Source organism: Diceros bicornis, chromosome 31 (genome assembly GCF_020826845.1).
Source record: "Diceros bicornis minor isolate mBicDic1 chromosome 31, mDicBic1.mat.cur, whole genome shotgun sequence".
Taxonomy (NCBI): domain Eukaryota; kingdom Metazoa; phylum Chordata; class Mammalia; order Perissodactyla; family Rhinocerotidae; genus Diceros; species Diceros bicornis.
The window spans coordinates 6,239,855-6,363,732 of NC_080770.1; the positions used below are offsets into that span (position 1 = coordinate 6,239,855).

At 43.6% G+C, this 123,878-nt stretch overlaps 1 protein-coding gene across 4 annotated transcripts; it reads right to left on the reverse strand.

Moving 5' to 3' along the window:
- Positions 1–8,463: 8,463 nt before the first annotated feature.
- Positions 8,464–105,134, reverse strand: KDM2A (lysine demethylase 2A). 4 transcript variants are annotated; one of them, XM_058526281.1, is made up of 21 exons: positions 105,079–105,132; positions 102,847–102,971; positions 52,126–52,264; positions 50,859–50,937; positions 50,357–50,403; positions 46,541–46,719; positions 42,061–42,167; positions 41,598–41,691; positions 40,252–40,405; positions 38,499–38,614; positions 33,705–33,831; positions 31,759–32,153; positions 22,585–22,668; positions 20,835–21,104; positions 20,151–20,282; positions 18,377–18,466; positions 15,680–16,392; positions 13,603–13,766; positions 12,839–12,997; positions 12,045–12,260; positions 8,464–11,605 (listed from the first exon to the last, which is right to left on the reverse strand). In XM_058526281.1, exons 2-21 carry the CDS (start codon positions 102,886–102,888, stop codon positions 11,424–11,426), a joined length of 3,489 nt encoding a protein of 1,162 aa, XP_058382264.1. In that variant the 5' UTR covers positions 102,889–102,971; positions 105,079–105,132; the 3' UTR covers positions 8,464–11,423. The 4 variants fall into 4 exon arrangements, with proteins under 4 accessions (XP_058382264.1, XP_058382265.1, XP_058382268.1 ...); XM_058526282.1 differs by lacking the exon at positions 105,079–105,132 and adding an exon at positions 104,192–104,278; XM_058526285.1 differs by lacking the exon at positions 20,835–21,104 and having other exon boundaries at positions 105,079–105,134.
- Positions 105,135–123,878: the final 18,744 nt, after the last annotated feature.

The following is a 123,878-nucleotide window of genomic DNA, read 5'->3' on the forward strand; positions in this document are numbered from 1 at the left end:
TCAGACCCTGGCTTTAACCCCTGACTCCCTGACCTTGGACGCAGTCCACCACGTGACATAAGACCTGGATAACATTCCTGACCCCAGACTCCAAACAGGACCCTAGACCCAAACCTTGGACCACCACCTCAGACTCTGACCACAACCTTGGATCACAACCTGGGGTCCCCAACTCCACAGCCAGACCCTGACACGGACCCCAGACCCCCAACAGGACCCCAGATCCAGATTTTAGACCATGACCTCAAACACTGATCCCAGCCACAGACCATGACCTGGATCCCATCCTGGTTACTGACCCCAACCTTGATTCCAACCCCAGGTCCAGACCACTACCGTGACCCTAAACCCTGGACTTGGGGGCAGGGCCCAGATCCAGACTTGAACTGTCAACCCTAGACCAGGGTCCTAGACCCAACACCAAGAACTCTGGACGGGGACCCAGGACCAGGACATCCAATCAGGACCCAGACTGGACCTAGAACCCTTAACAGGTGGCCATGAACCTGGGACATGACAACTCCAGACTTAGCCCAGTCAGTTCTTACCCCTCCTGCTCCAGACCCAACCCTGACCCCAGGACTCCCACTCGGGACCAAACAACCTGAACCAACCCCTACCCTCCCTGGACTGGCTTGTAGACCCAGGTCCTGGCCTGCACCCCAGGCCATCCATGGCATTATGATGGAATCATCATGATTCCACAAGACGGGCTCAAACCTCTCTTAGCCTGGGAGGGCACAGGGGTCTCAGTGCTGCCTGGTAAGGGAAACATCCTCTGCTGAGAGCCCACAGTAGGGGGATCCATGTGTCTCAAAGCAGCACCCCCTATCTCAACATGCCCCTCTCTAGAGCCTCTCTCTGCTTTCCAAGGTGACAAGATCCCCTCCCAGTCCCGGGCATATGGAGCCCAAGCCTCATGACAGTTTGTGGGCCAGTAACCAGGACCCTTTTGCAAAGCAGGGACCCCCCTCCCTGTACACCTCTCAGGCTACCTTCTGAGATCAGCGTTGGCAGAGTCTGGAACCAGAGCACATCAGAGATGGCAAGGTCCCCTTCTCAGTGGGCGACACCACCATCCACCCAGATACCCAAGCCAGATCTCCGGGCATCATCCTTGACTCCTCTCTCTCCCCCTGCCCTAATCTATCACCATACCCTCTTGTCTGGCCTCCTGAGAACCTGTCTTCTTGAACCTGTCTGCTTCTCAGCATCCCCATGGCTGCTGCCCTGATACAGGCCCTGACCAGAGATGCCGCTCCCACATCTAGATCTCATGGAGTTACTGCCTGCTTAGCACCAAGAAGCAGTGTTCGAGGCCTTCTGGAGCTGCTGAGCATGGGGGACACCCCCACTCTGCCCAAAGCAGATCAGGTGAACAAGTTCCTTAACCTGCAAGTCAGGGTCTTGGATGCCTGGGCCCTGCTCCCCTTTCCAGCTTGTGTCGCCACCATCCTCTGCACCTAGGGTCCCCCTACCAGCCCACCCACCAGTTCTTACCTCTGTGCCATTGCCCTTCCCTGTGCCTGGAAGCCCTCTGTGTGCCCTCTTCCTGGCTAACTCCTGCTCATCCTTTAAGACCCACCTCCTCCAGGTAGCCTTCCCCAACACCCTGACCCCCATTGTGTGCATCTCCAATTCTACACTTACCACCTATTTCCTTGATTTGAAAACATCATCAACTGCAAGATGCATCATTTCCAGTTTAGACACTGGGTGTGTGTGAAGCTTTATAACATGTTTGCATGGATTGGAAAATGCACCCTGATGTCAGAAATGCTAATGTGTGCCAAAAAAAAAAAAAAGTATTTACCATCTCCCACTGTAACTGATGCTCCCAGTTCATCTCTTTGCCCCCAGTTCCCACCATGGGACCTGACACAGAAAGGCATAGTCAATGTTTGATGAATGAATGACTGACTGAGTGAATGAGCTCCTCAGCCCAAGGTGGCACGTGGAGTTTGGGGCAGAACAGGGCCAGAGGCACATGAGGATGCCACAACAGGAGGCCTCTCACCTTCCCTCCTGCCCCGCCCTGACTCTTCAACTCTTTGGGACTCTGATTACAGCCACACGCTGACCTGGGTTTTCTGGAGCAGCTCCTATTTTAAAAATTCTGCCTGATGAACTTGTCAAACCAGAATCCCCGTTGGTTCTGAAATGCCAGCCATCCTGCTCCAGAAGGTGGCCCTACCTTCCCCCCACCGCCTGAAAACCCACACTGCCTCTCCCACCCACAGCCCAACCTGCAGCCCTGGTGAGCCTGAAGCCTGGGGACTTTGGAAAGAGCCAGTGTCCAGGGCACCCCTCATTGATTCCTGGGATCCTGGAAAGCCACTCCTGAAGCCCTGGGCTGGGAAGAGGTTGGTGCCAGTCCATGGCCTGGGGAGGCTGGTTTTTTTGGATGGTGCTGCCCTCTGGTGGTTGAAGGAAGGTCAACTGTAAACTTGTCTTTTCAGGCTGGCTTCAGTCATTCCTTGTCTCAGCAAACCTTTGTCATTGCCCAGACTGTGCCAGCCTCCGGCTGGGATGTTGGGAGTGAAAGAGGGGTGGAACCCCATCTCTGCCCAGCTGGCAGACCCACATACACATCAGTACCTGGCATCTCCCCTGGATGACTAATAGGTGTTGCAAACTTAACGCGTCCCACACTGAGCTCTTGCTCCCACCACCCAGCCGCTGTCCAACCCGCTGCTCTCCCGCCTCCCCATCTCAGTCGTGGCTCCTCCACCTTCCAAAAGCCTAGGAGTCATCCTTGATTCCTGTCTTCCCTCACCTGCCCTGCCTCACACATACACATGCTCTCATCCAGCCTGTCTTGTCGACTCCCTGGTGTGTCTGTCTCCAAAGTTTACTCCGAATCCTTCCACTGTGCCCTGCTAAACCCGATCCGAATCCCATCACTTCCCGCCTGGTGCTGATGCCTGCACCAGCCTCCTCTCAGGGCTCCCCGCCTCTCCTCTAGTCAGAGTTTTTACAGGCCTAAATCAAACCCCACCTCCGATGGCTGCCCCTGCACTTAGGATAAAACCCAGCCCCCTTTCTGTGGCCTGTAAGACCCGCACAGTCTGGCTCCTGCCTACCTCTCTAACTCAACTTCATGCCCGGGCCCCTTAGTCTCCAGTCTCTCTGGTCTTCCTTCTGTCACTATAACAAGCTAAGTTCATTTCCACCTCTGGGGTCCTGACTTCATAATTCCCCTTGTCTGGAATGTCCTTCCCCTCCTTTCCGGCAAGGTGGGCTCCTGCTCACCCTGCATCTCGTGGGCTGAAAGGTTCCTGCTCAAGGGCTCTCCCTTGGCGCCCCTGTTTGTCATGGTCACTACTGCATCCCTCACAACCAGCATGGCACTCAGCACTAGGTTAGGGCTGCAAAGAGAAACAGGATTCAGCGGTGGCCCAGTCCAGTGGGGAAGAAGACCCCTAAACATATACCTCCAATTAACCCGGCAAGAGCTATGATTTGAGGAGGTGGAGCACTCAGGAGAAGGTCAGGGGAAGGGTTGGGGAAAGGTCATAGAGGGCAGAGGAGGAATGGGGAAGGTCTTGAACTTGACATTGTGTGCATGTGAATGTGAGTGAGGACTGGCACGTGCCAAGGCCCAGGAGTGCACCGCAGCCCCTCACGTCTCCATCTCCATCGTCCTGGGCTTTGAAGATCCAGGAGGATGAGCTTGGGGGCTTCCCTGACCCCAGGAGGGGTGTCCAGATTGATCGGGAGAAACTCCTGCCTAACACAGACAGACACCTCTCTGACAGCGGGGGCCCAGACAGTGCCAGGCTCCAGCTAGGATGCTGGGAGTTCGCTTCATTCCCTCACTCACTCATGCCGCAAGATTTGTCGAGCTCCTACATGCCAGGGCTTGACCTTGTGGATCCAACATAGGGAGAGACAGGCAGTGAATTTACCAGCAACCTACACATAATAATAACCACTGACATTTATTGGGTTCTCACTCTGTGCAGGGTACTGTGCCTAGAACCCGGATCATCTCCTTTAATGCTCAAAACATCCTTATGAGGCAGGTGACAAGTTAATTTAAGAGCCAGGAGCCTCCTCAGGTGAAGCCAGGGAAACCTCTAAGGAAGGGCATTTTTGCCAGAGCCAGAAGGATGGGAGGAAAGCAGTTTTGTTAGGGGCAGACAAGAGAGCTTTTTAGGCATGTGGAAAATGAAGTGCGGAGGCCCTGAGGGAGGAAAGGGCCCTGGTTATCCAGGAGGCTCCCACATCTCCAGGACGCCATTCCTTCGCCCCCTCCTGCCACAGTCCAAGGACCTTCGGCGGCCCCTGGCCCCTCGGCCCGCAGGCACCGGCCCACAACCCTGGGCCGGGCTTCCTGACCGCTGGCTCCGCCCGACCTGCTTCCCGGGAGCAGCGCCTCTCCCTGGAACTCTCCGGAAGATCGCACAGTCCCCGACCGCCCCGGGCCCGTATCCTTTTCCGCCTCAGAACCTCAGCTCGGACATGGCCCCGGCCCGGCCCCGCCCCCGAAACCAGCCCCGGCCCCGCCCATGGCCCCTCCCGGGCCATGGCCAGCCCCGCCCCCTTCCCCGCCCCTGGCCTCGCCCCGCCCCGCCACGGTCTCCGCAGCGTCCCGCCCCCGGCGCCCTCCTGGAGCCGTCCCCAGCGCGCGTGCGCGCCGTCGGCCGCGGCACAGCCTGGCGCTGAAGCCTGTTGGGTTCGTGTCGCGCACGATTGTGCCTTGACCCTGCCAGCTCACCTGGGAGTGTCCGAGGCATGGTCTCGTAGTCCCCACCGGCCCCACGCTGTGGCCACTGGTACTTGCCATGTCGGGGGGAGGGAGTCTGTGTGTGGAAAAGACCTGGGGTCAAATGCTAGTGTCACCTCCTACTGCCCCTGCTGGGTGCCCTAGGCAAGTTGCTTAACCTCTCTGAGCCTTGCCTTTCTCATCTGTACATGGAGCGCCTCCAGCCTGGCTTCACTAGATTGTTTTGAGGATTAACAGAGATGATGTGTGTGCAGTGTTGGGCTGGGGGAGATGGCTTGCCCAGTGGCCACTGTCACACGTGGAGTATCCTGGGCCTCACTGATGTCTCTCTCTAGGCGTCCTCCATGGTATCTTTTCTCTCCTTTCCTTTCTCTTCTCCCCTCCCCCTTTCTCTGTCTTTCCTTTTCTGGGTGTTTCAGGGTGTTTTCTCTCCGTGTGTCTGTGTCTGTGTCCCTTTCTGCTTCTGTCCCTCTGTCTTGCCATCCTAGCACTCTCATGGCACACTCTGGGCGGATAGCAACTGGACCTGCCTACCCCCTGTAGCGCTCTGGAATGGGGCAAGTGGGGGAGGCAGAAGCTAGGTGACAGCGCCAGGCCGAGGGCAAAATCCAGGCGCTCTTCGACCTCAGGTGCCTGCTCTCACTGTTACCAGCCCACACATGAGTGTTGGTGCTGAGGTTTCCTTCTGGGCCTGGGCACCTGGAAAGGTGATGGTAGGACAGGTCTCCCCAGCCAGCAAGTGCCAGGCCTGCTCTGCTGCTGGCCACTGAAGTGGCACTTAGCACAGAGCTGGCCTAGGAGAGCTGGGATTGTCCCTGCCCCAGGACTAGCTACATCATTTGCAGGGCCCACTGCAAATGAAATGCGGAGCCCCTATTCAAATACTACTAAGAATTTCAAGATGGCAACAGCAGAGTGTTAAGCTAAGTGTGGGGTCCTTCTGAGTGCAGGGCCCTGTGTGACTGCATGGTCACTCACCCATAAAGTCGGTCCTGCCTCCCATCCCATACACCCACCTTACATTGCTCAGTAAATTTCCTTCTCCCCCCACTCCTGGGACAGATGAGGGGGAGGTAGAACTGGCTAAGGCTAGCCTCACCGTCAAGGAGTTCACGGTGCCATGGGAGAGGGCTGGATGCTCAGCAGGACACGAGAGAGATGTCCCAGGTGTCCCAGGCCCAGTGTTCACATATGTCCCACCTCTGCCACTGACTCTAGGACCATCACTTCACCTCTCTGAGCCTTGGCTTTGTCATCTGTAGAATGAAGACACCTGCCCCCTGGGGCTGGGTGTGAGCAGGACATTAGATCACATGTACACAAAGGCTAGAAGGCCAGGTGGGTAGGACCAACTGCGGAGCTGAGTCTCCAGGTTTTACTAGCCAAGTCACTTCGGGCAGATTGTTTAATGTCCGTAACTCAGTTTCTCCCCTTTAAAATGAGGATAGTAGTAGCATTGCTGTAGGGGCCAGCCCAGTGGCACAAGCGGTTAAGTGCGGAGGCCTGGGGTTCACAGGTTCGGATCCCGGGCGCGCACCAACGCACTGCTTGGCAAGCCATGCTGTGGCGGCATCCCATATGAAGTAGAGGAGGATGGGCACGGATGTTAGCCCAGGGCCAGTCTTCCTCAGCAAAAAAAAAAAAAAAAAGGATCGTCAGATGTTAGCACAGGGCTGATCTCACAAAAAATAAATAAATAGTAGCGTTGCTGTGAGGATCATATGAGTTCCTACATGTATGTGCTTAGAACAGTGATTAACACATAGTGAGGCCTATTACATGTCAGCTGTTTTTACTATGTTGTCGTTGGCTAGAAAAGGCACAGAATGTCCAAGTTAATTCTTCTGGTTGGAGGAGAAACAGGAAGGGCTTCTGGAGGAAGAGGTGTTTGAAGGAAGCATGAATTTTCATAGTTGTGGCGAGGCTAAACACAGCAAGCCCAAGGACCACAGAGGATTCCAGTTCGAGGCCTCGAGACAGAAGCACCTGCCACATGCTAACCATGGTGCTTCCCATTTTACAGGTGCCAGTGGCAGGATGAGTTGACACCTGACCCTGGAGGGTTACTGAAGATTTCTGTGCATGCCTTAGGAAGGTTAATTCATAGCTGAATCCAGGTTACATTGGAAATAGGCAAGAAAAAATAAAAAAGGCTGGTAGCATTAGGACAAGAACCAAGGGGAAAGATGTATGAGTGGAAAAAGTGAATTTGGGGAACGTGGCAACTGTATCAGGGAGGGATAGGCCTCTGGGTATCCGAGCTACTGGGGACACTCACTCAGTAGTGTTTCTTGGGCATCTATTATGTGCCAAGCTCTGCGCCAGCTACTGAGGATGACATGGTGAGCAACAGACTGATCCCTGTGCTGGGGGAGGTTCCCGGCTAGCTGGGGAGGCGGACTTTAGAGTCCTAAAAAGCAGGAGGATACTATGGGAGCACATGACCCTGTCTTGAGCAGGATGGGAAATGGCTTTCTGGAGGAAGTAACATGTAAACTGAGGAAGGTGTACCAGCAAAGGGAACAGCACATGTAAAGGCCCAGATATGGTGGAATTGAAAAAAGTTGGCTATGGGTGGAGAGGAGTACGCTGAGGGGCAAATGGTGAGTGAAGAAGCTTGAGGACTTGATCCTGAGACAAACACATTGATGGGTCTTAAGCAAAGTAGTAGTCAAATCTATCTTTTAAGAGAAATGTTCTGGCTGCCAACATGGAAGACCGGGGGCTGGACTGGAGGCCGGGAGGCCACTCAGGGCTCTTGCTGTGGTCAAGGTTCTGGACAGTGGTGGCTTCGACTAGGGTGGCAGGGATGAGGCTACCGAGAGGCAGATGTGTTTCTGAGATATTTAGGAGGTAAAATTGATGTTCTTCCTTCCCTGGCAACATCCAAACACGGTCACATCCATATCCATCCTCAGGAAACCAACATGAAATCAGCCCATCATACAAGTCCCTGTCCTTTTCTAGAATGTGCAGCAGAGCTGGAGATGGTCCTCAACTATCAGCTTGGGAGTAGGATGGGCAGGGCTGGCCCAGCTCCCCTGAGGGTTGTGGTGACAGCCTACTCAGGACCTCCCAGACTGGATTTCAGCTCTCCTGAGATGCTGCAGCCTGGGGTGAGGGGGCAGTCTGCTGGCACCACCTAGCATGCTTGTCTAGAGGCTGGAAGCTTGTACTCCACAAGCCAAAAGCACAGTGACAAGAAGCAGCGGGGTGTGGTGGGACAGATGCTGACTGAAGCCTGTCTGGCCCAGACCTTGCTCAGTGACCTGGGGCCTGTTCTGCAGCTTTAGTGGACGGGGGTTGGCCTTGGCTAAGGGATCTCCAGGGATGGCAAGATTGGAAATCCCCAGGCCCCGTCTCAGGAGAGCACTGCAGGGGTCCTTTCCAGCTCTGCTTGGTGACTGCAGGGCCCATTCAAGCACTGCCTTTGGGGAGGCGGGCAGGGGATCAGGTAATCCCATGTTTCAATTTTCACATCCATTAAAAAGTTCACCATGATGAAGTAAAATGTGGTGTTTCTAGAAGCAAGTGCTGCTTTTTGACACTGAAGGCAAAAAAAAAAAGGAAAGACAAGCAGTACACGCACATAGCAGGCAACCTCTGGCCTTGGCCTCCAGCACGAGAGCCTGCATGACCTTCTGACTCATCCTTTCTCTCGCGCGCACACACACACCAAGGCAGAAAAGGTTTTGTTTTTTTGTTTTTGTTTTTAAAGCCTTTTTATTAAAAAAAAAAAAAAAAAAAAAACCCAAATCAAAATATTTCCCATCGGAGGCTATTTCTTTTTTTGTCTTTTAAAAATTTTATTACACAAATATCTCCCATTCCCATGTGTCAGAGGAAAGATGTCCTTGCTCTTTCTAAAACCAGTAGTGGAGAACATTTAGGAAACAAAAGTCCAACTAGTTTCCCTCCTTCCCTGGCCCAAAATAACCCCAATGTGTCAACTGAGATAGCATGACTTGTCCCCTTAATGCTTACATTTAATTTAAATTCTTTAGCACAACATTGGAGATTGACTCTAAATCAGCAACAAAAAATATATATTTACAATATTTCTCCGAAAAACAAAAAACACAACCAAACCCTTTAAACATAGTGACTTTAGGAGTTTTATTTATGGAGCAGTTATTTTTTTAATCACCAAGTGATTTTATATTATATATATATAAATTTTCTTCCTTTCCTTTGCGGTTTTTTGCCCCGGTGCTTGGAAAGATGGAGGCAGGGTGTCTGGTCCTGCGGTCTGAGGAGGGCAGGCTCTCCTGGCAAGGCCATATCTCAGAGCAGATTGCAGGAAATGCGATGGAACTCCCGGGTTCCTCTGTCTCCAAACAGACTTTTCTTTCCTCCACATGGACCAACCCTCACCTCTAAAAACCATTTTCCCCTCACAGTCCCAGAGAAAAGGAAGACCCAGCAAGGGCATAGGTCCATCTGCCGCCACTCCTGGGCTCGCTTTTCTGCTGACCAATTTAGGTGCTCGGTAAAAATGCTTGTTTTTCCAAACCAAAAACAAACAAACCAAAACCAAAACCAAAACCCAAAACAAACCATCAGCTTGGAAATTTCTGTCGATGAACTGTCCCAAAGTCAGAGGCACTCTCCCGGCACAATCCCTGCTCTGAAGGGGTCTCTCCACCTCCCCTTTTATAAAAAGACAACAAAACAAAACAAAGCAATCTTTTCAGTATTTTCCACAGGAGCAACCAAAAAAGGCAGGAAGCTTCCAATTATAGGTCACTAACAATAATATTAATAAGGTTTTTGCTCAATACCCAGGGTTCTTTACAGAGAAGTTCCCCTAACTGAGGCACTCTGGAATAAGTCACTGACATTTCCTCAAAGTTTCAGCCCCAGGTCGCAGGGGCCTGGAGACCAGTGAAAGGGGCAGAGGGTCACGGGAGCAGACTGCTGCTTTTAAGGTGCAGCAGAGAGAATCAGCAGATTGGAAGAAACAGACACAATACCACCCCCTACCAGGACCCAGTTTTCTCTTAGGAGGCCAGTCAATGCCAGGGTCAAAGCTGGGCTAGGTGGCAAAGAGGGGGCCCCTCTGCCTCTATTGCTTTGGAAGTGGCAAGGGTGCAGTTGGCGTCTCTCCTCGGGTGGCTCACACTCAGACCCCTGGTGCCTAGGCTCCTTCCCCTCCCCCGCAGGGCTTCCGGAGGAGGAGAGCCTGACACTAGGCTACAGGAAAGGGGCCAGGAAGGGATGGGGCTGGAGGATGAGAAGGCGGGGCGAGGTTGTGCTATCGCTATCCTTACAGATGGGGAGCAGAGTGCAAATCCGCGTCTATCATTTATAAGCTCTTGCCACAGGCTGCTGCTACTGAGCATCTCCTCACACACTTAAATATTGACCCAAAAGAAATTCGACCTTTCTGTCTTTCCTTATTTTTTTTTTAAAGTGCAAAAAGCTCTCTGCTGCCCTAGAGAGACGATCTTTGGACAGGCCGTTCAATGCAAAGTAAAAGGGGGCAGCTGATGGGGCTTGACACAGGGCGGTGGAGTGGGAGACACCACGCTCCCCTCCCTCCCTCCCTCCACACACACGCGTAATACACTCAGCCACACACACAGAGGCACATGCACACCCCCTTCCATGGCTGCAGGCAGAGGGCAGGTGACTGGCTTCTAAGCAGGACCCACCCCCCCCCAAAAAGGTGCCAGATCAGTGAGCGCTGGCGCTAAACACAGGCCTGGGCTCTGGGGGCTACACTACACCGGAGGCCTGGAGCCTGCTGGGAGGCAGGTGGGGACGTGGCCGGTTCTCTGCTCCCCCCAGCTGGGGGAGATAGGCTGCTCCCTCTGAGGACACACATCCTGGGAAAGCCCTATTCAGGCAGGAATAAGAACATGTGGAAAAAGGGCGGTGGGAGGCTGAAAGGGAGGGGAACAAGGAGATGGTGCCTGTCTCAGAATCTGCCTAGGAAGCAATAAAATGTGTCCTGGGGTAGGCAGTTCCAGCTCCTGTGAAGAGCCTCAACCCCAATAAGTGCAACAAGGACCCCATGGTAGGTAGGTCTGGGGTGGGGTAACCTCATTATGTGAACTATCACGAGCATCGGACAGGATCAAGCTCAAGGGAGGGGAGAGGAGGGAGAGCAGACACGGACGAGAGGTTTTAGACACCTCAACAGCACCAGTGTGATCTGCATGGGTCTGGCATTCCTGGGGCTGCGGGCCCCTCCTGCATAAGCTGGGAGAGTGTGAAGGAGAGACACGCACTGGACACCACAATGAGAACCTCGCCATGGCGACAGGGCTGCTCTCTTCCTTGGGAGTTTGCTCAGAACCAGGCACTGCTGGGGACCATGGATGGGGAGAAGGGCCCCAGGGCCCAGAGCAGATGATGGTTGCACAGACACCTCAAACTGAGAGCCTGACCTCCGGCAGGCGAGCGAGTGGGCGGGCGAGCAAGCGAGCAGGCACTGTGACAGCACATAGCCTGTGCTTTCCCCTCAGATCAATTTGCTACTCCCTTCTTAGGAGGGAGAGGAGCAGGCAGGTGAAGCCTGATGTCCACCACCCTCTCTGCCCCGCCTGTAGGGAAAGGGCTCAAGGGACAGGAGAGCAGAGAGGGAGTGTGACGCTGGCCTCAGAGCCCGTGCAGGGTCGGGGAGAGAGGCTCTCCTGGCTGGGGAGTCAGGGGAAGATCAGTTTCCTGTTCCGTCTGGGCTGGGTGTGTCTTAGCTGATCTTCTGTATCAGCTTCTCGTCAGACAGGCAGTAGAGACTGTTGATGGACAAGTCTGAGATGAAGTGCTCGCAGGCTTTTCGAGTGATCTGCTTACATCCTCGAAGGTCGATCAAGGTGACGTTGGCAATGCGCCGTAGGTAGATCAGGGTCTGGTCTGTCAATTTATTGCAACCTGTGGGGAACGTGACCATAAGAACAACACTATGTACGCACAGCCCTAGGAGCCTACGTCTGCCGCTCAATTCCCCAGCTCTTTCCCTTAAAATGCTAAACACAAGCCCGCTTTGCCCCATAACTACCTGCCTCAGAGACCAGAAGTGCCATCAGCTCTGTGGCCTCTGAAGGCCCCCTGCCACCTCACTCCCTGCACGGCAAGGCTGACAAAACTGAAGCTGGATAGTGGCTGTGCTCTTAGGCATCTGACAACTACTTGAAGCCTCAGTCCCCCATCAGTAGAAATCCACATCCTTGTCCAGATGTGAGAAAACAAGTGAACACGGTTCAGTCAAGAGACTGAAGTTCTTTCTCTTCTACCAGTCAAACTCCAGGAAGGGCTGGGACCTCCAGGAGGCATGGGGCACTGTCTGTCATGCAGCATTGCAGCAGCATACCTGCCATGTTGAGCTCTGTGAGGGAGTAACGAGTGGAAGACCCGACAGCGGTGAGTAGATTGGAGGACTGATCTGTCAGGTGGCTGCAGTGACTGAGGTCGAGTCGAGACAGGAGGGGCATGTGGCGAATGATGAGGCGAAGCGTGGCATCTGTGATGTCAAGGCCTGCCAGCCGGAAGTCGGTCATGTTCCGGAGCTTGCTGCGATTGTCCTGACCTGCACAGGCAAGAAAAGAGCCTAGATCAAAACTCTTAACTCTAGCCCAGCTCCAAAGCTGCAAGCAGCTTTAGCTCCTTGCTGGCCAGGCCCCCTTGCAGGGGTTAAGCAGAACTGCCCACACCAGAGAGTGAGCAGTGTGTGGGGGCAGTTTCTAGGAAACCAGACATTTTTTCTTTCTTCCCAGCTGCTAGATTATTCCTTACTTACACAGCAAAAGGGTATGTGTGGAATGCTCCTCCCCTTCCCACACTCCTACATTTTTGTAGACCATCATGCAAGCAGCTTTTAATGTTCCACCTCAACCATGAAGCCTTCCCAGACTTCCTCAGGCTTATACTCGCTGGACCCCAAACTCCACTGACCCACAAAACGGACTTACTCCTTTGTTTGTAGGTAGTTACCTGGCTGTAAATAGTTAACCTGCACGTGTACATAGTCCATCATTCTGTTCTCAATTTGCACTCTTCTGTTCTTCCACAGCATCACTTCTGGGACTACCTTAGCTTCTGAGGACAGTCTGTCGAAAGACAAAGCTCCCCCAAGACAAGCACAGAGAAGTCAGGCCCAGAGCATACCTGGTTTATCAGCCGGTGGAGTCAGCAAGTCCCGAATTTGAGGGTCCTTGATTCCTACTGCCCACCGAAGATCAAGAGTCCTGAGAAGGGGGCAGCTGGAGGTGCTGAGGGCAGAGACTGCAGACCAGGAACAGCCCGCTAGGAGGAGGTCTTTCAGTCCTGCAATGGAAGGAAACAGAGACAGGCAATAATACACTCTATCGGCACATCCAAAGCCTCAACTACCAGCTGATCGGACCAAGGGAAATGGATTCCCAGTCTAACAGGAGAGAGGGACTATGTCCTAACCTTATTCTAGTAATTTAGCTCAAAGATTTCTACGGTCTCCTCTATTACATCTTCTAGCTTTAGCGGTAAAACTCATTGCTTAGTTCCTACCAGAGCAATGTAAGTGTGAGTGACTTCCTGTCTTTCCAAGACCTCAAAATGCTCAAGGGAACAAGACCTTAAAAGGGACTGACCAAGGCAACAACTTACTCAAATTTCCTCCTCAGTGGCTATGCTGAGAAACCTACAGGGCTGGCAGCAGCACCTGATCCATTCTCTTCATTGCCTAGGGCAGTGATTGGCCTGCCAGTTGAGTGGCGCCCTGGGGAGAGGCAGTTAAGGTGGCCCCTGATAAATCGCTTGCTAAGCAGAAAGGTAACAATGACAGAGGACTGCTGCCCTAAGTTGCCATAAAGCATTTCTAAGAAGCACTGCCAACAACTCAGCTTTCCCTGCCTGCTCCTGGGCCTCTGCAAGGATGGCACAGGGCTGCTCACCTGGCAGCCTATTGACGAGCCACGTCAGTTGTTTTTTGGAGATGTTGGTCCAACTGAGGTCGAGGCTAACTGGCTGCCTCTTGATGATGCCACTGAGAGCCTGGGGTACAATAGCCTTACACCTACTCAAGTCAATTTTTGTCCAGAGTCTCTTGTCGCAGCACCTGTGACAGAAGCAAAGAGAACTAGCTGTCAATAACCTGACACCCTTGTCAGAGGAGCTCCCATCACAGGCTGCTGGAGGCTTCTGGGAAAAGCAGAGCACCTGGAGGGTCACCCTCCCTAGGTTCTTCTACAAGCACACAAGGATGACGCCTGCCATTGTTTTGCCTCAGAGAAGAGGGCTTGTCCTCTACGGCAACCCTATAGGTTAAGTAGTGGATAACTTGACCAGTTCACCCTGATTTACTATGGATAGGCTGAGAACACAGCACGCTTATTAGGGACACATAGCAAACAATATACTCTAACCTCTCATTTGCATTAAAATGGTATGGCTCCCACCAAAGTGTATATAAGGGAGCTTTAAAAAATTTGACTTCTTACTGCCTGAAGCTACTAGGCTTGCCTCCATTCTCTCCCTTGTCAGTCACTCCCGGCTGCCTGAGAAGCAGGGTGCTACTTGGCACACGTGCAGTTCATCCTGCCTTAAGCTCTAGAAAGAGCCCACTGCTGTATCTGGCCGAAAGAGGCTCTTTATTATCAGGCCTGGAGTCTTCTCCCACCCTTGGGTTTCTGCCTCAGTGTTATCTTTACATTTTCTAGCCAGTCCAGACCAGAACTGAAAGGAAGAGGCCTGCCTTTCCACTGCAATCTACAAGTCCACAGGCCACAAACAGCACTGCAACATGCAGGCTTCTGTTTAATATTTTACAGCCCTCACCTCCCAGCGGCTCAGAGTCTGGCTGGCAGGGGAAGGGGAGACGGCACATAATGGGAGTCTTATGTGGCTCAGTCTGGAAACCAAAGGTTAGAGCCAGGCAGGCTCACTAGCCCTATGAAGAGAAATGTTAGGAGAATTTGGGTAGGTCACATATTAATTCAGATTTGGGAAATAAACTTGTGTTTGTGAAGAATGGGGTCTTTATTTAAAGACTGAAAAAATTTCACCAATGGCACATGAAACTTCTATGGCAGAAACAAGCTGCTTACAATAGAGCAGTGGATCTCAAACTTTAAAATGTATTAGAATCCCCTGGAAGAGAATTTGTTAAAAACATTGCCTGGCCCACTCCCAGAGGTTCTGATTCAGGAATTCTGAAATGGACCCTGAGAGCCTGCATTTCTAAAAAGGTCCCACATGATGCCACTGGTCCGGGCATCACACTTTGAGAACTACTGTTAACAGGGTCTGACTCAGATAGAAAGGATATGTCCTAGGGTCCAGGAGCTTGGGAAAAACAATGCCCTATGGAAATCTTTGTTCATCACCTTTAGGAATTTTTTCCCCTAAGTGTCTTAATCTTCAATTTGAGAAGAAATGGTAGGTCTCATTAAGAAAGACAACTAAGTTTCAGGAAGCTTCAAAACTGAACCCTACTTGCTGGAGAAAGGAATTCTGGTCCAGGTTTGGTGGATGAGAATTAAAACTGTGGGAAATTATGAGCACCTTCAAATTTTTGAAGAGCATGTCCACCTCTCTCAGATGGAGAAGTAATTGAGGCAGGAGCTTAATGGTAGTCGTCTGTGTCACCAGCACCGGAGAGTGACTGGCACATCACAGGCTCTCAACAAATGCGTGTCGAGTTCAGGTGACTTGGGGAGAAAACTCATGACTCTGAAGTTTTAGCACAAACTGTACAACTCCATCCTCCAAATCAGTTTCCACGGCTCAGTAAAACGAGAGATGGGAAAGTATGGAGCAGGGAGAGGAGGCAAAGGGCCAAATTTCCCTGATGACATCTGTAGGCACAAGTGGCCACACCTTTAACAGGACCCACTGTCTGGGAAACAGACTGGGTTGATTCAATCTTTTAGAACCTGACAAGCCTCCAGATGCCAAGACGCATGCTGTTCTTAGGGAAAACCTGCCACCTACTCCCGTACCCCTATTCCTGATCCCTGTATCCCTGCTCACCATTTATACCACGTCTTGCACACTCGCATACATTCACAAAGTTCTCTGCGGCTGAGGTAGCGGAAGACAGACATCCAGACCTCCCGCTGCATCCAGCTTTCGTCTCCATCCTGAGCCCAACTGCCCCGGCCATTCAGCCTGGCTGCACCCCCCTCCTCTGCACTGTCATCTTCCTCCTCCTCCTCCTCCTCTTCCTCCTCCTCTCCCCCCAGCCCCTCCTCATCCCCACGCTGGGGGGTTCGGGCTGGGCAGTGCTGCACTAGCACACGGGGGGAATGGCGAAGGTTGGCAGAGGAGGCCGTGATGGCCTGCAGCTTGGGCACAATGGATGTCCCGTGGAGCTCTTTGGTGGGCCTCTGTAGCGTGACAGTGAGGTACGATCCCCGGATCTTGGCTTTCTCAACTTCAGACAGCTCCTTTTTGCCGCTGGGATTGTTCTCCTTTTCCCGTACCATGGTGCGCTCTGTGGCCTGCAGCCGCAGCAACTGCCGCCGTTTGAAGCGCTCATCGCGGCTGGCACTGTGGTGGTCGCTGGGGCCAGCCCCAGGGGATGACCGAGTCACCATACCCCGGGGGGAAACCGGGTCATGGATGAGCTGTAGCATGGAAGTGGGTGAGTGAGGCGGGGGTGTGAGGGGCTCGTCGCAGCTCCGCAGGGGCCGCAGGACTTTGGCTTGCACGGCTTCTTCATCACTCTCTTCCATTTTCCGCTTCTGCAAAACAGGCCCGAAACAGCCACGTCAGCACCTCCCTTCTTCAAAACTCTTCAATTTACAGGGTGAGCCTCACTGTTGCTCTCAGGGGACTACAAGCAAGACAGATCACTGCTTTTCTATGGGGAAAGGGGCAACTGCATGCTACAGGGTGGTCATCTCCTCAGAGTCTGCAATCTGAACTCTGCCAGGATCAGCAACTGAACTCATGTCTGTGCTAGAGAAAGCTGATTACAGAACAAAACCCTTAAAATAGGTCACCTGAGAAATCTACCTGTGACAAAAAGGTTTGTGTCCAAGTACAGAAGAGTGGGATCCAGATTTGGGCCACATGATTCCATTAGCCCACCTATTCAACTCATCTCCCAATTCTGGATCATAATTCCCTAGGTAAAGATATCCTTTAAAGAGGCCACAACTCTACCCCTACGCAATCTGAGCATTTTAAGTTCTGTCTCTAATTTAGCTCTTTCACCCAAGAGATGCTTCTGGTGGAAGAAAGAGATGCTAGTGGTGGAAGAAAAGCAGCCTACATGTACTGTTTGGATTAGGATGCAGAATCTGACAGCAGTAAACACCAGGACTTTAGCTCTGCCAGTGTCTGAGCTTGACTCTACCACGCTGCTTCTTCCACTCAGCACCCCACCCAATCCCTGGAGACCAACTGCACGTAAGAGAGAAAGCAGAGAAAGAGAACCTCTGTGAGAAACGGCACTGCTCCCAGAGGGATCTGCTCAGGATGAAAATGAGGAATTCAGGTTTGGTGAAGCCAACATTCCACAAAGGACCACAACCTCATCCTATGCCACTTGTGCTCTCCAGTTGCCTGTCCCTTCCTGGAGCCCACCTTGGCTATGTTGTGATGAAGCCTAACCAACGGGTTCCACTAGGTTTCACAGCAGTAGTTCAGATTTTCCTTAAGGAGACATTTCATGTCCCTAAGCATCAGTCCTGCTCCCTTTTCTCCTCACATTCTTAGAGCACTATGGTTGGAAGAGAATGACCACCTTTTGGGTGCTTGCTTTTACAATGCATTAGAAGGTGGTACTAAAATATAACACCTGCCAACTCATCTGCTACAGCAGGGGAGCAAGCCCCCATTACCACCACTACCACTGAAGACACTGTAAAAGCTGCTAGTGTAAGAACTTGGAATACGAAGAACGTTAGCACTCATAACCTCTAGAAATCCTTGCCCTCGAAGATATGTAGACTGAAAATTCAACTACCTCAGTGCTCAAGTGGGAAGAAACAGAAAGAAGACAAGGAAACTTGTCTCCATTCCTGCACAGTACGCTTGGAGGAGACCACTGGGGCCTGGTGACTGACACTAGGCCAGCTGCCTCCTCTAAATGTGCCCTTAGCAGGTCTTGTCTTGCTCACCCAAGTAACCAGACTTTTGGCCCTTTGACGTTACTGGTGACCACTGGACCAGAAAATGCAGCTGCTCGGGGCCAAGGTCATGGCACTGGTCCCCTCTAGGGGACGGGCTGCCTCTGTAGGACACATTTGGGCACATGGGCAGGGCTTTCTTTGAGACCACAAAGGTGAAGATGACAAAAATGTGAACCTGCTTAACTGGAAACTCCAGTACACCACTGCATTTACCAGCTGCCTCAGGTCACTGCCTCCCCTCAAGTTGCATTCCTCAGGAGCAACCCTGCTCACCTCATTTCCCTCTTTAAACAGCCCAGCTGTGGTTCCTCTTTCTCTAGGGCCCCAGAGTGTAAAAGGACCTCAGGAATCTGCAGACCCCAAGGGGAACAACATTCAATAATACACAAAAACAAACATTAAAAACTCAAACAAAAGAAAAACAAATAATTAACCAAAGGAAAAAAAAAAGATATCAAATAAAACAAAAAATAATCTCCCTGGATCAGAAAAACCATGTGAATAAAGCTGCAAAGGCAATTGTTAGCCATCTTCTAAGCTTTATGCTTCCTTTCTTCTCGTAGTGCAAGTCTGGATCAAGTCCCCTTACCTGGGCTTTCTCTGAGCTGTCCTCCTGGTAGCACTTTGGACACTCCCAGCAGTTTGGCAGTTCCTCATTAAGCAATCCCTCTCCATCCATCTACAGGCAGAGAGGGTTAAAATAGGTGTTAAAAATCCGTCTCATTAAAAAATAAAACAAAAAACTTAAGCCTCCTTTATCAAACAATAACACAGCCACATGGTTGGGAAGAACCTGGAAGAATTACCCATTCCTAAACACATTGGTCCATAGAAGAGAAAAACCGAGAGCCATCTGGCCTCTTTCCCAGCCACTGGGAAACTGGCCACCCTCACTCTTGGTTACTTGATCAAAGTTAGGCTCCAGGAGGAGATTCCCAAGAGTCTGGGTCAACATCAGGTCTCTTCTCCTGACACATATATACTCCTGAGGATCTCATGCCACTTTATGACAGGAATGGTGCCAGACCTGAACTTGACTATTGGGCATAGTAGTTATGACTGCTTGGGTTCAGAGACTAGTGACCTATTCTCTGTGATGCAATGTTCTCAGCCGTAAAGTGGGGATAAATAAAAATACCCATCTTAGAGGGTGGTGGTGAGGATTAAATGAATTACATACTATGTAAAGTGTTTAGAAAAATGCCTAGCATATAGTAAACAGTATTAAATAGTATTAACTGTTATCATCATCATGGAGATAACACCCTATTTTATTGATTCTAAGATGCATATTTTTCACATTTATTTATTTGTGAGGAAGATGGGCCCTGAGCTAACATCTGCCAATCCTCCTCTTTTTGCTGAGGAAGACTGGCCCTGGGCTAACATCCATGCCCATCTTTTTCCACTTTATATGGGACGCCGCCACAGCATGGCTTGCCAAGCGGTGCGCGCCCGGGATCCGAACCGGTGAATCCCGGGCCGCTGCAGCGGAGCACGCGCACTTAACGGCTTGTGCCACTGGGCCAGCCCAATATTTTTCGCATTTAAATCCTTCTGAAATTGGGCTGCTTCTCACAATTGACAGTGTCTTATAATCAGTCACCCAGGTGGCAGTCATGACATAGCTGACACCTCTGGGAGGACAAAGAATGTACCAGCACCAATGCCCTTTAGATTTAAAGAAATATGAAGAAATGGGGTAGATCCCACTTCAAAGGGTTGTCTTAAAGATTAAACAAGAGAATGCGTGTAAAACAGTGGTTCTCCACCCTGGCTGCACATTAGAATCACTTGGGGAGCTTTTGAACACACCTAGGCCCAGGATCCATGCTAGAAGAGTTGACTCAACTTCTGAGGTTGAAGTCTGACCTTCCTCATTACTTTTTGGAAAGCTCCTCAGGTGTGCACTGAGCCTGATACAGACTGAGCACTCATTACATTTTAGCTGATAGTATTATTCTCACTATATTTCGGGAACTAATATCCAGAGATACAACGAAGTATGTAGCAGAGATGCTTAAAGGCATGAGGCATTCCAAAACAGATCAGGCAGTTCCATGACGGCCTGGGGACTTCAAACACACCATCTAAAAGCCAGACTATAACCTCCACGTGGGCAGGAACCGGGACTATCTTGTGTACTGGTCTAGCCTCAGGGTTTAGGCACAGTGCCTGACACACAGGAAAGGCATTTGAATCAAGGGCAGATGTTAGACTACGATATGACCCATAGCTGATGGCCCACAGTAGGGATGCTGGCAGCCTCTTGTGATAGATGTCCCACTCTCTTCTGCTCCACTCAGTTATCTTTAGACACTCTATCAGCTGAGACCTCAGGGACCCCTTAGGCCTCTCCTTACCTGAAGGCAGCCAGGATGAACAATCTCGTTGCAAATACAGCATTCCATGAGTTTCTTCTCAAAGTCCTGTGTCTCCTCATTTTGATCTACCTCGCCACAGAGGGAACACGTGACTGAGTGAGGCAGTCTGGGCTACAAGAGGACAAAGACAGAAACCAAGAAAAGAGCAAACTTAGATCCTTATCATTTCAGCTTCCCTTTAACTGAAAATGGGCGATTTGGTTCCTGCAATTCTCCAGTAAACACTTAGGGAGCATGGAGACCGGGTGGAGAGGAGAGGTTTTGGCTGGAAAAATGGCTAAAGAAGAACATGGGGAGAATCAACTAGCTGGGAACTAGAGACCAACAGAGGTCAGTTTATTTTCAGTTGGCCTGTCCTTGGCTTCACAGGTTCTTCCTTTCTAATCCACTTAAAGAGGGGACAGACGGCAGTAATTTGCCCTTCAAATGCTGGTCTCTCATTTGAAAAGTGGGTAAGGCCGAAAGATTAAATTAAATCATTTTTAGTACTAGATACCTTCCTTCTGAACCCAGGAAGAAAAGGGACAAAAAGAAGAAAGCCAAAAAGAGAGCATAATTTTTTCTCTCCAACTCTGAAGTCTCTATAACTCTATTCTATGTGTATTTCTGTCCCTTTGGCACCACCACCCCTCGCCCAAATTCTTTACCCAGCAGATCACTCACTGCCAAGCACTGCCGGAGGACACAGGACTGCTTCATGCGACCAGGGCCCCCAAACTTCTTCATGTCCCTGCAGTAGTGGCAAACACCACATTCTCCCTGCACACAGGCTTTGCATTTTCGACATCGCACTCGCCTCCGCCTGGCTCCTGACACTATGGGGGAGGCAGCAGCTGGCCTCACAGGTGTTAATCGTGGAGCTGGTTTCATAGTGTGAGGCTTTGTGATGGGGATGGTAGGAACCCGCACCTTTGGCCGGGTGGGGAATTTAAGCTGGAAAGAGAAAGCAGAGAGGTCAAATATATCAGGTAGCTATAAGGAATGGAAAGGGTAGAAGATTACATGGCTTGGCAAACTATGGCCTTTGGGCAAATCTGCCCACTGCCTGTTTCTGTAAACAAAATTTTATTGGAACACAACCATGCTTATTTGTTTATGTATTGTCTATGGCTTTCATGTGCAATGTCAGAATTGAGAAGTTTCGACAGAGACTCTACGGCCTGCAAAACCATAACTATTGATTATCTTTATTTATTATATTTATTATCTACCTATTATTACCTTTACAGAAAAAGCCTGCCAATCCCTCAGGCTACTACTTCAGCCACATCCCTCTCATTCTGCTGAGCTGTAAGATTCACCCCTCCCTGAAGCTTTCTATGTACCAAAGTCACTCCAGGGGCCCTCCAGTATTTCCTTACCCTGAATATCACTACTCAGAACAGAAGACAGTAAACTGTTGGAGGGTGAGATGTTTATTTCTTTATTACTCTGAATCCAAGCACACAATCTGGTACAGGGCAGACACCACAACAATACTGAAGTGTGAGATAACTCTCTCGGGTCTATGATTATAATTTCAGCACTCAGATTTACCCCGCTAGTGATCTTTTCAAGAACAAGGACTAAGTCTTCTACTCCTTTAATTTCCCACTGTGCCTTAAACACTTTTCTGACACAAAACACGCAATGGCCAAAATGACTAAACTGTTTTGAGGCAGTCTCACGTGGCCTCTGCTTGGGACTGCTTAGGACTCCTCTACCTAGGAAGGAGGAGGTGGTTCTTTAAAGACATCTTCCAGCTACACACCTGTATATTCTGCTTAAACACTCCTGGAATGTGATGGCTCTGCAAGTTTCAGCTGAGGAACACCAAAGAAGGGCCTAATTTATTTGCCGGACTTATGGCTAAGATAAGAATGTTATCATTTATTTTATTTAATAACCTCGATGAAGGACAATATGTAAAAAAATTATACAGGACCTAACTGAAGAAGCATGAAAATTCATAACTGACAATTTATTAGCTAATGGGTAATTCCTTTCTTCTCTTCAATTTGATACTGAAAAGTCCAAATTAAGGGGAATCTTGAGAGTGTGGTCTCCAACACAGAAACACTTTGGCCTTTTAAATATATATGTGATTATTTCAACTAGTTTTAAATCATATCTGTGAAAATAATTGAGTAACTGGGCCAGGGCAGGAACTGATCCATGAACAAACGCACACCTTGCCATCCCAACCTGGAGGCAGGTCTCCTAGTTTGACAGTCCTGTTAAGAGAGTCACCTCCAAAGACAGCCAGTTACCCTAACCTAAGAGTCAACCCAGAACTGAGTAATGATTTTCTGTCCGTCTATATTAATCCACCAAAAGCTGTCTGCCTCTGGTTGTTCTTTTTCTTCCTGTAATGATAATGGTCACCCAGCAAAATGCTTCAGCAGCCTGAAGATCAAGAAGAATAGTTTCTTACCTTATCCCTTTTTGGCCACTGTACTATAGGGACTCCAGTGAGGGCTAACTTGGGATCGCTGTTGGCAAGCTCCTCCAGCAAGATCTAAGGGTAGGGTAAGAGAGAAGAGGGAAAAAAGGCAGGGCACAGTGAACAAAGAGCCAACCACTCCCAAAAATACCCAGACCTAGCCTCAGCCCCACAAGCACAAGGGCAAGAGCAGGCCAGCAACTGCCTGTAGTTTCCCTTCAGAGAGACTCACTGCAAAACAAGGACATCGAAGACCAAAGAGAAAACTCCAATTAGTGCAGCACTATCAATACTTCAGATTTACCTGTGCTCCCAAGCCCGTGCTGTGTACTCACTGTACTGTTAACACTTATGCTGAAGCAACTCACTCCTGGGGCAACCAGTGTTGTCACACAGTTCTATACACGACAGTAAACTTTCTATCACTCCTTTGCTTTTCTATACCAGTTAATGAATATTACTGAATAGTAAGTTTGCCTTCATTTTGCAGATGTCAGCAAGGTGGCAAAAAAAAAGATTAGCTAATACTGAATTAATAATATGAACAGCAGAGTCTTAATGTCTTGATTCAACCCAGGGCTCTGTTCTTCTAAGGCTGATTACAGAAATCTCAATCTCAAATCCCTCTCTCTTACACTTACACACACACACACACACACACACACACACACACACACGGTCAATTATTTGCCTTTATTCCTATAAAAGGAGCAGGAACAATCTTAAAGGGCAATAGTTCTCATCGCTTTAACCAATCTAGTTTGAATGACTTAATGAACAACGCTACGGTAAGAAACTGCCACTTAAGTGAATCACATTGGTTGAGTGTTATTTTGAAACAAACCTTTTATGTTTTAGGCAGAAATTTCTGAATCTCAAACCTTCTAGCAGAATGAAATCCCTCTTGCTCTGACCTCATGAGTCCTGAAGCAACAGCAAGAGCAAAAGAACACAAATCCAGGAGATAAATTACATGATCCTTCCTGGTTTCTTTAGGTGTGTACAGGATGTTAACTGTTTCAGCGAAAACTAAACTTTGATCCTGGACAGGTCAGCACGCCCGGGCCATCTTTAATAATCATTCGCATAATCCTGTGGACTCTGGATCTAGACACCAGGACTTTTGAAGCATGAGGCATTTCTCTACCAAGCAATCTCATAACAAGCAATTTCATCCTTCACCTAAGGATCATGCTCCAAATCCCAGTCAGGACTCAGAAAGACCCTTTAACTCATACCCATGAAGCTCCTCCAAAGATCCCCTCTGCCAAGTCTCCAGATGCCTCTCACCCTCCCCCCAAACTGATTTCATTTGCAGCCGTTTTATTTACTTCCAGTTGCTATGGCACCCTATTCTGGAGCCTCCTGTTAGCACCACACTGCGTGGGGGTGAAGAGGCGGGGTGCGGTGCCACGTGGGACTAGGCTCTGGTACCGGCTCCTAATCTCCCTAGGGTGAAAAATTCAGGTCCATTCAGAATGAGTGCTAGGGAGCGCACAGCTCCCCTCCCCCACTTCGCACTGCCGAGGAGCAGGACTCTGCCCATTTCCTCTGCCTAAGAGCACTGAGCTGTCCACAAACAGGGACTTTCCACTTTCAGCAAACCAGACCGCACAGAAAGATCCGCGATTGTTAAGAGTAGAAAAGGAGCCTAACTGTCCACCCGAAGCAGTCTAATTCTACCTGAAAGATTCTGTGGGGGGTAGGAAGGGTAGTGGAGAAACTGTGTCTGCGTGGAGGTGGCGGGGGCAGCTGTTCACATATACACGACTCAGTTCCTGGGGTCTGTGTGGGTGTGGAGGGAAACGCAGATTTCCTTCCAAGCCTTATTTCACTGGGGCCATACAACCAAGCACGCCCTGCTTTCATCAAAAAAGGCAGACTCCAGCTGAGGCCCTTCAAGAAACCATATAAAGAAGCCACCACCCTTCACCAGAGGGGGTTTGGGACGGGGAGCGGGGGTGGAGTGCGGAAAGGCTGACGCCTATCTAGGCTCCTGGCATTCGGGAGAACATTCAAACACAAGCCCACACCCCGCACATCACAGGAAGGGGAATAGAACAGTGGCGGCTGGGCAGAGAAGTGAAAAGGATTCCCAAAAGCCAAGCGACCTGATTCAAAAGCACATCCCACCAGGTGAGGTTGTGAACAAGTGCAGCGACGCTCACTCAACAGAGTCACCTAAGCATTGTCCTGGGCTGGCCCCGGGCAGTTCTTCTGTCTCTCTGCCAGGACAAAGTCCCCACAGTTACGCACACCCCACACCAGAAAGGGTTTGCCGCCCGCCCGCCTGACCTTGTGTTTCTGGTCGCTCTGGAGCTGCCGAGGCTCTTGGCTGAAGTTTCCCCAGCGTCTTTGTTTTGTTTTCCGTACTGGAAGTTGTGCTGAAGGAGTTAGGTTTTCCGCCTCTAGGAAAATCCCGATTTACTTGAAAATTCTGGAATCTCCCAGAGTACATACGGCAGGGCAGTCCGGCTATAACCCTTCAGGCAACCCAGAGAGAGCAGCGTGCAGTGCGCTGAGCTCCTTCTCAAGCCCTTCAGCTCAGCCGCGGCTTCCTGTGCCTGCGAACAATGCTGCTGCGTCACCCACATGCAGCTCCCAGAAATGCTTTGCAACGGAAGATGGCAGGAGGGGGAGCTGAGCTCGAGTGAGCGAGTCAGGCAGAGGGCCCAGCCGTCCTGCTGCAGAGTCGGGAGGGGGTGTGCTCGGCAACCGCTCTCTTCTCGCTGATTGGAGGAGAGCCTGCCCGGGGAGGTGAGCTGGGCCGCGCCCCCGCCTTCTCCCTCCCACCACCACTGCAATAGGAGAACCCGGGGCCGGCCCCTGAGGGCTCCGCTGGCCGACTTCGGAAGGCGCCAGCGAAAGGGAAGGCTTTAACCCATTCAGCATCTGGTCCTGCATTTGTCCTTGTCTCAGTCCACACCCTTCCCCTCAGGGTCACCTCGTATTGTTACAGCCAGTGCTCTCTCGCGCTGACTGCACACACACTTTTCTCCCCGTTCTCAGGAAAACATCATCGAGTGGCCCGAAGTTCAGTCTCGATGCTGCCAGGCACCGGAGCTGAGCGCCTCGGGAGTTACCTGCTTCACCTGAACCTCACACTGCCGCTCTCCCAGGCCCAGAATCCAGAACCAGCATACATGTTTCCAGAAAAACCTTCAGGAATGACACATTTCAACCAATATTGAGATAGTCAATACAATATGTCTGTTTAATATCAACTACTTCTACAACAGATGCCTGCCTCTGCTTACGACTGGAAGCTCCACCACCGTAGCAGAAACGCCTAGGCAGCTCTTCTAGCAGTTCCACTATGACCAAGTCAAGCTAGCTGAGGCGCGAGCTCAGGTCAAGGTGCTTTACTCTCTTGCCTTGGAACCAGCTGCAGGGAGCCAGGGAATGCGCATCTGCCAACTCCACATCTGCCGGTCTCCTGGGACCATAACTTATTATGCTGACTCTGCCCCTCAGACTACCCCACCCTCAGGACACAGCACTCCCGTACATTTCCTATTCTAGTCGTTTGTTTTGCCTGCCTCATTCTTGATATTCCCTAGATGAAGCAGCCAGCCCTGCATCCTGTCAGACACCTTGATGTCACTTCTGACAGCCACTCGAGTGACGCATGTTACTCACTCTCCATACACCAATCCATGGCCAGGGTGAAGCTCAGACTGAACAGGCACTCTCTCAGGCTAGGTGTACCATAGGTTGAGTTCAGATTTATGTAATTTTTAGACTCTCACAAATGTAACTTGGACCTTTTGGCTATTACAGAAGCTGCTTTGAAATAAACCTCTGAGGCCATGAAGAACCTAGCTCTTACCACTGGAAACATTCTTATTTATTTCCAGGACAGTTGTTTCAGTGAGTTTCTGGTGCACAGTCAGTAGCCTAACAGGCTTTCTTCAGGGCGGGGGCTTTGCTGCCAGGGGTCGCATATTTTAATTTTTACAGTAAGGAGGGACTTTTGTGCTCTTAGGCTGAGCTCTTCCTGGAAATGTTTATATGGTCATTCTAATCCTAAACCCCTCGTTTGCACTTTATCTTAAGACTCAGAGTGCAATCAACCTATTATGTTTAAAAAACTTCCCTTAACAGTGAGAGGTCTTCTTGGAAAATTCTTATTTTGGTCTTAGTGCTATCTAACCTAGAGGGATGATAAAGTATGAATACTTAAGAGAAATATATTATTCCCAAACAAAGTACAAGCGCAAGCTGCAGCAAGTGCAAATTCTAGAGGCCACCAGGAAAGGGCAACACCCAGACAGGGCACCAGGAAATTCACTCCAAGTAGGTTTCCAAATCACAAACTAAACAAGGCCTTTTTTCTCCTATTAACTTAGAATAAAAGATAGGCAACAAAGATCAGAATTAGTAAGAACATGACATTACATAATACAGGAATATAATGAAAATATTTTAAAGAATTACATCTATTTTAACCTAACCTTATATACCTCATAGCCGAATTCAATTACTTAAAACTTGCTACTCAGTAAGAATGTGTGAATTTTTACAAATATCTTGTCAGTAAAAACCGCAAATGAAGTTTTATTTCTATAGGTTGCTTTTTTTCCCCCCCTAATCTGACTTAATGGATTAAGATCTAATTATACTGGGTCCACTACCAGTTCTTCTCTTCATTAGTGTCAGAATCATCCCCAAAGTGTCAGATGAAGAAAATTTCTGGTTAGTGTTTCTGTATTTATTTGAAACCATAACTCTCTGCTTCAGTCCCTTCATACTCATGGGATGGAGCCTAGTACAAATTTTTAAATCATAGTTAAAAACTAAAATGTTAGAATCTTAGATCAGGGCAGTGGTACTCTATTACACTACAAAGATCAATTTTGAAATTTATAAGCTGAGAGCTTTTACCATTTATATAATGTTGTAGTAGTCAATTTGTATTATCTAACAGGAAAGATTATTAACTGGTGAGTTAAGAAGACTGGCACCTCCTTCCCTCAGGACAGAATCTACCACCTGCCCTCAGTGCTGGCTCAGCGCCCAGTGTCCCGGGCAGCACTTGTACACCTGGAACGCACTTACTTTCTTAGCCCACTTACATGCCTCTCCATCAGTGGATGGTACACCCCTTGAGGGCTTGGTCCACGGTATGTTTGCATATTTACCCCAACACTCAGCCTGGTTCCTGGCAGGCACTATGCGGAGTGGTGAAATAAATGAATTTCATAGATTTGTAACATCTAAAAATTTTTTTCTGTAATGATACTGTTTATTAAGTACTTTACTAACATTTTACATTTTCATTAATTTTCACAACCACCCCACTGAAGTAGATATTATTTTACAGAGGAGAAAATAGGCTTTCACAGATCTCGTATCTTGCCCAAAAGTCACATGTTTGCTAAGCTTATCAAATGTTTTAGAGAAAACAGGAAAGTAGAATAATATTCAACAATACTGAATTTGTTTCATTAAGTGGGTTGGGTAGCTAAAAATATTGATATATTAAAAGCTTCTTTATATATATATATAAAAAGCTTCTTTATTACCAAAATAAATAGTAACAAAACAATAAGGTCTCATTAAAAACTCAGAGTCTTGTGGCTGACGTCCACCACGTTGCTGCGACCCTACGTTGCTGCGACCCTGTCAGCAGTCGATGTGCCCTCTCCAGCCCCTCCTCCATGCACGCACATACAGAGACTCTTTTTCTCACGTGAATGGGATTGTACTATATACACACTGCTCCAGGTCTTGCTTCTTTATTCAACATCTATCAAGGACACAACTTCTCAATTTTAGAAATCCAAGAGTATCTCACAGTAGGAGAGAATTCCATCCTACCTTTTAGTAAACTTTTAGGAGTCAAGGTTACCCACACCTCTCTCAAAAAGGACTTTACACATACTGATTACCTCCCCCTGAACTTTACCAATAATCAACACTTTTTAATGCCCCATTTTTCATCTAATCCCCTTCCAATTCTACATTCTTTCTTCAACACTGTAGAACTTAACATCTTAGAATCTTCAAAGCTCCTTTACCATATCACTAAAATTGATTTTTCTTCCAGGCAATATGTAATTACGGATATCTCATCTCATCTCTTCTGCTAGTTATTTGTGAGAGCCATACAGGCTACACGAAACAATTCTTCTCTCTGCAGGAAGGGTAAACCCTGGGCTTGCTTTTGTCCTCCACTGCAGTGTAGCCTTCTGTGCTACAAGCACCAAGTTCTCCAGCACTGCAGTCTCCAGCTGTGCAGTGATTCGGCACCTACTCAACCCAATGCTTTTTTTTCTTTTGGGTGATGCTCAGATTCTTGAAGTAGTCAAGCTCTAAACTCACTATTATCTGAAGCTCAGATTAAACCCAGCTGGTCAAATGTAGGAATAATTACTCCATTCGATCTTAAGTGAAAGTGTCTGTAGAGCTGGGATCTAAATCTGCTGTCTTCTGATAACAGCTGCATTTTGACTATGGTATTGGGTAAACAAGAGAAGGTGTGGTGCGGACAAGCCCCTGCAGGGAGAATTCAAACACTGTCAGCCTATGCAGTCATCCTACTGGCCACTAGTTCCTCATGCTCTGGTCTCTATGCCACTCTCTCTTAGCCAGTGATGGCAGCCATGTTTTTCATGATTCTGGATAAACACGGGAAGCTCTCTCTAGACACTTTTCATAATGCTAAGTACGAGTCCTCTTTAGATGTCTCTTCTTAACTCATTCCCCTCCTTGCTGCTTCCTTTTACTCTGCTTAATATTTGACCAAAATCTTTCTACATTTTCCCCTACCACTCTGCCTCTTCAAATATCTCTATTTAACTACTTTAGTTAAGGGTATTTGTGTATTTCTATCATGACACTTGACCGTGTACAACTGATTAGTGGATTATAAAAGGCTTCCTAAACAACCGGATTCAGTGGAGTCAAATCCTTTAGGACCGAAAAGATATTTTTCTTTTTCATTAATTAGAAATACAGATACCCAGGCCAAAAGAATGTTGGTGAGATATAAACTTAGAAATCTTTCTTCTTAGGGTTTCTAAAGGCAATTATACAAGTTAATAAGTCCCCAAAGTCACAATTTAATGTTTCCCATATGCATCCATGATGGAATATCTACATAAAAAAGAAACTTTTGGGGCCAGCCCAGTGGCATAGTGGTTAAGTTTGGTGCACTCCACTTTGGTGGCCCAGGTTCCCAGGTTCGGATCCTGGACGCAGACATACATCACTCGTCAAGCCATGCTATGGCAGTGGCCCACATATAAAATAGAAGATTGGCACAGATGTTGGCTCGAGGCCAATCTTCCTCACCACCCCCCCCAAAAAAAAAGAAAAGAAAAGAAAAAAGAAACTTCTGTAGAAAAAAAGAAAGATGTGAAGATGTTACACTCAAACTCTCAAGAAAATATAATTATATGTCTTATTACAATGGAAAAGAAAAAATTTAAATGTCCTTTGCTCACTCAAGGGTGGGAAAGGAGTTTGGGATCTAGTTTGTGAGTCTGGAAAAGTATGGCTAAGTTTGTTTTGCTGTATGCACATTAATCATTACAGAAATACGACCACACCTACCTGCAAACTTTGTCATTTCCTCCCCTAAATACAAACCACAAAGATACCACCTGCTTCTTCTAGAACAAACCTTATAAAACCAAACTATAAAATCAACTGTCTAGCTTCTGTCACTACAGGAGAGGACCAACTTCACCAGGTTACAACCCCTATTCAGCCTCTTTAATTTTTCACGTTTTCACTGATGCATAAACAGTAAGATATAATTAAAATGTCAATTGTAAAAAGAAAAAAGAAAAGAAAAAAAAGTTCAGGTCCTATTTCCAGACTTTGGAATTCTTTCCTGAGGTGGCTAGCAGAAGGTAGGGAGCCTCTCAACTGGTTAGTGGCGGCTGAGGAAAAACCTGAACCAGGAATCAGGGATGGAAAAGACCTACTATGAGATACTAGCCCACCTTCCTTAAGGTCACATAAAATTACTGCCCATGAATTCTTCTGTGGCTTAAAATAATCTATATGACAGGTTCTAAAAATAACACGACAAATTGTGAACTAGCTTTCTAATACACATACCCAATGCCCTGTACCCAAAACATAGTTCCAAACACTGACTTAAAAAGAAAATTGTGGGCCGGCTCCGTGGCTTAGTGGTTAAGTGCGCGTGCTCCGCTGCTGGCTGCCGGGGTTCGGATCCCGGGCGCGCACTGACGCACCGCTTCTCCAGCCATGCTGAGGCTGCGTCCCACATACAGCAACTAGAACGCTGTGCAGCTATGACACACAACTATCTACTGGGGCTTCGGGGGAAAAAAATAAATAAGTTAAAAAAAAAAAAATTAAAAAGAAAATTGTTATTCCCAGCTTCATGCTTTTTGGTGTTCATATTAATGGTTACTTATGAGGAAAGACATAAAAGAACTTTGTCCAGTTCAGACAGCTCAAATCTGGATTCCTTAAAAATAAATTCATTTCCTTGAGACCAATACATGAAGGCTGGGCTAGGGTCTGAAGATTACTAATGCTGGGAGACCTCTTGAAAAAGAAGAAAAATAGACAACATGAAGAAACCTGAGATAGCAACAGGATGGATCATGTTTAAAATGACAATTTTCTCAGAAGTTACCCCAATGTTTTTAAGTCTTAACACTTATATTTGAAAGTAAATTTAATACTTAATACTTAAATTTGAAAGTAAATATGCTAAACCTACTCAACATAACCCAACATAGAGCAATTTCTTTCCTCTCACTCTGCTTGGGGTGAGACTGCTAGAGACTGTTACCGGCCACTTATGTTCTAAAACATGCCTCTTTATCTGAGGGTAACTTGTTTAAAGTAATATTTCTTAACACAAATACCTTCTCAGGTTCTCCTTTATTTTTAGGGTCAGCCTGAAATCTGTGTTTTTAGGACTAAATTTAAGTCCTAACTGAATATACAAACATTAGTATTTTCATAACAGGGACCTAACCTCACTTTAGGAACTGAAACACTGTGCAGCGCGCGCGCGCACACACACACACACACACACACACACGCGCGCACATATTAACTTCTCTCTGGTTGAACCAGAGATTATCCAAAATTTCTGTACTTTCTCTCTTGGAATCTACAAACTGACTGCCCTAGCCAGATCAGTAGCTGTCACATAACATAACCAGCGCTTACCTTCACATCAGCAATGAGAGCGTCTTCGTCTTCTATCCCTGTGGGGACACATTTCTTGTGCAGTGGCAGAGACTCCAACTTATCTACAAGGCAGCGAAGGCCTTCAAGCTCAAAATGGGTAAGATGCACCTGCCTGTCCTTTCGGGGGCTACACTGGGGATCCCACACTTGGCCATTGTGGGTGCCACGGCTAGAGTCAGAGGATGAGTCCCCAGACAAGGTTTTCTTCAGACTTGGAAGACTTCGGCAGGTTTTGCCCAGTCCATCATAATCCAGGTTGACCCCATTGGCAACAGGGCTAGTGAGGACAGAGCGCCTACTGCTCAAGCGCCGGGGTTCTCGATCCATTGCTTCCTCATCTCCATTTCCGGACTCCAGCCCATTTAACTCTAAATCTGCCAGTACGAAGAAAACATGTAGTAAGAACACGCCACTTGGCCATGTGATCAATGAGAGAAATAGGTAGCATGGGAGGGGCTTTGAGGTTATAAATGATGAAGTCGTCACATTTTAAAAATGGTCTCTCTTCTTATTCCAACCCATTTGTCTACTGTTGAAAATCAGTAAAGGTAGGATCCTGAGCTAGCAGGACAACTGAGGTAAAGGTCAATTGGATTTTCAAAAGATTCAGAAGGGCCCAGTCTTTGAACTGTGTCCTAGAAATAAGTTACCTATGAAAATTAGCTTCAAGTTCAAACTTCAATTTGGGATTATGATTTCATTATCTTTATAAAAAGTAGACAGTATAAAGCACATATATTTAAAAAGTAGTTTTGTTCAAAGTTTTGGTCATAAAATTAAGCTTTGAAACTAAAATCCTAGCAACACAGCTAAAAAAACAAAGTGTATATTTTTTAAAAGGAAGATTTTGATAGCCAAAACAAATTGAAAATAAAAGTTTTAATGAAAGAATTTTTAAATGTTCATTGGTCTTTAATTATGAAAGTAATACATTTTACTATTAATAATTTATAAAATACAGGAAGGTGCAAAACAAATAAATGTCATCCCTTATTCCTCCACCACCCTTGTATAACAACTCAACAGTATGATAGATTATCTTTCTGTCTTTTTCTATGCATATGTGCTTGACTATGATTGGATGAATTTTTAAATAAAATTGAAATCATGCTGTATGTACAATTCTGTATTGTGCTTTCATGTATTGGATGAGCATTTTTTATCTTCAAATGAGAAAATGAACTATCCTCAGTGGAAAAAGCTAAAGCAAAAAGTATCTTGCTTGGATTGAAGACTCCATGAAACATGTGACCACAGGATATTACAATGTTGGCTCCTCTCCACTTTAAGACATGGAACAACCTAAAAATGTATAACTGAAACCATCCAATAAAATAGTTCTCTTGATAGAAGTTGAGGAAACATTAAAGCACAGAGGTTAAGAATATAGATTTTAGAGTCTTACCAACCTGGTTCAAGCTATAGCTTTCCCACTTATTAACTATAAGATCATGAACAAGTTTTTTAATCTCCTTGAACCTTAATATTCCCATTATTTATAAAATGAGAATAATAATACCTACCTCACAGGTAATAATAAGAACTTAATGTATATGAACTGCTTAGTACAGTGCCTAGAATACAGTAAGAGTTATTCTCATGATACATTCCTAGTTTTTATTGTGCCAAAGACCATTCTTTACACAATAAAATATATTAGACAACTGATCATCTTTCTTGAGGAGCTAAGTACTAACTCAAAGATAAGATCCAGAGTATTTCATTTAGCCTACTAATTCACATCTGGGTCAGAGATCAGCTGTAACAGTGTTCAACTCCAATGAATGAATTCAGTACTTCCAATTAGGTAAGTAAAAAGATAAAAAATAAAAACAAAGCTATTGAGTAACAGCCTACTGAACATTCCTGGCCTCACCCTCAGTCCTGCAGGGTGTCCTGAAAGTTCATGCAGGCAGAACACTTACCCATGCTGAGGGACTCTTTCTGAAATTCCTTAGTTAGGTGAGAGCGGTTGGTTATACAGTACACATAACGTTCCAACACGTACCAACACATCTCATAGTAGAACGGATATCGGAACTTATTTGGAACCTACACAGGAACAAAATAATGAGAACAGCAAGCTGGCAACAATTTTCAAGGAGATAAAAAGACAAACTAAATCACTTCAAATAATTAACCCATGAAAAACTCTCTCTAGTTGACCTACAAACCTAGGTTGGCATTTGGAGCAAGAATTTAAGTGGAGGGCCAGCCCCGTGGCTTAGCGGTTAAGTGCTTGAGCTCCGCTACTGGCGGCCCGGGTTCGGATCCCAGGCGCGCACCGACGCACTGCTTCTCCGGCCATGCTGAGGCCGCGTCCCACATACAGCAACTAGAAGGATGTGCAACTATGACATACAACTATCTACTGCGGCTTTGGGGAAAAAAAGGAGGAGGATTGGCATTAGATGTTAGCTCAGAGCCGGTCTTCCTCAGCAAAAAAAAAGAGGAGGATTAGCATGGATGTTAGCTCAGGGCTGATCTTCCTCACACACACAAAAAAAGGAATTTAAGTGGATCTGTCAACCTATAAAATGTTGGTGTTGGGAAACAATCACTAAAGATAAAAGGTACTTGGAAAGACCATTTAGAACCACCAAGAAGCTATCTTGGTTGAGTGGAAAAGCATCAAAAAGCAGTTTTGGGACAGAGAATAAAATGGTAGAGTAAGACATGATACACTTAATTGAGAAAATTGTTTTAGGGATCTTAGGATACAAAAACACGCCAAGCACTCTTCCCTTTACTATAGTTTTACCCTGAATCAGAAGGCCATGGAACAAAGACTCTAATGGAAAAACAGGACATGAGACAAAGCTATATGATTTTATTATGTCCTTACATAATAAGAGACTCATTCTCAAGCTATGTCCAGTCTAGGACACGAGACTGAGTATTTTCCCCACTAGCAACTCTTAGCTTGCCTGTTTCAAACTTTGCAGTTTGCCAAGATGGTATGTCCACAAATCAGATTACTGTTCCACATGGCCTAATTAGCCTCTGGTCTTTAGTTTTCTTTCCATTCTCCCCAAGAGTAGCGTGAAATTATTCCAGCTGAATACTAATAAAAAGAATTGCGCTTTAGATCTACCATAGTTGAGGAAAAGGCAAATCAACAGGGGTTAAAGCAGTGAGGAAGACCAACAATGGGGACTATCCTAAACATATTTTGCTGTCTTTTTTTAGAAAGGCCATCTTTCAAAAGGATAAGCCAAACAATACTTTTAAGATTGTTTTGAATATGCAACTCCAGAGAATGTTCCCATCTCCTTTTCAAAGCTCCATGTCAGGCAGTTCTCTTGAATCAAAATATCTGGATGGGAGTCCCGTTTCTTTTTTTTCTGAGGAAGATTCGCCCTGACCTAACATCTGTTGCCAATCTTCCTCTCTTTTTTGCTTGAGGAAGATGGTCCCTGAGCTAACATCTGTACCAATCTTCCTCTATTTTGTATGTGGGTCAATGCCACAGCACAGCTGACAGTGGTGTAGGCCTGTGCTCGGGATCCGAACCCGGGCCAGCAAAGTGGAGCGTGCCCAACTTAACCACTATGCCACAGGGCCGGCCCTGGGAGTCCCTTTTCAAAACCCTTCACCAGGTCACAGGGCATCACTGTGGAATGAGGAGATCACTCTCCTCATCACAAGGCAGGAGAGGCACATCCTTTTCATTAGCTTTCTAGTGCAGATGAACCAGGCTCTGAAACTTATGTGGCTACAGCTTTAACAACTACAAGAGGTTTCTCCTCCCTTATTTAAAAGTCAAAGTCAAATTAGGGCCGGCCCCACGGCTTAGCGGTTAAGTGTGTGCGCTCCACTGCTGGCAGCCCGGGTTCTGATCCAGGGCGTGCACCAACGCACTGCTTGTCAGGCCATGCTGTGGCGGCGTCCCACATAAAGTAGAGGAAGATGGGCACAGATGTTAGCTTAGGGCCAGTTTTCCTCAGCAAAAAGAGGAGGTGGCATGGATGTTATCTCAGGGCTGATCTTCCTCACACACACACACAAAAAGTCAAATTAATTTACTTCTGGTAAGGTGGGGGTGGGGGTGGGAGTGGGGGTGGGGGTGGGGCCACAAGAATTAATAGATACTTGCTTCCCCCAAATTAAATATAATACACTGGGCCTCTCTGCTGGCCTTTTAAGTGTATCAACACTTTTCTGGAAGGGTCTTTATTAAAAGTTCAGGAGAACTCAAAATTCTAAAGCCCTCTGGGACTTTGTTGAGAGCTGAGTAACACTGACAGAAAAAAAAAAAAAAGCAACGAAAATATAAAATAGGGCATTAAACTTGATTTTTTCACTTGGAACTCATCAGACTGTATTAATAACAGCCAAGATATCATACACCCAACCTGCCCCATTACATTTTACCTATGCTGCTAGACACCACAGAATATCTAAATTTTTAAGACTAGGTTAGAATTTTTTGGGAAAAAAAAAAATTTTAAATCCTCATTACGAAATTATGACACCTTTAAGCACTATCAGGAGAATAATTACTAACACTCAAGTTTAAATAGTATATTTCTATACACTAGCAGGGCAAAAGTAACCAAAACATTGCCTTAAATTCATAACACACTTTATATTTCTTTTGTAAAGAATTCTCCACACATTCTCTCTTAAATTAAACTTTACAAGTTTATAGAAATTAGTAACATATTAAATGGATGCCAGATTGGTATTGGCACATAAAAGATTGGTAGAGAAAGCAATAAAAAAATCACTCTGTGTGTACGTATATAGGGGACCCAATGCAATTTTACAGAAACAGAGAAGGGTTCCTTATTCGGAATGAAAGAATTAAGCTATACCTAGGAAAAAATGAAATAATATGATGGTTAGATACTGAAATTTGATATTTTCTGATGAACATAGTCTAAAAAATTCGATACATAAATCAAGATCACTTATCATCAGTTTAACCAGTCTGCAGGAAACTTTTCATGCAGAGATAAGGTGCTCATTTTACCTATGCTCCTGAATATATTTTCTCTTTCTTCCCCCAAACTAGCAACCAATTAAACCAGGGATATAATAGTAATTTTTAGCCAAAAAAACGGGAATGCTTTCTAAAAACTAATTTTCAGATCGAATCTTACAGAAGGTAGCTGGTATTACCTGTTAGAATAATTTTGAGTTAAACAAAAGTAGTATTTTACTATGAAATTATGTCATTTTTCTCTTTTGAAATATTTTAACTATTATTACAACTTCAAACTTACTAAGCTACTTACTGTCTTTTGTAGTTTCATTACTCTTAACAAGCAGAAATTCACTTTTATAAAATTTATTTATAAAGCTCTGCGTCCTCTTAACTCTACTAATAGGGCAATCCCTGTCACTCCAACAATACTGATCTTGTGTGTAAGATCAACGGTAGCTCTTAATCAAAATAAATGTTTCAAAATAAGTATACCAAAATGGTTAACGGACCATGTTCATAGTAAATAGGTCAATGACCATTCCTTCTACAGTTGTGAATTCTGCATTAATTGCTATTTTTTAATTTTGAAAATTTGAAAATCCACCAAAAAGTTTCAAGAGTAGTACCAGGAACACTTCTACAGATTCACAGGCTATTAACATTTCCCCACATTTGCTAATCTCTATTCATATACACTGTTATTATTTTGCTGAACTACTTGAGGGCAAGTTGTGAACATTACATCCCTTAAATACTCTATACTCTAATTGCTGTTGAATGTCAATACCATTTATACTTTAATCACATATAATTCAGCCCTTACCAACTAGGGTTCTGCTAAAGAATTAAGCCCTATTTCTCTAAGGCACCGGTCAGCTGGCAAACAGCAGCTAGAGAATTTGGTTTGCTGCCTGTTTTTGTAAGGCTTGTGAGCCTTACATCTTTAATGTGTTTTTTACATTTTTAAACGGCTGGAAAAAAAACTAAGAGAAGATTTTGTGACAGGGGAAAATTATATGAAATTTAAATTTTGGTGTCCATAAATAAAATTTTACTCGAGCCATGCTCATTTGTTTCAGTATTTCATTCTACGAGGCGGAGTTAAGTACTTGTGACAGATACTATATGGCCCACGAAGCCTAAAATATTTACTATCTAGTTCTTTACAGAAAAAGTCTGCCAACTCTTGCCTTAAGGTACTCGCTGCATGTAATGAACTAACTTTTTTCCTACAGTACATCCAGAATGGTATCAGCTATGTACTATCCTAGAGAAAACTGAGAAAATAAGACACACAAGTCATTTTCTACAGGGCTTAATTCTCTCATGGAACCCCAGTTGAGAAAGGCAGTAGACACATTTATATATTATAAGTACAATAGTTCGAGTATTAGCTAGTAAGGAGAGTAAAGATACATGACTTTTTAAAGTGGTGAATCCGGAGTTGATAAATCTCATTACACCAAATTATTCTAAGAGCATAAAAATGAAACACACATTATGTTTATCTTTAACACACATTATGTTTTGGTAATCAAAAGACTACCAAATGTCCTTCTCTAGCCCTACAAATATCCACGATGCCAAGGACCCCAAAGAACTGGAGTCCCCAAACCAAGCATGTAGATCGTGGTAAAATTTTTTTCTCAGTGTTCCTGAAATGTGAACACTGTATTTTAATCCAAAGAAAAACTGAAGTTTTGAAAAGAACTATTAATGAATCTTTTATAACATATGTCTTAAATGGAGTAAATCTCTTCACATCCAATTGTTACACAGATTTACTTACCCGTGTCCGATCTTCAATGTTGTATATTTTTAACTGCATGGGGATATTGAAGCTATGCAAAAAATTGCCTCCAAAGACTAATGTGTCTGTAGGAGTATACACAGCATGAATCCAGCCTGGAAGAAAGGGAATGGAGGGCAGTGGCTGTAAGCACACATCGTAATATGGCTCTCTTAGAGAACTAGTACAAGACTTCTAGATCACACTTTTTACTCTGATTCTGCCTCTCAGTGGTTGGTCAAGTTACTTAATCTCTTGCAGCCTCAGTATTCTCTACTAAACCAGGATAAATTATACTTTATATGGTTGTTGGTAGGCATTAAATGAGAAAATGTATGTAAAGTGTTTAGCATAAAACAAACTTTTAATAAATGCTGCTTCCATTTATTGGAGCACCTACTATGAACCAGGCTCAATATAAGAGAGTTTACACATATTTTCATTTATTCCTCACAACAAAATGAGACAGGGATTTAAATATTTGACCAAAGTGGTATTAGCAGGTAAATATATAGTCAGAATTCTAATACAGGTCTGTGACTCCAAAATTGGTGCTCTAAGTACTTATTTTGGAACTGGTGACTTGATCAAAACTATTGCTGACTCAGCACTCTAGCCTTCACAGACATCCCTTAGAAGAGGAGGTAGTTCTTAACCAGGAGGTGCATATTGCCTGCAGAACATGTCTTATCCCTAGAGATTCAGTATATCTAGAGCTAATGCAGGGCCCAAACATGTAGATCTGAAAAAACTCCACCGGCAACTCTGATATGCACCTTTAGTAGAAAATCACTACCTTTTAAAAAAAAATAAATTCTCAGCATCTACTCCATAATGACATAAAAGAACACCACTGTTTTCTGCCCACCATAGCATCACGACCATTCTTTTTTTTTGATGAGGAAGATTAGCCCTGAACTAACCATCCATTATCAATCCTCCTCTTTTTGCTGAGAAAGATCGGCCCTGGGCTAACATCTGTGCCCATCTTCCTCTATTTTTTTTTTTTTTTTGTGAGGAAGATCAGCCCTGAGTTAACAACCATGCTAATCCTCCTCTTTTTGCTGAGGAAGACCGGCTCTGAGCTAACATCTATTGCCAATCCTCCTCTTTTTTTTTCCCCCAAAGCCCCAGTAGATAGTTGTATGTCATAGTTGCACATCCTTCTAGTTGCTGTACATGGGACACGGCCTCAGCATGGTGGGAGAAGCGGTGTGTCGCTGCATGCCCGGGATCTGAACCCGGGCCGCCAGTAGCAGAGTGTGCGCACTTAACCGCTAAGCCATGGGGCCAGCCCCTATTTTTTTTTTTTGTATGTGGGATGCCTGCCACAGCATGGCTTGATAAGTGGTGCATAGGTAACTTAACCACTATGCAACCGGGCCAGCCCCATCACAACCATTCTTGGTGGTAATCCATCAATTCCTTTTCCTTTAAGAAAAGAAAGTGGGGGGCCGGCTCAGTGGCATAGTGGTTAAGTTCGTGCGCTCTGCTTCGGCGGCCTGCGGTTTGCAGGTTCAGATCCGGGGCGTGGACCCACACACCATTTGTCAAGCCATGCTGTGGCGGTGTCTCATAAAGAAAAAAAAAGTGGAGGAAGATGGGTACGGATGTTAGCCCAGGGCCAATCTTCCTCAGCAAAAAGAGGAGGATTGACAACAGATGTTAGCTCAGGGCTAATCTTCCACAAAAAAAAGAAGAAAGAAAACAAAGTGGCTAGAGCAGACAACCCGCTTTTCCCCATCTTGCTTACCTGAGGGAATGACGAAGGTATAGCCCTGCTTGAGCTCAATGCGCTGGCAATCTGACACCCGGTCACCCAGAAAGATGTCTCCCTGTTTCCCTGACAGCAGCCAATTCTCGTACAGCTCCAGGTTGTGGGCTGTAGGGGGGATGAGCCAGAAGACCTGTGAGTTAAAAAACTTCAGTCTGTTAACAGCCATTGACATGACCCAGTCGTCTCCCTCAACTGATAAACAGGTACAAAGTTAAGACCAACAGGTAGAAGAGAGGCAAGCAATTTTCCCCGCCTATAGACCTTGACCATTTGGGAAATTCTAGCAGCCTCAAGGAAGTGGATCTTTTTCGTCCTTTACTTGATGAAACAGCATTAGAACTTCCCTGGGGTTTGAGTGTAGAACCTGGAACCCCTCCAGGACTCAGAGAGAGGAAGGACATTTAGCTTGTTGCCTAGGCTATCCCTTATTCGTCCCTGGCTGTCTGGCCTCTATAGTCCTAAGAAGCACAGTTAGTTAAGTACAATGTCTCCAAGAGACAGGCCTGGTTGCTTTGTTCCAAGGTAGTAACCAAGACCAAAAGGACCAAACTTAAGATATCATTTCAAAGGATCCAAAGTACACAAAATGACTTTGGATTTGGAGGTCCAGTTGTTCTGGACCTCCAGTTGTTTTAGATCAGGACCTCACATTTTAAAAGCATTATCTGTTTCCATTCCAGTTCTACTTTTCTCTCACAAATGCATTCACTTCTAGTGAAGGATGAAAAGGTAACAATAAGAGTATAATACTATAAATCTGATAGTAATTCTAGACTTCCATTTTCACACAGCATTCAGAAACACTCTGACAAGCTGGAATACAGTTCTTTATTAATGAGGACAATCTTTCAAAGTTTATTTAGATCCTCAGAGAAGACGTAAAGGCTTCCTTTGGCCACATTTCAGATCAATGCCTCCATATAGAGAAAGGTGGTCTGGATTCTAATTTGCTGATTTCACTGTGAATCTATCCAAAATTTGTGTTCCCTTCTACTAGTTTATTACACTTCCATGTAGAAAAATTGTCTTGTCCTCCTAAAACCACTTCTTTGCCTTCATTTGGAGAATTCTACGTTGGGAATCTAGAAACAAGACTGTTCAGATTTACTAAGTACTGTGTCAATACTGGTATAATGATAGTGGACTAGATGAATATTAATTCTTACTGAACTCTAGGTGAAGAAGGTCAACTTAATCTGTGATTCTCTCCAGAATAGGGGACTAACTCCCGATAGATTCATTTCCAGGGTATATTAAGCATGCATGAACTAAGTCATAAAACCAGCTTCAGATTCCAGTCCCCATCACAGCTGTGATCGTACCTTTCCCCCTTGATGAATGTGATACCAAACAGAGGTACCACCAAAGTCCACGTGGAAGTCAGTATAGCAGCCTCGAACACTCATTAGACAGTACCTGACCCAAAAAAAGCAGCAGCATTAGTGCACTGACAAGCAAAAGAGGATCTGCTCCACCACAACGCCACACTCTCCCCTTGTATACTCCCTCTATCTTCCACCTAATCAACTCCCAGTTGATGAGAGGAATGCAATTTCAAGTCATCACACTGGCAGAAGGATATATTTTTTTTCTTTAACTATGTGATCATGGGCTATCGTACTGTTACACACACTCTTCTTTTTGGAATTGTAAAGTCTACTCTTAAAACAATTCATCTTTTTGATCTTTAGGACACGGAGCAAGGCTTCTAAGGGAGAAACCGTTCCTTGCTATCACTTTGGTCTCCCATAGCACACGGAGGAAAATGCAGGATAAGCCACTTACTTCTGCACTTTAGGGTACTGCATCTCCAAGATGGCATTTGTTGATTCAGTCTGACTTTCCTTCAAATGCCTTGGCCACATGTTGTCTACCCAGTCAATGAAATCCACCTTTAAAAAGGAGAAGGGAAGATTTATGCTTCAAAGGAAGCGTTGGGATTAAAGAGAATTTTAAAGTCAAGAAAAACAGAATTTCTCAAAATACACACTGAAAGACTACAATTTAATTATTAGCAAACTAAAACAATCTGTTGGTGAATCTTAGGGTCAACAGGCAAACATTCTAGAAATAACTATTCATTGAAAATAAAGACTACTGGTTCCATCAACATGATCGCTAAGACAGCACTAATCAAAATGAAGTTATTAAATGACACAGCAGTATCCAATGAAGCCCTCTCTTCTGTGTCAGCACTAGTATAATCAGTTGTATATTTTTTGATCCAATAAAAGGCGCTGTCGGGAAGGCACATGTAAACTTACCAAAAGATATAACACTGTTAGAGCAGCAAAAATACCAAAGTTTGAAAGAAAGGAAAAATCCAGTAGGGATTTGTAGCCTTGCATGAGCAACGTGCTATAGAATCTATATCTACTGGGGTAGGAATCAGAAGTTCCACATCTGTCATGTTTTCTTGAGATCATATGCAAGCCCCTGGAACTCATCTGTACAATGAGGATAATTACCTCAAAGGGATATTGTGAGGATTACGTGTAAATACATGTTAAAACTTTTTGAAATAATGTTATTAGGGGCCAGCCCCGTGGCTTAGCGGTTAAGTGCGCGCGCTCTGCTGCTGACGGCCCGGGTTCGGATCCTGGGCGCGCACCGACACACCGCTTCTCCGGCCATGCTGAGGCCGCGTCCCACATACAGCAACTAGAAGGATGTGCAGCTATGACATACAACTATCTACTGGGGCTTTGGAGGGAAAAAATAAATAAATAAAATCTTAAAAAAAAAAAAAAGAAATGATGTTATCAGAGTTTAGGAATCTGTTGTAAATAATACACGCTGAAAGAAATGAGAAGCAAAAGCAGTGTGAACTTATTTGAACACTTCACGCTGAACTGTAACATGTCCTATACCTTCAAATGTGTGCACCCAACCACTGAGTTCCAAGAAACAGTCTCAGCTAGATAGAAGTGTGAGCCAAACAACCACGAATCCAGCACAGTACTAAAGTTGCAAATATCTAACTTATGGCTGTGGACACCCAGATGTAAATCGTGGGAGAGTGTGTGAAAGGGATCACCAGTGACGTGCAAGTTGAAACAAGCAAGACGAGGAGCAACCAAGGTTAACTTGCTGCTCCATTTCAAAGAATTTTTGCTCAGGGAGCCATGTTTTAACCAAGCATCCACTGGGCCTAGAACACTGAACCTCAGATTCCTTTCTTTCCCTCAAACTAAATCTACTTTCTCTTCTCTTAACGTAGTGGCATCTGCCATCTCCTGGTATTGTCCTTTGGAAAGCCTTTAACAGACTAATACGTAACTGTACTTGCTCAATACACTACAAACTCTGATGTCTGGATGGAGAGAGGAAGGGTCAGGAATACATGAGTATTTTTTATCAAGTGTTCACTCAGAGACAGCTGCATTTTTCTGGCCAGAATTTCTCACCTGCAGCAACAAGTCACTCATTCTGGCCTCCCTTTATATGGTATTATTAGGTATCATCTGACTACCAAAAGAATATTGTGGTGAGGTGTTCGTACTTTTTCTCTTAGGTTAACCTTTAGGCTGTGGATAGGCCTTTTACTAAATAGCCTGATCCATATGAGAGCAAGTCTCCAGTAGGGGTAATCACCAGTTTCTACCTGTTCTGCACCAATACTAGGGGCAAAGTGGCACTGGCCTACGACCTAATCTATTGACAGTGCAAAAACAGCTCAAGGCCTTCCATGAACTAATCTCCCCAACACCAAACAAACGTGCACATTGTATCTGTTGCTATTTTTTTAATCTATGTCTGAGTACCTGCTGGAACGATACCAGTGAATACTCTCTCTCTTCTCACCAGAGAACCCCACTTTATGCCAGCACCCACAGTGGCATTTAGAAGTTGCCCACCTGACTCTCCCTGAATCTGCTTTTACATGTACTAGTCCTTCTGCCTGGAATTCTAGTCTTCCTTCTCTTTGTCTCATTATTTCCTTCACGTCAAGCTTAGGGATCACTTCCTCCAATTCTCCTTCAGTTTAGGTTAGGTGGGTGCTTCCTATTGGCTCCCACAACACTCTGTATTTATTCACTTTTGAAGCACTTACCACACTGTAGTTTATATAAATGCCTATTTTCTGGTCTTTCTTCCCCACGAGACTCTAAGCATTTTGAGGACAAGAATGATCTTACTTCCCACAGTACCTCCAGCACACAGCACAGCGCTCAGCACGTGGTAGGCACTTTAGCTAATAAGATACCTCTGAAGGTGTGAAGATCATAGCGAACAAGAGATTATGTAGTTTATGTAAAAGATTATCACACGAATGAATACATTCATCAAAACTCACTGAAATGTACACTTACAATGGACAGACTTTATTGTATGTCAATTGTACCTAAAGTTGGTTTTCAAAAGAGTATTACTGAGATATATTAGCAAAGACCTAGATAAATGGAGGGATATACTGTGGGGAAAAATATCCCAGCAAATAAATAAATAATACCCCAGCAGAATAAACATGTTACTGCTTAGATAGCAAGATCATAAAAAGGCTGCTTGCTTTTAGGAGGCGACCTTGGTAATAGCTCACTCAATCTTTCTGGCCATGTCTCACATCCCTAAAAGATACTAGTGCACCGTCCTCTGCCCTCTAAAAAATTCCTATTTCCGAGCCCTTCCACAGGTTCTACTCCTCCACTTAATGGTGCAGTATTTTTCTAATTTTTATAAAATGATGCAGCCTTTTTATCATTAAAACTAGAGACAAAATGAATAAATTAAGGATGTTACAAAGAGGGCTTCATGTATGAATAACACATCTCTAAATTTTAAGAACAGAGGGGCTGGCCCCGTGGCATAGCGGTTCAGTTTGCACGCTCTGCTATGGCAGCCCAGGGTTTGCCAGTTCAGATCCTGGATGTGGACCTGCGCACTGCTCGTCAGGCCATGCTGAGGCAGCGTCCCACACAGAGCAACTAGAAGGGTGTACAACTATGACATACAATTATCTACTGGGGCTTTGGGGAGAAAAAAGAAAAAAAGGGGGAAGACTGGCAATAGATGTTAGTGCAGGGCCAATCTTCCTCAAAAAAAAAAAAAAAAAAGGAAAAGTATAATCCAGGTCAAGTTTTGCTTTTATGGCTATAATCATATGATTTTTAAACTGAAATTCTAAAAATATTAAGAATGTTCATAAACAATGTTATTGTGATTCTTACATCCCCTTTTATGGAATTCTTTCTTTATTAGGTGGACCATGTTTGGCTAATAACAAGGCTAAATTCTTTTTTTTTTTTTGGTGAGGAAGATCAGCCCGGAGCTAACATCTGTTGCCAATTCTCCTCTTTTTTGCAGAGAAAGATCGGCCCTGAGCTAACCATCTTCCTCTACTTTATACGTGGGATGCCTGCCACAGCATGGCTTGATAAGCAGTGTGTAGGTCTGCACCCAGGATCCAAACCTGCAAACCCCGGGCCGCCAAAGCGGAGTGCATGAACTTAACCACTACGCCACTGGGCCAGCCCCAGCAATTACTATATTTCAACTTTGAAAGTCAAAAGGTATAATTAGGATCATTTAAGTGGAAATAGGATAAAATACTGAGACCTTGACTTTAAACAAACGATTAGACTCAAGTGAGTTCTGAGTCAGGAATTAAATGAATAAAAATGGTCCAAAAATAACTAGGTATATTTCAAAAGTGAAACCAATCCCTCTCAGGGAAATAAGTGTTCTCAATGCCCTGTAGGTAACCACTACTTTACAAAGAGATGGGTTAAATCGTTATCTACCTTCAGGAAAGCTAAGGATCAAAAACAAACTAACTTTTCCTTAGGATGGGTTGTCAATTTATTGCTATTAGTCATTGAGTAGAATCTACTCAAGAAACCATCTCATAATATGATCACCTGGCTCTAAACCAGTTTTCCCCCAAGCTTCTCACCAAGTATAAACCTATAGGATAGAAATTTATTAGGCAAACTTTCTACTGACAGCTCTTATAAGAGTGAATTTTAAGACTCTTCTCCATTAATATGCAAAGGCCATGCTTTAGGTCCCTAAAAGATACTAGCACACTGTCCTTTGCACTTTAGAAAATTCCTATTAAGTTATTGGTGATGCAAATCAGAATGGCCCCTCCCTATATAAAATTAAGTGATTTTGGAAAATGATGAACTTTCTAAAAACACAAGTTATTCTTATCAAATTGTCTTGTTCATCTTCGTCTTGGTATGTACAAAAAGTTATAAATTCCCCTAATATTAAACAACCCTCTTGGTGACAATGACAATATGGACAAAATGAGTAGACTAACCGTGGAGGGCCTCTGCACCATGTTCTCCAGCCTAGTGTGGCTAAACTCTAGGCTGATGACATTATAGAGTTTTTCTCGCTCCTCCTCTGGGGTCTCATAGTAGCGTGTCCACTGAGCCATGGTCATTTCAATGCCTTTCTGTGTGTTCACATCCATGACATCCACCATGCGACGACTCCCTGCCATGAAAAATGCATCAATCATCACTAATGAGCCACTAATATCCTTAAACATATCAAGAATATAAAATACAACTGCAAAGAAACAAACTATCCTTTCTTATTTAGGATATTTAATAATAGACAAGGAGACAGTTGTCACTTGAGATGGAGAATCAACAGAAAGCCAAATCACAGAGTATGGGAAAGACAACAGGTAATATTAAAAACAACAATCACTCCCTGTGGCATGTTTACTACACATTCAGGCATCGAATCTTATGTTCAGTATCTCACTCAATTCTAACAATTGTAAATGCTAAGTATTAATCTCCATTTCACAGATGAGAAAACAGGTGTTAGGTAACTTACAGGGCAAAGCAGGACAAAAATTCAGGCAGCCCAACTCTAGAGTCAATGCTCTCATCCACTGAGCTACACTGCTTGGATGCAGGTTTGAAGATTGACCTAATCTATCCCATAATTTGAATAAGGGATCCACCAGATAGTGAGTATTGGATTAAATTGGAATCTGTCCATTCTTTTGTTTAAAAGGGTTATTTCCCAAACCTGTTAAGTATTTCCTATGCAAATCCCCCTTTTCATTCATTACACAAATATTTACTGAATGATAAAGACACCATGACGGACACAAAGATCTATATCTGACTCTCAACCAACTGAAACAACTAAAACAAAAGCCAGAATGTCACAAGAGGTAGCATAAAATAGTAGGGGGAGAAAACAATAGCTTTAAAGACAAGGAGACCTAAGTTTAAACCTCAGCTCTAATACTACTTGGGCAAGTTATTTAACTTCTCTGAACCTTGACATTTTCTTCTATAACTTGGGAATAATATAATATCACCTGGTGGCCCACTGTGAGGATTCAATGAAGTAAAATGTTTAACACAAAGTAAGTGCTCAATTCAACAGTAGTAAAAACAAAGGGAAAATATCTTTTTCTTTTTTTGACTAGACTGACCAGAGAAGAATTTTAGGAAAAGAGGAGGAAGAAGAGACATTTGAGTAGGTCCTTAAAGAATAAACAGAATTTCAACAAGAAAGATTCAACAGGGGGCCGCCCCATGGCTTAGCGGTTAAGTACGCATGCTCTGCTACTGGCGGCCCAGGTTCGGATTCCAGGCGCGCACCGACGCACCGCTTGTCCGGCCATGCTGAGGAGGCATCCCATATACAGCAACTAGAAGGACGTGCAACTACGACATACAACTATCTACTGGGGCTTTGGGGAGAAAAAGGGAAAAAAAAAGGAGGAGGACTGGCAGTAGATGTTAGCTCAGGGCCGCTCCTCCTCAGCAAAAAGAGGAGGATTGGCATGGATGTTAGCTCAGGGCTGATCTTCCTCACCAAAAAAAAAAAAAAAAAAAGAAAGATTCAACAGAGAGAATTCCAAGCAGAGGCAACAGCATAAGAGAAGATGTGCAAAGGCAGTAAAGCTAAAATGTTAAGATAATGGTGGTCAAGGAAGGGAGAGAAAGAATAAAATGCTGCTGCTGGAATATTAAGACTATTGTTCAACTTGTAAAAAAATAACACACACTACTATATACATCTATATATACACGTACTTGGTGGATATACCAAGTGTTATTAGGACCTGGTCCCCCGCCTTCAAGGAGTTTACAGTCTAGTTAGAGATAAGAGACAACAGGCAAGAGGACAAGAAATATGGCCACAATGAAGCAGATATGGCAGAGTACACAAGTGATAATATGAGGCAACAGACCGAACCTACTCTTCATATTTTGAAAGAAAACGCAAACACTAAATCAAAACTATCTTGAAATACCACTTCATATCCACTAGGGTGGCCATAATTTAAGGAAAAAAAAGAAAAGTAACAAGTGCTGGCAAGGATGCAGAGAAATTGGAACCCTCAGATTTTGCTGGTAGGAATGCAAAATGGTACAGCTGCTATGGAAAGGAGTTTGGTGGTTCCTCAATAATTTAAACATCGTACAACCACACGACCCAGCAATTTCCACTCCTAGGTATACATCCAAGAGAATCGAAATCAGGTGTTCAAAGAAAAACTTGTACAAATGTTCTTAGCAGTTCTAGTCACAATAGCCAAAAGACAGAAATAACCCAAATGTCTACCAATAGATTAAAAATGGATCAACAAAAGGTGGTATACCCATGCAATGGAATACTATACAACCACAAAAAGGAATGAAGCACTGTTATATGCTACAACATAGACAAACCTTGAAAACATTATGCTAAGTGAAAGAAGCAGGACACAAAAGGCTACATAAGTCTATGATGGGATCCAGAAGTCTATATTTTTAACAAGTATCACAGATGAGTCTGATGCAGGTCCTTTGTGGATCACAAACCACAAGAATGCCTGATCAATAGAGAAAAGCTACGGTGGTCCATTAACTTATGGATCCAAGGAATTACTGTCCTGGAGGCCCATTAGGAAAAGAAGTCAAATGATGGGACCGATAAGTACTCAAGCAGGTTTTCTAAGGCCCCCTGAGAGAGCCTTAACTTGTGAGGAGTGGGAACACATTTTAATTACTCAACAGATTTATTGAGCACATACTATACTCCAGAGACCATGCCAGGTACTAGGAAATACCTAGTACAGGTAGATGGCTGGAATCTAACACAGAAACAGTGAGGGAGTGAAACATAGGGAATTAGAGAACTTTCCTCTACTTGGGCTATCTGTGATTTGCACCTCTTGGATAAACAGAAGAGTTATCCAGATGCCTAAAAAGGGCCCTCAAGTGGCCAAGAGAAAGTACTGCAATACTTAATATCCAACGCGAGACACTGCACTGGACCTTCAGCATAGAGGACAAAACAGAATAGAAGTTGTAGTGTTAGAAGGAAAGCATCAGAAAACTCTTTTGGTTTCATGTCCTGTTGGAAACATTTCTAAAAGATTTTAATCCACTTTACTGCCTTATCATGTATAGGAGTGACCATCTTTGAATTCCTAAGGATCTCGGCATGTTTCACAGCCACACTGAACACCAAATGGTCTACAGAAAATGGACCTGAACTTTACTGACCCCAGGAAGTTTTCTTCTTTAATTAGATTGCTCTAATTTGCTTTATTTTCCTAAATTTTGAATATAGTAAAATATAAATCAGATTAAAGACTCGAGCTAAACAGTCAGTGATGAAGAGAAATTTTCATGTATCTACTACTCAGCTTACAAAGGTGCAAACTCTGGCCAAGTTATCAAATGTATCATTGGTGGAAATTTCTCTGCTTTTAGGGAAAGGAAGAGAACCATAGATATGAATGAAGCATCATCCTCTTGGCTCAGAGAGATAAAATTTCACTTTCTTGCACAGGTTGCCCTGGAAGGCAGGCTCTTCATGGAGAGGAGGGATGCACAGGGATAAAGACGGTAGGCAGGAAAGAAGTAGAGGTTCAAATGCTCTATGTCTAATGAGTACTAAATGAAGCAACTTTTGTAACTCCCTTTGAGAAAATTCTCAATTGCTAATGAAACAGCAGTTTCCAGTCAAGAAACCACTTCAAGAAATATATACCACGATCAAATATATACTTCAATGTTCCCAAGCCTTAAATCTCAATCAGAGATTTAGGACTGAGTCCCGTCTTAAATCTTTGCCTCAAAGACACAAAGGCCACAAGCTTAATACTTACCCACACACATTTTGACATCATTCACAGTGAAGTCTGGATCTGGCATCCTGTGAAACAAACATCAGTAAGTATAAACGGGAAGCACTACTTCTTTAGTCAGTGTGAGTTTTTTCTTAAAGTACTAAGAACTCCCCAGGCAAGAAACATCAATCTTCATGTCTAGATTTAAAAATATTTTTGAAATATAAATGATTATATATGTACATATATACATAGGAAAAAAGAATATACAACAAAACGTTAACAGTAATTATTATCTCAGCGTGGTAGGTTTTAGGAGATTTAAATTTATTTTCTTTTTAGCTCATCTATATTTTCTCATTTACCTATAAAAACCATCAATTGTTTTTATAACAAAAGGAGAAAAATATACACTCTTAAAACTAAATGGAAAATTATTTTCTATTATCTACTGCTTTGGGTTATCAATACTGTAGTGTCTATAGCCGTGGTGTAACCTGGCCATTCTGCAACCACATCCAATCAGGCCGAGAACACTTACTTTATTCCAAGTCCATCAGAATTCTTGAAAATTAGAGGGTCTCTTAAGCCACCCCGCTGGATATACTCTACATTAAAATCTGTCACCAAAGGAAAACAACTGTTAGAAAGGCAAGAGGTATAGCTGGAGAAAGATAAAAGGACCATAAAGATCCTAAGTAATAACGTAGAGATGGTGTTTGCTATTTCTGTGTATATAGTTTGCTCTGCTAGACAATACATGCTTGTTATTAAGAAGCATCTCTTAGGATATAGAGAAAGCACACTGAGAAGCAGGGCTCAAGGGGTTTGCTAAGTCTGTATTTCCACAGTAAATTCAGAATTTAACCAATAGGGAGTAGTACTATTAATGAGTCATCTCATAAATCTTAAGCAGAAATTAACATTACTCGGCCTCTTAATAGCCAAAAAAAATTTAATTCTGTCCACTACAGTACATACCACGACATCCTTGTCAGTTTGCCAAGGAGCAAAGCTGCATGGTACACACGGAATCCCACCTCTGTTTTGGTGGTGCAGGTACATGCATAAAAGGACTTACTTGCATTATTCTTAATTAAATCCAAACCAAGGGATGGAAGAAGAAGAAGGAAGAGGCCTTTAGGGAAAAACTCCAACAATGTTTTGTTGTTGTTAGTGTCACTGAGTCGACTGCGACCCCTAGTGACCCTGTGTACAGCAGAGCTGAACCATGTCCAGTCTTTTTGAACCATCCTCTCACCTTCCGGCACTATATCAGACAATGATCTGCTGCTGTTCATAGGGTTTTCATGGCCAATTTTTTCAGAAGTGGATGGCCAGGTCCTTCTTCTTAGTCTGCCTTAGTGTGCAAGCTCCTGTAAAACCTGTCCACCATGGGTGACCCTGCTGGTATCTGAAATACTGGTAGCATAGCTTTCAGCATCACAGCCACCACAGTATGTCAACCGACAGACGCGTAATGTGGTCCCTGACCAGGAAATGAACCCGGGCCACAGTGGGAGCGTGCCGAATCTTAACCACTATACCACCAGTGCTGGCTCCCACAATGCTCCTGCCCTAATAAATGCTTGCTGCTTCTAATATAGCAGAGAATGACTCACAGGGAGGAAGGATTGGGGGTGAGGTGTGTGCATGAGAGGCATTGTGTACTAAGAGAAAATAAAGATAAATAGCATCATAACATCAACAAGCAATATTTTAGCTGCATAGATACTGAGTCCACAGTTGCCAGAGTCTACAATTTCCTACATCAAGGGGCTGCAGGTCTGAACCAAAATGATACTGACCTTTTCCCTCCATAAAAGTAACAAAATTTGCATTATATTTGTTGGTGTGGAGTTTCTCTTCCAAGTCAAAAGTTCTTTTCCCTTCAATTTCATCATCTGAAATACCATCGTCTTCATAGCGTCGTCGCATGGTACCACGCTGAGGAGAGAGGAACATAAGAATGAAATAATGTATTTTTTCAGGCCTATCTATAAATGTGGTCACAGTTTCCCCTACATGTGCACAAGTGCTACTTTCAACTTCAGTTGCTATATCAAGCACCAATTTTCCTTCTTATAGATCTTTCAACTAAAGGTCAGCTAATGTTCTCAATGTACAGAATATGACAAAATTTTAATGAGCCACTGGGTTCCCTACTTTGAATTTTACCTCTGCTAACTCTTTGAACCTAGAGATATAAATTTACAATAAAAATATCACCAAATAGGGTCTACTAAACATTTTGTCTATCATTGCTTATCAGAGCAGGGACAAACTGTCTTTATAGACATTTCAGGCCAGAATACAAAACTCAATTTTTTTCAAGGGGAAAGCTGTATCTAGATTAGCTTTCTAAAACAACTTTCAAAAACAGACTAAAACATTTGAATTAACGAAGCAAAAAACTCTTTTACATCAGATAAAGGAAGAAAGTTAATCTAAACAACAGCATTCCAAAGAGCAGATCATCAATATCTAGCTTTAAGGATAATGTCTCCCCAAAGAAGATATACAATTGGCCAAAAAGCACATGAAAAGATGCTCAATATCATTAGTCATTAGAGGAAACACAAATTAAAACCACAATGAGGGGCTGGCCTGGTGGCGCAGTGGTCAAGTGCTCTCGCTCTGCTCTGGCGGCCTGGGGTTCGAGTTCAGATTCCGGGTGTGCACCGACGCACCATTTGCCAAGCCATGCTGTAGTGGCATCCCATATAAAGTAGAGGAAGATGGGCACAGATGTTAGCCCAGGGCCAGTCTTCCTCAGCAAAAAAAAGAGGAGGATTGGCATCGGATGTTAGCTCAGGGCTGATCTTCCTCACACGCACACACAAAAAACCACAATGAGATAATACTTCACACCTACTAGGACGGCTATTACCAAAAAGGTGGACAATAACAAGTGCTGGCATGAATGTGGAGAAACTGGAACCCTCGTACACTGCTGATGGGAATGTAAAATGGTGCAGCCACTTTGGAGAATAGTTCAGCAGTTCCTCAAAAAGTTAAACAGTTATCATATGACCCAGCAATTCTACTCCTAGGTATATACCCAAAAGAATTAGAAACACATGTCCACACAAAAACTTGTAGATGGATGTTCACAGCAGCATTATTCATAACAGCAAAAAGGTAGAAACAACCCAAATGTTAATAAATTGGTAAATGCATTAACAAAATGCGGTACATTTCCACAATGAAGTATTATTTGCCCATAAAAAGGAATGAAGTACTGATATGTCCTATTAACATAGAAGAATCTTGAAAACATTAGGCTAAGTGAAAGAAGCCAAACACAAAAGACCATATATTGTATGTATTGTATAATTCTGTTTACACGAAATGTCCAGAAAAGGCAAATCTCTAGATAGAAAGTAGATTAGTGGTTGCCAGAGGATGAGGAGAGGGAGAAAGTGACTGTTAATGGTATAGGTTTCTTTCAGGAGTGATGAAAACGTTCTGGAATTAGATAGCAGTGATATGTGCACAATCTGTGAATATACTAAAAACTACTGAATTGTACACTTTAAACGGGTGAATTTTATGGTATGTGAATTATACCTCATAAGCTGTTATTTTTTTAAAAAGATAACATGTTGCTTATGCCACAAATTTACCTTTTAGTTATTTACTTTAGCCAATGTTAAAATTTGCTGAAATTTCTTGACTACATACACATGGGACAATTGATGTGGGAGTAGTGGAGGCAAGGGTAAAGTAGCCCTACCCTAGTATGTGCTAAGGACCAAACCTGGAATTCAAATTCAGATACTGATAATCTAAAATTGCTTACACAGCACCTGAATTTACATAAATACATAAAGAAATGGGACACTGGAGAAAAGTCTCTTAGAGAATGGGGGTCAGGAAAAGGGCAGAAATGAGTCATGAGAAATAAAAATTAAAGGAAATAAAAATGACTGTTTCACACCACAGGAGAGCACGATTCAACTTACCAGTTTTGGGTAGAAACACTGAGGGATACCTAATATCTTTTCCATATTCGGCAAAAAAAAGCCTTGTAACACTCTTATTCAGCACCTTTGCTGCCATTAAGTCACAGCTCAAAGGCCAAAAGAAGACCTAATTTTGGTAGACCTTTCACTTACTCCAATAACGCCATCACTACTCAAAATATTTTTAGGTATCTTTATCTGGGGGAGGGGAGATACTTTCACTGACAATTTCTAACATGGGTTTGTTTTTTCAAAAGACATCACTCAGTTTTCTTCCTCACCTTATTTCATACATGTGTCTTTGAAGACAACTCCAAAAGATGAGTTCTAAAAAGTCAGAGAGCAAGGGCAACACCATCGGAATAAATGTAGTTTCCCAAAATAATCACTTTTAGAAAGCACTGATGGGCTGGCCACGTGGCTTAGCGGTTAAGTGCGCACGCTCCGCTACTGGCGGCCCAGGTTCGGATCCCAGGCACACACACCGACGCACCGCTTCTCCGGCCATGCTGAGGCCACGTCCCACAGACAGCAACAAGAAGGATGTGCAACTGTGACATACAACTATCTACTGGGGCTTTGGGGGACACAAAAAAAAGAGGAGGAGGATTGGCAATAGATGTTAGCTCAGAGCCGGTCTTTCTCAGCAAAAAGAGGAGAATTAGCACAAATGTTAGCTCAGGGTTGATCTTTCTCACAAAAAAAAAAATATATATATATATTTTATTATAAAAGTAATGTAATAGAATAAAGAACAAAAACCATATGATAATCTCAACAGATGTAGAAACAGCATCTGGCAAAATTCAGCACCTTTTCATGATAAAACACATTCAACAAATTAGGAATAGAAGGGAACTTCCTCCAGGTGATAAAGGGCATCTACCAAAAAGCCACAGCTAACATCATATTTAATGGTAAAAGACTGAAAACTTTCTCCCTAAGATCAGAAACAAGACACGGATGTCTGTTCTCATCACTCTATTCAACACTGAATTAGAAGCTCTAGCCAGGGCAATTAGGCAAGAAAAAGAATACAAGTTTGGAAAGGAAAAAGTAAAACTCTCTCTATTCAAAAATGACATATCTTATACATAGAAAGTTGTAAGGAATCCACAAAAAAAACTTTTAGAACTAATAAAACCAGTTGTATTTCTAGATACTAGCAATAATAAATCCAAAAATGAAATTAAGAAAACAATTCCATTTACAATAGCATGAAAAAAATATTAAGGAATAAATTTAACAAAAGAAGCCCAAAACTTGTATACTGGAAAAATACAAAATGTTGTTGAAAGAAATTAAAGAACTACATAAATAACCTAAATAAATAAATGGAAAGACACACCATGTTCATGGACTGGAAGACTTAATATTACAGCCATGCGCTGCTTAATGACAGGGATACGTTACAAGAAATGTGCTGTTAGGTGATTTCATTGTTGTACAAACATCATAGAGTGTACTTACACAAATCTAGACGGTATAGCCTACTACACACCTAGGCTACGTGGTACTAATCTTATGTGACCTCTGTCGTATATGCAGCCCATCATTGACTGAAATGTTGTTATGCTGCACAACTGTGCTGCTTTGCTGTGCGTTCTTAGGCAGTTATGTAAATCATTTAACCTCTCCAGATTCTAATTTTCCCTTGGAGGTAAATAATTTAAGGTCCTTTGTGTTTCAAAATAAAGTCGTCTACAATCTGATTCCGGTTAAGATCTCAGTCCTGTGCCCATGTACATTATACCATGTTGAAAATTTGCTACATACCAGTCCCCCAGGTCTGTATGTCCTTATTCAAAGAATATCTAACTCCAGACTCAGTCCCCTCTGTCCTGACCAGCGATTCTGAGAGAGACCTTTTGGTGGGCAGGGTAGCCCTCTTAGGGACCTCTACATCTTCCTCCTTTCCTCCCTCCTGTTCTCCTGTCCCTCGAACCTCCCCCATATTAAACAAAATTCCATGTGTCGCAATCAACTAGAAGTAAAAGGCAGTTCTTTCTAGAGAGCTTAGCCCATTCCCCAAGGGGCACAAAGGAGTCAGAGAAGGAAAAGCTTGTATAAAGTATGAAAAGGCTGTTGCTATTTTTATTAATGACACCAGAAGGGCTACTGCTCTGAAGGCAGACTATGATGCCAGGGCAAAAAAACTAGTAGTAATAGCAGCTAGTGTTTGAGTGCTTACCATGTGCCAGGTACTGTAATAAACATTCTGCATGTATTAACACATTTAAATCCAACATCCCTATATGATTATTATCCTCTCTACTTTACAAACAAGGAAAATGAAAGACAAGCAACTTGCCCAAGTTACAAAGCTAGTAATGGATACAGCTGGTATTTGAACCCAGACACTTGGGTTCTAAAGCCAATGGTCTTAACCACTGCTCTATACACTACTGAAATTAGTTTAGAATGAAACTTCAGCCAGACCAGCAGCTTGAGGAAGCTGGAAGCAAAATTGTCAAAGGAAAGAGACTGCAGCCAGCTGAAATGGCTCTGACAGAGAGAGGAGGTCAAGTGGTGGGACCTGCTGGCAACAAAGGAGACTGTTTATAAATTAGAAAACTGCGCTTGGTAGATAGAGAATTAGCAAAGGATCTTCCCCAGGATGGGAGGTTTCTGGTATTTGCTAAGGAACACTACATTTCTAGCTATGCCCCTGTTTATTTAATATTCCACCATTCCCGATTTCTAATTCTAGTTTTTACTTGACAAATTATTTTACTGGTCATTTGGCTATTCTGGCTGAAATAAAAATATGGCTATTCCTAACCAGAGACCATTTTATATCACAGAGTGCTTTGAACCTAATACGTTTATTGTGTACGCTATTAAAACTTGTTCTCATTCTCTATATTTGTAGTCAAAGCGACCTTTATTCACACCTTCTGTAAAGATGAAACTGCCAATATTTTTTACCAGATTAATTTCTTCATCTATTTTCTCTAAGATTGTGATCCACCTTACTCCATTACCTGAGAGAAAAATTTTAATTACAGAGCCTCTTTGCTGGTGATGGTATGAGAAGTCAGGTAACAACTAGATTTTCATGTCCCACATCATGATACTACTATTAAAAAAAAAGTTGGGGGGCATATTTTTATAAATTTATAAAGCTATATGGATTAAATCTGAATCTGTGCAACATTTACCAAGTTCCCACTTGATAGCCTTGATATGCACTTACACACTCTCTAAAAAAGAAACAAGCTCAGGCTCTCACCCTGCCCCCTTCACCAATGTATGAACACAACATATCCCAAAGATCAACTGAACTTTGAAGTGTTGTTCTCATTTTCTTTCTTTCCATGTTTTTGAAATCCTGACATTACTGCAAGGTCACACACTGGGGCAGATACACATATAGTTTGCTACCTACACCCCACTCCCTCATGTGTATGCGTGTGTGTGTACTATAAAAATTATTATTTGAACACTTAACTCATTCATAAAACAAGGATACACTGAATATGGAATAATAGGCAGGTGTTCTGCATACAAAGATAAAAAGGCACAGTTCTAGCCCTCAAGGAGGTCACTGGCCAGTAGGGGGAGACAGACACATAAATAAATTATAGTATTACAATTCAATGTGATATGTATTGAGACAGGTGGATACAAATGTTATTGAAGTCCAGAAGGAAGAACAACTAACATAGAGGGGTTGGCAAGGCTCCACATCACAAATAACATAAGAGGAAATGTCTATTCATTCAGTATAACTTTACTGAACACCTACTAAGTTCCAAGAACTATGGATACACCCTATGTTGCTCCTCTAGAGCAAGCAACCTCTTCAAACTTTTTTTGGCTTCCTCTTCACCGTACTAAATTTCTTAGCATCTCCTTATTAATAAGATTAGATAGATAGATAGATAGATAGATAGATAGAACATTTAAAAAAAATAAAAGGATATAATCTTTGTTCAGAAAATTTGCTAATTTTATTACACCTCATGAGAGATTTTAATGGGAATACTCTAAAACAAATACCCTAAACTAACATCCTAAAACGGTACAAAAACAGTGGGAATCAGTGCCTTACACTTGGGCCCAAATTCTTATTTTTTGCTCTATGTAACACTTATTGCCCCTACATTAATAAAACATCTGAACACAAGGATAAAGGGAGAACACACACTTAGTTTCAACATAACTGTTTTAATATATTACAAAGAATGTGAGGTAATTGACACAGCTGAAAAAGCCTGCATTTCTTTTGTTGAAAGTTCAGCTAGGTCAGTCTTCAATTATTTTCTGGGCTAACTTAGATCAACTTCCTCAGAGATCAACAGTACATAGAACACTTTGTCTATATAAAAAACTTCAACAGATCACAGTAATTCCAACAAGACAGAGTAATCCATAAAAGGAAGGCATAATCTACAGAATTTGGCAAGAAGATTATTCACACCTAATTCTCTTTTGATTAAAAAAAAAGAAAAAGACAGCTGAGAAGGCAAGTGTTCAAAAGAAGAGGCATATACAACACAAAGTGAACTTTTCCCTAAAAGTTCCCTCAGAACTAGTGTCAAATACCTACTATATACAGATTGATCCTAAAATTCTCTGAAAGAGTCAGAATACACTTCCCTGACCACAAATATGCCCTCCACAAAACCAACTGGCTGAAAAATGAGTTCAAGTGCTGGATCTCTTCCACCAACGTTGCCTGCTTTTCTACATACTATTTGGTATAATCAACTGTTCAGTGTGCCTGCTGCACACTAACCATGATATTACCACAATTCTGCAAAGGAAAAAACTGTGGCGACAAGTAGCGAAATTCAGGATGAAGATAAGGCATCTCGACACCATCTTGAAGAGAAATAATCTGAGTTCAGATATCATACCAAAAGCACACTTTTGCTCCACAAAATATCCTAGTATATTTACTAGAAGAGTAACTGTGAAGTAAAGATATGTAATTCCTCACGCTACCTTCTGTCCCGCTCTTTCAAATCTTCACTTCCTTTTTGTAGCCCCAGAACAATTTTTAAACTTACCACTCTTACTATCTGACACTTAATATTAGTCTGAGTTAAGTGAAATCATAACCCAAAGGGAATATAAAACATTTCCTTTTTCTAACTATTTACCTCCTAGAGTTGAAAAGAAGGGAACTTTAGAAGGCCTCATTACTAGGAAATAATCTTTAAATTATCTGCACACAACAAAAATACCCCCTACCAAAAATGGAAACAATAATGAACTCAAAAATATTCAGTTTCTGGCCGGCCCCGTGGCTTAGCGGTTAAGTGCGCCCGCTCCGCTGCTGGCGGCCCGGGTTCGGATCCCGGGTGCGCACCAACGCACCGCTTCTCTGGCCACGCTGAGGCCGCGTCCCACATACAGCAACTAGAAGGATGTGCAACTATGACATATAACTATCTACTGGGGTTTTGGGGGAAAAAACAAAAAAAAGGAGGAGGATTGGCAATAGATGTTAGCTCAGAGCCGGTCTTCCTCAGCAAAAAGAGGAGGATTAGCATGGATGTTAGCTCAGGGCTGATCTTCCTCACACACACACAAAAAAAATTCAGTTTCTCCCTCAACTCAACTAACTTCTTAACTTTCTTTTCATTAGCCAATGACCATCCACTGAGATTCAAATACTCCCTGAACACTTCTGTGTACTGCCTGATTTGGTTCTCTAGCAACAGGCACTCAGAACACAGAAACAAAGGTAAAGCCTAGGTTTTTCACCATCTTCTGTAAGTGATGCAACTGTAAGTCATTAGCACAATACATGGTGCAAGCCAAGCCATTTCAGTTCCTAGAAGGTAAAGATTAGTATATTTGTTAGACAAGAACAATTTACAGAAAAAGAAAAAGCCCCCAGACGTTTATCTGAAATCTAAAAGGGAACTAAGAGTGACCTTTCTGCCAATCACTGAGAAAGGTACTGCGAACCTTAAAGGACAGCTTGTTCTGAAAAACACTTAACTCTAGACATTTGCTCAGTAAATGATATAAACCATGAAATGTGTCACACATGCTGCTTCTCCTAAGTCTGCAGGTGAGTTTAGGGAGATAGCAAGCAGTCACTTGAAGCAAGAAGATATTATATAAAAGCACCTATTTGCAGGCTTGCTACATTCCATTCATCAGGATGCTTTCCTCCATGACCGTTCTCTCTGGAACTATGATTAACGTTTTGAGTCACAGACAAAAGTCAATCTCTTAACTAACATATGACCTCTTTTCTAAACAAACTTGAGATTTAGAGGAGTCATGCAATTTCATGTCTAAGAGTAGAAGCTTTAGGGCCGGCCCCGTGGCTTAGCGGTTAAGTGCGCACGCTCTGCTGCTGGCGGCCTGGGTTCGGATCCCGGGTGCGCACCAACACACGGCTTCTCCGGCCATGCTGAGGCCACGTCCCACATACAGCAACTAGAAGGATGTGCAGCTATGACATACAACAATCTACTGGGGCTTTGGGGGGAAAAATATAAATAAATAAAATCTTTAAAAAAAAAAAGAGTAGAAGCTTTAGAAGGAACTGGCAAAAAATCAAGAGCTGCTATTTTATTTATTTTTTAAATTTTATTTATTTATTTATTTATTTCGGGATCCGAACCCGGGCCGCCAGCAGCAGAGCGCGCGCACTTAACCGCTAAGCCACAGGGCCGGCCCAAGAGCTGCTATTTTAAACTGTCCTCCACAAACACATAATTCCTCTCCTCTCCCACTACCATGATGACATTATAATCCCAGCAAGCCCTCTTTCCTTCTAAGCTTTCAGTCACCCATCTGTGCCAACTAAAGTTGAAGCAAAGAAAACTACGTCTTTACTTCTGAATTTACCTAGGAATGTTAGTTTAAGAATGGTAAACTGACCCACAGCATTAAAAAGTCCAACACTAAGAGGCATACTTAATAAAACAGTTATATTCAAGCTACCAGAGAATCCAATAATGCAAGCTAATGATCACGTTTTTGCTAAATTTCTCCAGACTCAAATATCACATCTAAAACATTACCAATCACCTTCAACCAAGTTAAAATTCTTAGAAAATTCACCTTCAGGTATGATCCTATTTATTATTTATCTTTAGCAAAACTACATAATGAGAACAAAGGAAATGGAGTCAAAAGTGGGTGTGGGCCCGGGTCTAGGTATTGCCGCTTTGAGCTTCAAATTCCCTAAGCTTCCATTTTCTCGTGTGAAAACATCAAGAATTTCACCTAATGCACAAGACAGTTGTGAGGTTTAAATGAGAACATCTGTACAAGCACTCTGCAAACTGTGAAATGCCCTATACATAAAAAGAGGAGCTGTATAGAGTAGTGACAGGGTCTGGACCAGGTTTCCAGGGTTCAAATCCTGGTTCAGCGTCTCACTATATATGAGCTACTTTAATAATCAAAATAGAAGTCATTGCACAGGACTGTACGCAGATCAAATGAAATAAAAGACAGAAAGTAGCCAGCACGTGCTCAAAATATATTAGCAATTGTGGTTTTAAACATGAATCAACACTGGACTGGGAAACCAACTATCTTTCCCAAAAAGAACGGTCTACGTGGCTAGAGACAAGTCATACTTCACATGCCTCTTTCCAAATAGCATTAAACATCAAATAAGATTTTCTCCTTCTTTATCATCACAAGTGGTAGTCTTCTAATAAGTTTTCCAAGTCCATCCCTTTCAGGAGCTCTTTTATGATTCTACCATCTCTGAATCTCCTCACACCGAATATCTAATCCTAGGGATGAAATTTTACAAAATCCAACAACTGTACTCTCTCCATCTGCACAGTGCCAGCAATTTACTAAGAAGGGATCATTTCTGGAAGGTGTTACTTGGGAGAAGTCCCTGCTCTAAGTGGTAGAGTTGGTTCTACTGTTGTTGATTTCTGGGTAGAGGGAGCTTGAAGGAATGGTCACATGTGAACCGAGGAAGTGTAGAGCCAGAAGACAGCAGCAATGTGCTTATACAAGAACAAGTTTCTGGACATCAAGACAGCCAGACTAGAGGAGAAGGCTGAAGACAGACTCAAGGAGAGAAGAGGAGTAACCAACAAAAATAGAAAGTTCAGAACACAGTTCAATTCCTGACTTAAAAAAATTCACACTGGGGCCGGCCCTGTGGTGTAGCGGTTAAGCGCGTGTGCTCCGCTGCGTCAGCCCAGAGTTCGGATCCCCGGCACAAACTGACACACCGCTTGTCAAGCCATGCTGTGGTGGCATTCCATATAAAGTGGAGGAAGACGGGTAGGATGTTAGCCCAGGGCCAGTCTCCCTCAGCAAAAAGAGGATTGGCATGGATGTTAGCTCAGGGCTGATCTTCCTCTCACACACACACACACACACACAAAATTCATACCTACTTGCCTGTGTTGCTCTAAGTCTCAGAAGGTGCTAAGGGAGAAGTAATCATTACACACACTTACAGACAATAAGAATTAGATCGTCTTAATCTGAATTATTTGGCATCTATCTATTGCTATGATTCTCTTGTATTGTTGGGATGTAATGAGAGAAACCCTGGTGAAAGTATGGCATTTATGTTAGAATTTCATACTGCCAAGAGAAACAGGATTAATCAAAGAAATTGAAATGATTTGATAAGTGATAATTCATCCTTCACTATACTTCTTAGGAAGACTGTTCAGTAGTGGAAGAAAGTTCCTAAGAGAGACAGAGTAAAGAATCAGAACAGAGACCCAAAAAGCTCTTTTCCTACCATCATTCTCATGGGAATTCTGAGCTTGTGTGTCCCATGGCCTTTGTACTAGGATTTACATGTCTTGAGTGCATACTACAGGCTGAGGACTGTCCAAGACACAATAGAAATAGAAGAGAGCTGCGATGTTCAAGAAGCTCACAATTTTTTTGGAAAACAAAACTCAATTAAGAAAAGTCTAGAGGCACAGGCAAGAGCAGCATGAGAACAAGAAAGAGTAGGTGTAGACAATTCAGTTTTACAAAGGTGAGTGTTGCTAAGAAATGCTACAGCTAAATATCAATGTGGCTAGATGTTACATCTTCTTCTATTATAATAATAGCTAACACGAATGCTTGCTATGTGCTAATAAGCATTTTCAAGCTCATTTAATCCTCACAACCACCTTATGAAGTAAGATAGTAAAATGTTGATTTTAGTTATGAAAAAAGTAAGAATCATTGGTTTACAACTTGTATTCTCAGAGATTGTCTTTCACCCCAACCTGTTTCTTGGGAATTATCTTGCCCTCCTCCAACCCAGAAACAGCCAAAAGAAGGTGGAGGTAGCAGGCTAGGTTTTCCCAATAAGTAAGAATAATTTTGCTTTTATTTGCTTTATATAATAAATTACTGAGTAAAATGTTTTAAAGAAAACAAACAAACAAACAAAACCTAAGAATCAAAAAGGTTGGGTAACTTGAGCCAGGAATACTTAACAAGTAGCCAAGGTGGGACTCAAATCCAGGTCCAACTGATAAAAAAAATCCTACGTTCTACTCAAACTTATAAAAGCAGAAAGTAAAATGGTGGTTGCCAGGGACTAGGGGGAGAGGGAAATGGGGAGTTGCTGTTCAATGTGTATGAAGTTTCAGTTATGCAAAATGAAAAAGTTCAAGAGATCTGTTATACAACATTGTGCTTGTATTTAACAATACTGTACACTTAAAAATTTGTTAAGGGGCCGGCCCGGTGGCGTAATGGTTAAGTTCGCACGCTCCACTTTGGTGGCCTGGGGTTTGCAGGTGTGGATCCCGGGCGGGGACCAACACACCACTTGTCAAGCCACGCTGTGCCGGTGTCCCATATAAAGTAGAGGAAGATGGGCACGGATGTTAGCCCAGGGCCAGTATTCCTCAGCAAAAAGAGGAGGATTGGCAATGAGTGTTAGCTCAGGGCTAATCTTCCTCATACACACACAAAAAATTGTTTAGAGTATAGATCTCACGTTATATATTTTACCACACACACAAAAAAGTGTGACTCCCCCTCCACGCAAAAAAAAAAAAAAAAGAAATCTACATTCTTAACCTCTACACCAGAAGTTTTCAAACTCTTTGGACTCAGGAACCCCCTCCACTCTTAAAAATTACTGAGGACCCCAAACAGCTTTTGTTTATGTGGGTTATATATGTCAATATTTACTGATGACAAATTAAAACTGAGGAATTTTCTAAATTTATAATTGCAAAAGACAACCAACTGTACTTGTATTTCCACTGGGCTCAATGAAAACTCCAGGATTTCAAAGAAATGATTCACTGGACCACAATGAGGTTATAGAGATTATAGCAGGTATAATCAAAAGCTGCTAGTAGGAGCACAATTATGAGTACTGAAAACTGAGTTAATCTCTGAAAAAAAAAACATCTATATCCTGGTGCCTTAGGAAATTCTAGGACACACAAGAATACACAAATACACATTCTATTAGCCCTGAGAGCAATGTCATCATCACACATCATGTAGTTCTGGAAAACTCCACTGTATTTCTGGACAATCTCCACTTATCAGAGAATGAGAGAGAAAAAGGCAAATCACATCTTAGTATCACTATGAAAATAGTCTTGACTTCGCAGACCGCTGTAAAAGAATCCCAGGTATATACCATACTTTGAGAACTACTGTTCCATACCAATCTTCTTTAAACCACAGGTTATAAAAATTAATTTAGGTCACGTGTATTTTTTTTAATGAAATACTAGGATAGAATGAAATGGAAAATATCAGGCAACACAGTACAGGTAAGTACCATTTCCTGAAACTTTTGTATATCCATATGTATGAGAGTACTAGGTTGTAACATAAAATGTATTTCCTACTGCAGGTCAGTCAAGAACTGTGAAAAACACTGTACTACAACATACTAATTTCCCTATTCTACTGCCAAAGCAAAGGTTATACACATATAACCTATAATCTTAGACTGAAAACTGAGAGTTTGTGATAAGATGGATATTCTGCAACATGAAGGCAATTAAAGGTTTCAGATGGACAAAATTTCTGTAGATCGAAGAAAGTCACAGTCACCTTACCATGATATGCTGTTGCTACAGCCATCACTAAAGATTTTCCTACCACCTTCTCCTCCACAGTCAATTTAGGCAAAAAGGAAGGCAAGAGAGGTTATCCAAGCTCCGTCAGCCACACAAAAAAGTGCTCTTTCCTTCCCTCTAAACAGAGCTCTTGCTCTTAATCACAGGGTTTACTTCCTAAATGAAGGGCCTGCCTTCACAGCAAACTGGTCAACAATCACTTTGCTGCTGGCATTATGGTTATTGCTCTCATCCTGAATCTATAGGACTTCTTGGGTCAAAACAACAGCATTCAGACAATGGTTCAAGTTGTAGATCTCCCTCCATATCCTGGCAAAGGCAGGCCTGCATCTGGCGCACTGCAACAAATTGAAACAGCACATAGTGAAAGGCAGAGCCTGTCTGAACCAACAGCTGAAGCTCCACCCACAGTCTGGGCACAATCCAGGACACGCAGAGATCTCAACAATGGTCTCTCTGAGAGGCCACAAAGACAAACTCTACTGAAGGCAGTAGGTGAAATATAACATCACTGTCTCTTCTTCTCTACCAGAACTCAACTATAGAATTTTATCTCAGAAAGAGTTTCTCTCCCAATTAGTCCAAACAGACCAACAGGAAGCCTGATGAAAATTACGAGAGAAAAGGTAGTGAGGCAGAGTTAAGTTCAGTGATGCATTATAATGGCATACACTTTTTTAAAATTGTGGTAGCATACATAGAACATAAGATTTATCAATCTAACCATTTTTAAGTGTACAGTTCAGTGGCATTAAGTACAGTCACTTTGTTATGCAACCATCACCACTATCTATCTCCAGACCTTATACAGTATCCCATACTGCAACACTGTACTTATTAGCATATACTTTTTCAATGATCCTATTCTTCTGATATCAACATACATTAAGCTGCAAATGCACCCCCCGCCAAGGACAGACCCAATTCTACTACTGTCTTCAAACTTGGAAGGAAAAAGGCAAATTCCATGAGAGTAGAGAACTTTCTTTTTACTGCTGTCTCCCCAGAACCTAGCACATGCCTGACAAATACAGATTCAAATATTCATTTGTTACATGGCCAAAATATTACCCTACAGATCACTTAATAACTGCAAAAGGAAAAATATACCTTTACAATGGAAAGATCTGCTGGTTACGACCTTAACCAATCTTAACCATCACTAGCAGTGGGACAATTTAGCATTGTATACTTCCTGACTTGATACAATTTGAAGTGCTCAATCACCCAGGAAGCATTTTTGCCAAAATATTTAATGTGAATCTAATACTCTAGACCCAGGTTTCGGTTCACAAGGAATACAGTTTAGGAAAACAAACTATACAATGAGGAAACAGACAAATCCAGAATGTAAGACACTTTAAAAGACACCATCATTCACACAGGTATAGTTAACGGATCTTTGACAAAGGACCAAAGGCAATTCAATGCTTCAATGTGGAAAGGACAGTCTCTTCAACAACTCGTGCTGAAACAACTAGACATTCACATATCAAAAAACCGGGAGGGGCCGACCCGGTGGCATAGTGGTTAAGTGCACGCGCTCCGCTTCAGTGGCCCAGGGTTCGCAGGGTCGGATCCCAGGCGCGCACCGATGCACCGCTTGTCCTGCCATGCTGTGGAAGCGTCCCATATAAAGTAGAGGAAGATGGGCACGGATGTTAGCCCAGGGCCAATCTTCCTCAGTAAAAAGAGGACTGGCATCGGATGTTAGCTCAGGGCTAATGTGCCTCACAAAAAAAAAAAAAAAAACAGGAAAAAATCCAAACACGAACCTTATACCTTTCCTCAAAAAGTAACTCAAAATAGATCACAGACCTAAATGTAAAACACAAAACTATAAAACTTAAAACTTCCAGAACATAACAGGAGAAAACCTAGATGACTTTGGGTTTGGCAATGAGTTTTTAGATACAATACCAAAAGCACGATCCACGAAAGAAAAAAACTGGTGTGTTGGGCTTCATTAAAATTAAAAACTTCTGCTCTGCAAAAGATGCTGTTAAGAGAACGAAAAGACAAGCACCAACTGGGAGAAAATATTTGCAAAAGGAGTTGAAAACGTATGTTCACACAAAAACCTGCACACAAATGTTTATAGCAGTTTTATTCATAAATGCCAAAACTTAGAAGCAACCAAGATGTTCTTCAATACGTAAATGAATAAAAAAGCTGTGGTACATCCAAACAATGGAATATTATTCAATACTAAAAAGAAATGAGCTCTCAAGCCATGAAAAGACATGGAGAAAACTTAAATGCATATTATCAAGTTAAAGAAGCCAATAAAGGCTATATACTGTATGATTCCATCTATATGACATTTTAGAAAAGGCGAAACTATGGATAGTACAAGGCTAAGTGGCTGCCAGAGGTTGGGAGGAGAAAGGGATAAGTAGGCAGAACATAGAAGATTTTCAAGGCAGTGAAGCTTTTCTGTATAAATACTATAATGATGGATACATGTCATTATACATTTGCCAAAACCCATACAGTGTACAACACCAAAAGTGAACCCTAATGTAAACTAAGGACTTTGGGTGATAATGTTGTGTCAATGTAGGTTCATCAACTCATAACAAATACACCACTCTGGTGCGGGACTTTGATAGTGGAGGAAGCTTTGTGCATACAGGAGTAAGGGATATATGAGAAATCTCTGTAGGTTTTGCTCAATTTTGCTATGAATCTAAAACAGCTTTAAAAATAGTCTACCTTTTTAATGTATGTCCACACCAAAACCTGCACACAAATGTTTATAGTGGTTTTATTTATAATTGCCAAAACTTGGAAGCAACCAAGATGTCTTTCAATAGATGAATAGATAAACAAACTGTGGTACAGCCATACAATGGAATGTTATGCAGCAATAAAAAATGAACTGTCAAGACACAGAGACATGGAGGTAATCTTAAACGCGTATTGCTAAGTGAAAGAAGGCTGCCTGAAAAGGCTACATACTGTATTTGGATTCCAACTATATGACATTCTAGAAAAGGCAAAACTAGAGACAGTAAAAACATCAGTAGCTGCTGGTGTGAGGGGTACGGGGAGAGGGATGAATAAGTGGACCATAGTCGATTTTTAGGGCAGTGCAACTATTCTGTATGATACTGTAATGGTGGATACATGACACTATGCATTTATCAAAACCCACAGACTATACACACAGAGAGCGAACTAATGTAAACAATTGACTTTGGGTGATAATGTGTCAATGTAGGGTCATCAACTGTAACAAATGTACCACACTAAGGCAAGATGTTACTAACAGGGGAAACCAGGGTGGGGTCGAGAAGGGGTATGTGGGAACCCTCTGTACTTTCTGCTCAATTCTTCTGCACATCTAAAACTCTTTAAAAATAAAGTCTATTTGTTAAAAAAAAAAAGTCAATGTCACAAAAACAAAAAGACAAAGGGACTGTTTAGAGTCAGCAAACTTTTACTGTAAAGGGCCAGAGAGTAAACATTTTAAGCTTTGTGGGGACCGGCCCTGTGGCTTAGCGGTTAAGTGTGAGCACTCCGCTGCTGGCGGCCCGGGTTCGGATCCCGGGCGCGCACCGACACACTGCTTCTCTGGCCATGCTGAGGCCGCGTCCCACATACAGCAACTAGAAGGATGTGCAACTACGACATACAACTATCTACTGGGGCTTTGGGGGGAAAATAAATAAATAAAATCTTAAAAAAAAAAAAAAAAAAGCTTTGTGGGACATATGGTCTCTATCACAACTACTCAACTCTGCCGCTGTAGCATGAAAAATAGTCATAGTCAACACATAAATGAATAAGTATGGCTTTATTTATGGACACTGAAATATGAATTTCATATAGTTTTCGTATGTCATGAAATACTATTCTTTTGTGTTTTTTTTTTTTTTTGAGGAAGATTAGCCCCGAGCTAACATCTGTTGTCAATGCTCCTCTTTTTGCTCAGAAAGATTGGCCCTGGGTTAATTTCCATGCCCATCTTCCTCTACTTTATATGGAACGTTGCCACAGCATGGCTTGACAAGCAGTGCATCAACCCACGCCTGGGATCTGAACCTGCGAACCCCAGGCCACCGAAGCAGAGTGCGCGAACTTAACCACTATATCTCTGGGCTGGCCCCTGAAATACTATTCTTTTTTTTCAACCATTTAAAAATGTAAAAACCAAAGAACTGAAAACATATTTAAACAAATAGTTGTACACAAATGTTCGTAACAGCACTATTAAAAACAGCTAAAAGGTGGAAACAACCCAAATGTCCATCAATGAATGAATGGATGAACAAAATGTGGTATATATCCACAACAATGAAATATTATTCCACCATAAAAAGGAATGAAATACTGATATATGGTACAATGTGAATGAATCTTGAAAACATGCTAAGTGGAAGAAGCCAGATACAAAAGGTCACATATTATATGATTCCATCTATATGAAACATCTAGAATAGGTTAATCCATAGAGACAGAAAGTCAACTAGTACTTACCAGGAGCTGGGGGGAGGGGGGAATGGGGAGACTGCTTAATGGTATTGAGTTGCTTTTCAAGGGGCTTAAAATGTATTGGAACTAGACAGAGGTGACAATTATACAACATATAGAATGTACAAAACGCCAATGAATTGTACACTTTAAAATGGTTAATTTTATGTTATGTGAATTTTACTTCAGTTTTTACAAATGATGTAGGAAAAAAATGTAAAAACTACTCTTATCTGGTGGGCTGTACAAAAACAGGTGGCTAGCCAGAATTGACACATGGGTTGTAGTAGGCCGACCTCTATTCTAGATTAAAAGAGACTAAGAAGTCATAATTAAATGCAATGCATAAACCTGGATTGAAGCCAGGATTGAAAAAGGTCAGAAAAAAGCTATATAGGGGCCAACCCCGTGGTGTAGCGGTTAAGTGCGTGCGCCCAGCTGCTGGCAGCCTGGGTTCGGATGCCCGGCATGCACTGATGCACCGCTTGTCAGGCCGTGCTGTTGTGCTGTGCCATATAAAGTAGAAGATGCACACGGATGTTAGCCCAGGGCTAGTCTTCCTCAGCAAAAAGAGGAGGATTGGCATGGATGTTAGCTCACGGCTGATCTTCCTCACACACAAAAAAAGCTACTTAGGACATTTGGGAAAATATAACTATTAGATATCACGAAATTATTTTCATTTTCTTAGGTATGACAGTAGATTTGTGGTAAGGTCATGTCCTTATTCTTAGGAGTGGCATGCTGAAATACTTAGGGGTGACGTGTCACGATGTGCGAATAACTTTAAAATAATTCGGCCCCCAAAATATATAGAAATAAAGAAATGTGGCAATTTTTTTAAAACAATTGAGGACTCGAGGTGAAGGATATACAGATGTTCATTATACTACTCTTTCCACTTTTCTCTATTATAACTTTTTCAAAATAAAAAAGTTTTGGGGAAAATATATTTCATGAATGTAGAAAACTAGCTCCAGACAGCTGAATACAAAGTTTGCTGACATATTAAGCCTCATGTCCCACATTCCTTGGGAGTAAGGGCTTATAAGAACTGGGTTGAGGAATATACCTGGTTCCAGGATCTTTTTCTGGGACAGAAAAGCATCGCTTTTCTAAGGACAGGCTTAATCAGCTAGGAAGATTGGCAGGACCTGTCCCTTGTGAACATGGGTATAAGATGCATCATGAGCACTACAAGAGGAATTCCTAGAAAATAACACACATATGCACGCATGCACATCACACACACAATTTGGCACTGTAATCTTGTATTCCCACTGACTTGTTACAAAATTAAATTAAAAAAAGTTTTTTCCCAACGGGAAATAAATCTGACTATAAAAGTTAAATGATGGCGGGCCGGCCCCGTGGCTTAGCGGTTAAGTGCGCGCGCTCCGCTGCTGGCGGCCCGGGTTCCGATCCCGGGCACGCACCGACGCACCGCTTCTCCGGCCATGCTGAGGCCGTGTCCCACATACAGCAACTAGAAGGATGTGCAGCTATGACATACAACTATCTACTGGGGCTTTGGGGGAAAATAAATAAAGAAAAAAGTTAAATGATGGCTTAAACATTCTTTTTTTTTTTACTAATTTTCTTTACTTTTTTTCCCCCCAAAGCCCCAGTAGACAGTTGTGTGTCATAGCTGCACGTCCTTCTAGTTGCTGTATGTGGGACGCGGCCTCAGCATGACCGGAGAAGCGGTGCGTCGGTGCGTGCCCGGGATCGGAACCCGGGCCGCCAGCAGCGGAGCGCGCGCACTTAACCGCTAAGCCACGGGGGCGGCCCTAAACATTCTTATTGAACTAAAATCACTCAGCGTCTATGGAATGACCCATCTGAAATTCTACAGCAAGAAAAAAGAAGTATTTATCCCTGGTGCTGGTTGTTCTAGACTAGCAGGGTCCAACAGAGAGACACTATGAGCCATATATGTAATTGTTTTCTAGTAGTCATATTTTTTAAAGGTAAAATTAATTTTAATATTTTATTTAATCCAATAAATCATGTCATATGTAATCAACAACAGCATTTGACTATATCATACAAAAATTATCGAGATATTTTACATTCTTTTTTTGTATTAAATCGCCAAGATTCAGTGTGTATTTTACACTCACATCTCAATTTAGACTAGCCACATTTCACACGCTCAATAGCCACATGCGGCTAGTGGCTGACTATACTGGAAAGGAAAATCTAGCTCTTGGAAGTGGCAAGGGAAGCAAAGCTTAGAAAACAAGCTACCAAGAAAGCGATTTAATATATGTACATGAATCTCCCAAGGCAACACATGCTGGAATTGTTCTATATTTTCGTATGATGATCAGCCAACCAACCAATTACCAAGGTATAATTTGCAAACTAAACTCAACCTTGCTCTGGTATCCTCCATGATATCCTCCAAGCAAAGGAGGTTAATCACATCTCTATTCTGGGCAAGGGCAGCTTTACCACACATCACCCCACGTACATACTGGATTTAGGAGTTCTGTTCTTTGGCTTGCATCACTAGGTTTAGTCTGAAGGCTAGGATGAAAGAAGAGAAGCTGAATCTTTTGCTCCACTGCCCACCACCACTCTCCCAAAATGGTTAGAATCAGCACCTTTTTTGTGTGTGTGTGTGAGGAAGATCAGCCCTGAGCTAACATCCATGCTAATCCTCCTCTTTTTGCTGAGGAAGACCGGCTCTGAGCTAACATCTATTGCCAATCCTCCTCCTTTTTTTTTCCCCCCAAAGCCCTAGTAGATAGTTGTACGTCATAGTTGCACAGCCTTCTAGTTGCTGTATGTGGGACGCGGCCTCAGCATGGCCGGAGAAGTGGTGCGTCGGTGCGCGCCCGGGATCCAAACCCGCGCCGCCAGTAGTGGAGCGCGCGCACTTAACCGCTAAGCCATGGGGCCGGCCCAGAACTAGCATCATTTTATCTTGGCATTTTCCTTTGTCTACTAACCCTCCTCCCCATAGTTTCGTCCAACTGACCTCTAATTCCCAAGAGAAGAGAGATCACGTCAAATCCATATTCTCCAACTCTTAGATCCCTGCTCCTAAAGTAAGTGTGGCCTCTTCTCTTGACTTTCCCTTACTTAAAAATAAAATCCTGCCAGAACAAGTGGCTTTAGGAGAACAACTAACATCACTTCAAGATCAATTTCATTCCATGAGTGGCCTGGAATCCACTTCCCAATGTGTACATATTACAAACAAAAATATCACAGGTAACTACGAAAATAATTTAAATATACTTGAGGATCAATGATACGCAAATAGCAGTTTCAACAACTCTTTCCTACTATCCTCCTCCAAATGCCTCGCTTGTCCCAAAATGATGGTGGCAAAATTTTCACATTTTTGAGAAAACGAAATATCTTTTCTTACTTGTCAGACTAACAAACAATATCTCAGACCCCTAGTTGTGGAACTTAAGGTAAATTGAGAGATGGTGAATTTCATAAGTTCTGCTCTATTTATGGCCAGAAAAGCAAATGTGTACTTTTGAGCTAAATAGCTGAAGCTATGTTCCTTATTTCTTCTGGATTCTTCCCTTTGATTAAACCTTTCTAGGGTTATAAAGAATTCTATAATTTGGCCCAAGATCTGACACTTCATAACAAATTCTTGAATTTTGCTATCCTTTGGTTACTGAGCCTGTAAATACAGATTCTAATGACTAGTAATTGTAATATTTACAAAATTACTAAATCACTATCTTTCTTATTCTTGACCTATGAAAAAGAAAATATACATATGTGTGTATGTGTTTGTGTACGTGTGTGTGTACAAGGCAAAGACGACAACATGGAAAGATACATGAACTGATAAAATGGTTACTTCTGGGGAAGGGATTGGGATTAGAGTGATTAAGGGGATCTTTAGCCTTCTCTGTAATACTTTAACTTTATATATAAATTTATATATATTTTAATAAATGCATTCATATTTTACTTGTATAATTAAAAACCAGTCAGATTTGAAATATGTATGTATGTATGTATTTATTTATTTTTTTGAGGAAGATCAGCCCTGAGCTAACATTTGTGCTAATCCTCCTCTTTTTGCTGAGGAAGACTGGCTCTGAGCTAACATCTATTGCCAATCCTCCTCCTTTTTTTTTTGTTCCCCCCCGAAAGCCCCAGTAGTTGTATGTCATGGTTGCACATCCTTCTAGTTGCTGTATGGCCTCAGCATGGCCGGAGAAGCAGTGCATTGGTGCACACCCGGGATCCGAACCCCGGGCTGCCAGCAGCGGAGCGCATGCACTTAACCGCTAAGCCACAGGGCCGGCCCAAGGCATATCTTTTAACCTGACCTTTCCCAAGATGGCATAAGAGATGTGGTTAAGTCTGGATGAAACATAAACAAGGCTTATTTCTACTCTCATACACCAAAATCTTCCTTAACAGCATTGTTTTTAAGTTGATTACATACTCTGGACTTATCTGGCAGACACTTTCATAAATCTTAATTCTGTTTGCATAGCTTTTCTAGCTATTTCTATCTGGTTCACAACATCTTTACTGCTAGTGCTACAAATTAACTTTAGTCCTCTGCCAGGATCCGAGGAAGTTTCAAACATATTAATATGATCCCAAATGAGATCAGAAAGCTACGTACCTTTGAAAATTTTTATGAAACATTTTTATCCTCCAAATAAGGAAAAAATAGATAAAACCCACTAAAATGAGGGAGGAAAGCATGGCATTATAGTTTATAACCAATATTAAACTGAACAGTTTTCTACAGCAAAAAATGAGAATAAATGGCTATTTTCCATCTACGGTTTTGTAGATGGAAAATGAGCTATGGGATATAGCTCATTTTGTATTTGGTGGCTTCAGTTCTTACTATACAAGCTGTTTCAAGTTCCTTTCCCAAACTCTATTCCCAGTTCTACCACTTTTCCTTACAAATGATGATCTCATGACTTACTTTATAAAGAACATCAAAACCTTAAAAGCTAACAATTATAGTTTTTCTTCCCTACCATGTTGGCCGACCTCTCCCTCTTTCATCCTACCCTCATTATCAAGGTACCTTCTCACCCTCTCACTGGGTCTCAGTAAATTTGCTCAGGTTTCAAGACAACTAAGTTCTATAATGTGCCTTTCCCACTTTCCTTTCTAAAATTATGATTTCTCTGGCTCTCTTCCCTCACCAGTTCAAGATCCACCATTTCCAGAGAAGCCATTATTTAATCCTGATTCCTGAATTCTTATCGTCACAACCCACCCACTTCTATCTACTTATAACCATGAAATAACTCTTTTCTTTGCCACTACATCTAGACCAACCAAGCAGATCTCAAATTCTGTCTTCTCTTGAAAGTTTCTACGGGGCTGGCCCAGTGGCGCAAGTGGTTAAGTGCGCGCACTCCGCTGCGGCGGCCCGGGGTTTGCCAGTGCGGATCCTGGGTGCACACCGACGCTCTGCTTGGCAAGCCACGCTGTGGCAGCGTCTCATATAAAGTGGAGGAAGATGGGCACGGATGTTAGCCCAGGGCCAGTCTTTCTCAGCAAAAAAAGAGAAGGACTGGCAGTTGTTAGCACAGGGCTGATCTCCTCACACACAAAAAAAAGAAAGTTTCTACAGTTGAGTGCTATATTCTTCTCACTGATGTCAACTTAAAAAGAAAACTCAGGTTAAACAGGCCAAATGTGCATGTGTGTTGTGCTGTGTTTCACTAGACCGTAAGAATTAGAATAGAGAACAGTGCTTTTGACATACTTCACAGAGTACATAGATCTAAAATAATAGGAATTGCAAAGTTATTATAAAAGAATAAAAGCTCAATGATGCCTTTAGACCTTTTCTTTTCTTTTGAGATCACCCATTCTCTTTTCTGCAATGAAAAAATACATTACTTGCTTAACTTGAACTTTTTGGCAATAAATTTATAAAGATAAAAGTATATCTAAGTAAGAGAACAAATGGATAATTAGTGAAAAGTTGTTGGGGGAATCTCAAAGTACATGCCACAAATTACTTTTTAATTACAAAGGAAAAAATATACTTTTACAGGAATGATCTGACAGTCACACCCGTAACAAAGCGATCAAACCTAGCATCACCAAGAGTGAGACAATCTGACGCTGTGTCTCCTGATATGATGCAATAAATAAACATAGGTGGTGACCTATGTAGTATTTTTGCCAAAATGTTTAACCTGAATCTAATCACCTAAAGCTCCATAAACTTAAAATATATCTAAAATGCTCCTTTCTCATGTTTTAGTCTCAATTTAGCCACCATCAAAGGGCCTGTGTGGGAAGATCCCCAACAACCACCATGAAAAATGGATTAGTAGAATGAGTATGGGTTTGGAACCAGACAGACCTAAGTCTGAATCCTAGATCTGCTACTTACTAAGCTTACATAAGCCCTGAGCCTCAATTTCGTCATGTATAAAACGAGGTTGTATAAAATACCACCAACTTCAGAGGTTGTTACAAGGATCAAATGACATATCTAATACATGTAAAATATCCAGAATACTGCCTGGCATATTAGAGCCATTCAGTAAATGTTGGTTGCCCTATCACACCACATATTTGTCCTCTATAATGTGTCATGGATAACAAAGGACTTTTATATACATAATGTCTCATCATTTGATCCTCTCTGTAAACCACAGCTACAAGTCAGTACAAATGAATACAGTAACATGAATCTTCCTGCAAGGAGTTAATCTGCTAACATTATAAAAATTGAAGCATTTGTGCTCATTTTGCACAGGGTCTTTTTAATTATTTTATTGGGGTCATACTGGCTTACAACATTGTGTAAATTTCAGGTGTACCTCACTGTGTTTCAGTTTCTGTATAGACTGCATCATGTTCACCACCAACAGTCCTGTTTTTATCAGTCACCATACATATGTGCCCCTTTAGCCTTTCGCCGCCCTCCCACCGACTTCTCCTCTGTGCACACACTCTTTATATTGCCAGTACATGCTGTGCATGGTCCCAATAAGCACGAATTTCAGCTACCACAGTCTAGTTAAATAACATCAGTTCCCCAACAACATAGTTCAAGTTTCAGTTACCATGGTATATGAACTGTGAGCAGCTGCACAAAGTACCAACTTGACTGCTAGTTCTTCAGTCCACAAATCACTGTGTAAATAACAGATGTGCATCATGATCAGCGGCCAATCACATCACTTCTTTCAAAGTCTGTTGGTGATAAGTCACTGGGTATGTTATTCAGTTCACATACAACGAGCAAAGCGTGTAGCTGTGTTGCCTCCTAGTCTCCCAGTGATACACCCACGTGACATTTTACAAAAATAGATAATTGAAAGAGGGAATTGGCCTACAAAGATGAAAACAAAGCAAAGAAATAAAAAGTAATAATGTGAATAGCAGTGTAATCTGAAGAGAAAATAAATGGAGTTATATGCCATCAGAGGAACTAAGTGAAGGCAAACTTATCAACATTAATAAGGAAAGTGATTATGACAAAAAGGATGAAGATGTCCTAGAGGAAGTTACACCAGCAAAAACCTTAAAGGAACTATCAAAGATATTTCATGACAGTTAAAGTGCAAAGAATAAAATGCTGAAAGCCAAGACATCCAAAAGATGTTTGCTCCGTATAAGTTATACCACAAGAAACAGGTAAGCACTATTCAAACCACTCTTGACAAGTTTTTAACAAAGAAATAAGACACTTCAATATGCAATGTTTCTAATGCTTTAAATTACAATGTACCAAAGAAATGTTAGTTTTGCTATTTTTTCACTTCTTTGTACATTTATAACCAACAATGAAATAGTTTTTAATATTTTAACAAAAATTTTCAAGGTCACATCATAATTCTTCCCACTGATCATCTTGCAAGGTTTCAGTCTGCATGGTCATTTTTATAATCCCACGCTACCATACAGAGGTCTGCCTGTACATATATATGTGGATATATACGAGTTTGTGTGTGTGTGTGTGTGTGTGTGTGTTTATATATATGTATGTATTTTTTTCCCATTTACTCCCAAACCATCTGAGAGTAAGTTGCATATATGATGGCCCTTTACTCCTAAATACTTAAGTGTGTATTTCCTAAGAATAAGGATATTTTTTTACCTAACCACAGAACAATAGTCAACTTCAGTAAATTCTGTAAGTTACTTTTTAAGAACCTATCTACTCTTTAGGAGTGAAAGATGGAATCAATATTTACTGTTCAAAGTCAAAGATAGCAGCTATGAAATTTATAAATTAGTTTTTCAGATGTAATATCTTTCAGGTAATTATATAGCTTACTTTGAAGTTTAAGACACCGTCAATAGTAAAAGTAAACAGATAAAAATAAATGGATAAAGAAAACTTCCTGGGCCGGCCCCGTGGCTTAGCAGTTAAGTGCGTGCACTCCGATGCTGGCGGCCCAGGTTCGGATCCCGGGCGCGCACCGACGCACCGCTTCTCTGGCCATGCTGAGGCCGCGTCCCACATACAGCAACTAGAAGGATGTGCAACTATGACATACAACTATCTACTGGGGCTTTGGGGGAAAAATAAATAAATAAAATTAAAAAAAAAAAAAGAAAGAAAACTTCCTAAAGTTAGTCAAATGTTCAATCCAATAATTTTTTATTACTTCCTAGGTAAAAAGGGAATACAAAATAAATTTTTATAACCCTCACTTTAAAATATATTACAATCCTTTCAGGAATTCAACAATCACAAATGGAAGATCATGATGCTACACAAAAATGTTAAATTAAATAAACCACAGGGTTTAAGCGCATAGCAGAAAAAAAATCTGTCACAAGTAGATAGGGAGAGAATTATATTCAATTGAATTCATTATATTTTCTGGCATCTACCATGTGCCAGACATTGTCAATATTCTGGTAAATAAGACTGTCATGATTCCTGACCTGAGAATCTAGAGAGAATAAGTGGAAAGACAATCAGGATATTATTTGCTATGACAACAGAAAAATCTAATGTTAAAGAAACAGGGAGGGGCTGGCCCGGTGGTGTAGCAGTTAAGTTTGCGCACTCCGCTTCGGCGGCCCAGGGTTCATGGGTTCGGATCCCAGGCATGGACCGACGCATCGCTTATCAAGCCATGCTGTGGCAGTGTCCCATATAAAGTACAAGATGGGCACGGATGTTAGCCCAGGGCCAATCTTCCTCAGCAAAAAAAAAGAGGAGGATTGGCAACAGATGTTAGCTCAGGGCTAATCTTCCTCACACACACACAAAAAGCAACAGGGAGAAGAGGCATCTTATCTAGCAGGAAAGGAGCGAGATGTCAAAAATTTCCCAAAGGATGTAACATCTAAGCTGAAACCTGAAGGATAAACAGAATTAGAGAGAGGAGGGAAAGTGTTCAACTCAGAAAGAACTGCATATGCAAAGGCCCCAAAGTACAAGAGGGCACAGAACTCTAAGAAAACACAAAGTAGCTGAGTAGAGTATCATTTTCAGGTAATGGGAAAAGAGAAAGGGAGAATATGGTGTAATGGAAAGAAATTCAACCTGAAGTAAAAAGACCTGGTTTCCAGAATTTGCTGTACCACTTATTAGTTCTATAACTTTAGGACAAGTCACTTTACTTCTCTGGGCCTCTATTTCCTAATGAGCAAAATGGGGACACTACTATACTCCCCCTCAAAGAGTTGTCTCAAGGATCAAATTTTTAAAAGCATGTAACAAATCATAAAAGAAAAAAATGATTAAAAAATTCTGCTCACCAAAATATACCATTAAGAAAATAAAGTGACAAGTCACAGACTGGGAAAAACCATTTGCGGCACACATGCCTAACAAAGAACTTGCATCCAAACATAGAAGAACTACAAATCAACAATTAAAAGATGAACAAACCAATAAAAAAGGGGCCAAAAGACTTGAACAGCCACTTCATCCAAGAAGATACACAAATGGCAAATAAGCACATGAAAAGGCACTCAACATCATTAGCCATCAGAGAAATACAAACTAAACTCATGAGACACTACCTCACACTCACCAGAATGGCTAACATCAAAAACCAAATGTCGACAAGAATATGGAGCAGGCGCAGCTCTGATATATCACTGGTGGGAGTATAAAACTGAATAGCACTTTAAATAGTTCAGCAATGTCTTATAAAGTTGCACATACATTACCACATGACCCAACAATTACTCCTTTGTATTTTCTCAAGAAAATGAAAACATGTCCACATCAACACTGTACAAGAATATTTATCACAGTCTTATTCATAATAGCCAAAAACTGAAAACCTAAAATGTCCATCAGAAAGAGAGTAAACAAATCGTGGTAGATATACTCACAATGGAATATACTCAGCAATAAAAAAGAACAAATATGGAAATACATGGACAAATCTCAAAAACACACTGTTAAGTGAAAGAAGCCCCTCACAGAAGAGCACATGCTGTGATTCCCTATATACGAAAACCAAATAGGCAAATTTGTCTATGGTGATAGAAGTCAGATACAGGGATGAAGGGGGACACTAACCGAAAAGGGTCACAAAGGAACTTCCCATGGAGATGGAAATATTCTCTACCTATATCTTGTTTTGAATAGTGATTACACTGTCAAAACTCACCAAACTGAACACAAGACCTATACATTTTATTGTATGTTACATATATCTCAATTTCTTTAAAAAATGACACTACAGGTATGCAACCAGCAAAACTCACAAAGTGGGAAATTCTACAAGGCAAGTGATCAAATTTTTCCACAAGAAAAGAAAAAGAAAACAGGGGCGAAGTGACCAATAGGTTAAGAGAGACTTCAGACCCATACTAACCATACACAACATGTGGATGGACCTTGTCTGACTCATGATTCGAACCAAACCACCATTAAAAAAAATCAGATGATTAGGGAAACTTAAACAATGAAGATATTAAGAAAGTGTTCATTGTTTTACTATGATATGAGTAATGTGGTTATGCTTTTTAAAAGTCTCTATATTATAGAGCAACATGGATAAATCTCACAATGTTGGGTAAAACAAACCAAACACAAAAGAACACACACTGTATTATTCCATTTTTTTAAAGTTCAAAATCAAGTAAAACTAGAGCCAGCCCTGATGGCCTAGTGGTTCAAATTTGGCGCACTCTGCTTCAGCAGCCCAGGTACAGTTCACAGGTGCAAAACCCCACGACTTGTCTGTCAGTAGCCATGCTATGGTGGTGGCTCACATAGAAGAACTAAAAGAACCTGCACTGAGGCTTTGGGGAAAAGGAGACAAAAAAAGAGGAAGATTGGCAACAGAAGTTAGCTCAGGGAGACTCTTAAAAAAAAAAAAAATCAAGTAAAACTAAATTATAGTGCTAGAAATCTCCACTGGGGAACAAAAACAAACTAGTGATTGGGAGGGGCATGAAGAAACTTCTAAGGTAGCGGCAATTCCAAATCTTGATTGAGCGGTAGTTACAAGGGTATTCACTTCGTGATCATTCACTGAACTACAAATTTATGTTTTATGTTCTTTTCTGTATGTGCATTATACCTCACAAATAGTATTACTAAAAACTTAGATATACATAGCTGAAGTACATACACATGAAATAAATAAATAAAATAAAACTATCAGGGATTTAATTCAAAATAATTGAGAAGGAGTGGAGGACACAGATGAGAGAAGAATCCCATGTGTTGACGACTGTCGCAGCTGGTGATGGGCATACGGAAATTCATTACACTATTGTTCACTTTGTGTATGTTTCAATTTTTCCATAGTAAATTTTTTAATGTTCATAACCTTAATTACTACACTTCTAGAAATGAAAAGGATACATTCAGACACACAGAAAAACAAATACATAATTAAGCTCACTGCATTTTTATTTTTAATGCTCCCCCAAAGTGGATACAACCTAATGTCTAATAATCGACAAGTGGGCAAATAAACTATAGGAAATTGCAGCATAACTTTTACAAGGCTTTTTACAAGAGTTTTTAGTGACATGAAAAATGATTATGATAAATTTAGAAAGCAAGATATAAAGTTATATCAAGCATAATCTTTGCTACATAAAAATACTTTCATGCATGGGAAAAAAACTGGAAAGAGATATGCTAAAATGGTAACAATGGTTAATTTTGGAATTATGAGTAACTTGCTTGTATTTTTCACAACCAGCAAATGTAACTTTTATCGTTAGAGAGGGGAAAATCCTTTAAGCTTTTTCCTCATTCACTCACCCAAAATATCGATTCTATCAAAGTTGAGGGAAGAAAGTAAAAACACTAATAAATATTACATTTCAAAATACTGATCAATATAGAAAAAGGTAAACAAAATTTTACCCATGGGAAAATCCTATTTGAATTTTTCTCAAGTCCTTTGTATTATCTCTGTATTTAATCACTATTTCAATAGGAATATTTTTAATATCAAATTAATCCCATGGTACAACTAGCCAATAACTTATTTTTAGAATTTAACAGCATATAAAAAAGCATTATACCCAAAGGAACTTCTCCTTTTCAGAAACTGAATAGAGTCTATCTCACACCTAAGCCACTGTGCCTAGTTTAAAGTCCTGTGGCAATGAACCTATCAGATGCTTGTAAAATGAAGAGACAAGATTTTGATTCAAATGGACATCTGTTAGCTTGCCATTCTATTCCCATTAGAGCTTTGGCAGAACTACTTTTACCTAATAAAAAGTCATCCAATGAATTTGATTAATATAGGTACGCATACATAAAGTCATTCAAATGATTATTACAATAGAAAAAAACTGACAAATTTTAGCCAATAGTTTTGTTTTCAGATGGGTCTTAAAACTAAGTCTCTCATTAAATTAAGGAGACGTATCTAGGTGACTGGAAAACCCTCAATCTATGAAAAATGAGAGAGAAGGCTATTCTTACACAGGAAAGGCTAAGAGGCCTAGAGATATGATGTCTTCCCAGATCTAAAACCACCCCACCACCACCCACCTGAACTGGACCATGGTGCTAGAAATTCCTATTCTACTTTTACCCAGTGGAGTTCCTTGGCTCATGACTGGTAACTGAGAGTCCCTCAAAGTTCCAACTTGACTTAGGATAGCACAAGTATCAACAGGGCCTTTCCTGGGGCCGGCTCCATGGCGTAGCGGTTGGGTGCGCACGCTCCGCTGCTGGCGGCCCAGGTTCGGATCCCGGCGCGCACTGATGCACTGCTTCTCCGGCCATGCTGAGGCCGCGTCCCACATACAGCAACTAGAAGGATATGCAGCTATGACATACAACTATCTACTGGGGCTTTGGGGGGAAAAAATAAATAAATAAAGTTAAAAAAAAAATTAAAAAAAAAAAAGGGCCGGCCCCATGGCTTAGCAGTTAAGTGCTTGCACTCCGATGCTGGCAGCCCGGGTTTGGATCTCGGGCGCGCACTGACGCACCGCTTCTCCAGCCATGCTGAGGCGGCGTCCCACATACAGCAACTAGAAGGATGTGCAACTATGACATACAACTATCTACTGGGGCTTTGGGGGAAAAATAAATAAAATTAAAAAAAAAAAAAAAAAAACAGGGCCTTTCCGGAACGTGCTGTTAAAATGGCCACATGAATTCCATAAGGGGAGAAACTCAAGAAATACAATTTATTTATAATTATAAAAACCTTTAACAAGACTTCTCTATAGAATTTTTAAAATAGAGAATCTGGAAGAATTTTATATCACATATGAAGAACTGGTAAAAAATAAAGAAATAAGAGACAGAAGTTAATGGATGTCTCCAGATGTGTGTGTCCCTCACAACATAATGTTTAGGACAGTTCCTAATATTTTCATAAATGATATAGAAGACAACATGGAGTAACATTCCAAACAGGAAGGATAAAGTGAGAAAGAGCTTAAAAAGCTAAGGGAATGAGTATTAAATTATTAGCCTTTGACCTGGACAAGTAAAGGTAAAAGACCTAGAGAAAAATTAAGTAATCCATGCAGTAATTAAAATAGTCATGCATCACAAAACGACCTTTTGGTCAATGATAGATTGCATAAGTGACAGTAATCTTATAAGATTAGTACCATATAGCTTAGGTGTGTAGCAGGCTACACCATCTAGGTTTAACACGTTTGCACACGACAAAAATCACCTAACAATGGCATTTCTCAGAAAGTATCCCTGTTGTTAGGCAACGCATGACTGTATAATGGTTTCTGAACTACTTTTACCTAATAAAAAGTCATCCAAATCTATGTTAATACCTCACGACATTAGCCTAGAATTTCTGGTAAGGTTCTTCATAAAGTAGACTCAATAAATAACTGGTGAATTAAGTCTGCTACTATAGACATAAAGATTAATATAAATAAATCAAAATTATATTCTTACTTTTGTATAAAATCATGGTATTCCCTCTCAATTAGTGAAACCACCCATCAACCAGGAACTCAAGCCAAGAACCCAGCAGTCATCCTCCACTCCAAGAACATCTAGTAGGATCAAGTCTCATCAACTTTGTTCCAAAATACCTCGACTCAGTCGCTCCTCCATCTCCATTCTTGGTACCAAGGCTTTAGTTATCATTTCTTTCTAAACTATTACACTAAATTCTTATCTCATTTCCCTGCCTCTGCAATTCTTCCTTCACTAGTCTATCCTCCCCAACATCCTCCAAGGGCGATCTTTCTAAAACAGAAATATGATCAAGTCTCCCCTATGTTTACAGTTCCTCTAATGTCTCCCCATTACCTACTGTATAAGGTACAAACAACTTAATATGACTCAGACTCTTCGCATCTCCGATACCCTCCCATTCTTATGTTCTAGTAACACTGACTTAATGCTGTTTTGAGCTTGTAGTACTCAAACTTCTTAGTCTCTGAATGTGCTGGTTCCTCTGGCTGGAATTTCCTTCCTCACTCTCTGGCCTGCTTGGACAAATCTTAATGTTCCAATATCCAACTTAGTAGTTACCTCTTCTGTGAAGACTTTCTTTCCTCCTCAGTCACCCCCTCCTTTCTCTTGTCTCTGTACTTTGTACCTGCTAAATTTCATTTATCACAGCATGGCATAATTATTTGTTTATAAGGCTCTTACCAGACTATGAGGACAGAGTACAAGATATTCATTTCTGTATACCTAGCACATTCATTAAACACCAACAGTATAACCAACAATGCTTACTGAATAAATAAATGTGCAAAAGGCCAAAAAGAACAAAACTTCTGAACCTACGACAATTCTTGTAGTTTTGATAACCACACTAAGAAATAGTTAATAGGTAGAAAAGATTTGGAGAAAGGCTATTATAATAATTAAAGAAAAAAAAGCAACTTCCATGTAAGGAAAAACTAAAGAAAATAGGAGTCTTCAATTTAGAAAGTCTAAGATGAGTTATAACTAAAGGTACAAGAGGTAAATGGAACAAACATGATACTGTTTACTAAATCCTGGAAACGTTCAACCAGGCAGCATCAGTATATCTTAAAAGGAATTTTTTTTATGAACTCTATTTTCAAAAGGTTCCCTTTATTTAACAGAGAGTAAATTTAAACTCAAGATATTAAGCCAAAACAACAATGGTGGAAGAGGGCCACACACATAAAACACTTAGCATAGTGCCAGGCACAAAATATGCATCCGAGATATGCTATTATTATGGTTTCCATCAGTAAAGTGTGCAAATCCCTCTACAGGAAGTAAATGAATACCAACAACAATCAGCATTTTTCAGTCCACAACAACAACCTGTCGCAGGGAACACTGAGGCAAACATTTATTGCTAAGAAAGCTCCTTGGTATAGGAGGTAAATAAGTATGTATATCAGCTAATGCAAAAAAGCAACCTCTACTTTTTGATACTTCTTGTTCTGCCATGCCACTCACTTAAGTCTGTCTAATAAAGGCCTGTACTTTATCCTTCCTTTCCTTTAACCACTTATCATGAAGAAGTTTCCACTGATACGAGAGAAAAGCATGTCTGTGTGCTAGTTGCATATATATAGGTATAAATACACACACACATTTTGCTTTGTGCAAGCCGCATTAAGCTGTGGTCTTCAAATACTTCTGAATCTACTGCCTCCAATTCAAAGATATCTTGCCTTTATAGCTATGCTTAGTTTAGAAAAATATGCACAAATTCAAGTGGTATGAAACACATATGAAGAAAAGTTTTAAAAATAATTTTAAGCTATGAAGTTTAAACTAAGGTAGTTAACTCTAATTTTTTTTTGAACACAGAAAAACAGACAAACTGCTAAAGTAATTCCAGTGGTTCTCAAACATTACCATCTGTCCGAATCATCTGGTGGGCTTGTTGAAACAGATTGTTGGGTCCCACTCTGAGTTTCTGATTCAGTAAGTTCGGGGTAGGACCTGAGAATCTGCATTTTAAAAAAAGTTCCCAGATGATGTGGTTGGGGTCATACTTTGAAAACAACTGGTTTTGGGCCGGCCCCGTGGCTTAGCGGTTAAGTGCGCGCTCTGCTGCTGGCGGCCCGGGTTCGGATCCTGGGTGCGCACCGACGCACCGCTTCTCTGGCCATGCTGAGGCTGCGTCCCACATACATCAACTAGAAGGATGTGCAGCTATGACATACAACTATCTACTGGGGCTTTGGGGGGAAAATAAATAACTAAATAAAATCTTTAAAAAAAAAAAAAAGAAAACAACTGGTTTAAACTATCAGAACTGAGAAAGACCTTGCAGGTGAATAAAGCTTAGATAGCTAACACAGCCTTCGTGATTACCAATCTAAGGTTCTTTCTATTGTTAGGGTTTAGCTTTATGTTACATATGCTCTACATATTTTTAGGAAGTGCACAACACACGTCTGTTCAATTCAACAGACATTTTTTGAGCCCTGAAATAAGACACGGTCCTTGTCTTAAAGAAGTCTACTCTAGCTGGGTGAAGAGAGACTCATGGTCAAATAATTACAACACAAAGTGACTGGTCCCACAACAGAAATGCATATGAAGTGCCTTGGGAATGTAACTGAGGAGAACTTAAGAGAAGAACAACATCTGGGGGCCTTGGAGGATAATTAGGAGCTTACCAAGAAGACAGAATGGGGTGAAAGAGACAGCATTTTAGATATGCACATTCACAGAGAAAAAAAACCATCAAGCACCTACTGTGGACCGGGTACTTTACCAAACATGAGGATAAAATGGTGAGAAAAGGCACTGTAGCAGCCTTTAAGGATGCTTACACTCTAAAAGAGAAACAATCAAATAATAACCCTCGTAAATATAAACTGGCAATTTTGGTAAGTGTTACACATAAGAGGTATTCTATACTATGAGAACTTATAACAAGAAGGTCTGACCTAGTCAAAGAAATGCTTCCCTGAGAAAAGGGCCTGAGCTAAGGTATAAGGAATGGTACCTTAGTATTCTACATACCATGTTCAAACCATAAGAAGAGTGTTTGTAGGTACTATAACTGTTAAGTGGAAATTTCTGTCTCCTTTAAAAGAGGGATCTTGGTAGGCTCAACTCTGTAAGACAAAAGGACTGTCAATTCACTTCTTCACAATGCCTAACACTGACTCTGAATGCTCATGTCCGTTATCCAGGAAACCCATTTCCCAATATCAAGGAACAGGGGAACCAAATTAATTATGAAAGTAGCCCAGTGAGCACAGTATAAGAGCAAGGGTAACTAGATGGTCTCAAGGAACATGAGCAGTCTGTTCCTCCTTTCTCTAATGACCACAACAAGTGGGGCAATCAGATATGGCAAATCCTTGTTCCTTGGCTCGACTTCTCTTTGATTCTGTTCTGACCACGACCCTCCTGGTAGCTGTCAGCATTTAACCATAGAATGGAGCAAACTAATTTTATTACATCCTACTTTGTCTTCATGACAAAGTTAACTAACCAGTAATGTTAGAATCTCAATGATATAAACGGTACTGTGCTGTGTGTGCTAGGGAAGTCACGCCTTGTCCTCAAGGAGCATGGAATCTAGACATAATTAAACTTTCCACCTTGTATCCAGTTAGATATCATGAGAGGTACAGAGAAAAAATTATGAAGATTCAGGAAAGAGGTTTCCTTCAATACACGGGATTAGGAAAACATTATTGCAAATGGGCTTTAGAGGAGGAGAACTACAGGGCAGGGACAGGGGACAGAATATCACAAGTGTGGGGCTAGCCCAGTGGCGCAAGCGGTTAAGTGCACGCGCTCCGCTGCAGCAGCCCGGGGTTCGCTGGTTTGGATCCCAGGCACGCACCAACACACTGCTTGTCAAGCCATGCTGTGGTGGCTTGACATATACATATAAAGTAGAGGAAGATGGGCACGAACGTTAGCCCAGGGCCAGTCTTCCTCAGCAAAAAAGAGGAGGATTAGCATTGGATGTTAGCTCAGGGCTGGTTCTCCTCACAAAAAATAAATAAATAAATAAAGCTTTGAAAAAAACAAAAAAAGGATATCACAAGTGTGTGGAAAAAAACAAGCAGATAGCTTAGTTTGGCTGGAACGTACATAGGTTAAGAGTAGATAGTAAGATGGGGCCAGCCCCGTGGCTTAGCGGTTAAGTGCGTGCGCTCCGCTGCTGGCGGCCTGGGTTCGGATCCCAGGCGCGCACCGACGCACCGCTTCTCTGGCCGTGCTGAGGCCGCGGTCCCACATACTTCAACTAGAAGGTTGTGCAACTATGACATACAACTATCTATTGGGGCTTTGGGGGGAAAAAAATAAATAAATAAAAACTAAAACTTAACAAACAAAAAGAGTAGATAGTAAGACTATAACAGCCAATTGGGGCCTGAATACCAAGCTAAGAAGTTTGTGCTTACAATGCTAAAACCTTTCAAGTTAACCAAGCACTTATAAACTATTTCCAAAAGATAATTTTTATTTTCACTACTCCACAGTTGAAAAATTAAAGTTCATCAAGGTTAAGTAACTTGCCCAAATTTACAGTTTATAAGCTGAAATTCAAAACTAGGTCTCATGAACCAAAGTCCAGTGTCCATCCCACACTACCAGTGACTTTATAGAGTGGGAATGTCACAGAGGATGAGAACAACCTGATCAGAACCTCGGAAGCACAACATAAGAAATAATTGAAAAGATACCCAGAAAAAAAAAAAAATCCAAGGAGGAAGCTACTATAATAGTCCAGACTGAGTCAGAACTAGGAGTGGCAGTGGGAACCACAAGCAGATGAGTATCAGAAATCCAGCAAGTCTCAGCAAATGATTCAATATGGAGGATAACAGAGGAAGGAGTAACAGTTGATAATGCCATGAACAAAAAAATGCAGTGGTTGCTTCCATCTTAAAACAAAACAAAACAAACAAAAACCCAAGAGAACCTTCTCTGGATCCTGCACTTGAACTTGCAGCTATGACTTGCTCCCCTTCTCTCTTCACAGCAGAACGTCTCTAAACTTGTCTTCATTCACTGCCTCTGTTTAATCTCACATTTATTTTGAAGAATGTCTTCTGCCCCCAAATGCCACTATAACTCCTGTGTAAAGTCACCAATAACCTCTATGCTGCCAAATCCAATCAAAATCTCGGTCTTCAATATACTCGGCCTCTGAGCAGCACCGACCTCAGTGGACCACTTCTTCCTCTTTGAAACACTATCACTATATATAAATATATATGCACACAACATAGGAGCACCAAAGTACACAAAGCAACTATTAACAAACCTAAAAGGAGATATTAACACCACCACAATAATACGAGGGGATCTTAATACCCCACTTACATCAATGGACAGATCATCCAGACAAAAAGTCAATAAGAAAACAGTAGACTTGAAAAACTAGATGAGATGGACTTAGACATATACAGAGCACTGCATCCAAAAACAGCTGACTACACATTCTTCTCACGCATGCATGGAACATTCTCAAGGATAGACCACATGTTGGGAAACAAGGCAAGCCTCAATAAATTTAAGAATACTGAAATCAGGGGCTGGCCCCATGGTGTAGCGGTTAAGTGCGCACGCTCCGCTGCTGGTGGCCCAGGTTCGGATCCTGGGAGCACACCAATGCACCGCTTGTCAGGCCATGCTGTGGCGGCGTCCCATATAAAGTGGAGGAAGACAGGCACAGATGTTAGCCCAGGGCCAGTCTTCCTCAGCAAAAAAAAAAAAAAAAAAAAAAGAGAGGAGGATTGGCATGGATGTTATTAGTTCAGGGCTGATCTTCCTCACACACAAAAAAAAGAAGACTAAAATCATAACAAGCATCTTTTCAGATCATAAGACTATGAAACTAGAAATCAACTACAAGAAAATAACTGGGAAAGTGACAAAGATGTGGAGATTAAATAACATGCTACTGAACAACCAATGGATCATTGATGAAATTAAAGGAGAGATCAAAAAATATCCGGAAACAAATCAACATGAAAATATGGCATACCAACTCATATGGGATGCAGCAAAAGCAGTCCTGAGAGGGAAACTCACAGCAGTACAGGCCCACCTTAACAAACAAGAAAAATCCCAAATAAGCAACCTTAAATTACGCCTAACAGAACTAGAAAAAGAACAAACAAAGCCCAAAGTCAGCAGGAGGGAAATAATAAAAATTAGAGCAGAAATAAATGAAATTGAGACCAAAAAAACACTAGAAAGGATTAATGAAACAAAGAGTTGGTTCTTTGAGAAGATAAACAAAATTGACAAACTCTCTTAGCCAGACACACAAAGAAAAAAAGAGAAAAGGGTCAAATAAATAAAATTAGAAATGAAAGAGGAGAAATTACAACAGATACCACAGAAATACAAAGGATTATAAGAGAATAATATGAAAAACGATATGCCAACAAATTGGACAATCTAGAAGAAATGGATAAATTCTTAGACTCACAAAACCTGCCAAAACTGAACCAAGAAGAAATAGAGAATCTGAATAGACCAATCACAAGTAAAGAGATTGAAACAGTAATCAAAAACCTCCCAAAAAATAAAAGCCCAGGACCAGATGGCTTCTCCGGTGAATTTTACCAAACATTCAAAGAAGATTAAATACCCATCCTTCTCAAACTATTCCAAAAAAGAGAGGAAGATGGAACACTTCCTAACAATTCTATGAAGCCAACATCACCCTGAAACACTATCAGCATAAAGTGGCGTTTAAGAATACAAACTGGAGGCCGGCCCGGTGCCGTAGTGGTTAAGTTCATGCACTCTGCTTCAACGGCCTGGGGTTCACGGGTTCGGATCCTGAGCACAGACCTACACACCGCTCATCAGGCCATGCTGTGGCGGTGTCCCATATACAAATAGAGGAAGATGGGCACAGATGTTAGCTCGGGGCTAATCTTCCTCAGCAAAAACAGAGAAGACTGGCAACGGACATAAGCTCAGGGCCGATCTTCCTCACACACAAACAAAAAAAAGAATGCAAACTGGAGCCAGACAAATCTGGGTTCAAAAACCAACTTCTCCAGTTACTACCTGGTGGTCTTGGGAAAATTATATAGCCCCTTCTTGTGTCATTTTCCTGATCTATAAAATAGAGATAATAAAAGCATCTACTTCATAGAGTTATCAGCATTAAATGAGTAAAATTACACTAATGCTAAGAACAGTAAGTACCATAATCCCTTGGCTTCCAAGACACCACTACAGTCATGTATCCCTTAATGACAAGGAAATGTTCTGAGAAATGCATCATTAGGTGATTTCATTGTGTGAACATCACAGAGTGCACTTACATAAACCTAGATAGTATAGCCTAGGCTATATGGTACTAATCTTACGGGACCACTGCTGTATATGTGGTCTGTCATTGACAGAAACACTGTTATGAAGTGCATGACTGTACTCTCGATTTATTTATACCTCTTCAGCCCCTCCTTCTCACTCCCTTTGTAAGCCACTTCATGTCTACTCAACTTCAACTACCATACATATGCCAATGTCTGAGACCCAGCTGTATGCTAATAACCCCTTCCTAGGGCCCAGAGTCATCACCAGTTACCTACTCAACAGTTCTACCAGGATGTCTCAAGAGCACCTCATATTCAATCTACCTAAACTTACTGAAAACTGAACTTATGCTCTTCCCCTCAATCTCCTAATCTGCTCTTCCTTCAGTGTGCTCTATCTCAATAATAAAACTGCACCACAAGCTACTCACATGAGAAAAACTTGGGAGTTGTGCTTCTACGTACCCCCTTAACCTCACCCTGTACATAGCCAGTGAACCAAAGTCCTATGATTCTATTTCGTAAATATTTCTCAAAACCTTCCTAGGGGCCGGCCCAGCAGCATAGCGGTTAGATTCACGTACTCCGCTTTGGCGGTCTGGGTTCTTCCTCACAAAAAAACAAAACAAAAAAACAACAAACAAACAACAAAAAAACTTTCTAATTCTACTGCCAGCACTCTCAACCATACTACCATCATATCTTATCTGAACCACTGCAGCAGCCTCATAATTGGCCTCACCAAATCCATTCTTGCTCTCTTCCTGATCCTCTCTCTATAATATAGCTGTTGATATTAGTCCAAGCATATTACTCCTCTGCTCAACTTCTGCCTTCCCACTGCCTTCAGAATAAAGTCCTACTGGACTTGACCCCTACTATCTTATCAAGATTTTAACTCTCTCCTCCATTCACTTCTCTCTAGTTACAGTGGCACATTTGGTTCTGTTTGGTTGGTAAGTTCCTCAAACATGCCAGATTCCTTCCAACCTCAGAGTTCTTGCGTATGCTAATCACTTCTCCTTTATGCCTGGTTACCTCTTACTCACCCTTCAGGTCTCAGCTTTAAAGGCTTTCTCAGGAAAAGTGTTCTCTGATGTCTCTTCTCACTCCTGAAGTTTAGATTAGGTCACCCTATTATACACTCTCATTGCATCCTGTATCTCCTCTTGTAGTCCTTTGCTTAACTATAATTAATATTACTAGTATAAGTATTTGTTTAATGTCTGACTTCCCCATCAGACTGTAAGCTTCAAGGCAGAGGGATCATGCTTGCTCATCACTGTATCCCAAGAGCCTTGCATGGTGTCTGACACATGATTTAAGTGCTTGTAATATTTTCTCATTTGTACCATAAGGCTTTCCATTAGCTGGTCCCTCTACTTAGAGCTCTGTTGACCCAGATCTGGTCCCCTAAGCCCTTGGAACTTCACAAGACTGGCTCCTTATCACTCAGGTCTCAGTTACAAAATGCCATCTTCTCAGGGAGCCTTTACTGATCACCCAAGCTCAAGAAGTGATCCCCACCCTAAAAGGATTTCATCACTCTCTTAATTTCTTCAAAGCATTTAGCACTATCTAAAACCACAGTTTTGGGAAGTTCTAAAAAAGTAAGTCCCAAGTCCAGTGCCCATCACAGGTGTAATCACTCAACAAATATTTAAGTGAATGAATCTCCTGAATGAGAAAGGAGGACTTGAGGAACACCCTCAATTCATCAGCAAAACATTTAAAAACTGTGCTCCAACAAAGTCAAAGCAGCAGCAGTATAGCTTAGTAGGCTTGGGGGTCAGACTGTCTACTTTGAGTCCTGGCTCTTTCTCTTCTTAGCTGGAGAACCTCAGACAAGTTACTTAATTGCTCTATGCCTCAGTTTCCAAACTAGAAAATGGGAATCATAGAACCTACCTCAAAGGGTTGTTGAGAATTAGTTAATATATGTAAAGTGCCAGTACCAAAAACACAGTACACTCAATTAATGTGTACTATTACCCATCAGATCAGGCTTCCCTCTCCCCCTTGTTTCAAATATACAAGATGACTTTTCCTTTATCTTATTCACCCCAAAAGGTCACCATTTCTTTGTACACTGCAAAACTCCAAGAGTGTCTTTCACGTAGATTAAGATATGTGAATGGCACCTTCTGGAATTGTGCAACATGGCAGCACCATTCCCAAGTTCTGGCAACCCGCAGAACTGTGATTATCAAAAAGATTAAGATGATCAAAAGACACAAGAAACAGAGAAGTACTATGGAAACTACTCTAAAATGATCATTATATTTATGAATCTACAGTCTCTTATGGTCTCTGTCAAAAATAAGAGTAGGTTGACCAGATTACTGCCCTAACACAGAAGAGTTCCTAACTCCTGTGATCCAGGGATATGAAGAGATGGATTAAGGTTGGGGCTACCTTGAATTCACACTGAAGGCCACAATCAGCTCAGGAGGTTGTTTCTCAGGAATGGTCATGGGGTATTCAGCTATAGGGTAATTCATAATATTTCAATATTTGCTCACATCAACACACAGCTTTTATCTCATTTTTCTATCCTTCAAAGAGGATATCAGAAGGAAATTTCTTGTTATACAACTATTGATTTCAAGACAGTGAACACTTAATTTGGTTACCCAAATAAGTTGATCTTAGGATAAGTTAAAAGCATTAATAAAGAAATTGGCAACTGGGTTGAGGATATGTCAAGATCATGAAGTTAGTTTTGTGAAAATTCAACAAAAGCACCCCACTTCATGCTTACTTTGGGCAAAGCCCTGGGAAATACAATCTGAGAGTGCTTCTGAGATGTTTTGTGTTAGACTTAAAACTCTAAGGTTAACAGCAGATAATCAGGATGGAAACATAGATACAGGACCTATCTACTGAATATTTCCCCTTCAATCAATCAGAATTTTCAATCTCACACTACTGACATTTTGGACCAGACAATTCTTTGTTGTGCAGGGCTGAGCTGTGCATTTAGGATGTTTTAGCAGCATCCCTAGCTTCTACTCACCAAAATGACAGTAGTACTCCCCTACTCTGACAATCAAAAATGTCTCCAGCTACAGCCAAATGGTCCCTGAAGGGGCAAAATTACCCCCATTGAGAACTCCTGCTTTAAATAAATTTGTTTCAACTGTCTAAAACATCCACTCATGTTCTCTCCTCCCCCTTTCAAAAATTCCTCCCTCTAATCAAGTAGGCAGCCTCGTTTCTGGTAACTTGGACTTAATCCCAGATTCTACCTTAATTCTTCATTTGCCTTTACCTCCAAAATCCTCAGAAATCACTTAGTACAACTCCCCCAGCGTGAGGTCAGTTCCCTTGTTCAAAACCATAGTTTGTGATGGAGGTGATACTAGGACTCAGGGCTCATGATCCCCAATCAAGCACCCTTTCCCATCACAACATGCTGCTATCCATCAGTCACCAAGTTTTGTCTGTCCTCCACTGCCCATGTGTCTCACTTCTATCCCTTCCTTTCCATTTCTACTACCTATACCCCAGAGCAGTGCTTCTTAAACTTTTGCATGCATCAGAATCACCTGGCTTATTAAAACACAGATTCATGGGCCCCAACCCCAGAGTTTCTGATTCAGTAAGTATGGGGCAGGGTCCAAAAATTTCCATTTCTAACGTGTTCCTAGGTGCCCAGATAATGCTTTGCTGCTGGTGAGGGGATCACACTACAAGAACCACTGCCCTAGAGTTTAGGTACCTATCACCTGAAGAGGTAATCTATTTCAATATCCTTCTAGACACTTCCCTGACCCGAAACTGCAAAAAAGTTACTCCTAAAACATCACTTTGATCAAATTACTGCTCAACCAAAACAAACCACAACTTCTGGTGGCTCTCTATTTCCCATACCTGGCTTTCATAATTGTTTAAAATGTGTTCCCAACACTATCAATAGTGCCTCCCAAAACAAATCTTCTACTTTACTCCTAGTAATCCAATGGCTGTCCTCAGAATAGGCTTTATAGGTGTCCCACTCCATAGTAAAGCTTATGCTGTCTTTACCTCCTGCAAGGCCACCCTCTTCCCTCCTCCTCTCTACCTACCTGAAGGAGGCCTTCACCACTGTATTTGCCAAAACCACTCGTTTGGTCACTATCTGCTGCCTTTTATCTTTATGGTTTAAGTTTTTACCAAGTACTCACAGATAGAGAAAACCCCCAAGAACCTAAAATTTAAAACAGAAAACAATGATATGAGTGACATGCATAAATAAAAGGCTTGACATATACACAAAGTGCACAAATCCTGCTGTTTTAATAGATCAAGTGCAACAAGCTGAAAGTTCAAAAAAAGAAAGAATGCGCCAATTTTTTTTTTAAACATGATCGAATACTGACTGTCAGGTATCTGTAGCGATCTCAGTTAGGATGTTAAGCAGACATCTGCTAGGGAAGAAATTTTAAAAGTAACCTCAAAAAAAGAGAAACTACTCAACCTACAACTTCCTACAACAGAAGTGGGTATCATTTGTTTTCTGTATGAAATATATCACAAAAGATGATAACGGTGTGAGAGGAGAAACATGGGGTTCAAGGTCTGGTTCTATCCCTTACCAACTCTGTGATCTGGGGCAAGTCAAGGCCATTCTCTAGGGCCGGCCCCGTGGCTTAGCGGTAAAGTGCATGCACTCCGCTACTGGCGGCCCGGGACGAGGCGCGCACCGACGCACTGCTTCTCGGGCCATGCTGAGGCCGCGTCCCACATACAGCAACTAGAAGGATGTGCAACTATGACATACAACTCTCTACTGGGGCTTCGGGGGAAAAAAAAAAAAGGAGGAGGATTGGCAATAGATGTTAGCTCAGAGCCAGTCTTCCTCAGCAAAAAGAGGAGGATTACCATGGATGTTAGCTCAGGGCTGATCTTCCTCACAAAAAAAAAAAAAAAAAAAGCCATTCTCTAAGTCTCCATTTCCAGAACAAAAAAATTAAGATTTAAAACTATACCATCAGGGCCGGTCCCGTGGCTTAGCGGTTAAGTGCGCGCGCTCCGCTGCTGGCGGCCCGGGTTCGGATCCCGGGCGCGCACCAATGCACCGCTTCTCCGGCCATGCTGAGGCCGCGTCCCACATACAGCAACTAGAAGGATGTGCAGCTATGACATACAACTATCTACTGGGGCTTTGGGGGGAAAAAATAAATAAATACAATTATTAAAAAAAAAAAACTATACCATCTCCCTTCAGGGTTGTTTTGAGGATTACATAAGGTAATGTATATGAAAGACCTAGTCTAGTACTTGGCACATGATAAATGCTTATTGAATTTTAACCTTTGTTGATATGAAAGCACAACGCAAAATACAGCATTATTCCAAAAATGAGATAAACAGCAAATTAATGAAACCTGATTAAGGATGTCCATTCCAAGAAGAAAAATAAAAAAGGACACAAAACAAAGAATGTTGGGGCTGGCCCAGTGGTGTAGTGGTTTAAGTTCACGTGCTCCGCTTTAGTGGCCCGGGGTTTGCAGGTTCGGATCCTGGGTGCGGACCTACGCACCTCTTCTTAAGAGATCCTGTGGCAGGCGTCCCACATATAAAGTAGAGGAAGATGGGCACAGATGTTAGCCCAGGGCCAATCTTCCTCAGCAAAAAGAGGAGGATTACCACGGATGTTAGCTCAGGGCTGATCTTCCTCACTAAATAAATAAATAAATAAATAAATAAATAAATAAATAAAGAAGTAAGTAAATAAGTTAGTAAATAAATAAGTAAAGTTAACTGGATTGGGGCCGGCCCGTGGCTTAGCGGTTAAGTGCTCGTGCTCCACTACTGGCGGCCCGGGTTTGGATCCTGGGCGCGCACCGATGCACTGCTTGTCGGGCCATGCTGAGGCAGCGTCCCACATAGAGCAACTAGAAGGATGTGCAACTATGACATATAACTATCTACTGGGGCTTTGGGGAGAAAAAGGGGGGAAAAAAAAAGGAGGAAGATTGGTAATAGAAATTAGCTCAGGGCCAGTCTTCCTCAGCAAAAACAGGAGGATTGGCATGGATGTTAGCTCAGGGCTGATCTTCCCCATAAAAATAAAAATAAAATAAAGTTAACTAGATATTTTCTTATTTACTCTAATGGCCCAAATACTATAAATGTGTTCATCTGGCATGCATGCTAAGCTTAAGTTTTTATTTGTTATAGCTGTTCTGGTTCTTATTTACACTATAAGACCCCATACCCAGATAGTTTGTTCATCCTTGTACACTAAACTCTCCTCCATTCTAGTGGCCTATTCCTAGCACTCAAGAAAACTGGTAGCAAAGAAAAGTATTTATCAGGGCTTTCCACAATATCAACAAATACTTATTGAGCACTTTTGATGTTGCAGACTGAGTACTTTCTCTTTTTTTGAGGCTACTTATTGAACACTTTCTATGTGTCAGGCACTATTCAAAGAATCCAACATACACCATAAACAAAAACCAAGTTCCAACTCTCAAGGAGCTTACACTCTAATGGAGAGACATGCAGAAACAAACTTAAGTATGGTAGTGATCAGTGCTCAGCAAAATAAAACAAGAGAAAGTGATACGGCTTAAATATAGTCCTCATTCTGGGTCTCCCAAATACAGCTTACTGTGGAAGACTGATGCATAAGAATAAAGAATTAGGGGGGCCGGCCCGGTGGCGTAGTGGTTAAGTTCGTGCACTCCACTTTGGCAGCCCAGGATTCGCAGGTTCAGACCCCAGGCTCGGACCTACGCACCACTCATCAAGCCATGCTGTGGCGGCGTTCCATATATAAAATAGAGGAAGATGGGCACAGATGTTAGCTCAGGGCCAATCTTCCTCAGCAAAAAGAGGAAGACTGGCAACAGAAATCTCTCTCACCAGAAAAAAAAAAAAAAAAGAATTAGCACCCTCATTGTCTGCATTTTGAATCACCCAAAAAGGGGCAACAAGTTTTGCCTACATCACCAGGAAGGAGGCTGCAAGACTCAGAACAATGTACTCCTCCATCAACACAGACTGAAGGTTAAGTCTAATGAAATAATTATAAACAGGCAAATTCAACTATTTAGACCATTTATAATTTTTTTCTGGTTAACAATATGATACTTCCACACTAGAGGAAAAAACAGGATTTCATTTTGCCTAGTCCATTCCTGGTCAGAAAGAGTAGGGTCATTCAAAGTGAGACTATCTGTAAAAGAATAATCTGGTAATTGCTGCTAAATCTGGGGAGACAATTTCAAGGGTAACCCAAAGAAAGGTGAGAATATCATCAGGGCTTCAGTGCCCCCAGTTTCTTGCAAGAGATAAATGATTTAGCTATTTCAGACAGAATCATATGTAAGGCACACTAACAGGATTGAACACTGAATAGTATAATAACATCCTTTAGAAAATCTCTTAATCTCATCATCAAGATTGACAAGCAAACTGAATTCTCAAGTAAATCAACATCTCTCCCTTCAGATAACACTACTAGGCTTAGGTGAATTCAAGAGAAAAAAATATTCAGGTTACATAATTTCTTTTACCCTGAAGGATACTGTCTTCACTTTCTTTTACATTGATTTAGGTATTCGTTTCTACAATTGTCTTTGGCAGGGGCTAGTAAATTTTTTCCATACTAAATGTAACTATATGCATAATATACTACACAGGTTGAGGGCAGATATTATATCCAGTATATTAAAACATATAACAAAGGTCATCTTTTCTAATAAAAAAAAGTCCCAAGTTAAAAGTGAAGGTCATCATCATAAGACATAGCATAAAAATCTTTATTTAAGCATTTACTTTAGATGCACTTTATTTTGCCCTTATTTTCCATGCAATAATGTTTTACTCAGGATTGGTGTGATTTCAAAAAACCTAAAAGATCACCAATTATAACTGCTAAGGATTTAACATTTTAGATGAAGAAACTGTAAGATATTATGAACATTCCCTATAAATCAATAAGTACTTAAATATACATGGACAGTGACGAATATCCAAAACTACTCCTACGCTTTGGCTCCTGAAACCAAACAAAGAAAAAAACGAAGAAAATGAAGAAAAAAAAAGTTCCATCTTTAGTTTCTGTCAATGTTTCTCAATAAGATCCTACATCTAAATTTACCAGAAATACAAAAATAAATCCTATTTACCTCAGGACAACCGAATATTCACCCATCACCAAAACTGAAGCTTCTACCCCTCTCACTTGAATACCTCCTCAGGTATGTCAACTTGCCTTTGAGATTTGGCTTTGTTCTAGGAATCTATACACAAAACTACTAATCTTTTCATTATTAAAAAAAATCTATGTCTTGCTTAAGAAAAGTCAAACATTGTTTACGCTCCATTGTCCTTTGTCTACGCTGCAAAGTAAGTATTCTAGTTCCAAAGAGTAGAGCTTATACCCCAAATCTACACATACACACCATCTTCAAAGGTACAATTCTCTTCCACATGTAACATGTAAATAACAGTTTGGCAAAAGATAGGCCAATTTTTTTAAAACTAGGTATTTTTGACTTTTTGAAAAATGACTCGTCGGGGGCTGGTCCCGTGGCCGAGTAGTTCAAGTTCCACGCGATCTGCTTCAGTGGCCCAGGTTCACAGGTTCAGATCCAGGGCAGGGACCTATTCCACTCATCAGCCATGTGTGGAGGCATCCCACATACAAAACAGAGGAAGACTGGCACAGATATTAACTCAGGGCTAATCTTTCTCAAGCGAAAAAAAAGAGGAGGATTGTCAACGGATGTTAGCTCAGGGCCAGTCTTCCTCACCAAAACAAAAACAAAAACAATGACTTGTCACAAGATATAAACATATCAGAATTTACTTTACCAAATTAAGTATGTGCACTTGAAATAACTATGTCAGTAAAAAGCATTAAAAGAGCTATTCAATCATGAAAAGTATCCCCATTAGTAAGAATAACAACTTTTTTTTTAAAGATAGGTAAAGGGTTCTGAACATAAAAAAGTCATTCTTGTTCCAAAATGAGTTTGGATTCAGACTTTTAATACTGGTACTACGTTTTTTCTCCCAAGCAGCTATTTTGACAGTACGTCACAGAAGGATGACCACTTAGGTTTTGTCCCCTAAAACAACATGGAAGTAATAGTCAATAACATTATAATCAATGTACGAGGTGATTCAATTCAATTTGACAAATATACATTACATGAGACCACACAAACTTTAATCACTAAGCCAAATTAGTAAGCCTCTTGTTTCGTCTCTCTTTCAAACTTTATGTTCCATGGCCAATAACTGCAGAACCAAATAAGTTCTATATTTTGACCTACTTTAAAGACAGACACAGTGTTAAGAAATATATAGTTAACTACTATAAAAATTGGCCTTTATGCCCTTATGTTAGTCTTAAAATTCCTCAACTAAGATCTAACTTAATCAGTAGAGAATTCTGTAATATAAGCACACACTAAAGAGACATTAAAAGTTTGTTAGGCAGACTGACACTCAAATAAGCCACCAACAGCTCTCATATCAAGTTATGTTATGGAAAGGATTTACACGTCAGATATAATTTGTCATGTAATCGTACAAAGGAAAACAGACATCAGTCACCCTAAACTTCAAGATTATTACCCAAAATTCTAAGTAAGAAAGATTCTCCAAAGTATCTGATGTACCCTCTTACACAACACTGCTACAGCAGCACATGAACAAGAAAAAAAAAATATGCTAGATAAGGAAAGGGTTAACGTGTCCAACAGGTAGCAATCACTTTACAATTAAAAAAATATATATCTTGAGGGGCCGGCCCAGTGGCATCGCTGTTGAGTTCGAGCGCTCCGCTTTGGCGGCCTGGGGTTCGTAGGTTCAGATCCTGGGCGCGGACCAACGCTCAGCTTGTCAAGCCATGCTGTGGCGGCATCCCATATAAAGTAGAGGAAGATGGGCAAGGATATTAGCCCAGGGCTGAGGAAGATCCTCAGCAAAAAGAGGAGGATTGGCAACGGATCCTGGCTCACAGCTAATCTTCCTCACACACACACAAAAAAATAAAAAATATATATACCTATCTTATCAGGACAAAAGTCACCGATTCCTTGGATCTCCTTACCACTACACCCCCCTACCTTGTTAAAAAAGGTGACAATGTTTGCTTGCTGAAAGGCTCTTCCTTTGAAAGACTGGATCCCAAGATCCCTCATATGTAACAACTCAACAATTCTATAAGCTTGACATAAAAATGAATTCCATATAGCAATAACTACCTGGGAAGACAGTTTTGCAGCATCCTCTTTCTTTACTTTTCCCAAAGAATTTAAGTTTAATTCAAGAAATGTCAAAACAAAAAATGAATCCTAAACATACCAAATTCCACTACTGATATACTTTATTTCTAAAAGTTAAAGAATTCTATCTCAATACATGGATTGGGAGACAAGAGGCAAATTTTTGACATAAGCCTTGCCAGAACATACGCCTGCTGGATATACTTGCCGATACACTCCATACCTTTCCAACAGTCACATTAAAAAAAAAAAAAAAGTAGCCTTTTCTCAAAAGAGCAGAGGTCATCAGAAAACGGATTAGAGAATCACTCTTTTTTCCTCCAAACTCAGTCTAAAACGCAAAGCCAAATAAAACTACCATAAATTCCTTTAGTAATCTAGGTCTTTCAGTTCACCAAATTTCACATAATATATACAATTCTGTGGCTTTCCTCTACTCCATCCAGTCTACAATCACAAATTCAAATTTCTGAAATGAATATATGGTGAGAATATTAATAAAGCTCTCTTTCACTGGGAAAAACAAAAATCAAATTCTTAAACTCCAACAGGGAAACCCTGAGAGGAAAGCAGGGCCTAAAGGAGCAAGTATTCATATGCACATACAAGCTAACTCCCACCAAATCATTACTAAGTAAAAATTTCTTTTAACAAGATGTTATCTCATACATCCCTCCCAAAATACAAAACACAGAACTTTATCAGCATCCAGTATTCTACCTTCTCTCAATTCTCAATCAATCCCCTCCAACCCTCCAGTTAACTTGTTAAAAAAAAAAAAAAAAAAAAGAATCCATAGTTCTACTCCCCAGCTCAAAGCCACAAATCCTGGCACATCATAATCTAAAAAAATTATATAGGACTAACCTTCCTCAAACAGTTCTGCTCCTAAAATTTACATTCTAATCTAACTTAATCAATTAAATTTATTACAATGTCAGTATTGCAAAATTAGGAATCCTTGTCACGTAATCCACAAAATCCTTTGATTTACAATGGCTTCTACAAAAGTTAAAGGCTACGTGTAACTCCATTTCCAAAGAAGATGAATATTAAGGCTCTAACTAGTTGGCCTAAAAGCCAAATGAGATATTAATATAACTTCCCTCCTCCTCTGGTGCACAGAAAAGCCACCTGAAAAGTTTTAATCACAGTATGTTCACAAATGGAAACAAAATAGTTACTCTGCTTCAAAATTAAAAAAAAAAAAAAAAGAAAATACTAACCAATCTCTGGCTGTAACGAATCCTTTCTTCTTCGGGTTCCATCTCTCACTCTTCTGTTGAAATTACTGTAAAGAAACCACTCCAGGGCTGCCTTCCTCTTCCTCCTTAGGAACCAGATTGCAACACTAAAGATAACGATATGGAGCAGAGATGAGAACTCATCCTCAAACTCAAGCTTTCTTTTCACGGAAAAGGAGCATTTAAGAAATGTGTAAATTAAAGGCTCTCTGAGGAATCTGGTTCTTCTTCATCCGTTTGGGACCTCTCTGCTCTCGGGCAAGTGGTTCCACGTCAAGATCAATATTAATTACATTACAACTGTCCAAGGCCTAAGCAAAAGGAGACGTTGGTTTCAGTTCCTTGTGGACGGGCCATACCACTTGTTTCTCCCCTCAGGATTACAATAAGCAAGGCTCCCCTTCATGTCAGCGTTAGCAAAAAAAAAAAAAAAAAAAAAAAAGGGAGGGGGAACACAGGACTTTTCTCTCTAGAGAGCTGACCAGGTGAAGCAGGCGCTGAACTAATCCAGATCCTAACCAAATTAGTTCTCTCTCACTGGTAATTAGAAACTAAAGGAAAAAAGGACAGACTAACTATATAAAAAGAGGACAAGAAATGAGGATTTAAAAAATGACTCCAAAACAATTTCCCATACCCCTCTAGTAAAGCCGCACACAATCGTTGCCTTCCTTCCTAGACTCCCCGGATCTTTTCATTCCCAAACCAACCCTCCACCCCAACACAAGGTATGTACAACTCTGAAACAGATTCAAGAAAGTTGCAAATCAAGGACAAAAATTCCATCAGATCCTCCCGGATAAAGTAATAAAATAAACGATTCTACCTATAGATATAAATAAAATACATCTTTTCCAAAAATTAAAGACTGGTTTGCGCGACGGTTGATCCATAATACCAAGAAAGGTTTTTCTTTTTTCTAAATATTCTCATGGATAATGGCTTCCATAGGAAATGCAGATTTTTTTTCCTTTTTGTAACTACATGACGGCCACGTTAACAGCATCCTTTCAAAACTGCTACGAGACAGAAGACCCGATGACACAGTTTGCGAAAGCAGTTCGTGGCAAAGCCCTCCTGGAGGAAGCCCTCGCCCCAAGTCGGGAGGAAAACCGTGTCTGCACCCCCTAGGCGAGAACCGCCCGGGCTTGCAAGCAGCCAGGGCCGGAGAGGAAAAGCGGCCAATCTGGCCGGGCTACCCGAGAGAAAAGCGTTTCAATGGTTCACCCATCGGAAAAAGAAATAGAAACTTTACATTAAGTCTTTAAATAACATAGCGAACCAAACTTCCAAGGCGGGGGGGGGGGGTTAAGAGGGGGAATCTCACCGGGGATTTTGCTCGTGAGTTCTTGTCCAAGTGAGAAGTAAAAGATTCCAAAAACTGGGAGGACAAATTAAATCCCAAACGTCGACTTCGGCTTTTTCCGTAGCTCAACCCAGTATCCAGAAAGGGTCGGAGCGACCCGGAAAAGAGAGGAAACAGTCGCTGAATCAAACCTCCTCTTCTGGCTTTGGAGCCCGGGAGTCGGAGGCGTCAGGAGAGGGGAGCGCGACCCCTCGGCGCCGAGCCCGGGGCGCCCCCGCCTCCCCCGGGCCAGCCCCGGCCGCGGGGAGCGCCCTCCTCGCCGTGCCCTCGGCCAGCAGCCGCCCGGCCGCCTCCGGAGCCCGGGAGCGGCGGCCGATCAGCTGAGACCGGCCGGCCCGAGGCTCCCCGCGCCGCCCCGGCCCCCCGGAACGCGGGCCCAGGCCCCGGCCCCGGGGGGCGGAGGGGGCGGGAGCGGCGCGGCGCGCCGGGCTGGGGGCCCGGGCTCCCCTCGCGTCTCCCTCTCAGCCCGGGCTCCGCGCTGCGGGACGAGCCCCCGGCTACTCCCCAGTCGCAGAGGAGGGATTCCGGGGGATGGGCCCCCTGGCGTTGCCCCTCCTCCCGGAGCGCCCCCTGCCCAGGATAGACAGAGCGGCGACAGGCCCAGCCGCTGGGAAGGTGCTCTGTGAGCCTGAGCCGCAGCCGCCGCCGCCACCGCCGCCGCCGGGGAGGGGTGTTGTTTCCCTCACACAGGAGGAGCCGCTGAAGCAGCCGCCGCCATTTTGAACCCGTCAGACTCTCACATACACACAGCTCCTCCGCGGCGCACTGCGCAGGCGCCGCATCCCCACCCCTCCTCCGGCTCGCCTCTCCACCCCCCACCCCCCTTCAAGCCTCCCTTCGCTTCTTACCGCTCTCCCGGGCGCACGTGAACGCGCACGCGTCACTCCCCTCTAACGCGGACACTCTGCCGGCGCGCGCACGCGCGGATGCGTCGGCCTCGAATCGTCCGCGCCCGGCGACGCCGACGCGGCTCCCCGCCCCGCCTCGCGTCAGCCTGCCCGCCCTCCCGCCGGCCCAACGCCCCCGCTCCCCGCCGGCTTTCTTCCAGGGCTCGGGCCCGACGCGCTGCTCGCGCCTGCGCGCAGGCCACGGATCCTCCTCCGCGCGCGCCCTCCCCCCTACACGCCCTCGCTCTAACACACACACTTCGCCTCTGTGACCCCGCCCCTCGCCGGCCAGCTGCGCCGGCAGCCCTCCCCCACTTCTCCTGGGAGGGTGGTGACCCCCGACCCCCAACAAAGCACAACCACCCCCCCCCCAGGAGTGGCGAGAAGCGCCCCGTTCCCCTTCAACCTCCCTCTGCCCCAGTCGGCCCGTGACAGTCACACAACCTGAGGGCCGGGCGGCCTGGGCCAGGGCAGCCGTTGCCCGCCTCAAAGCGGGGTCTCCCGGGGTCAGGCCGCTGGGCCCGGCCGGCTGGAGCGGGGCGTCCCGCTCGGGCTTGCCCAGGGCGAGGGGGCGCGGGGAAGGGGCGCCTTCCCGCCGGCTGCCCTCCCCTCGCGCGTCGGCTGCTGGGCCGAGGCCGGCCTGCCCGCCATCCCCGGGCAGGCCCCGGCGCCCCCGCCGCGGGGCCCGTCCGCCCTGGGCTGCGGGCTCCTCGGTGCAGCGGCCCGGCCCCGCCTCACCCACTCCTCGCCGCTCCGAAGGGGCAGGAAACGGGAGTAGCATGTCTGTCCTGGGCTCGGCTCCCCGGGGGAGCTCCAGGCGCTTGACAAGGGCGTCCACAGGTACCAGGCGCGAGAGTGGTCTCCGCGACGGCCCGGGGGCGGCGGCGGCCGGCGCGTCCACTGCGGGCTCGAGGCGCCCGGGGAGGTGGCCCTGGAAGCCCCCGCTCCTCGGCCACGCTCAGGTTTCCGCAGCGCCGGTGCCCCCGGCGGCCCGGGTGGGACGTGACCCCGCCCCCGGCGAGTCGGGGCGCCCCCCACGGAGGGGTGCGCGGGCCGCCCTCAGCCCGTGGGCCGACCCCGCCGCGGCGGGCGCGGGAGGCCCAGCCGGGAAGATGTCTCCTCTCGGTGCGCGCAGCTTCGCGCGAGGGTCAGCGACGGGGCAGCGGCCGCCGGAGCCGCGCCGGCCCTGCCCACGAACCGGCTCCCGCGGCTCGACAGCTGCCCGACGGGCTAGCAGGCTGGGGACGTCGACGGAGCCCGGCCAGAGGTATCTGAGCAACGCCATGCGAGCAGCCCAGCAGCGATCAGGGCATTTCCCCAGCCAATCTCGTGCTTTGGGGCCCGTTTAAATTATAAATCCCATAAAGGACCGTGGCTGGGGCGTTACGCATCCGGGTCGGCTCTCTTGGCTTCAGTACACTCGTGCTAAGAGGTATCACACAGATCTTTTGCTCCCTGCCTTGGTTTCCCACTCTTTAACCTCTGATTTCCTGAGATCGGGGAATGGAGGAGACAGGAAGGGCATGGAGTGAATTTTAGGCAGACATGAGAGAGCCAATTGAAATAATGATGCTTTCTATTTCTAGCAAGGTTTGAACTCTAGAGTAATGGCACTGTGTAAACCGAAGGTATTATTCTTTATTACCACACGAGGTTTTTCTACATGCAAACTTAGGGAGTTTTACAGACATTCTCCCCTTTGTTTCACAACATTCTTAGGAGACAAGCTAAAGTGCCTGCCTGGTAGCATTATACTCATTTTAAAGATAGACAATTGAGGGCCTGCCCGGTGGCATAGTGGTTAAGTTCAGAGCCTTCTGCTTCAGGGGCCCAGTTCTCTGGTTCGGATCCTGGGTGCGGACCTACGCCACTCGTCAGCCATGCTGTGGCAGCATCCCACATATAAAGTGGAGGAAGATTGGCACAGATGTTAGTTCAGAGCTAATCTTCCTGACCAAGGGGGGAAAAAAAAAAAGACAATTGAAGCCTTTCTATAGAAAGACTATGCAGCTTGCATAGTTACTCCAACAGAGAGGAGTCCAGCACTCTGCAACAGCAGACGGCAACATATCACAACAACAACAAAAGTTTTGTTAATATGGTATTACCCTCTTGCATTCCAGTCATTGGGAAATATTCTTTATTCTGATGCCAGCTTTGTTCAGACTTAAATTTTCAGAGCACTGATAGGAAGATCTTCACCAAAACTTCATCAGATCAAGAACCTTTTTAAGTCTTTCAGACTATAGTAAAATCTATTTTAAAAGCATTCTTTCACATTGGTGCTACCAGATGTGATCGATAGGCCTCTGGCTCTCTGTAGGTGTAGCAAAAGGCAGCAGCTTGTTTGTTTTATTTTTAAGTAAGAGAGACAGACTTTTGCCATTGTAAGATTAAGTAAGTGTTGGGCCTTATTGCTGTGTGCAAAATAAATGGCTTTATTTCCTTCCCATTCATACCTATAACCCACAGGACACTTGGGGGCAAAGAGAGAAAGAGGTCTTGCCCGACTTGCTCAACTTGGTCTTGCCCTTTTTCTTAAGGTCCAGAGCCCCTTAAGTAATTAACCCTCAACACTGAGTTGCTCACCTTCAGCAAACTGATGCCAAAGACAGGTTTAACTCAGGTGGGTGTGCTGGGAGGAAACCTAAGAAGGCTCCAAGAATAATAATAGTAATACTTAGTTTGAACAGGACTGCAGGTAAAGGTTTGTCAGATTGCAACCAGCTCTTTTCCAGTTGAAAACCATTTGTTAATTAGCCTGCATTGGGGAAAATGGCATTTAAACACATATACACAATGGTTTCTCCATGAGCAGGCTTTGTTAATATTTGAAAGCAGATGTGCAGGGTGAGGTAAGAAATAGGCAGATGGCTAGTGATTTCTCCCACAATCACAATGGCTCTGGTTGGGAAAGGCATATTTGAGGCTCACTGCTTTGCCCTAAAAGAGCTGTGTTCAAGGAGAATAGAGCTTAGGGATTCCCCAAGAAGGCCACAAGAACTATGAACTATATGGCTTAACTTCAGCTTCAGGTAGATGGGGAGAGTGGTAGATGAGAAGAAGGAAAGAAAGATTCCTTCTAGAAGCATTGAGAAGAGGAACCCTGGCTGGAATAACCTTAATAAGATACTGACAAATCTCTTCCTTCTTGAGCAAAGTTAAGAAGGAGCAAAGCTAAGCAAAGCTCCTTTTGGGAGACTTTAGTGGATGAAAAGAGAATTTTGTAGTCTGGTCAACAGAGTTAAACTTTCCAATTTCTCTGCTTGCCTTAAATGTTAAGGAGGAAGTAGGGATGTCCCAAACAGTGGAAATCTAAACCACAATAGAGAAGTTGGTCTTGAAGATCCCTTGGGAGGTAGCATAACCAGTGGTTAAAAAGCTTTGGTATTGGGCCTGCCCAGTGGCATAGTGGTTGAGTTCTAGAATTCCGCTTCGGCGGCCTGGGGTTCACTGGTTCGCATCCCGGGCGCGGACCTACTCACGCTTATCAAAGGCACAGCTTATCAAAGCCATACTGTGGTGGCGTACCATATAAAGTGGAGGAAGATGGGCACGGATGTTAGCCCAGGGCCAGTCTTCCTCAGCAAAAAAGAGCAGGATTGGCAACAGATGTTAGCTCAGGGCTAATCTTCCTCAAAAAAAAAAAAAAAAAGCTTTGGCATCAGAGACTACAGGTCTACTCTGCTTGCTACTAGCTATTCGGTCCTAATGAACTCCTCAAAGCCTTGCTTTTTCATCTATAAAGTGGAAAAAATACCTAACTCTCGAGGTGAAATGAATAATGTCTTAAAGCTCAGGGTCTAGCACATGATAGCCTCCAATTATGAGCATTTACAGTGTTTCTGATCTCTAGTTTTAAGGAAAGTTTTGAGTAAAGATGCTTCAGTATTTAAGCAAATTTACGTAGAGCGTATAGAGTGACTTATGCATAGCTTCTCCTCTTTCCTTTCCTAGCTCCTAGTCTCTCTCTCTTCCCCCATCCCAGTGTCTCTGATCTCCATTTTCCTCTCTTCCCTGACTCTGTCTGTCTGCCTCTCTCATCATCACCTCCTGAGGTCTCTTTCTTTCCATCCTTCTCTCCATCACTCTGCCGCTCCCCGCCTGCTGTGTTCATTCCTTTCTCTCAGCCCAGCCATTGTTATGTACTCTGTCATCAGCAGCATAGACCTTACTTGCCCACTTACCTTTACCCGTCCATTTGGTGCATTTAATCACGTGCTCACTAGATTTGTTACTTAATCATTTCCTGAACATCTGCCGCCACCTACCTCCGCTAGACTGTAAGTTCCTTGAAGGCAAGGGCGGAGCCACATTTGTATCCCTCAAAAGACCTTCCAGAATCAGTATCGCATACTTACTGTGTCATCCCTAGGACTTATAAAAACTGAGTGTTGTAATTGTGAGTTTTGAGGCATAGGAAGTTTTCTTTTGAATCTGGAAGTGAAATCTGAATTGATCAGGGGGAAAAAAGGAAGCCAGAAATGGCCTGCAGATTCTCGTATCATTGAACATAGATGGCTTGTGAAATTCTAAGTTTCGTGGAACACAGTTGTCCCTTTCCTTGGGACTGCGGGACCACCCACCCTGGCCCAGTGCCTGCCTGCTGCCATTTTTTCTAGGCGTATGGCTTGCCTTTGTGCAGACCCGCCCCTCCTGAGTCATGGGGTTGACTTTGGCTGTTGGGGCAGCTGCAGCAGCATCTGGGATCCACCTGCTTTTTTAGCAGCCTCAACTTCATCTTGTGGCCAGGCCACCCTCACTTCCACTTCTAAAAGGGAGGGACTGCTTGCCTTTCCAGAGAGTGGAGCTGAAAGACGCAGAGCCCTGGGCTTCACTACACCTGTGCTTGGTAGGGGGAAGTTTCTGGCACCCTGGGATTTCAGGGTCTGTTTGCAACTTTGTGCTTGTTCGCTGGCTGGGCTGGTTATAGTCTTGCAGTGCCCTAGTCACATCTCCAAAAGGCCAGTTGCCTAAACAGTTAGGCCTGTTCCTAGATCCTCCCAGTGGGTCTGATCTTTGCCCATCTTCTTCAAGGGTGTTCACTGCCTTTTGTCAGCTTCGGCTAAGTCTGGCATCCCTTCGGCTGCTTTGTGAGGGGTCCTTACCAGCTGTGTGCTTTTAGCCCTGTCCGTTAGTCTGTCAAGAGCTCAGTTCTCGGGCCGGCCCCGTGGCTTAGCGGTTAAGTGCGCGCGCTCCGCTGCTGGCGGCCCGGGTTCGGATCCCGGGCGCGCACGGACGCACCGCTTCTCCGGCCATGCTGGGGCCGCGTCCCACATACAGCAACTAGAAGGCTGTGCAACTATGACATACAACTATCTACTGGGGCTTTGGGGGGAAAATAAATAAATACATAAAATCTTTAAAAAAAAAAAAAAGAGCTCAGTTCTCTCTTTAATGAAATGGAGATAACGACTCCTGCCCCGTTTCCTCCTAGGATTATTGTGGAGTCAAATGGACTAATAGACACGAATGCCCTTTGGAAGCTGGAAGACGACATATTTAGGAAGGATTGTTGGTTCCCCTATTTCTTTTTATCTCTTTTTTTCCTACATGAAGGATTTGTTTTGTCACTGAGTACCTTGTGCCCGACAGTAAATTAAGTGCTTGCATGGAGAAAGGAGGTTTTGAAATTAGAAAACTTGGCTTTTACCCTTGAAAACTTCACATCATGGAGAAGATACCGTGAAGATGTGACATACTTAGAGAACAATCGTCATGACAGTGAATCACTGGGAGATACTGTAGACAGTAAGAACAGGTTATAGAATTGCACTGGAGTGTAAGCCACATGGGGTAGGGAGTTTTGTTCATCTTGTTCAGGTTCATTGCTGCATCCGCAGTGCCTAGAACAGTGCTGGACAGAGTTGGCACTCATTCTTTCGTGTTTATTGGATCAATGAATAATGGGGTTTTCTTGGGTTTTTTTGGTGTGAAAGATTGTCCCTGAGCTAACATCTGTGCCACTCTTTCCTCTGTTTTGTATGTGGGGTGCCTCCACAGCATGGCTTGATGAGTAGTGTATAGGTCCGCACCCGGAATCCGAAGCCACACGCCCCGGGCTGTTGAAGCAGAGCATGCAAACTTAGCTACTACGCCACCGGGCTGGCCCCATGAGTAACGTTTTTGAGGGACAGAGGAGTGTGAAGGCTGGAGGGCTTTGAACCCTTGCAGAGAAGTTTGGTTTTGGTAGAGTAAGAGAGGTGCGTATGTTCTGGAGCAGAGGGTGTATAACAGCAGTTGTTCCAGGTAAGCTGTTCCTGCAGCTGTCACCTCAGCTGGGATAGAGGTGCTAGAAACTAAAGCTCCTACTACTGCAAACCGAGCCAGGAGGACGTGTGTGACTCTTAGGCCAGTTTATTCGCTCTCTTTTTCTTCCAGCTTCTCTGACCTGGGCTTTCTACTGTCTCCGATTTCTGGGAGTAGTCTTTATAGTCCGTATCAGAGCACAGCTTTTTTTTTTTTTTTTTCATGAAGGAGATTCGCCCTGAGCTAACATCTCTGCCAATCTTCCTCTATTTTGTATATGGGTCGCCGCCACAGCATGGCTGCTGATGAGTGGTGTAGGTCCACACCCGGGAACCAAACCCAGGCTGCTGAAGCAGAGCATGCTGAACTTAACCACTAGGCCACAGGGCTGGCCCCAGAGCACAGCTTTGGATGTGATATTATAAACTTAATATCTCCAGTCAATTTTTTTCAAAATGCCTCGTTAATTATACTGTTCATTATATTTGAAGTGTGCAATTTTAAATTGACAATCTCCTTTTTTTCCAAAATGCTTGCTAAATATTTAAACTCTGACACGTATTCAGTCTTCTTTTGCTTTCTGGCTAAATCTATTTTCACACTCTCTGGGGGACTGCAAGAAAATATTGACTGCATTTGAGGTGAGATTTCCGTGTTGTGTTTTTTGCAATTATACTTGATTTGCCACAGCTTGGAGTTCGTGTTTTGATTTGATCATAATTACTGGATCTGTTTCTACTGTTGATCTAATTATCTTCTTATTGGTGAGCTACGTATTCTTAGTTAACTTTCCTGTATAATTTTATTGGTATAAAGAATGTGGGAGACACTACATCTATACCTTAGTCCTGTATTATTGAAACACATCACAAGGTTTACCCATCTATGTTTTTAATGCATATGTTTATATTGGTGAAAGTTTATGTTTTGCATAAATGTTAGTATTTTCAATAATATATTTTAGCATTTTCGATTTTGTTTTAGTATTTAGTACTCATTTACTATTTTCTATATTTTATGTATTTTTATAGTGAACAAATTCATAAAAGTGGGCAAATTGAATTCTCAATTCCAGCTTGCTAGAAGATATAGAATCTGCAGTGGCTTCCTTTTTCTGAATCCACGTTATTCCTGTTGAAGGGACCATATTTCTTTCTGTATGCATTTAAGTTGCTCCTTAATACAAAGGCATGTAATTTGGATGCTATTGATAGTAGAACAATGCCCCTAATTTCCACTGCTTTCTCTTCATTCTCTGGTATACTTCTGGTTAAATCTGCCACCTGCTGTCTCACATTTGATTGACTCTCTATACGACTGTTATTGTGATCAACCACAAAATACATGCCAATTTCTGACTACCTGTTGAGTCCTCAAGATTTAAAATATAAGACTTGGACCCTGCCCTCAAGGAGCTTACAGTTTAAAGAGAGAAGAAAATAAAATCACTACTTGGAAAATGCCAGCCTGCATAAGCAAACAACAGCATGGCAGAGTTGGAGAAGGGAGAGATGAAGACAGTTCCCATGGCTCGGGAACTGCAGCAATACTTCTCCGGGACTTGCTGGTGTTCACTTGGTGCAGCACTAACTTCCTCCCTATAGTATCTGCTGGGTCCTCATCTATTAAGGGGATATTCATGCTGAATCACAGAATCTTAGAGCTGGCATGGAGCTTGGAGGTCATTTATGCCAACCTGCTCATTTTAAAAACTGGCAGTCTGAGGCCCAAAGATGTTAAGCAGCTGGGCCAAGGTCAAGCAGCTAGTTTGCAATGAAATGGGAACCATAAACCACGTCTTCTGATAGCTGCTCTTTCTACTACTCCTCAAATTGATGGCATTTTTAACCATCAGATCTAATGTTCGTTCATTTGTTCCTTCCCCAGAAAGAGCACCTGCCTGTGCAGGGCACTGTGCTTGGCACTGGGGTTGCAGGGTGAGTGTGCACGAGACCACATTGTGGGGGGTCAGGTGACCATATGAATTAGCCTCCAAACTGAGACCCTTTGAAACAGTGAAAGGGCCTAATAATAACTACATATGCATATCAGGTATAGACTAGGATGCACTCATAGGCCATAATGGACATCAGGTCTATGCAGGATATATACACGGTCTGTACAGGATTCTGTGAGGGCACAAAGGTGGGAGGGGCCAATTCTGCTATAGAGGAGGAAAGGCTTCATGGAGGAGGTGATGCTTGAAAGTTACCGGGGGTTTTGATGTTCACCAAGAATACGAAGGGAGAAGGGCACTTCCCGTCCTTGTCATGCTCTGGACACAGCAGGACGGCTGACAAGAGCTGAGTCTGCGGAGGGGCGAATCCTATCCTAGAGGACCTCTCTCACCGTATTCAGCAAGTGGACAGGGTTTTGTCTTTTCTAGGGGATGGGTATTTGCTCATCCAGGCAGCAAATATTTATTGAGTATCTACTAGGTAGCAGGCACTGCTGTAGGCACTGAGGAATACTGTGGACATGACAGGCAGATCCCTGCTGAGAGACAGCATGGCGCAGTGGTCCAGTGTGGACCCTGGAGACACACAGTCTGTGTTCCCAGTCCAGCTGCACCATGCAATGAACACGTCATCTTGCTCAAACCACACAGCTCTCAGGGTTTTGTTTCCTCATTTGTAAAAAGGAGGTAAGAGTCCTTCCCCATAGGTTGTTGTCACAGGATCTACATGCGTTACCATTCACAGTGCTAGAACAGCACCTGGAACATAGGAAGGGCTTATAAACAAGTGTGTGAAATAAAACTGAGCTTACAGTTAGTTGAGAGAGCCATTGCAAACTATTTATTAGATAAATTCTATGAAACAAATAGGAAGCCTTCTCTGAGGAGGTATCATTGGAACTTTCCGGGGAGAGGGAACAGCTTGAGCAAAGGTCCTCAGTAGGATCAGGCATTGGTGTACTCAAAAAGCAGCAGGCCAGAGTGGCCAAGGTGGAGAGTGGTGTGAGATGAGGTCACAGAGTAGCCAGGCGGGGTCACCCAACGCTTGCTGTGAGCTGAGAGTGCACACCCATGGTGGGGTCATGGCAGCAGGGCAATGACAAGATGGAATTCATGTTTCAGAAAGGCCTAATACTAAAGCAAAATGCTGGTGAGAAAATTAAGGTGTTCTGTGGATCCCCATGAGAGAAGCTGAGGACATGGCCTCAGGCAGTAAAACAGGTATGGAGAAGAGAGACAAGAGGTTGAAGGAGGACTCCACAGGATCTGGTCACACGCTGGATGTTTGCAAAGTGAGAAAGTGGGAGGGGTCATGGGTGACTGCTGCCTTTCTGCCTCGGCTGGTTTGCTGTGCCACCTTCTGAAGTGGGAGGTCCAGGAGAAGCAAGGGGTGGGGCCAAGAGGATGGGGTCACATTGGCACTGTTGAGGCCGAGGGGCTTCCTAAGGACTGGAATGGAGGAGCGCAGTCTGCGCCTGGTTTGGAGGTCCAAGAATCAACAGCACCAGGTTAAGAGCATGGGAGGAACAAGATGGTCCCTGGAACGTGTAGAAGGAGGCCAGAATCCCAGGGACAGGACCACAGAAGGAGAACTGTGCCCTGCCCATTGTAGGTGCTCAATTACTGCTTGAAGAACGAATGGGTGTAGGAATTGTCCAGAAAAGGAAGAGGAGCCCCTGAAAACAGCTGTGGAGGAAAGACCAGAGAGGCAGGACAGAAAGCATGAAAGCGGCATGAGAAGAGTGTCAAGCAGGAGGAAGGGGTCGAGGGGTCTGATGAAGCTGGAAGACCACCCCTGGATGGGGACCCATTATGACATCACTGGCAACCTTTGACAACAGTGTCAGTGCAGTTGGGGGCGGGGAAATTGGAATTCAATGAGCCAAGAATGAATGGGAGGTAAGAAAAGTTGGCGAGTGTACACCCTTCTTTCAAGGAGCTCCGCTGTGAAGAGAAGAGCAGGGGGAAGACAGGATGGGTGGAGGGTGATGGGACAGAAATGAGCTTGTGTGTGGCCTGTAAGAAGGTGTCAGGAGAGAGAGAGGGCTTGAAAGTGGAACCTGCAAATAATAAGGGATAGAGCAGGAGGTTCTCAGTGTGGAACAGCCACGGGGGCAGCCTGGCCCTGAGATTAGCTCCAGCTGAGAGAAGACATGTCTTCCTCTGAACCTGGAGAGAGGTTGCGAGGGCGGTGCACAGGGAGGTCATTTGGAGGGTGTGGGGGCAGGAGGTTGAGGGGGTTTACACTTGAAATCCCCTGGAATAGTCTGGAGTTGGAGAAGGCAGTGTAGTTGAAGGAGGCTTTGAGTTCCACCCCCTTCTGTCTGACAGAAGCCATGTCTTACTGCTCTTAACTGCCTTGGAGGGAGAAGTGGGTGGATTCAGGGAGCAATGTGAACGATCGCCGGAAGCCCACTTCCTGTGACCCCTAGTCATGCCAGAGGTCAGCGAGGACCTGGGCAGGTGCCCTACACAGGAAGGAGAGCTCAGAGTCCACAGCAGGTCACTATGACCCCAGCTGACAGATAAACAGGAGTTTCTGCCTCCCTCAGGCTCTGCCGCTGCCTCTCTCTCCCACTGTTGCCCTTGGGCTTTCTGCAAAGCCTAGCCCTCAGCCCTCAGCTCTTCTCTCCCTGACAGTGTTCCTTTATCCTCCTAACTTCAAATACAGTCTTGGTGGGGATGACTCCCACGGCTACCTCGGCCCTGACCTTCCCATACCACCTGGCCTCACTGTTGGACCTTCCCCTGGACTCCCTCATGAGGAACCAGGTCTCCTATACGATCCTCTCCTCCAAACAGCCTTGGGCTATGCTTCCTCGTCCTGGGGCCCTTCTGTGCCCCCTTCCCTGCTGCCCCTGTGAATTCCTACAGCGCTATAAACCACCCACCCAGTTTGGCATTTACTGTGTGCCCTCTTGTGTTTTAAAAATCTCCGATGAGTACGTCTCGTTCTCCCTCCAGTGGAGGAAGCCCCCTGAAGACTAGGTCTTGCCATGTGCTTATTTCCTCCACTGTCTGGAATCAGGCCTTGCAAATAGCCATTTCCTCACTCACTAAATGCTTGTGAAGGTAACCGTGTAGTGGCTGAGTGCATAGGGACAGACTAGAGGGCTTGCCAGGAAAGAGGTGGAATTTGTCAAGTAACAATGGGAGGAGGACATTGCAGGCACATAAAGTATTTGCATCTGAGCAGACTCACATGGGATGAAATGACGGGAGGAAGGGGACGTTGAGTCACTTTGCCAGGAAGGCCCAGCCAGTGGGTGGTAGAGTTGGAAGCGGAAGAGGAATCAAGAAAGCCTGGAGAGAAGGAGCTGGTGGTGAGTTTAGCCCAGGATGGGAATAGGTCAGTCACCAACAGCGACAAAAGGCTCTAGAAAGAACTATGTCACATGCTCAAGGCAGGAGATGGGAAAAGCAGTTTTGGCACCAGCAGCGGGCACCTGGCAGGCAGTAGCTACTGGAGGAATGGGAAGAGGCGTTGAAACGGGGCGGAGAAAGACCAGTGTTTGGCAGAGGGCACGGAGGGAGGAGGGTGGCGGTAACTCACATAGTCTAAGCTTTGCCCTGTGAGTGGGGGAGAAGGATAAAGAAAGGCTGATGAATGTTGCATTTCTTGGGGGTCCCCATCCAACCCCATTCAAGGGGGTTGTTCCTACGGGTACCCCAGTCTCTCTCGTGGGGATCCCCCTCCGTGGTCTTGAGGGAGAGTAGTGGCATCTTCCCTTTGTGGAAGCTGAGGGGGCCAGCCCCTCCTCTCCTCACCTGCTGCAGTTGGGGGGTGGCTTGTGACCTAGGTTTGACCCAGCAGACCCTCTCTTTCAGGATGTTGACTCCCAAGCAGGTGACCTTAGGATGTGGGGAAAAATGGAGATTATTCCTACCTGGCAGTCAGCCTGTTCCTACCAAGCCACTGGCAGTGGGGCCACGGAGTTCCCTGGCTTCCCACCAACCCAAACCTGGTCCTCCAGCCCCCAATCGCTCCTGGGAGCCACCTCTACCACCACCACCACCGCACGTGCACACACACACGCTTCCATTAAATCCTTCTCTGCTTTGGTTAGCTGGAGTCAGTTTCTGTTGCATGCAACCAAGAACTCTGACTAAATCTGAGTTCAATCCTGTTGATTAAAGGTTGAGAATGCTGTCAGATTCCTATGCAGATGTGGAGTCTGTGGAAGAATTCAGAAGAACCAGAACCGCGGGTTTATTCATCTGTTTGGTCTTCCATGTGCCAGACACTGGGGATAGAAAGACAAGTACGACAGGTGCTGGGCTTAGTGTGGGCAAGTGAGTGTGTCTTAGTTTGAGTTCACCCAGAAGCAAACTCAGATGAAAATTTAAGTGCAAGTGGTTTATTTGCGAAGTGGTCCTAGGGAGCACGGATAGGGGAGTGGGGAAACAAGACAAGGAAGGGAAGAAGCCCACAGTGGGGCATTATCAAGCAAGCTCCTGCAGCAGGCCACTGGAGCTCAGCCTGGCTGGGGCGTCTACAGGCCTGGAAGTTTCATTTATCCACCAGCCACCACCTGTCCTTGTTTGAGGGTTCCCTCCAGAGGTGGTGGGCTGCCCAGCACGTGTGCAGAGTTAGTGGCCCAAGCAGCTTGGGCAGAGGCACAGAAAGGGGACTGCTGAGGGGCCACGGGCAGGCCACCACATCCAGGGCTGCAGAATGCAGTGGAGAGAGAGCACTATGGGTTCTCTGAGAGAGCTAGGACAGGGACGGTGGGCACCAGAAGAGAGCAGTCAGTTCCAGAGAGAGAATGTCGTCAGAATTGAGCGACATCCTTCACTAAGGCTTTCTAGGCGTGATGGCTTTTGAGTTTGAACCTGCAGATGTGGTAAAGGAAAGGCAGCTGGAAAGAAAATCTGCTGTGCCGAGATCCCACTCCAGGAGGAGCCAGCCCGACCTGGGGGGCGGGGAGGGGGGCAGCCTGCTGGGCTCTAAGGGAGCAGCAAGAGGAAGGAGGTGGGTAAGCGGAGGCCCCAGGGCAGCAGCATCTCACGGGCTTCCCTGCTCCCAGAGGGCCCTGCTGCCACCAGCCGGGTCTCCACTGGCTGCCAGAGACACCCTTTAAACCACTCGGTTTTATTGAGGGCCCAACCCTATCCCAGCTCTTCACACTGATCCTCAACTCCCTATGAGGAGATGCCATGGTCACCCCACTTCAGAGACTGGGGGAAAAGCACAAGGAGGTTAGGCGTCTTGCTCGAGTTCGTGTGGCTTGAACAAGGCAGAAGTAGGGTTTGAACCCAGGTACCGTGGTTCCCAGGCCCGTGCTCCCAGCTTTCCCAGAAGGGTGATTTAAACATACAGGTGAGGTCGTGTTCCTGCTCTATTAAGACACGAGTGGCTGTGCGTGTTAAATGACAAAGGATGTAACATGAAGTTCGCAGAGGGCTGCTTGCTGCTTGGATGGCTGCAGAGGGCCTCCCCCAGAAGGTGAACTTGAAGGATGGCCTGGCACGGGTGGAGTGCAGGGACACAGTGTGGAAGAAGTTTCCCAGGGTGCCAGGGTGGGGCACAGCAAGGCAGAAGGGGGACAGGCTGGGGGATGAGACGTGTCCACATGACACGGCTGGGAGGTGGGAGTTACCACGTGAGGCACTGGTGAGCGCTAGGTTTGCAAAGGGCGACGAAGACACTGCCCTTTCAAACAGAACCACAGTCTAGTGGAGGAGATCAAAAGGCCACAACAAATGGTGGAGGGAGGTGACAGCTGCTGTGCAGGGCCTGACAGCAGCCTGGGAGTGGAGGAGGACCCAGGAAGCAGGGAGAGCAGTGTGGTCTGGATCCTTCTAGGAAAGGCTGGCCCTGCCCCCTACGTCCTTACCACCCCCTCCCACTCTTCTCTCCTGTCTGCCGGCTCCCATCAGCCCAGTGCCCAGGCTAAAGGCACCTGCCCACCCCTCATGCCCCTTCCTCTCTTCTTGCAAGGTTCAGCAGGTGGCAGTAACACGTGTGCTACCGTTAACAGCTGGAAAATACCCCCATGCCCACCACCCAGGTGGCAACTGTCCTTTTTGATCAACGTTGTGCATGAGGACATCAAGTCTCAGGCAATGGCTGGCAGATCTCAGGGGCCCAGCCCACGCCTGGGCGCTCATGAGGACAGCAATCCCCTGGGAGAAGCCCTGAGCCTTCGAAGCTTCGCCGAGCCTAGGCTGAGACTGTGGCTCTTCGGGCACTGAGATGATGCACAAGATGAGCACTGCTCCTCACAGGGTGCTGTTCTAGACATACTTTGGACCACACAACTCAAGCTTTGTTTCGTCTTGAGATTCTCCAGGATGGGCACAAGAGAAGTTTGTTAAATTGAAGTTCTGCCGCTTCCGAGAGAGCCCAGCCAGGGGCCAAAGTGCCTTTCCTTTAACCACCTCAGCGACCGCGCTTTGCAGGGGCTGCAGCCAAGGGGCAGGGGCTGGAGGGTGGCCCCACTGCAGGAGGCTGCTCCATGCCCAGAGACACACTGACCCCCAGTCTCCGGGGGATCCCAGCAGCCTCCCCTGCAGTGCAGACACGGGGGCGGAAGCCGGCCTCTCCAGGGAGCAGAGGAGGGAGCTGCAGCTGGCAAGGCGGGCTTGTCTGCAGGGCTCACGGCAGCTCATGCGACTGAAGCAGAAGCTTCTTAAGTGAGGCTGTGGGGGCAGAGTCCCCTCCAAAAGGGAGATGTGGCCTGGGTCTTGCCCACAGCTCTGAGTGACCGTGATGTCCCTCGGTGCCAGGTGTGTACTTGGTAGAAGCTGACAGAGCAGCTTAGAGGGAAGGGAGCCAGAGTGGGGGCACAAATTGGGGGCTCCTAGGTGAAGGGTCTCGGTTCTGGCCCTGACTAGTTTTCAACCTGAACGTTTGCCTGAGCATCTCCATCTAGGCTGGTCTGCTGCTCTGTCAGGCCCATCCTGCCTGTGGCTCTTGCCCTGCCCTGCTCCACCCTCAGTCCAGTTGCAAAAATTCTCCAAGGTCCCCCTGCCTGGCTTAGCCTGCAATTCTTCCCTTGCCTCCACCACGACCCCTCATCCCGGGGCCCAGCCCCATCCAGAGGTGATCACACCTCTGTGAGGCTGGACTCGAGAGAACTTCGGCCAGAGGCATAGGGAGGCTCAGGCCAGGTGAGTGGAGGGGATCAGGGCCCCTTCTGGCCAGTGAACAGCTGTTCCTTGTGCACCAGCAGGGGCCCCGGCCTCCCTGTCACAGTGAGCCCTGCAGGCTTTAATACCTGCCTTAATCCCTTCTGCTGACGAGGCCGGCTCGGGGTGGGAAGAGGGGCCAGCAAGCTTGGAGAGGCCCTGGGAGCTGCTCTGCCCACAGCCCGGAGACCCTGGGAGGGGTGGGCCTGTGTCCTGGGCCCTCAAAACCAGGATCACTTGGGCAGGCTGTCAGCCCATAGGCGGGGCCGTGCCCTGGGGCTAAGAATTGAGCTCACTGGGAAAAAGTGCTTAGATCTGATTTGAAGCTGTTTGGATAATTTACTTCTGTTAACTGGCTTCCCCCGATCCCTGGGCTAAGGGAACTTGGGCTTGGGCGGACACGCACCCAAGAGTGAAAACTTGTGAGCAAACCCATCAAGGGCTGTTTACATTTCTATTGTCATCGGCCAGGGTCTGTTTGTTTAAACCTCAGGAGGTCTCCCTGGTCCGTTTGGGTCTCCGCTCCAGCTCAGAACTTGAATTTCACAAGTAGGTGTGAATCGCACCCCTCTTATCTGTCTTGAGGGCAGTTCAGGCCTTAGCCAGCCCACAAGCATTTAATCAACATTGTCTGCACTGAGGGAGGCCCAGAGGGGGTGTCACTAAGTCTCTGGGACCTACCCTAAATTGGTTTGCCATCTGGGTACCAGTTGGGCAGCCCCTCAGACGGCTGCACAGCCTGGGTGGTGCAGAGGGCAGCTCAGGCCCTGATGATTAGGGTCTTTAGAGGCCCTCAGCTGAAAGATTATGGGGCCCACTCCAGCACAGATGAGAGAACGTCCAACTCCGAAAATTTCTCCTGGTGACTACTTTGATTAATTTTTTAAATAAGCTTTTTATTTTACAAGTTTTAGATTTACAGAAAAAGTATGAAGATAGTACCGAGACTTTCCATATACCCTTGCACCCAGTTTCCCCTATTATTACCATCTTCTGTTAGTGTGGTGCATTTGTTACAAGTAATGAACCAATACTGATACATTAGTATTAATTAGAGTCCATACTTGACGCAGATTTCCTTAGTGTTTAGCTAATGTCCTTTTCTATCCTGGGATCCCGTCCAGGACACCGCACTACAGTTGGTCGTCATCTCTCCTTAGGCTCCTCTGCGCTGTGACCATTTCTCGGACTTGCCTTGTTTTTGAGGACCTTGACAGTTCTGCGGAGGACCTGTCAGGTAGTTTATAGAATGTCCCTCAATTGGGGTTTATCTGATGTTTTTCTCATGATTGGATAGGGGTTATGGGTTTTGGGGAGGAAGATCAGAGGTAAAGTGCTTTAATTTTTAATATAAAAATCAAATTATTTCCAAAATTGTTCATCCCCCCCTTCTTTCTTTCCTGCCTTCCCTCTCTTTTTCTTCCCTGGTGCACCTGTGTTGCCCGCCCCAGGCACTTCCTCCAACTCTCTGTTGGCTAGTGGAGCACTGAGCCCTCAGAGCTAGAGGAGTTGAGGGGCAGGGTGCTCAGTGGGACAGGAGAGGACCTAGAAGGCCAGCGGGGATGTTGGGAGGGTGCCAGTGTGGCATAGCGGTTAAGATCATGAACTTCCTGGGTTCAAATCCCGAGAAGTCTTGCACTTTCTGCAGCTATGTTAAGAGCACTCACCTCATTAGGGTTGTTGGGAGCATTAAGTGAGCTGGTAGAGAATGGCCCCACCAAAGGGGGTGCTTGAGGTGGGTCCTAAACAGTCCTGCACAACTGGAGTGGTGGGAGATGGGGAGCAACACCCCCACCCCCCAAGGGCCCTTCAGCAGATGCCTCAAAGCAGAACTGCCCTCTGGGCTGGCTCTTGGGCTGCAGGAGCTCACTAAGGACAGAGCGGCCTCCCTAGAACACTGGCTGGGCTCCCATCTGCTGGGCATTCTCCGGGCCAGGTGCTATGTCAAGGCCTCCCATAAATGACCTCTTTCAACCCTCGAAGCGACCCCAGGAGGGAGGTACTATTATCATCACCACTTGACAGAAGAGCAAGCAAGGCCCCGCTCACTGGGTTAGCCATGTTAGTGATCTTGATCTGACAATAAATCAATGTTCCTGAAACCAAGAGTGTCATGGAAAAAGCCAGAAAGAGTTCTTCCTTCTCTAAAACCTTTTTTCTCTAGTTTACTGATCCTGGACTCCCTTTAACAACTCTGAATAAAAGCCACTCCTGCACTTTGACGGGACAGAGTTTCAGTTGGAGGACAGTTGTCACTCCAGTCAGGATTTAGGAGCAGGAAGACCTGAGCCGGCATCCTGCCCACACTGTGTGACCTTGGGCGGGTCTCCTAATCTCTGTGTCCTTATCTGCACACCGGGGTGTGTGTGGGGAGTGATGTAGGGCCATCCAGTAGTTAATATATCTGCTGATCAGCAGGGCTTCTATTTAAATAGCATTTGTTGTTTTCAAATACGCTATCTTAGTAGTAGGAAAACTAGAAGCAATGCAAATACATGTACAACAGCCAATAGGTTTTTAAAAACTTGTTAGAATATTCACTAGATGAAATAATATGCAGCCACTAAAAATGCTATTCACCTAAATGTACTGTGGTATCCCAGATTGGATCTTGGAACAGAAAAAGGACATTAGTGAAAAAACTGGTAAAACCCGAATAAAGTCTGTAGTTTAATTAATAGCATTAACATTAATTTCTCAGTTTTGATAAATGAATGTTAACATTAGGGGAGGTCAGGTAAAGGGTATATGGGGACTCTATGTACTGTATTTGAGTTCTTTTTTAAATCCAAGAACAAGATTTAAACAAGATAAGATAAACTTTTTAAATACAAATTTTACAATTTTTTATTATAAAATTAAAAAAAATTTAAATGACATTCACAGGTTGTCTGGAATATAGGAATGTTTAGGCTAAAATGTTAAATGAAAAAAGCAGAATTCAAAATTGTGTCACAGTGTGATTATGACTACACAGAAGTTTTCTTCATAGGAAAAAAAGAGGAAAAGAAAATATGCAAATTATCAACAGTCGTTTTGGGTGACCATGAAAATGAGAGTAATTTAAATCTTTTTTTTTTAATGTTTTCCAATTTTTCTTTCATATGGGATCTCAGCTACTCAGAGCTCTCCAGAGGCTGCGAGCATCAGAAAGGGCTGGTTAATTTCAGCAGAAAAGGGCCTTATGGAAAGGCCTGTCTCGTCACTCTCAAAGTCAGTGAGGGAGCAGGGGAGCAGGCCCCCACAGCCCCAGGTTACAGCCACTGATTGCTGTCTGTGGGCCCGCCACCCCCACCCACTGCCTGGACAATGCACATATCCAGCCCAGGTTCAAATACTAGACCTGTCACTTGCTGGCTTGTGACCTTGGACAAGTTTCTTAACCTCTCTGCCCCTCAGTTTCCTCATCTGTAAAATGGCACTG

Excerpts from the sequence above, each read along its gene's own strand:
- KDM2A (XM_058526281.1), bottom strand. The coding sequence starts at position 102,888 with ATGGAACCCGAAGAAGAAAGGATTCGTTACAGCCAGAGATTG. Across the intron at positions 46,720-50,356 it reads TGATGTCAAAATGTGTGTGG|GGAGTCGTCGCATGGTGGAT; the intron begins GTAAGTATTAAG and ends TTTTCATGGCAG. Across the intron at positions 32,154-33,704 it reads GAAAGAGTCCCTCAGCATGG|ATTTAGAGTTAAATGGGCTG; the intron begins GTAAGTGTTCTG and ends TCGTACTGGCAG.